This window comes from Pithys albifrons, chromosome Z (genome assembly GCF_047495875.1).
Source record: "Pithys albifrons albifrons isolate INPA30051 chromosome Z, PitAlb_v1, whole genome shotgun sequence".
Classification (NCBI taxonomy): domain Eukaryota; kingdom Metazoa; phylum Chordata; class Aves; order Passeriformes; family Thamnophilidae; genus Pithys; species Pithys albifrons.
The window spans coordinates 894,077-1,038,255 of NC_092497.1; the positions used below are offsets into that span (position 1 = coordinate 894,077).

At 47.4% G+C, this 144,179-nt stretch overlaps 3 protein-coding genes across 4 annotated transcripts in view; 1 reads left to right on the forward strand and 2 right to left on the reverse strand.

Annotated features, from left to right (window-relative positions):
• SMAD4 (SMAD family member 4) overlaps positions 1-15,333 on the forward strand; it is a 56,539-nt gene extending 41,206 nt beyond the window's left edge. For both annotated transcript variants that reach the window (XM_071581438.1, XM_071581439.1), the window contains 3 exons: positions 2,445-2,613; positions 6,425-6,563; positions 12,350-15,333. In XM_071581438.1, the coding sequence (XP_071437539.1) occupies positions 2,445-2,613; positions 6,425-6,563; positions 12,350-12,561 (520 nt within the window). In that variant the 3' untranslated portion in view covers positions 12,562-15,333. The remainder of the gene's footprint in view (positions 1-2,444; positions 2,614-6,424; positions 6,564-12,349) is intronic.
• An 18,232-nt stretch (positions 15,334-33,565) lies between these two features.
• ELAC1 (elaC ribonuclease Z 1) lies at positions 33,566-58,884 on the reverse strand. Its single transcript, XM_071580777.1, has 4 exons — positions 58,868-58,884; positions 56,062-56,239; positions 44,359-44,826; positions 33,566-34,325 (listed from the first exon to the last, which is right to left on the reverse strand). Exons 2-4 carry the CDS (start codon positions 56,216-56,218, stop codon positions 33,850-33,852), a joined length of 1,101 nt encoding a protein of 366 aa, XP_071436878.1. The 5' UTR covers positions 56,219-56,239; positions 58,868-58,884; the 3' UTR covers positions 33,566-33,849.
• A 959-nt stretch (positions 58,885-59,843) lies between these two features.
• Positions 59,844-119,934, reverse strand: ME2 (malic enzyme 2). The gene is made up of 16 exons (XM_071580390.1): positions 119,800-119,934; positions 111,267-111,398; positions 84,134-84,267; positions 82,021-82,170; positions 79,933-80,008; positions 79,056-79,217; positions 78,437-78,540; positions 77,989-78,098; positions 77,792-77,889; positions 76,240-76,353; positions 76,031-76,145; positions 74,111-74,253; positions 70,541-70,643; positions 67,962-68,032; positions 65,547-65,645; positions 59,844-64,880 (listed from the first exon to the last, which is right to left on the reverse strand). The coding sequence occupies exons 2-16, from the start codon at positions 111,372-111,374 to the stop codon at positions 64,731-64,733; spliced, it is 1,737 nt and encodes a 578-aa protein (XP_071436491.1). The 5' UTR covers positions 111,375-111,398; positions 119,800-119,934; the 3' UTR covers positions 59,844-64,730.
• Positions 119,935-144,179: the final 24,245 nt, after the last annotated feature.

The window sequence follows — 144,179 nt, forward strand, 5'->3', positions numbered from 1 at the left end:
GCTCAGCTCTGCTCAGGGGCCACCAACCATTCCAAAATCCCCCCTGACTGCCAGAGTCAGATCCCCCAGGGTGGAACTCCCTGCCCTGGGGGAGGCACTGGGGGCTCCCACCTGGGCCTGAGGGGAGAGAATCTGGGGGTTTGGGGACTTGGGGGACCACTCATTGGATCCAGAGGAGGAGCAGAACCTGGACAGGAGGAGCCCACCACTCTCCACCAGACTGTGCCATCATCTGCACCAACAGGTTTGTCCCTTCCTTTTCCTTTGGACTCTGGGGAACCACGTGGGGCTCAGCACAGGGGCCACCAAACCCCCCTGTGTTTGTGCCCCAGGGGGTGGGTTACACTGCTGGGCTTGGGGGTTAAACCCAATTTCTCTTTGTGCCATTGCATTTATTGTAATATTGTTATTAAATTGTAACTCTGACTTATAATCTCTTTTGTGTTGAGTTCATTTCTCCCACTGGTTTCCCTTTAACCCATCCCATTTCTCCCCCAGTTTCCCTTTAACCCATCCCATTTCTCCCCCAGTTTCCCTTTAACCCATCCCATTTCTCCCCCAGTTTCCCTTTAACCCATCCCATTTCTCCCCCAGTTTCCCTTTAACCCATCCCATTTCTCCCCCAGTTTCCCTTTAACCCATCCCATTTCTCCCCCAGTTTCCCTTTAACCCATCCCATTTCTCCCCCAGTTTCCCTTTAACCCATCCCATTTCTCCCCCAGTTTCCCTTTAACCCATCCCATTTCTCCCCCAGTTTCCCTTTAACCCATCCCATTTCTCCCCCAGTTTCCCTTTAACCCATCCCATTTCTCCCCCAGTTTCCCTTTAACCCATCCCATTTCTCCCCCAGTTTCCCTTTAACCCATCCCATTTCTCCCCCAGTTTCCCTTTAACCCATCCCATTTCTCCCCCAGTTTCCCTTTAACCCATCCCATTTCTCCCCCAGTTTCCCTTTAACCCATCCCATTTCTCCCCCAGTTTCCCTTTAACCCATCCCATTTCTCCCCCAGTTTCCCTTTAACCCATCCCATTTCTCCCCCAGTTTCCCTTTAACCCATCCCATTTCTCCCCCAGTTTCCCTTTAACCCATCCCATTTCTCCCACGGTTTCCCTTTAACCCATCCCATTTCTCCCCCAGTTTCCCTTTAACCCATCCCATTTCTCCCCCAGTTTCCCTTTAACCCATCCCATTTCTCCCCCAGTTTCCCTTTAACCCATCCCATTTCTCCCCCAGTTTCCCTTTAACCCATCCCATTTCTCCCCCAGTTTCCCTTTAACCCATCCCATTTCTCCCACTGGTTTCCCTTTAACCCATCCCATTTCTCCCCCAGTTTCCCTTTAACCCATCCCATTTCTCCCACTGGTTTCCCTTTAACCCATCCCATTTCTCCCCCAGTTTCCCTTTAACCCATCCCATTTCTCCCCCAGTTTCCCTTTAACCCATCCCATTTCTCCCCCAGTTTCCCTTTAACCCATCCCATTTCTCCCCCAGTTTCCCTTTAACCCATCCCATTTCTCCCCCAGTTTCCCTTTAACCCATCCCATTTCTCCCCCAGTTTCCCTTTAACCCATCCCATTTCTCCCCCAGTTTCCCTTTAACCCATCCCATTTCTCCCCCAGTTTCCCTTTAACCCATCCCATTTCTCCCCCAGTTTCCCTTTAACCCATCCCATTTCTCCCCCAGTTTCCCTTTAACCCATCCCATTTCTCCCCCAGTTTCCCTTTAACCCATCCCATTTCTCCCCCAGTTTCCCTTTAACCCATCCCATTTCTCCCCCAGTTTCCCTTTAACCCATCCCATTTCTCCCCCAGTTTCCCTTTAACCCATCCCATTTCTCCCCCAGTTTCCCTTTAACCCATCCCATTTCTCCCCCAGTTTCCCTTTAACCCATCCCATTTCTCCCCCAGTTTCCCTTTAACCCATCCCATTTCTCCCCCAGTTTCCCTTTAACCCATCCCATTTCTCCCCCAGTTTCCCTTTAACCCATCCCATTTCTCCCCCAGTTTCCCTTTAACCCATCCCATTTCTCCCCCAGTTTCCCTTTAACCCATCCCATTTCTCCCCCAGTTTCCCTTTAACCCATCCCATTTCTCCCCCAGTTTCCCTTTAACCCATCCCATTTCTCCCCCAGTTTCCCTTTAACCCATCCCATTTCTCCCCCAGTTTCCCTTTAACCCATCCCATTTCTCCCCCAGTTTCCCTTTAACCCATCCCATTTCTCCCCCAGTTTCCCTTTAACCCATCCCATTTCTCCCCCAGTTTCCCGTTAACCCATCCCATTTCTCCCCCAGTTTCCCTTTAACCCATCCCATTTCTCCCCCAGTTTCCCTTTAACCCATCCCATTTCTCCCCCAGTTTCCCTTTAACCCATCCCATTTCTCCCCCAGTTTCCCGTTAACCCATCCCAGTGAGCCACTGGCCGTGTCTGTCTGTCCCTGCCCAGGTTGCACATCGGGAAGGGGGTGCAGCTGGAGTGCAAAGGAGAGGGGGACGTGTGGGTTCGGTGCCTCAGCGACCACGCCGTGTTCGTCCAGAGCTACTACCTGGACAGGGAGGCAGGACGTGCCCCCGGGGATGCCGTGCACAAGATCTACCCAAGTGCTTACATAAAGGTGGGTCTGAGACCCCCAGGGGGAAACTGGGGGGAAATGGGATGTGTTTGGTGGTTGGTGATGTTAGGAAGGTGAAAACTGGGGGGAAAATGGGATGTACTGGGGGGAAATGGGGGGTATTTGGTGCTTGGAAGGTGAAAACTGGGGGGAAATGGGATGGATTGTGGGGGAATGGGATGTGTTTGGTGCTTGGAAGGCAAAATCTGGGGGGAAATGGGATGGATTGTGGGGGAATGGGATGTGTTTGATCCTTGGAAATGTTAGGAAAGAAAATATTGGGGGGGAAATGGGATGTGTTTGGTGGTTGGAAGGCAAAATCTGTGGGGAAATGGGATGTATTGGGGGGGAAATGGGATGTGTTTGGTCCTTGGGAACATTAGGAAGGCAAAAACTGGGGGGAAATGGGATGTATTTGGTGCTTGGGAATGTTAGGAAGGTGAAAACTGGGGGGAAATGGGATGTATTTGGTGCTTGGAAGGTGAAATCTGGGGGTAAATGGGATGTATTGGGGGGGAAATGGGATGTATTGGGGGAAATGGGATGTATTTGGTGCTTGGGAATGTTAGGAAGGTGAAAACTGGGGGGAAATGGGATGTATTGGGGGAAATGGGATGTGTTTGGTGCTTGGAAGGTGAAAACTGGGGGGAAATGGGATGTATTGGGGGGAAATGGGATGTGTTTGGTGCTTGGAAGGTGAAAACTGGGGGGAAATGGGATGTATTTGGGGGGAATGGGATGTGTTTGGTCCTTGGAAATGTTAGGAAAGAAAATATTGGGGGGGGAATGGGATGTGTTTGGTCCTTGGGAACATTAGGAAGGCAAAAACTGGGGGGAAATGGGATGTATTTGGTGCTTGGAAGGCAAAAACTGGGGGGAAATGGGATGTATTTGGTGCTTGGGAATGTTAGGAAGGTGAAAACTGGGGGGAAATGGGATGTATTTGGTGCTTGGGAATGTTAGGAAGGTGAAAACTGGGGGGAAATGGGATGTATTGGGGGGAAATGGGATGTATTGGGGGGAAATGGGATGTGTTTGGTGCTTGGGAACGTTAGGAAGGTGAAAACTGGGGGGAAATGGGATGTATTAGGGGGGAAATGGGATGTATTTGGTGCTTGGAAGGTGAAAACTGGGGGGAAATGGGATGGATTGGGGGAAATGGGATGTGTTTGGTCCTTGGAAATGTTAGGAAAGAAAATATTGGGGGGGAAATGGGATGTGTTTGGTGCTTGGGAACATTAGGAAGGCAAAAACTGGGGGTAAATGGGATGTATTTGGTGCTTGGGAATGTTAGGAAGGTGAAAACTGGGGGGAAATGGGATGGATTTGGTGCTTGGGAATGTTAGGAAGGTGAAAACTGGGGGGAAATGGGATGGATTTGGTGCTTGGGAATGTTAGGAAGGTGAAAACTGGGGGGAAATGGGATGTATTGGGGGGGAAATGGGATGTATTGGGGGAAATGGGATGTGTTTGGTGCTTGGGAATGTTAGGAAGGTGAAAACTGGGGGGAAATGGGATATACTGGGGGGAAATGGGGGGTATTTGGTGCTTGGAAGGTGAAAACTGGGGGGAAATGGGATGTATTGGGGGAAATGGGATGTGTTTGGTGCTTGGAAGGTGAAAACTGGGGGGAAATGGGATGTGTTTGGTGGTTGGGAATGTTAGGAAGGTGAAAACTGGGGGGAAATGGGATATACTGGGGGGAAATGGGATGTGTTTGGTGCTTGGAAGGCAAAATCTGGGGGGAAATGGGATGGATTGTGGGGGAATGGGATGTGTTTGATCCTTGGAAATGTTAGGAAAGAAAATATTGGGGGGGAAATGGGATGTGTTTGGTGGTTGGAAGGCAAAATCTGTGGGGAAATGGGATGTAGTAGGGGGGAAATGGGATGTGTTTGGGGGGGAAATGGGATGTGTTTGGTCCTTGGGAACATTAGGAAGGCAAAAACTGGGGGGAAATGGGATGTGTTTGGTCCTTGGGAACATTAGGAAGGCAAAAACTGGGAGGAAATGGGATGTGTTTGGTGCTTGGGAACGCTAGGAAGGCAAAAACTGGGAGGAAATGGGATGTATTTGGTGCTTGGGAACGCTAGGAAGGCAAAAACTGGGAGGAAATGGGATGTGTTTGGTGCTTGGGAACGCTAGGAAGGCAAAAACTGGGAGGAAATGGGATGTATTTGGTGCTTGGAAGGCAAAAACTGGGGGAAAATGGGATGTGTTTGGTGCTTGGGAATGTTAGGAAGGTGAAAACTGGGGGGAAATGGGATGGATTTGGTGCTTGGAAGGTGAAAACTGGGGGTAAATGGGATGTATTGGGGGGGAAATGGGATGTATTGGGGGAAATGGGATGTATTGGGGGGAAATGGGATGTATTGGGGGGAAATGGGATGTGTTTGGTGCTTGGAAGGCAAAATCTGGGGGGGAAATGGGATGTATTTGGTGCTTGGGAATGTTAGGAAGGTGAAAACTGGGGGGAAATGGGATGTATTGGGGGGAAATGGGATGTATTGGGGGGAAATGGGATGTGTTTGGTGCTTGGAAGGCAAAATCTGGGGGGAAATGGGATGGATTTGGTGCTTGGAAGGCAAAAACTGGGGGGGAAATGGGATGTATTTGGTGCTTGGGAATGTTAGGAAGGTGAAAACTGGGGGGAAATGGGATGTATTGGGGGGAAATGGGATGTATTGGGGGGAAATGGGATGTATTAAGGGGGAAATGGGATGTGTTTGGTGCTTGGGAATGTTAGGAAGGCGAAAACTGGGGGAAAATGGGATGTATTGGGGGGAAATGGGATGTATTGGGGGGAAATGTGATGTATTAGGGGGGAAATGGGATGTGTTTGGTGCTTGGAAGGCAAAAACTGGGGGGAAATGGGAAGGATTTGGGGGGAAATGGGACGGATTTGGGGGGAAATGGGAAGGATTTGGAGGGAGATGGGATGTGTTTGGTCCTTGGAAATGTGAGGAAGTCAAAAATTGGGGGGAAATGGGATGGATTAGGGGGGAAGTGGGATGGATTTGGTGCTTGGGAATGTTAGGAAGGAAAAACTAGGGGGAAATGGGATGTATTTTGTCCTTGGAAGGCAAAAACTGGGGGGGAAATGGAATGTATTTGGAGGAAATGGGATGTATTGGGGGGAAATGGGATGTGTTTGGTGCTTAGAAATGTTAGGAAGGTGAAAACTGGGGGGAAATGGGTTGGTTTGGTCCTTGAAAGTGTTAAGAAGGAAGAACTCAGGGTGAAATTTGATGTATTTGATGTTTGGAAAACTCTAAAAATTCCACTTAAAGTGACTCTTAAAACTGGAAATGTCATCTGGGTGCCACAAGAGTAACTAATTTTGTGTTTCATCACAATCCCAACAGAATTTTTTTGTATTTTTGGGTTTAAATTCAGTGCTGCTCACGTTTTTAGCATGGGTTGTCTCTTTTTTCTCCTCCAAAACAAGAAAACTTGGGGAATTATTTATAAATTCTGTACAAGTGTGAGTTGAAGTGCTTCAGATTTCTGTGCCTGTTTCCTGGAAATCCAGGGGTGTGGCTGAAAGGTTGGAAGTTAATCAGGCTGTGATCCTGAGTCAGTCCCACACCAGGTGATGCTTGAGGCAGGTTCTGGTGTGACATCCTGAATTTCCAAGGATCAGCTTTACAACATTATTCCTGTTAGAAATCAAACTTTCTTTGCCTTTCCCAAGTGTGTGTTGAGGCTGCAGAATTTGGGAGAGCAGAAGGGTCAGGGAAGGGGATTGAGGAGTCCTTTCCTTCTCTGATTTTGGCAAATTTTAATGAATTCAACGTTTTAATTCCTGTTTTAGGTGTTTGACCTGCGCCAGTGCCACCGCCAGATGCAGCAACAAGCTGCCACTGCCCAGGCTGCTGCTGCTGCTCAGGCTGCAGCTGTGGCAGGGAACATCCCTGGGCCAGGATCCGTGGGGGGAATCGCCCCAGCCATCAGTAAGTACTCCAGCAGCTTTTTTACCTTCCTTGGAAACAAAGTGCAGCATCACAGAGGTGACAGCAAGGAGGGGAGAGCAGGGTCAGGGTGAGCTGGGGCAGGGTTGGCCTCGTGGTATCTCTGTTTGCATTCCCTCTGTCCCACTGTCCTTCCCTCTGTCCCACTGTCCTTCCCTCTGCCCCACTGTCCTTCCCTCTGTCCCCTTTTCCTTCCCTCTGTCCCCTTTTCCTTCCCTCTCTCCCCTTTTCCTTCCCTCTCTCCCCTTTCCCTTCCCTCTCTCCCCTTTCCCTTCCCTCTCTCCCCTTTCCCTTCCCTCTCTCCCCTTCCCCTTCCCTCTCTCCCCTTTCCCTTCCCTCTCTCCCCTTCCCCTTCCCTCTCTCCCCTTTTCCTTCCCTCTCTCCCCTTTCCCTTCCCTCTCTCCCCTTCCCCTTCCCTCTCTCCCCTTCCCCTTCCCTCTCTCCCCTTTCCCTTCCCTCTCTCCCCTTTCCCTTCCCTCTCTCCCCTTTCCCTTCCCCCTCTCCCCTTTCCCTTCCCCCTCTCCCCTTTCCCTTCCCCCTCTCCCCTTTCCCTTCCCTCTCTCCCCTTTCCCTTCCCTCTCTCCCCTTCCCCTTCCCTCTCTCCCCTTTCCCTTCCCTCTCTCCCCTTTCCCTTCCCTCTCTCCCCTTTCCCTTCCCTCTCTCCCCTTTCCCTTCCCTCTCTCCCCTTTCCCTTCCCTCTCTCCCCTTTCCCTTCCCTCTCTCCCCTTTCCCTTCCCTCTCTCCCCTTTCCCTTCCCTCTCTCCCCTTTCCCTTCCCTCTCTCCCCTTTCCCTTCCCTCTCTCCCCTTTCCCTTCCCTCTCTCCCCTTCCCCTTCCCTCTCTCCCCTTCCCCTTCCCTCTCTCCCCTTTCCCTTCCCTCTCTCCCCTTTCCCTTCCCTCTCTCCCCTTTCCCTTCCCTCTCTCCCCTTTCCCTTCCCTCTCTCCCCTTTCCCTTCCCTCTCTCCCCTTTCCCTTCCCTCTCTCCCTGCTCCACACTCCACTTTTCCCTCTGCAGCCTCCAGGGAGTGTTGGGTGTGGAAGTGGCTTTTTACTGTACCAAAACACAACCAAAAATATGTCAAAACATGTCAGATATCACAACACTGTTGATTTCAACAGATTTAAACCAAAAAATCCTTGATTACCAAATGATCTTTGGTATCAGACCAATGATCTTTGATACCTCAGCTCATAAAAACGTTACTCAAAGCAACAGGCAACAAAAAAATCATTGACTGGGCGTAGGAAAACTTCAGATTCTTGAGGAAGAAACTGAGAATGTTTTTCTCTTTATTTTATTAATTATTCTGGGCTGACATTTTCTTAGTTCTTACTTTCTAGAGCCTTGAAATTGTTCCTAAAGTCCTTTTAAAGGTGTGAGTACATTCAATATCTCAATCTGCTTTATGGGCCATGGTGTTTTCCTGATTCCTTTTATTGCCACGTGGCTCTTTCCAGTTGTCCTACAAATTGTTGGAGGCAATTTAATGTTGTTTTTTTTTTGCTTTTATTTGTGAACTGGAGTTTTCCAGCTGTATTATCTTTTTATTTTACTAACTGTGAGTAGTGATTTGCTCATCCAGCTCCCTGGTCTGAGTTCTCACCCCAAAAGTGCAGCATTTGGCAAACCTCAAGAAAATCAGTATTTTGTGACTCTTACCTCCTAAATAAGCTTGACATGCATTGTGAGGCTTTTGGGGTTCAGCCCTTCTGATTTATGTGGGTTTAGGGGGGATATTGGGAAGGAATTTTAGGCTGGGAGGGTGGGCAGGCCCTGGCACAGGTTGGGCAGAGAAGCTGTGGCTGTTCCTGGATCCCTGGAAGTGTCCAAGGCCAGGCTGGAATAACCTGGGCTGGTGGAAGGTGTCCCTGCCCATGGCAGGGGGTGGAAGCTTTAAGGTCCCTCCTAACCCAAACCATTCCATGATTCTGGAGCCAGGCTGGGAGAGCTGAGGGGGCTCACCTGGAGAAGAGAAGGCTCCAGGGACACCTGAGAGCCCCTGCCAGTGCCTAAAGGGGCTCCAGGAGAGCTGGAGAGGGACTGGGGACAAGGCCTGGAGGGACAGGACACAGGGAATGGCTTCCCAGTGCCAGAGGGCAGGGTTAGATGGGATATTGGGAAGGAATTGCTGTTTGTGAGGGTGGGCAGGCCCTGGCACAGGTTGGGCAGAGAAGCTGCGGCTGCCCCTGGATCCCTGGAAGTGTCCAAGGCCAGGCTGGATGGGGCTTGGAGCAGCCTGGGGTAGTGGAAGGTGTCCCTGCCCATGTCAGGGGGTGGAAGCTTTAAGGTCCTTCCTAACCCAAACCATTCCATGATTCTGGAGCCCCTCTGGGCTGGAGCCAGGCTGGGATAGCTGGGGGAGCTCACCTGGAGAAGAGAAGGCTCCAGGGACACCTGAGAGCCCCTGCCAGTGCCTAAAGGGGCTCCAGGAGAGCTGGAGAGGGACTGGGGACAAGGGATGGAGGAACAGGACACAGGAAATGGTTTAGGTGGGACATTGGGAAGGAATTCCTGGCTGGGAATCTGGGATTGTCCAGCCTGGAGAAGAGAAGGTTTCAAGGAGACCTTGGAGCATCTTCCAGTGGGTGAAGGGGCTCCAGGAGAGCTGGAGAGGGACTGGGGATAAGGCATGGAGGGACAGGACACAGGGAATGGTTTAGGTGGGACATTGGGAAGGAATTCCTGTCTGGGAATGCTGGGATTGTCCAGCCTGGAGAAGAGAAGGCCCCTGGGACACCTGAGAGCCCCTGGCAGGGCCTAAAGGGGCTCCAGGAGAGCTGGAGAGGGACTGGGGACAAGGGATGGAGGGACAGGACACAGGGAATGGCTTCCCAGTGCCAGAGGATGGGTTTAGTTTGGATTGTAGGAAGGAATTCCTGTCTGTGAGGGTGGTGAGATCCTGGCACAGGTTGAGCAGAGAAGCTGTGGCTGCCCCTGAATCCCTGGAAGTGTCCCAGGCCAGGTGGGATCAACCTGGGATAGAGGAAGGTGTCCCTGCCCATGGCAGGGGGTGGGATTGGGTGATCTTTAAGGTCCCACAGAGCTGTGGCTGCCCCTGAATCCCTGGAAGTGTCCCAGGCCAGGTGGGATCAACCTGGGATAGAGGAAGGTGTCCCTGCCTTGGTAGGGGTGGGACTGGGTGATCTTTAAGGTCCCACAGAGCTGTGGCTGCCTCTGGATCCCTGGAAGTGTCCCAGGCCAGGCTGGATCAACCTGGAATAGTGGGAGTTTTCCCTGCTCATGGCAGGAGTGGGACAGTGTGGAGAGAAGGGAAAAGAAGCAGAAGAAGAGAGAACTATGTTTGCATTAACAATATTTAAACTAAACTTGCACAGGAATATTCACGTTTCAGGAGGGACTTTATTCAGAACTATTTTTTCACACAGTTACACACAAACTTAAAACCTGCACACACCAAGCAAACCATCCAACATCACACAGCTACAGCTAATTATCAAGTAATGTGTATTTCCCCAAAATTGCTAGATCCAAACAGTCTTAATGCAGCTTATTTTAACTTTATATTAATGTTACTCCACGGAGTTTCTGCAGGATTTGTTTCTTGCTTCTGTACCAGCTCAAGGTCTCTGGACAAATTCCATTCTTATCTAAGCAGCACCTGCAAACTTGTTGTAGGATTCATAACATTTTCAAGGTGTCAAACCAAACAGGACAGGATGAGCTTTAAGGTCCCTTCCAGGCCAAATCATTCCAGGGTTCTATAAATTGAAGTTGGAGATGAGAAAAAAATTCTTTGCAGAGAGAGTGCTCAGGGATTGGAATGGGCTGCCCAGAGAGGGGGTGGATTCCCCATCCCTGGAGGTTTTTCAGCTGAGCTTGGCCGTGGCACTGAGTGCCATGATCTGGTAAAGGGACTGGAGTTGGACCAAGGGTTGGACTTGATGATCTCAGAGGGCTTTTCCAACCCAATCCTTTCTATGATTCTATTCTATGATCTATAGGGGTGTGTGAGGGTCTGTGGGGTTCTATGGGGGGCTATGAGGGGTCCATGGGGGTCTATAGGGGATCTATAGGGGTGTGTGAGGGTCTGTGGGGTTCTATGGGGGGTCTGTGGGGGGTCCATAGGGGGTCTATAGGGGATCTATAGGGGTGTGTGAGGATCTGGGGGGGTTCTGTGGGGGGTCTGTGACGGGTCCATAGGGGGTCTATAGGGGTGTGTGAGGATCTGTGGGGGGTCCATGAGGGTCTATAGGGGTGTATGAGGGTCTGTGAGATCCATGGGGGTCTATTGGGGATCTATAGGGGTGTGTGAGGGTCTATGAGGTGTATGGGGGTCTATGAGCATCTCTAGGGGGTCTATGGGGGGTCTGTGGGATTCTATAGGGGGTGTGTGAGCATCTCTGGGGGGCTATGGGGGTTTAATCTTACCACTTTGAAAGCCTTTGTCATAGAATTATGGAATCACAGAATGGATTGGGTTGGAAAAGACCTCCAAGATCATCGAGTCCAACCCTTGGTCCAACTCCAGTCCCTTTACCAGATCATGGCACTCAGTGCCACGGCCAAGCTCAGCTGAAAAACCTCCAGGGATGGGGAATCCACCCCCTCTCTGGGCAGCCCATTCCAATGCCTGAGCACTCTCTCTGCAAAGAAGTTTTTTCTGCTCTCCAACTTCAATTTCCCCTGGCAGAACTTGAGCCCATCGTGCCCCCTTGTCCTATTGCTGAGTGCCTGGGAGAAGAGACCAACCCCCACCTGGCCAGAACTTCCCTTCAGGCAGTTCCAGACAGTGCTGAGGTCACCTCTGAGCCTCCTCTTCTCCAGGCTGAACACCCCCAGCTCCCTCAGCCTCTCCCCACAGCACTTGTGCTCCAGTCCCTTCTCCAGCCTCGTTGCTCTTCTCTGGCCCCGCTCCAGCCCCTCAATCTCTTTCCTCAACTGAGGGGCCCAGAACTGAACACAACACTCAAGGTGTGGCCTCCCCAAGGCAGAGTCCAGGGGAAGGGTCACTGCCCTGGGCCTGCTGGCCACGCTAGTTTGGATCCAGGCCAGGATCCCCTTGGCCTTCTTGGCCACCTGGGCACACTGGTGGCTCCTGTTGAGCTTCCTGTCCCTCAGTCCCCCCAGGTCCCTCTGCCTGGCTGCTCTCCAGCCACTCTGTGCCCAGCCTGGAGCGCTGCAGGGGTTGGGGTGGGCAAAGGGCAGGACCTGCACTTGGCCTTGTTGAACTCCATCCCACTGGAATCAGCCCATCTCTCCAGTCTATCCAGATCCCTCTGCAGAGCCCTCCTGCCTTCCTACAAGTCCAGGTCCTTCTCCAGGTCTCTCAGGTCTATCCAGACCCCTCTGCAGAGCCCTCCTGCCTTCCACCATGTCCAGATCTTTCTCCAGATTCCTCCAGCCTGTCCAGATCCCTCTATAGATCCCTCCAGAGTCTCCAGATCCCTCTGCAGAGCCCTCCTGCCTTCCAGCAGGTCGACAGTCCCTCCCTACTTGGTGTCATCAGCAAATTTGCTGATGATGGACTCAATCCCCTCATCTAAATCATCAGTAAAGATGTTAAACAGGACTGGACCCAACACTGACCCCTGGGGGACACCACTGGTGACCAGCTGGACACAGCCCCGTTCACCAGCACTCTCTGGGCCCTCCAGCCAGCTCTTAACCCAGCAGAGGGTACACCTGTCCAAACCATGAGCTACTGGAGCATCTCTCCAGGGGCTGAGGCATCTCCTTCAGCCCACCAGGCCTTATCAGAGGGGCCATCACCCCACAGACCCTCATCTGCCCTGCCCCTCTGTGTGCAGGTCTGTCTGCGGCCGCGGGGATCGGCGTGGACGACCTTCGCCGCCTCTGCATCCTCAGGATGAGCTTTGTCAAGGGCTGGGGACCCGACTACCCGAGGCAGAGCATCAAGGAGACTCCCTGCTGGATCGAGATCCACCTACACCGTGCCCTGCAGCTGCTGGACGAGGTGCTGCACACCATGCCCATCGCAGACCCGCAGCCTCTGGACTGACCCCCGGGCGGTGAGAGGGAGTGTAAAATACCCTTCTGTTCATAACCTCAAGATATATTTTACTTCTGTTCTGCTTAACCTCCTAAAACCGGGTTTTAAAAATGTGTTTGCCGCCTTGCTCTCAGCTGAAAGGAACCGATCATGAGGAATGTTTGGGGTTCAAGTTGGTTTCAGAACTTCATGGTCCTTAATCTGGGCTTAAAGGGTGAGGTGAAGAGACCCCACAGTCCAAGTTGGTCTCAGAACTTTAAGGTCCTTAATCTGGGCTCTAAAGGGTGAGGTGAAGAGACCTCACAGTCCAAGTTGGTTTCAGAACTTCATGGTCCTTAATCTGGGCTTTGAAGGGAGAGGTGAACACCCTGCAGAGACCTCACAGTCCAAGTTGGTTTTAGAACTTTAAGGTCCTTAATTCAGGGCTCTGAAGTTAGAGATGAACACCCTGCAGAGACCTCACAGTCCCAGTTGGTCTCAGAACTTCATGGTCCTTAATCTGGGCTTAAAGGGTGAGGTCTCCCTGCAGAGACCTCACAGTCCAAGTTGGTCTCAGAACTTTAAGGTCCTTAATCTGGGCTTAAAGGGTGAGGTGAACACCCTGCAGAGACCTCACAGTCCAAGTTGGTTTCAGAACTTCATGGTCCTTAATTCAGAACTGTGAAGGGAGAGGTGAAGGCCCTGCAGAGACCTCACAGTCCAGGTTGGTCTCAGAACTTTAAGGTCCTTAACCTGGGCTCTGAAGGGAGAGGTGAAGAGACCTCACAGTCCAAGTTGGTCTCAGAACTTTAAGGTCCTTAATCTGGGCCCTAAAGGGAGAGGTGAACACCCTGCAGAGACCTCACAGTCCAAGTTGGTTTCAGAATTTATTGGTTCTTAATTCAGGGCTCTAAAGGGAGAGGTGAAGAGACCTCACAGTCCAAGTTGGTCTCAGAACTTTAAGGTCCTTAATCTGGGCTCTGAAGGGTGAGGTGAACACCCTGCAGAGACCTCACAGTCCAAGTTGATCTCAGAACTTCATGGTCCTTAATCTGGGCTCTAAAGAGTGAGGTGAAGAGACCTCACAGTCCAAGTTGGTTTCAGAACTTCATGGTCCTTAATCTGGGCTTAAAGGGTGAGGTCTCCCTGCAGAGACCTCACAGTCCAAGTTGGTCTCAGAACTTCATGGTCCTTAATTCAGGGCTCTGAAGTGAGAGGTGAACACCCTGCAGAGACCTCACAGTCCAAGTTGGTCTCAGAACTTCATGGTCCTTAATCTGGGCTCTAAAGAGTGAGGTGAAGAGACCTCACAGTCCAAGTTGGTCTCAGAACTTTAAGGTCCTTAACCTGGGCTCTGAAGGGAGAGGTGAAGGCCCTGCAGAGACCTCACAGTCCAGGTTGGTCTCAGAACTTTAAGGTCCTTAATCTGGGCTCTGAAGGGAGAGGTGAACACCCTGCAGAGACCTCACAGTCCAAGTTGGTTTCAGAATTTATTGGTTCTTAATTCAGGGCTCTGAAGGGTGAGGTGAAGAGACCTCACAGTCCAAGTTGGTCTCAGAACTTCATGGCTCTTAATTCAGAACTGTGAAGGGAGAGGTGAAGAGACCTCACAGTCCAGGTTGGTCTCAGAACTTTAAGGTCCTTAACCTGGGCTCTGAAGGGAGAGGTGAAGAGACCTCACAGTCCAAGTTGGTTTCAGAACTTCATGGTCCTTAATTCAGGACTCTGAAGGGAGAGGTGAACACCCTGCAGAGACCCCACAGTCCAAGTTGGTTTCAGGATTTATTGGTTCTTAATTCAGGGCTCTAAAGGGAGAGGTGAAGAGACCTCACAGTCCGAGTTGGTCTCAGAATTTTAAGGTCCTTAATTCAGGACTCTGAAGTGAGAGGTGAACACCCTGCAGAGACCTCACAGTATTGGGATTGTTTGTTTGTTTTTTCCCTTTGAAACTTTTCCTTCTCTATGGTGGCACCTTGGTGATAATAAACTCCACAGGAGCCTTTTGTATGCAGAATATATATTATATATATATATTTATATCTGAAAATTCCTTCTAATAGTGGCAAACATTTACCTTATAGGGCCTCTAAAGTTCCAGCTGATTTGTGATGTTCTGTTTAGGGATTAGCAGTTGACAGAAGATTTCTTTATTTTATCAATGATTTTTTCCAGGTTAAAGCCTAGAAGCTGCCAAAAAAAAAAAAAAACATAAAAAGGAGGGGATGAGACACAGATTGTTGGCACGATTAAAAACTTTGCTAGTTTTTGAGACAAAGATACCTTAGATTTTTATTTCTATAGACACGTGAGTTTTGGAACACTAAAGGAAATGGAAACTGCCAGTGCTGGCACTCAGTTTAGGTGTGATGTGGAATACCCAGTCTGCAAAGTCACCACTGAAATTACATAATGAGCACCTGAATGGCAGCAACTTATTTTCTTAATTTGCTACTGGTTCAATGACTCAAGTAAAACTCAGCAGGTATTTTCCAAGAAATTTTGCCTGACTCTTTGTTACTTCCACATGCCACGACACATCAGTATTAGGGATCCAGTTTTTTGTGTCTGTTCACCATTTCCACTCAGGGCAAGATGGCAAACCTGTTTTTATCCCTCTTGGTTATTTGAAGCCCTTTTTATGCCATCAGTGACCGTATCTCAACTGGCAATGACTTTGTATAGACCATTTATAGTAGAAAAAGATGCAAAAAGTATCACTGTATGGCAGATACAACAGTTATGCTTCCTCTCTAGCTGATAGTATAAATAAAAAGGATGGAAAGCCTGATTTTTATAAATTTATCTCGCTTCTCTCATGCAATTCTGCACCTTGAAACCCTTGGTGGATTCCCCCCCTCTGCAGGGACAGCAGAGCCAAGAGTGGCAGGAGGTTTTGTTGGTTGAACTTCCCAGGAAGCAACTCCAACTTTCCTTATTTTCACATTTTCTCAATAAAACCCATCCTGGGGATCTTTATCTTTGGTTATTTTTGGGACATGAGGAAGGAGCAGGAATTGCTTCTCTCCCTACTCAAAGTTTCCCAATAAAACACATCCTGGGGGATCTTTATCTTTGGTTATTTTTGGGGCATGAGGAGCAGGAATTGCTTCTCAGTTTCTCAATAAAACCCATCCTGGGGATCTTTATTTTTGGTTATTTATGGGGCATGAGGAGGGAGCAGGAATTGCTTCTCTCCTTACTCACATTTTCTCAATAAAACACATCCTGGGGGATCTTTATTTTTGGGACATGAGGAGCAGGAATTGCTTCTCTCCCTACTCAGTTTCTCAATAAAACCCATCCTGGGGGATCTTTATTTTTGGTTATTTGGTGGGACACGAGGAAGGAGCAGGAATTGCTTCTTTCCCTACTCAGTTTCTCAAACACATCCTGGGGGATCTTTATTTTTGGGGCATGAGGAGCAGGAATTGCTTCTCTCCCTACTCAGTTTCCCAATAAAACCCATCCTGGGGGATCTTTATTTTTGGGACATGAGGAGGGAGCAGGAATTGCTTCTCTCCCTACTCAGTTTCTCAATAAAACCCATCCTGGGGGATCTTTATTTTTGGTTATTTTTGGGACATGAGGAGCAGGAATTGCTTCTCAGTTTCTCAATAAAACCCATCCTGGGGGATCTTTATTTTTGGTTATTTGGTGGGACATGAGGAAGGAGCAGGAATTGCTTCTCTCCCTACTCAAAGTTTCTCAATAAAACCCATCCTGAAGGATCTTTATTTTTGGTTATTTTTGGGGCATGAGGAGGGAGCAGGAATTGCTTCTCTCCCTACTCAGTTTCCCAATAAAACACATCCTGGGGGATCTTTATTTTTGGGGCATAAGGAGCAGGAATTGCTTCTCAGTTTCTCAATAAAACACATCCTGGGGATCTTTATTTTTGGTTATTTTGGGACATGAGGAAGGAGCAGGAATTGCTTCTCAGTTTCTCAATAAAACCCATCCTGGGGGATCTTTAGTTTTGGTTATTTTTGGGGCATGAGGAGGGACCAGGAATTGCTTCTCTCCCTACTCAGTTTCCCAATAAAACACATCCTGGGGGATCTTTATTTTTGGGAGCAGGAATTGATTCTCTCCTTATTCACAATTTCTCAATAAAACCCATCCTGGGGGATCTTTATTTTTGGTTATTTTGGGACATGAGGAGCAGGAATTGCTTCTCAGTTTCTCAATAAAACCCATCCTGGGGGATCTTTATTTTTGGTTATTTTTGGGACATGAGGAAGGAGCAGGAATTGCTTCTTTCCCTACTCAGTTTCTCAAACATATCCTGGGGGATCTTTATTTTTGGTTATTTTTGGGACATGAGGAGGGAGCAGGAATTGCTTCTCAGTTTCTCAATAAAACCCATCCTGGGGATCTTTATTTTTGGTTATTTTGGGGCATGAGGAAGGAGCAGGAATTGCTTCTCAGTTTCTCAATAAAACCCATCCTGGGGGATCTTTATTTTTGGTTATTTTTGGGACATGAGGAGGGAGCAGGAATTGCTTCTCAGTTTCTCAATAAAACCCATCCTGGGGGATCTTTATTTTTGGTTATTTTTGGTTATTTTGGGGCATGAGGAAGGAGCAGGAATTGCTTCTCAGTTTCTCAATAAAACACATCCTGGGGATCTTTATTTTTGGTTATTTTTGGGACATGAGGAGGGAGCAGGAATTGCTTCTCTCCCTACTCAAAGTTTCTCAATAAAAACACATCCTGAAGGATCTTTATTTTTGGTTATTTTTGGGACATGAGGAGCAGGAATTGCTTCTCAGTTTCTCAATAAAACACATCCTGGGGGATCTTTATTTTTGGGAGCAGGAATTGCTTCTCTCCTTATTCACAATTTCTCAATAAAACCCATCCTGGGGGATCTTTATTTTTGGGGCATAAGGAGCAGGAATTGCTTCTCAGTTTCTCAATAAAACCCATCCTGGGGGATCTTTATTTTTGGTTATTTTTGGGGCATGAGGAGCAGGAATTGCTTCTCAGTTTCTCAAACCCATCCTGGGGGATCTTTATTTTTGGGGCATGAGGAAGGAGCAGGAATTGCTTCTCAGTTTCTCAATAAAACCCATCCTGGGGATCTTTATTTTTGGTTATTTGGTGGGACATGAGGAGCAGGAATTGCTTCTCAGTTTCTCAAACCCATCCTGGGGGATCTTTATTTTTGGTTATTTTGGGGCATGAGGAGCAGGAATTGCTTCTCAGTTTCTCAAACCCATCCTGGGGATCTTTATTTTTGGTTATTTTTGGGACATGAGGAGGGAGCAGGAATTCCTTCCCTCCCACTCTGTTGGATCTTGTTCATCAGGGGTGGAAGGGCTGGAGTGTCAAACAGGAATATTCTGCAGCAGAATATTCAGCAGCTTCTTGACCAGTTCCTTGGGGAGTTTCAGGGAACTTTAGGGGGCTGTGACAACAACCCTGTTCAGGTGTTGCTTTTCCCAAGTGCTGGAATTCCTGCAGAGGATTTCAGGAAGCACAGAAGATGTTTGGCTTTGGAATCATGACCAGAAAAGGATCAATTTCCTCTGTGTTTTCATCAACTGTTGCCTCTCCAGGCGAACTCAACGAGCTCACTTTTCTCTCCTCTCCTGTGGCAACTTCTTGATCTTTGGAGAAAGCAGAGTTTGCTTTTCTCAAACCTTTTGGAGTTTCCTCTGTCTCTCCTAACAATCCAACCCTCCCCAGGCTGCTCCTCCTCATTCTGGGGGGACCCTTCGGGGTGGAGGATTCTGACCCATCCTCAGAGCAGCTCCTTGATCAGAGCTCGTTGTGCTTCATCCACAACACAGACCCTGATTTGGGGGAAATATCCAGAGTTCTGAGCACCCATTCTTAGTGCCAGATTCCCTCCTGGGATGTGTTGGGGTGCCTGGGAAGTGCCTGACATTCCAGCTGATGAGTTTAGGAGTCCGTGCTTTGCTCCCTGCTGGACTTTGCAAAGGGTTTCTTCAGGTGGGTGAGAGCTCTGTGTGTGTTGCTGCCTCACACAAACCCCTCTGTGCCAAAATTTGATAAAAAAAATGAAATATTTTTTCCTGCCTGTTGGTGTTCCTGCCCTTATTATAACCTGAAAAAAACCCCCAGCTGCCAATAATTGATTTTTTTGCAGATTTTTCACAGGTCTCAACCTACTGAGCAGTGTGTGGATGGCCCAAAATATTCATAAATCAACAACAAAATAATACCTGGTGGTTTTATTGGAACCCAGAAATCCAATTTTATTGGAACCCGGGTTGCAGAGAAGTCAGAATGAGGAGAAGTCTGAGTGTCAGTCAGACACTGAAGGGCTTTGTTCCCATCGCAGCTCTTTGGGGACAGAATGGGTGAATTTCATCCATTTCATCCTTAGTTTTTAATATGCATTGAAGCTTAACTTTTGTGCTTTTCTGACAAGGCATAAAAGGCAGCTCATAATGGGCTGGAAACCCTTCAGCGGGAGCACATTGAGCCTTTGACAGCTCCTCATTTGTGTCTGGGAGTGAAAAAAGAGCCACAGCTCCTTGACAGCCGAGATGATCCCATGTCAGGGATGCCACAATTGTGTCTCTCCAGCTCTGAATCTCTCAAATCCACCGGGGCCAAAAGCGCTTTTCCATCTTGCTCCCTCCTGTCCCCGTCTCTGCTCAGTTTGGTTCTTTCCATGGAGCGATTTATCCCCGAGTTTCTCACCCTCAGGAAACCCTTTGTGTGGGATACTCTGAGATTTCTCTTGTTCTGGCTGAGCTGGGATTGGCACCGAGAGGTTTTTAGGTGGTTCTTTTTATCCCTGTTGGTTTGCAGAGTGAGGGCACTCAAGTTGGAGATTTGTAGAGGAAACCTTTTCCTGGGAATGCTTTGAAATCTCTCAATTCCAACAGGATTCCAAAACCTTTAGTCAAAACCTTTTGTCCAAACCTTTTGTTGAAACCTTGTCCCAGAGACCTTTTGCCCCAGAGACCTTTTGCCCCAGAGACCTTTTGCCCCAGAGACCTTTTGCCCCACAGACCTTTTGCCCCAGAAACCTTTTGCCCCAGAGACCTTTTGTCCCAGAGACCTTTTGTCCCAGAGACCTTTTGCCCCAGAGACCTTTTGCCCCAGAGACCTTTTGCCCCAGAGACCTTTTGCCCCAGAGACCTTTTGCCCCAGAGACCTTTTGCCCCAGAAACCTTTTGCCCCAGAGACCTTTAGCCCCAGAGACCTTTTGCCCCAGAAACCTTTTGCCCCAGAGACCTTTTGCCCCAGAGACCTTTTGCCCCAGAGACCTTTTGTCGAAACTTTGCCCCAGAGACCTTTTGCCCCAGAGACCTTTTGTCAAAACTTTGCCCCAGAGACCTTTTGCCCCAGAGACCTTTTGCCCCAGAGACCTTTTGCCCCACAGACCTTTTGCCCAGAAACCTTTTGCCCCAGAGACCTTTTGTCCCAGAGACCTTTTGCCCCACAGACCTTTTGCCCCAGAGACCTTTTGCCCCACAGACCTTTTGCCCCAGAGACCTTTTGCCCCAGAGACCTTTTGCCCCAGAAACCTTTTGCCCCAGAGACCTTTTGTCCCAGAGACCTTTTGCCCCAGAGACCTTTTGCCCCAGAGACCTTTTGCCCCAGAAACCTTTTGCCCCAGAGACCTTTTGCCCCAGAAACCTTTTGCCCCAGAGACCTTTTGCCCCAGAGACCTTTTGTCCCACAGACCTTTTGTCGAAACTTTGCCCCAGAGACCTTTTGCCCCAGAGACCTTTTGCCCCACAGGCCTTTTGCCCCACAGACCTTTTGCCCCAGAAACCTTTTGCCCCAGAGACCTTTTGCCCCAGAGACCTTTTGCCCCAGAGACCTTTAGCCCCAGAGACCTTTTGCCCCAGAAACCTTTTGCCCCAGAAACCTTTTGCCCCAGAGACCTTTTGCCCCAGAGACCTTTTGCCCCAGAAACCTTTTGCCCCAGAGACCTTTTGCCCCAGAGACCTTTTGCCCCAGAGACCTTTTGCCCCAGAAACCTTTTGCCCCAGAGACCTTTTGCCCCAGAGACCTTTTGCCCCAGAGACCTTTTGCCCCAGAGACCTTTTGCCCCAGAGACCTTTTGCCCCACCCGATGATTTCTGGCTCAGGACGATGCGCTAATGAGCTGATTTGCACAATTAACAACCTGGATCACAACCTCTCCAGGTTAGGAGTCCAGTTCTGCCCCTAACCTGCAGCTCTGCCCCTCGGAACACCTGGGGGAGACACCTGAGAGAGAACTCGGTCCCCAGGCAGGTCAGCAGCATCACCAAGCCACGGAATTCGTGTCCAATCCTGTGCCTTGCCCTTGGGACCATCTCCTTGCCCTCCCTGCGCGGCTCCTCCTCCAGGAGCCACCAGAAATTCCTGTCAGAGGGATGTGGGGGCCTCTGCTCGGTTCTTTACCCCCTGGGGGTGGCTTTTCTTGGGGCATCTTCGCCCTCCCCTGCGAGGATCGAGCGCTGGGGGAAGGACCATCCCCTCCCTCCGTGTTTCCTCCGCTGCCACAGCCCCTGGGCCAGCTGATCCCCTCGAATGGGACCAGCCAAATACAGACAGATGGGCCCTTCCCCTCATTGGGATTCATCCCTCACTCCAGAAATCCCCTTTCGTCCCCTCCCCGCTGCTCTCAGGCCCCTGAACATCTGCTGGGTGGGATTAGCGGCTGCTCAGCTGTCGGGGGGTGGGTTCGAGAGGCACCTGCTGCCCCCGGCAGAGTTTTTGTGACTGGCAGAAGGTTTTCCAGCCCCGTGGGGGGCTGTTCCTGGGGACTGGGATGTGCAAGTCGTGGGTTGGTTTAATTTCCCTGCCTCGTATCCCTCGTTGGCACTGGAAAGGGAAATTCAACCAGTGGAAATCACTTCTCCACCATCACTGGGGAGAGGCTGAACAGCTCCCTTCAGGCTCCCATCACACTCACTGGATCATCTTCCTATAAATCCCCCCAGGGGTGTGACTGTTCTCACTGTCTCAGGTTTGGGCTGGTCCTTTCTACCAACCCTGCACTGCCCTTCTCCCTCCTCCCAAAGTCTTCCCAGCAAAGGGAAAAACTGAAAGGAAAAAAAAATGAAAAAAAAAACGGAAAGGAAATAAAAGGAAAAAAGCTGAAAGGAAAAAAAAGTGAAAGGAAAAAAAGTGAAAGGAAAAAACTGAAAGGAAAAAAGTGAAAGGAAAAAAAACTGAAAGGAAAAAAGTGAAAGGAAAAAAAACTGAAAGGAAAAAAACTGAAAGGAAAAAAACTGAAAGGAAAAAAAACTGAAAGGAAAAAAAAGTGAAAGGAAAAAAAGTGAAAGGAAAAAAAATGAAAGGAAAAAAAAGTGAAAGGAAAAAAATTGAAAGGAAAAAAAACTGAAAGAAAAAAAACTGAAAGGAAAAAACTGAATAGGAAAAAAAAAGAAAAAAACCTGAAAGGAAAAAAACTGAAAGGAAAAAACTGAAAAAAAAACTGAAAGGAAAAAAGTGAAAGGAAAAAAAAGAAAGGAAAAAAAAGAAAAAAACTGAAGGAAAAAACTGAAAGGAAAAAAAATGAAAGGAAAAAAACTGAAAGGAAAAAACTGAAAAAAAACTGAAAGGAAAAAAAGTGAAAGAAAAAAACTGAAAGGAAAAAAAATGAAAAAAACTGAAAGGAAAAAAAGTGAAAGAAAAAAAATGAAAGAAAAAAAATGAGAGGAAAAAACTGAAAGGAAAAAAAACTGAAAAAAACTGAAAGGAAAAAAATTGAAAGGAAAAAAAACTGAAAAAACTGAAAGGAAAAAAACTGAAAGGAAAAAAAACTGAAAAAAACTGAAAGGAAAAAAACTGAAAGGAAAAAACTGAAAGAAAAAAATGAAAGGAAAAAAAGAAAGGAAAAACTGAAAGAAAAAAATGAAAAAAACTGAAAGGAAAAAACTGAAAGGAAAAAAACTGAAAGGAAAAAAATGAAAAAAAACTGAAAGGAAAAAACTGAAAGGAAAAAAACTGAAAGGAAAAAAAATGAAAAAAAAACTGAAAGGAAAAAACTGAAAGGAAAAAAAACTGAAGGAAAAAACTGAAGGAAAAAAAATGGAAAAAGTGAAAGGAAAAAAGTGAAAGGAAAAAAAAGTGAAGGAAAAAACTGAAGGAAAAAAAAATGGAAAAAGTGAAAGGAAAAAAGTGAAAGGAAAAAAAGTGAAAGAAAAAAAACTGAAAGAAAAAAGTGAAAGGGAAAAAAGTGAAAGGAAAAAACTGAAAGGAAAAGAACTCAAAGAAACTGAACTGAATTAAAACAGAAATTATATTTTTCTAACACCTACACCCACCTTTGCAATTTGCACACACCGTGTGGGGCAAAGGGAAGAGGGAAGAGGGAATGGGCAACAGGGAATAAGGAGGGACAAACCAACCAAACCAGACAGACAATACAGTCAGAAACTGTGAGAAAGGAGAACAGGCAATGGTACAATCTCACCTGCCCTGGGCTTGGAAACCAACTGGAACAAGGGACTGTCCAGGCTCCTCCTGCTCCTGTGAGCTTTGCCAGGAAACCCAAACTCCTTCCCATCTCCCCTCCTCCTCTTCTGTTATGTGGAAAACATGTGTGGGACACTCCTGTCACTTCCTTGGTGAGGAACCCACGGATCAAACCCACCACACCTCTGTACCATTTCCCTTTCCTCTGTCCCCTTTCCCTTCCCTCTGTCCCCTTTGCCTTCCCTCTGTCCCCTTTTCCTTCCCTCTGTCCCACTTTCCTTCCCTCTGTCCCCTTTCCCTTCCCCTTTTCCTTCCCTCTGTCCCCTTTTCCTTCCCTCTGTCCCCTTTTCCTTCCCCTTTTCCTTCCCTCTGTCCCCTTTTCCTTCCCCTTTTCCTTCCCTCTGTCCCCTTTTCCTTCCCCTTTTCCTTCCCTCTGTCCCCTTTCCCTTCCCCTTTTCCTTCCCTCTGTCCCCTTTTCCTTCCCTCTGTCCCCTTTTCCTTCCCTCTGTCCCCTTTTCCTTCCCCTTTTCCTTCCCTCTGTCCCCTTTCCCTTCCCCTTTTCCTTCCCTCTGTCCCCTTTTCCTTCCTTCTCTCCCCTTTCCCTTCCCTCTGTCCCTTTTCCTTCCCTCTGTCCCCTTTTCCTTCCCTCTGTCCCCTTTTCCTTCCCTCTGTCTCCTTTTCCTTCCCCTTTTCCTTCCCTCTCTCCCCTTTTCCTTCCCTCTGTCCCCTTTTCCTTCCCCTTTTCCTTCCCTCTTCTCTGGGGTTTGGATTAGTCCTTTTTCCCAACCCTTCACTGCCCTCCTCTCTCCTCTCAAAGTTTTCCCAGCAAAGGGAAAAAAACTGAAAGGAAAAGAACTCAAAGAAACTGAACTGAATTAAAACAGAAATTATATTTTTCTAACACCTACACCCACCTTTGCAATTTGCACACACCGTGTGGGGCAAAGGGAAGAGGGAAGAGGGAATGGGCAACAGGGAATAAGGAGGGACAAACCAACCAAACCAGACAGACAATACAGTCAGAAACTGTGAGAAAGGAGAACAGGCAATGGTACAATCTCACCTGCCCTGGGCTTGGAAACCAACTGGAACAAGGGACTGTCCAGGCTCCTCCTGCTCCTCTGAGCTTTGCCAGGAAACCCAAACTCCTTCCCATCTCCCCTCCTCCTCTTCTGTCACTTCCTTGGTGAGGAACCCACGGATCAAACCCACCACACTGACCCAAAGGCTGCTGAGGTTCCCCCCAAGAACCCACTTTTCTTCTCAGAGCAGAGAAAGTTTCCCTTGGTGACCCCTGGTGAAAGAAAGCAGAGTGTCCCCTGGCAACACCTCCCTTTTATTGCCCCTGTTGGCTCCTGCTGTGCCTCCAGAGTGGCTCATCCCTCCCAGACTGGCACCTTTGCTACCAGCTCACCAAACCCAACCAGCCCCTTTCCCTGCGTCTCGTGGGTGAAATTTGGTGGCACCACAGAGTTGTGGTTCAGCTGAGTTGTGGTCCAAGTCCCCAACAACCCAAACCTCACCGTGAGAGGGGTTTTTCTGAGCATGAAAGCCTAGTCAGGAGTTTCTTCTTTCATTGCCTTTTGATGAGCGGTCAAGAGAATTCCCAGTAGTTCCTTTGTAGCTTATTGTATGTTTTTCATTAGACATAGTTTGTGGATAATATACTGTAGTTAAACTTTCCTGAAATTCTGTAACAGAGTATGTTTTTGATTAAAAAAAGTAAAGATTCGAGGCTTTGTCTTCTTTGTTTCATTCTGTGGGAAGTTTTTGTCCTGATTTTTGGCTGCCTGTCAAGGCTGTCAGGAGGAAACTTCCCTGGGGATGCTGGAGAGGATTTGGGGATGCTGGACAGGATTAGGGGGATGCTGGAGAGGATTGGGGGATGCTGGACAGGATTAGGGGGATGCTGGACAGGATTGGGGGATGCTGGAAAGGATTGGGGGATGCTGGACAGGATTGGGGGGTGCTGGACAGGATTGGGGGATGCTGGAGAGGATTTGGGGATGCTGGAGAGGATTAGGGGGATGCTGGAGAGAATTGGGGGATGCTGGACAGGATTTGGGGATGCTGGAGAGGATTGGGGGATGCTGGACAGGATTGGGGGGATGCTGGACAGGATTGGGGGGTGCTGGAGAGGATTTGGGGATGCTGGATAGGATTGGGGGGATGCTGAAGACGACTGGGGGATGCTGGAGAGGATTTGGGGATGCTGGACAGGATTGGGGGATGCTGGACAGGATTGGGGGGATGCTGGACAGGGCTGGGGGGATGCTGCACAAGATTGGGGGATGCTGGACAGGATTGGGGGATGCTGGAGAGGATTTGGGGATGCTGGAGAGGATTGGGGGGATGCTGGACAGGATTGGGGGGATGCTGGAGAGGATTTGGGGATGCTGGACAGGATTGGGGGGATGCTGGAGAGGATTTGGGGATGCTGGACAGGATTGGGGGATGCTGGATATGATTTGGGGATGCTGGAGAGGATTTAGGGATGCTGGACAGGATTGGGGGGATGCTGAAGACGACTGGGGGATGCTGGAGAGGATTGGGGGATGCTGGAGAGGATTTGGGGATGCTGGACAGGATTGGGGGATGCTGGAGAGGATTAGGGGGATGCTGGACAGGATTAGGGGGATGCTGGAAAGGATTAGGGGGTGCTGGACAGGATTGGGGGATGCTGGACAGGATTGGGGGATGTTGGACAGGATTTGGGGATGCTGGAGAGGATTAGGGGGATGCTGGAGAGGATTTGGGGATGCTGGAGAGGATTAGGGGGATGCTGGACAGGATTAGGGGGATGCTGGAGAGGATTGGGGGATGCTGGACAGAATTGGGGGATGCTGGACAGGATTGGGGAATGCTGGACAGGATTGGGGGATGCTGGACAGGATTGGGGGATGCTGGACAGGATTGGGGAATGCTGGACAGGATTGGGGGATACTGGACAGGATTGGGAGATGCTGGGCAGGATTGGGGGATGCTGGAGAGGATTTGGGGATGCTGGACAGGATTGGGGGGATGCTGGAGAGGATTGGGGGGATGCTGGAGAGGATTTGGGGATGCTGGAGAGGATTTGGGGGTGCTGGACAGGATTGGGGGATGCTGGACAGGATTGGGGGGATGCTGGACAGGACTGGGGGGATGCTGCACAAGATTGGGGGATGTTGGACAGGATTGGGGGATGCTGGAGAGGATTGGGGGATGCTGGAAAGGATTGGGGGATGCTGGAGAGGATTGGGGGGTGCTGGAGAGGATTGGGGGATGCTGGAAAGGATTAGGGGGATGCTGGAGAGGATTGGGGGGATACTGGACAGGATTGGGGGATGCTGGGCAGGATTTGGGGATGCTGGAGAGGATTTGGGGATGCTGGAGAGGATTGGGGGATGCTGGAGAGGATTGGGGGATGCTGGAGAGGGTTGGGGGGATGCTGGAGAGGATTTGGGGATGCTGGACAGGATTGGGGGGTGCTGGACAGGATTGGGGGGGTGCTGGAGAGGATTGGGGATGGATAACTGGGATGGGTAACTGGGATGGATAACTGGGATGGATAACTGGGATGGGTAACTGGGATGGGTAACTGGGATGGGTAACCGGGATGGGTAACTGGGATGGGTAACTGGGGTGGGTAACTGAGATGGGTAACTGGGATGGGTAACTGGGATGGGTAACTCTGGGATGGATAACTGGGATGGATAACTGGGATGGGTAACTGGGATGGGTAACTGGGATAGATAACTGGGATGGGTAACTGGGATGGGTAACTGGGAAGGGTAACTGGGATGGGTAACTGGGATGGATAACTGGGATGGGTAACTGGGATGGGTAACTGGGATGGATAACTGGGGTGGGTAACTGGGATGGGTAACTGGGATGGGTAACTGGGATGGATAACTGAGGTGGGTAACTGGGATGGGTAACTGGGATGGGTAACTGGGTTGGGTAACTCTGGGATGGATAAATGGGATGGGTAACTGGGATGGATAACTGGGATGGGTAACTGGGATGGGTAACTGGGATGGATAACTGGGATGGGTAACTCTGGGATGGGTAACTGGGATGGGTAACTCTGGGATGGGTAACTGGGATGGATAACTGGGATGGGTAACTGGGATGGATAACTGGGATGAATAACTGGGATGGATAACTGGGATGGATAACTGGGATGGGTAACTGGGATGGGTACCTGGGATGGGTAACTGGGATGGGTAACTGGGATGGATAACTGGGATGGATAACTGGGATGGGTAACTGGGATGGATAACTGGGATGGGTAACTGGGATGGGTAACTGGGATGGATAACTGGGATGGGTAACTGGGATGGGTAACTGGGATGGTAACTGGGATGGGTAACTGGGATGGGTAACTGGGATGGATATCTGGGATGGGTAAGTGGGATGGGTAACTGGGATGGGTAACTGGGATGGGTAACTGGGATGGATAACTGGGATGGGTAACTGGGATGGGTAACTGGGATGGGTAACTGGGATGGGTAACTGGGATGGAAAACTGGGATGGGTAACTGGGATGGGTAACTGGGTTGGGTAACTCTGGGATGGGTAACTGGGATGGGTAACTGGGATGGGTAACTGGGATGGGTAACTGGGATGGGTAACTCTGGGATGGGTAACTCTGGGATGGGTAACTGGGCTGTATAACTGGGATGGATAACTGGGATGGGTAACTGGGATGGATAACTGGGCTGTATAACTGGGATGGGTAACTGGGATGGATAACTGGGATGGGTAACTGGGATGGGTAACTCTGGGATGGGTAACTCTGGGATGGGTAACTGGGCTGGATAACTGGGCTGGATAACTGGGATGGGTAACTGGGATGGGTAACTGGGATGGGTAACTGGGATGGGTAACTGGGATGGATAACTGGGATGGGTAACTCTGGGATGGGTAACTGGGATGGGTAACTCTGGGATGGGTAACTCTGGGATGGGTAACTGGGATGGGTAACTCTGGGATGGGTAACTGGGATGGGTAACTGGGATGGGTAACTGGGATGGGTAACTGGGATGGGTAACTCTGGGATGGGTAACTCTGGGATGGGTAACTGGGATGGGTAACTGGGATGGGTAACTGGGATGGATAACTGGGATGGGTAACTGGGATGGGTAACTGGGAAGGGTAACTGGGATGGGTAACTGGGATGGATAACTGGGATGGGTAACTGGGATGGGTAACTGGGATGGATAACTGGGGTGGGTAACTGGGATGGGTAACTGGGATGGATAACTGAGGTGGGTAACTGGGATGGGTAACTGGGATGGGTAACTGGGTTGGGTAACTCTGGGATGGATAAATGGGATGGGTAACTGGGATGGATAACTGGGATGGGTAACTGGGATGGGTAACTGGGATGGATAACTGGGATGGGTAACTCTGGGATGGGTAACTGGGATGGGTAACTCTGGGATGGGTAACTGGGATGGATAACTGGGATGGGTAACTGGGATGGATAACTGGGATGAATAACTGGGATGGATAACTGGGATGGATAACTGGGATGGGTAACTGGGATGGGTACCTGGGATGGGTAACTGGGATGGGTAACTGGGATGGATAACTGGGATGGATAACTGGGATGGGTAACTGGGATGGATAACTGGGATGGGTAACTGGGATGGGTAACTGGGATGGATAACTGGGATGGGTAACTGGGATGGGTAACTGGGATGGTAACTGGGATGGGTAACTGGGATGGGTAACTGGGATGGATATCTGGGATGGGTAAGTGGGATGGGTAACTGGGATGGGTAACTGGGATGGGTAACTGGGATGGGTAACTGGGATGGATAACTGGGATGGGTAACTGGGATGGGTAACTGGGATGGGTAACTGGGATGGGTAACTGGGATGGGTAACTGGGATGGAAAACTGGGATGGGTAACTGGGATGGGTAACTGGGTTGGGTAACTCTGGGATGGGTAACTGGGATGGGTAACTGGGATGGGTAACTGGGATGGGTAACTGGGATGGGTAACTCTGGGATGGGTAACTCTGGGATGGGTAACTGGGCTGTATAACTGGGATGGATAACTGGGATGGGTAACTGGGATGGATAACTGGGCTGTATAACTGGGATGGGTAACTGGGATGGATAACTGGGATGGGTAACTGGGATGGGTAACTCTGGGATGGGTAACTCTGGGATGGGTAACTGGGCTGGATAACTGGGCTGGATAACTGGGATGGGTAACTGGGATGGGTAACTGGGATGGGTAACTGGGATGGGTAACTGGGATGGATAACTGGGATGGGTAACTCTGGGATGGGTAACTGGGATGGGTAACTCTGGGATGGGTAACTCTGGGATGGGTAACTGGGATGGGTAACTCTGGGATGGGTAACTGGGATGGGTAACTGGGATGGGTAACTGGGATGGGTAACTGGGATGGGTAACTCTGGGATGGGTAACTCTGGGATGGGTAACTGGGATGGGTAACTGGGATGGATAACTGGGATGGGTAACTGGGATGGATAAGTGGGATGGGTAACTGGGATGGATAAGTGGGATGGGTAACTGGGATGGGTAACTGGGATGGATAACTGGGATGGGTAACTGGGATGGGTAACTGGGATGGAAAACTGGGATGGATAACTGGAATGGGTAACTGGGATGGATAACTGGGATGGGTAACTGGGATGGGTAACTGGGATGGGTAACTCTGGGATGGGTAACTGGGATGGGTAACTCTGGGATGGCTAACTGGGATGGGTAACTGGGATGGGTAACTGGGATGGGTAACTCTGGGATGGGTAACTGGGATGAATAACTGGGATGGGTAACTGGGATGGATAACTGGGATGGGTAACTGGGATGAATAACTGGGATGGGTAACTCTGGGATGGGTAACTGGGATGGGTAACTGGGATGGGTAACTGGGATGGGTAACTGGGATGGGTAAGTGGGATGGATAACTGGGATGGGTAACTGGGATGGGTAACTGGGATGGGTAACTGGGATGGGTAACTGGGTTGGGTAACTCTTGGATGGATAAATGGGATGGCTAACTGGGATGGATAACTGGGATGGGTAACTGGGGTGGATAACTGGGATGGATAACTGGGATGGGTAACTGGGATGGGTAACGCTGGGATGGGTAACTGGGATGGGTAAGTGGGATGGATAACTGGGATGGGTAACTGGGATGGGTAACTGGGATGGATCACTCTGGGATGGGTAAGTGGGATGGGTCACTCTGGGATGGTTAACTGGGATGGGTAACTGGGATGGGTAACTGGGATGGGTAACCGGGATGGGTAATTGGGATGGGTAACTGGGATGGGTAACTGGGATGGGTAACTCTGGGATGGGTAACTGGGATGGGTAACTGGGATGGGTAACTGGGATGGGTAACTGGGATGGGTAATTGGGATGGGTAACTGGGATGGGTAACTGGGATGGGTAACTGGGATGGGTAACTGGGATGGATAACTGGGATGGGTAACTGGGATGGATAACTGGGATGGGTAACTGGGATGGACAACTGGGATGGATAACTGGGATGGATAACTGGGGTGGGTAACTGGGATGGATAACTGGGATGGGTAACTGGGATGGATAACTGGGATGGGTACCTCGGATGGATAACTGGGATGGATAACTGGGATGGGTAACTGGGATGGGTAACTGGGATGCGTAACTGGGATGGATAACTGGGATGGGTAACTGGGATGCGTAACTGGGATGGATAACTGGGATGGATAACTGGGGTGGGTAACTGGGATGGATAACTGGGATGGGTAACTGGGATGGGTAACTGGGATGGGTAACTGGGATGGGTAACTGGGATGGATAACTGGGATGGGTAACTGGGATGGGTAACTGGGATGGGTAACTGGGATGGATAACTGGGATGGGTAACTGGGATGGATAACTGGGATGGGTAACTGGGATGGACAACTGGGATGGATAACTGGGATGGATAACTGGGGTGGGTAACTGGGATGGATAACTGGGATGGGTAACTGGGATGGATAACTGGGATGGGTACCTCGGATGGATAACTGGGATGGATAACTGGGATGGGTAACTGGGATGGGTAACTGGGATGGGTAACTCTGGGATGGGTAACTGGGATGGGTAACTGGGATGGGTAACTGGGATGGATAACTGGGATGGGTAACTGGGATGGGTAACTGGGATGGGTAACTCTGGGATGGGTAACTGGGATGGGTAACTGGGATGCGTAACTGGGATGGATAACTGGGATGGATAACTGGGGTGGGTAACTGGGATGGATAACTGGGATGGGTAACTGGGATGGGTAACTGGGATGGGTAACTGGGACGCGTAACTGGGACGGGTAACTGGGATGGGTAACTGGGATGGGTAAGTGGGATGGATAACTGGGATGGGTAACTGGGATGGGTAACTGGGATGGGTAACTGGGATGAATAACCACCATCCCAATTAACCAACCACAGAAATGCCAAACTGTCTCTGCACCTGCCACTGATTTTTCCATAGAGGATAAACACAATTTATGGGACAGGGAACTCCCTGCACGATCCACACACTCCCCTTGATTTACACAATTTTCCATAGAAAATTCACAGGAATTGCCAAATTTCTTTTTCCCCAAGTTCGTATCCCCTCCCACTATTTCTTTAAGAAATCCAAGACTTCCCCTACACTTGAAGCACATTTGAAATAAAACTATTAACTCTGGTGTAATTAATTTCAGATTTACCACAACCACAGGGTCCGTTTGAAGGACGGGGGTAACACACAGAACTCAACTTGATTTTTTTATCCAAACACAAAGAAATCCCACTCCCTTTTGTTGTTCCTGGCAGAGTTTGGCTTTAATTCCAGCAACAGGAGCTCAGGGAGCACCACTTGAACCAGACAGAGTCTCCAGTGTTGATTAGAAACCCCTCCAGTGTTTCAGATTTCAGGAATATTCCAAGGGGGTATATCCAAGGTGGGGCTTTTCACAACCAGAGGGTTTTACTTTTAACCAGAAATTCCAACTGGTATTTTGAGGTGGGAAGGAAAGATCAAAACTGGTTTTTAACACGAGCTCCATGGAGGTGAAACTTCTCCCACTGGGGTATTTCTACAAACACAAATTATGTTTTTGTCAGGATGATTTATCCTGGAAAAACACACTTGGAGGAACACTCAAAGAAAATTTGTTTTCTGCCTGAAGATTCCCAGAGTGTCGTTCCAGAACTTGGCTGAATGCAGGGAATGGGATGGAGATTTAGGGCTGAGCCTTCAGAGCTTTATATCAATCATTAATAACAGCAATTCCCTTCTGAAAAGAAGATTAAACTGTATTTATTTTGAGGAAATTCCATATTAGAACAGCCCCTCTGCCTGAGCACAGCTCAGACAATGGGGAGGATTGTAAACACTCCATTAATTCCAGTGTCCTCTAACACAGAAATCAGGGAATACTTAAAAAATACAAGTTTGAAATGGATGTTATTCCAAAACTTCCAGAACACCCAAAATGCTCTGCAGAACACAAACCTTCCTGGGGGTGTGTTAAGCCAAACAATCCAGGGCTGTGCTCCAGGAAATCCTTGGGCCAAGGTGTGAGGATAAAAAAAAAGGGTTTTTGGAGTTAAGAAAGGTTGTGAGGATGCAGGTTAGGGCTCTTGGTACAGAGATGAGAGCAAAGAAACTTAATTAGTCCTGTGAGAAAGAGCAGCAAAACCAAAATCACAGAATCATAGAATGGATTGGGTTGGAAAAGCCCTCCGAGATCATCAAGTCCAGCCCTTGGTCCAACTCCAGTCCCTTTACCAGATCATGGCACTCAGTGCCACGGCCAAGCTCAGCTGAAAAACCTCCAGGGGTGGGGAATCCACCCCCTCTCTGGGCAGCCCATTCCAATGCCTGAGCACTCTCTCTGCAAAGAATTTCTTTCTCATCTCCAACTTCAATTTCCCCTGGCAGAGCTTGAGCCCATCGTGCCCCCCACAGCGGGGTTGGATCAAGACATGGTGGATTCTCTGTCCCTGGAAGTGTTTCAGAGGACACTCAGTGCCACATCCAGTCCCTTCTCCAGCCTCGTTGCTCTTCTCTGGCCCCGCTCCAGCCCCTCAATCCCTTTCCTGACCTGAGGGGCCCAGAACTGAACACAACACTCAAGGTGTGGCCTCCCCAAGGCAGAGTCCTGGGCTGGTGATCACAGTGGGGTTGGATCAAGGGTTGGATTTGGTGATCTCAGAGGTCTCTTCCAAGCCAACTGAGAAGAGCAACGAGGCTGGAGAAGGGACTGGAGCACAAGTGCTGTGGGGAGAGGCTGAGGGAGCTGGGGGTGTTCAGCCTGGAGAAGAGGAGGCTCAGAGGTGACCTCAGCACTGTCTGGAACTGCCTGAAGGGAAGTTCTGGCCAGCTGGGGGTTGGTCTCTTCTCCCAGGCACTCAGCAATAGGACAAGGGGGCACGATGGGCTCAAGCTCTGCCAGGGGAAATTGAAGTTGGAGAGCAGAAAGAAATTCTTTGCAGAGAGAGTGCTCAGGGATTGGAATGGGCTGCCCAGAGAGGGGGTGGATTCCCCATCCCTGGAGGTTTTTCAGCTGAGCTTGGCCGTGGCACTGAGTGCCATGATCTGGTAAAGGGACTGGAGTTGGACCAAGGGTTGGACTTGATGATCTGGGAGGTCTTTTCCAACCCAATCCATTCCATGATTCTGTAATTCTATGATTAATAAAGGTGAGACAAGAAATCTTTGCATTTCTGTCTCTCCCTCCTTTCTCAGGACAGAAGGAATACCCACAGAACATGAGGAAAACCCCAGAAGAGACAGACACATCCAAACCCTGCCTGCTGTGCCACCTGCCACAAGAAAAAGGGGCAATGGATAGTCAGGAATAGAGTATTTATAGGAGTTGGACCAAGGGTTGGACTTGATGATCTCGGAGGTCTTTTCCAACCCAATCCATTCTATCATTCTGTGATTCCCCTCCTCAGTGGGATTTCTATGGTCATAAAATCCTCAGCCAGAGCCACCCCCTGCCCCCCCAGCACAGCCTCTGCCTGTCTGCCCAGCTCAGTGACATCCTCATCCCCCTGCCCTGCCTGGGCAGCCGGTTTGTACCTCTGGCTGAAGTGGGTCAGGACCAGCTTCCTCACCCCACACCGCCTGGCAAACTCTGATGCCATCCCTGGGGTGCTGTGCCCGTGTTCCTTGGCCTTGTCCTGCTGGGATTCCCCCAGGGTGGCCTCGTGCACCAGCACATCAGCCCCCCAGCACAGCCTCGTGGCCTCCTCCCCAACCACCCCCGAGCAGTCCCCCAAAATGCAAACTTTCCTGCCAGGAATGGGCTCTTCCAGGACGTCAGCGGGAGAAATCCTCACTCCATTCTCCAGGACAACTGCAGTGCCACTCTTCAGTTTGCCATACAAAGGACCTGGTTGAACTCCTGGTGGATGAAGGCAGAAGAGATTCTAAGTCTTATAATAACTATATTGTTATAATACAAGTGTGTCAGTGTCAGGTTTAAACACAACATCACCTGGAGGGTGTTATTGAGAGAGATGTCTCACTGAGAGAAACACAATATCCATACAAAAATCTATTGCTATTTCACATTTTCAAATACATTTTTCAAATAAAGAGCTTGTAAAAGAGCAAAAAAGGTTAACCTTTGTGACCTTTGTAAAATCTGTAACCTTTGTAAACCTTTGTAAACCTTTGTAAACCTTTGTAACCTTTGTAAACATTTTGTAACCTTTGTAAACATTTTGTAACCTTTGTAAACATTTTAAACCTTTATAACCTTAGTAAACATTTGTGACCTTTGTAAACCTTTGTAAACATTTGTAAACCTTTGTAAACATTTTAAACCTTTTAAACCTTTGTAACCTTTGTAAACATTTTAAACCTTTATAACCTTTGTAAACCTTTGTAAACATTTCTAAACCCTTGTAAAACTTTGTGACCTTTGTAAACAGTTTAAACATTTGTAAAACTTTGTAAACCTCTGTAACATTTGAAAACCTTTTTAACCTTTTTACCCTTTGTAAACCTTTGTAAACCTTTGTGAACTTGCTAAACATTTCTAAACCTTTTTAACCTTTGTAACATTTGAAATCCTTTGTAAACATTTTAAACTTTTATAACATTTATAACCTTTGTAAACATTTGTAAACATTTGTAAACCTTTGTGACCTTTGTAAACATTTGTAAACCTTTGTGAACTTTCTAAACATTTCTAAACCTTTTTAACCTTTGAAAACCTTTGTAAACATTTCTAAACCTTTGTAATCTTTTTAACCTTTGTAAATCTTTGTAAAAATTTCTAAAACTTTGTAACCCTTGTGAACTTTGTAAATTTTCCTAAACCTTTGTGACCTTTGTAACCATTTCTAAACCTTCGTAAACATTTGTAAACCTTGTAACCTTTGAAAACCTTTGTAACCTTTGTGACCTTTGTGACCTTTGTAAACCTTTATAAATCTTTGTAACATTTGAAAACCTTTGAAAACCTTTGTAAACGTTTGTGACCTTCGTAAACATTTTAAACCTTTCTAAACCTTTTTAACCTTTTTACTCTCTGTAACATTTGAAAACCTTTGTGAACTTTGTAAATATTTCTAAACCTTTGGAAACATTTGTGACCTTTGTAAACATTTTTAATCCTTTCACCCTTTGTAACACTTGAAAACCTTTGTAAACATTTCTAAACCTTTGTGAACTTTGTAAATATTTCTAAACATTTCTAAACCTTTGCAAACGTTTGTAAACCTTTGTGACCTTTGTAAACCTTTATAAACCTTCGTAACCTTTGTAACATTTGCAAACCTTTGAAAACCTTTGTAAACATTTTAAATGTTTGTAAACCTCTTTAACCTTTTTACCCTTTGTAAACATTTGTAAATCTTTGTGACCTTTGTGACCTTTGTAAACATTTCTAAACCTTTGTAACATTTGAAAACCTTTGAAAACCTTTGTAAACATTTTAAACCTTTGTAAACCGTTTTAACCTTTTTACTTTTTGTTAACACTTGAAAAATTTTGTAAACCTTTGTGACCATTTCTAACCCTTTGAAAACATTTGTAAACCTTGTAAACCTTTGAAAACCTTTGTAACCTTTGTAAACCTTTGTAAACCTTTGTAACATTTGAAAACCTTTGTAAACCTTTGTAAACAATTGTGACCTTTGTAAACATTTTTAACCTTTTCACCCTTTGTAACACTTGAAAACCTTTGTAAACATTTCTAAACATTTCTGACCTTTGTAAGTATTTCTAAACCTTTGTAAACTCTGTAACCTTTTTAACCTTTTTAACCTTTTTACCCTTTGTAAACATTTCTAAACCTTTGTGACCTTTGTAACATTTGAAACCCTTTGTAAACATTTTAAACTTTTATAACCTTTGTAAACATTTCTAAACCTTTGTAAAACTTTGTAAAACTTTGTGACCATTGTAAACAGCTTAAACATTTGTAAAACTTTGTAAACCTTTGTAACCTTTATAACCTTTGTTAACCTTTCTGACCTTTGGAAATATTTGTAAACTTTTGTAAACCTTTTTGACCTTTGTAACCTTTCTAAACATTTGTAAACCTTTGTAACCTTTGTAAACCTTTTTACCCTTTGTAAACGTTTCCAAACCTTTGTAACCTTTGTGAACTTTCTAAACCTTTTTAACCTTTGTAAACCTTTGTGACCTTTGTAAACATTTCTAAACCTTTGTAACATTTGAAAACCTTTGTAACCTTTGTGAACTTTGTAAACATTTCTAAACCTTTGTAAACATTTCTAAACCTTGTAAACCTTTGTGACCTTTGTAAACTTTTATAAACCTTTCTAACCTTTGTAACATTTGAAAACCTTTGTAAACCTTTCCAAATGTTTTGACCTTTGTAAACATTTTAAACCTTTCTAAACCTTTTTAACCTTTAAAAACCTTTGTGACCTTTGTAAACATTTCTAAACCTTTGTGAACTTTCTAAACATTTCTAAACCTTTGAAAACCTTTGAAAACCTTTGTAACACTTGAAAACCTTTGTAAACCTTTGTAACCTTTGTGAACTTTGTAAACATTTCTAAACCTTTGTAAACATTTCTAAACCTTGTAAACCTTTGTGACCTTTGTAACATTTGTAAACCTTTCCAAATGTTTTGACCTTTGTAAACATTTTAAACCTCTGTAACCTTTTTAACCTTTTTACCCTTTGTAACACTTGAAAACCTTTGTAACCATTTGTAAAAATTTCTAAACCTTTGTGACCTTTGTAAACATTTCTAAACCTTTATAACCCTTTGTAACATTTGAAAACCTTTTTAACCTTTTTACCCTTTGTAACCTTTGAAAACCTTTATAAACCTTTGTGACCTTTGTAACATTTGCAAACCTTTGTAAACGTTTGTGACCTTTTGTCGCAGGTTTGGCCCAGCTGTTGCTAACCCTGGACTGGCCCCCCTTCCGCCTCCCAGAACCTTCCCAGCAAAGGAAAGGGAAAAAAAACTGAAAAGACATGCACTCTAAAGAAACTGAACTGAATAAAAAGAATAAATTATATTTACTAACATTTACAAACCACACTGTATACACAATACACAGGATCCCACCCCCCAGGGGAGAGGGGAAGGGAGAAAAGGGGATTGATTAGCTGGGAAATAGGGAAGACACCAAACCAACCCAAAGAAACCAAATGAATCAAAACAAACACAATTAAAAACCTCAAGGAAGGGGAACAAGAATGAAACAATCTCACCCAGGACAGAAGAACCACCAGGCACCGGAGGGACCAGGCTTCAACCACCTCCCTCCAGCTCCTCAGCCAAGGAAGGGAAGAAAAGGAACAACCACTCCCCCACTGCTACGTGGAAGACACGTGTGGAATACTTGTAACTTCCTTAGATACAATGGTTACTGAGGAAGCCATGGGTCAAACCATTACACCTTTGTAAACATTTTAAACCTTTGTAATCCTTGAAAACCTTTGTAAACATTTCTAAACCTTTATGACCTTTGCAAACCTTTTTAACCTTTTTACTCTCTGTAACATTTGAAAACCTTTGTGAACTTTGTAAATATTTCTAAACCTTTGTGACCTTTGTGAACCTTAGTAAACCTTTTTAACCTTTTTACCCTTTGTAACACTTGAAGACCTTTGTAAACATTTCTAAACCTTTATGACCTTTGTAAACTTTGTGAACATTGTAAATATTTCTAAACTTTTGTGAACTTCGTAACATTTGAAAACCTTTGAGACCTTTGCAAACATTTCTAAACCTTTGTAACCCTTTGTAAACATTTGTAAACCTTGTCACCTTTGAAAACCTTTGTAAAACTTTGTGACCTTTGTGACCTTTGTAAACATTTAAAAACCTTCCTAACCTTTGTAACATTTGAAAACCTTTGTAAAAACATTTCCAAACTTTTCTGAACTTTGTAAATATTTCTAAACATTTTTAAACCTTTGTAAACATTTCTAAACCTTTGTGACCTTTGTAAACATTTATAAACCTTCCTAACCTTTGTAACCTTTGAAAACGTTTCCAAACCTTTGCAAATATTTCTAAACCTTTGTGACCTTTGTAAACATTTCTAAATCTTTGTAACCTTTTAACCCTTTGTAACCATTTCTAAACCTTTGTGACCTTTGTAAACATTTCTAAATCTTTGTAACCTTTTTACCCTTTGTAACCATTTCTAAACCTTTGTGACCTTTGTAAACATTTCTAAATCTTTGTAACCTTTTTACCCTTTGTAACCATTTCTAAACCTTTGTGACCTTTGTAAACATTTCTAAATCTTTGTAACCTTTTTACCCTTTGTAAACATTTCTAAACCTTTGTGACCTTTGTAAACATTTGTAAACATTTCTAAATCTTTGTAACCCTCTTACCCTTTGTAAACATTTCTAAACCTTTGTGACGTTTGCAAACCTTTGAAACATTTGCAAACCTTTATAAACCTTTGTAACCTTTACCAACTTTTGTAAAAAAGGGAATGTGTTTGAGGAAAATCATAGAAATGTGGTGTCTTAGTTAAAGGGAAACCATTTACAAGGACCAGAGGACAGGATTCCTCCTCAATAAATTTAGGAAAAAAGAAAATCAGAGAAACTTGGAATGGGTTAAGTTGGAAGGGACTTAAAAGGTCACATTTTTCCAGGCCCTGCCATGGGCAGGGACAAGTTTTACTATCCCAGGTTGCTCCAAGCCCTGTCCAGCCTGGCCTTGGACACTGCCAGGGGTGGGGCAGCCACAGCTGCTCTGGGGAACTATTAAAAAAAGGGATTTTATTTATATTAAATCAACCAAGTCAGGCAAATACAGTGGCCATAAAAGCGACTGAAAGCGACGGCGAGACCTTTAAAGGTTATCACATGACCTTGGCTATACAGAATTAATTAGCACCAGTGTCATACAGTGATTGGCACCAGTGTCACACACCTACTGGCACCAGTGTCACACACCCATTGGCACCAGTGTCACACACCCATTGGCACCAGTGTCACACACCCACTGGCACCAGTGTCACACACCCATGGGCACCAGTGTCACACACCCACTGGCACCAGTGTCACACACCCATTGGCACCAGTGTCACACAGTGATTGGCACCAGTGTCACACACCCATTGGCACCAGTGTCACACACCCACTGGCACCAGTGTCACACACCCATGGGCACCAGTGTCACACACCCACTGGCACCAGTGTCACACACCCATTGGCACCAGTGTCACACACCTACTGGCACCAGTGTCACACACCCACTGGCACCAGTGTCACACACTCATTGGCACCAGTGACACACACCCATTGGCACCAGTGTCACACACCCATTGGCACCAGTGTCACACAGTGATTGGCACCAGTGTCACACACCCATTGGCACCAGTGTCACACACCCACTGGCACCAGTGTCACACACTGACTGGCACCAGTGTCACACACCCATTGGCACCAGTGTCACACACCCACTGGCACCAGTGTCACACACCCATTGGCACCAGTGTCACACAGTGATTGGCACCAGTGTCACACACCCACTGGCACCAGTGTCACACACCCATTGGCACCAGTGTCACACACCCATTGGCACCAGTGTCACACACTCATTGGTACCAGTGTCACACACTCATTGGCACCAGTGTCACACACCCATTGGCACCAGTGTCACACACCCATTGGCACCAGTGTCACACAGTGATTGGCACCAGTGTCACACAGTGATTGGCACCAGTGTCACACACCCATTGGCACCAGTGTCACACACCCATTGGCACCAGTGTCACACACCCATGGGCACCAGTGTCACACACCCATTGGCACCAGTGTCACACACCCACTGGCACCAGTGTCACACACCCACTGGCACCAGTGTCACACACCCATTGGCACCAGTGTCACACAGTGATTGGCACCAGTGTCACACAGTGACTGGCACCAGTGTCACACACCCATTGGCACCACTGTCACACACCCATTGGCACCAGTGTCACACAGTGATTGGCACCAGTGTCACACACCCATTGGCACCAGTGTCACACACCCACTGGCACCAGTGTCACACACCCATTGGCACCAGTGTCACACAGTGATTGGCACCAGTGTCACACACCCACTGGCACCAGTGTCACACACTCATTGGCACCAGTGTCACACACTCATTGGCACCAGTGTCACACACCCATGGGCACCAGTGTCACACACCCATTGGCACCAGTGTCACACACCCACTGGCACCAGTGTCACACACCCATTGGCACCAGTGTCACACACCCATGGGCACCAGTGTCACACACCCATTGGCACCAGTGTCACACACCCACTGGCACCAGTGTCACACACCCATTGGCACCAGTGTCACACAGTGATTGGCACCAGTGTCACACAGTGATTGGCACCAGTGTCACACACCCATTGGCACCAGTGTCACACAGTGATTGGCACCAGTGTCACACACCCACTGGCACCAGTGTCACACACCCACTGGCACCAGTGTCACACACCCATTGGCACCAGTGTCACACACCCACTGGCACCAGTGTCACACAGTGATTGGCACCAGTGTCACACAGTGATTGGCACCAGTGTCACACACCCATTGGCACCAGTGTCACACAGTGATTGGCACCAGTGTCACACACCCATTGGCACCAGTGTCACACACCCATGGGCACCAGTGTCACACACCCATTGGCACCAGTGTCACACACCCATTGGCACCAGTGTCACACAGTGATTGGCACCAGTGTCACACACCCATTGGCGCCAGTGTCACACAGTGATTGGCACCAGTGTCACACAGTGATTGGCACCAGTGTCACACACCCATTGGCACCAGTGTCACACACCCACTGGCACCAGTGTCACACACTCATTGGCACCAGTGTCACACACCCATTGGCACCAGTGTCACACACCCATTGGCACCAGTGTCACACAGTGATTGGCACCAGTGTCACACACCCATTGGCACCAGTGTCACACACCCACTGGCACCAGTGTCACACACCCATTGGCACCAGTGTCACACACCCACTGGCACCAGTGTCACACACCCATTGGCACCAGTGTCACACACTCATTGGCACCAGTGTCACACACCCACTGGCACCAGTGTCACACAGTGATTGGCACCAGTGTCACACAGTGATTGGCACCAGTGTCACACACCCATTGGCACCAGTGTCACACAGTGATTGGCACCAGTGTCACACACCCATTGGCACCAGTGTCACACACCCATTGGCACCAGTGTCACACAGTGATTGGCACCAGTGTCACACACCCATTGGCACCAGTGTCACACACCCACTGGCACCAGTGTCACACACCCATTGGCACCAGTGTCACACAGTGATTGGCACCAGTGTCATACAGTGATTGGCACCAGTGTCACACACCCATTGGCACCAGTGTCACACAGTGATTGGCACCAGTGTCACACACCTACTGGCACCAGTGTCACACACCCACTGGCACCAGTGTCACACACTCATTGGCACCAGTGTCACACACCCATTGGCACCAGTGTCACATAGTGATTGGCACCAGTGTCACACACCCACTGGCACCAGTGTCACACACCCACTGGCACCAGTGTCACACACCCATTGGCACCAGTGTCACACACCCACTGGCACCAGTGTCACACACCCATTGGCACCAGTGTCACACAGTGATTGGCACCAGTGTCACACAGTGACTGGCACCAGTGTCACACACCCATTGGCACCACTGTCACACACCCATTGGCACCAGTGTCACACACCCACTGGCACCAGTGTCACACAGTGATTGGCACCAGTGTCACACACCCATTGGCACCAGTGTCACACACCCACTGGCACCAGTGTCACACACCCATTGGCACCAGTGTCACACAGTGATTGGCACCAGTGTCACACACCCATTGGCGCCAGTGTCACACACTCATTGGCACCAGTGTCACACACCCATGGGCACCAGTGTCACACAGTGATTGGCACCAGTGTCACACACCCATTGGCACCAGTGTCACACACCCACTGGCACCAGTGTCACACACTCATTGGCACCAGTGTCACACACCCATTGGCACCAGTGTCACACAGTGATTGGCACCAGTGTCACACACCCATTGGCACCAGTGTCACACAGTGATTGGCACCAGTGTCACACACCCACTGGCACCAGTGTCACACACCCATTGGCGCCAGTGTCACACAGTGATTGGCACCAGTGTCACGCAGTGATTGGCACCAGTGTCACACACCCATTGGCACCAGTGTCACACACCCATGGGCACCAGTGTCACACACCCATTGGCACCAGTGTCACACAGTGATTGGCACCAGTGTCACACACCCATTGGCGCCAGTGTCACACAGTGATTGGCACCAGTGTCACACAGTGATTGGCACCAGTGTCACACACCCATTGGCACCAGTGTCACACACCCACTGGCACCAGTGTCACACACCCATTGGCACCAGTGTCACACACCCATTGGCACCAGTGTCACACAGTGATTGGCACCAGTGTCACACACCCTTTGGCACCAGTGTCACACACCCATTGGCACCAGTGTCACACACCCATTGGCACCAGTGTCACACAGTGATTGGCACCAGTGTCACACAGTGATTGCAACCAGTGTCACACAGTGATTGGCACCAGTGTCACACAGTGATTGGCACCAGTGTCACACACCCATTGGCACCAGTGTCACACCCCCATTGGCACCAGTGTCACACACCCATTGGCACCAGTGTCACACAACCATTGGCACCAGTGTCACACACCCACTGGCACCAGTGTCACACCCCCATTGGCACCAGTGTCACACAGTGATTGGCACCAGTGTCACACACCCATTGGTACCAGTGTCACACAGTGATTGGCACCAGTGTCACACACTCATTGGCACCAGTGTCACACACCCACTGGCACCAGTGTCACACACTCATTGGCACCAGTGTCACACACCCACTGGCACCAGTGTCACACACCCATTGGCACCAGTGTCACACACTGACTGGCACCAGTGTCACACACCCATTGGCACCAGTGTCACACACCCACTGGCACCAGTGTCACACACCCATTGGCACCAGTGTCACACACTGACTGGCACCAGTGTCACACACCCATTGGCACCAGTGTCACACACCCATTGGCAACAGTGTCACACACCCATTGGCACCAGTGTCACACACCCATTGGCACCAGTGTCACACACTGATTGGCACCAGTGTCACACACCCACTGGCACCAGTGTCACACACCCATTGGCACCAGTGTCACACACCCACTGGCACCAGTGTCACACACTCATTGGCAACAGTGTCACACACCCATTGGCACCAGTGTCACACAGTGATTGGCACCAGTGTCACACACCCATTGGCACCAGTGTCACACACCCATTGGCAACAGTGTCACACACCCATTGGCACCAGTGTCACACACCCATTGGCACCAGTGTCACACAGTGATTGGCACCAGTGTCACACACCCACTGGCACCAGTGTCACACACCCATTGGCACCAGTGTCACACACCCATTGGCACCAGTGTCACACACTGATTGGCACCAGTGTCACACACCCACTGGCACCAGTGTCACACACTGATTGGCACCAGTGTCACACACCCACTGGCACCAGTGTCACACTAATCAGAACCCTGAGTGGGTGTGAAGGATTCCAATGCCTGTAATGGAAAGCTGAACCAAAAGGGGTGTCAGGGAGGGACAGCAGCTCTGGGCTGTGACAGTCCCTGGGATGGGGATCACACAAACATTTCAGCTGCCAATAAACCCAATTTTGTCACATTTGCTGAAAATCAGAGTCACTCCTTGTCATGACCCCCAATCTGCCCTGACACAGCTCCCAATTTAGGGGCTTACAGGGGCTTCAACAACCACCCAGCTCCAACAGCGACACTCAGGCACTTTGAGAATAAAGCAAAGAAAAACAGGAGGAGGAGAAGTGAGAGCAGTTACCGAGCTCTTTGAGTTTGAGCACGTTGAGTCTCCCAGGTCGGGGCTTCTCCTCCAGCACGAAGCCGAAGGAAGGGACACGGTGGAAGAGGCGAAACGCCCTCAGGATCAGCTGCTCGTCCTCCTGCAGCAGGTAGGAGTGTTCCTCTGGGTCCAGGTGCAGAATCCTCCCCCCAGAACCCTGCGGAGCAGGCCCATCCCTGCCCAGGTGGGAGAAGTCTCTGAATTCCTCATCAGGGCACTGATCGCGCGTCGGAACCAGCTCATGGACCACGTAGGGGAAGAGCAGCTGGGAGTGGGACAGCTCCAGGCTCCTCCAAATGAAATCCCTCAGCCCCAAAGGCCCATAAATATCCACAGGAGGCTTGTTGGGATCGGGGTTGCTCTGGAGGCTGAGTGTGCACAGCAAGCCTGGGAGTCCAAAAAAGTGGTCGCCGTGAAGGTGAGTTATGAAGATCTTGGTGATTCTGCCTGTTGGGTGGAGCAGGGAAAGGGAAAACTGAGCAGGGAAAGGAGGATTTGAAACGTGGAGGTGTAATAAAAACAACCAGGGAAAGGCAGGGAAACAAATCAGTGTCACACAGTGATTGGCACCAGTGTCACACACCCATTGGCACCAGTGTCACACACCCATTGGCACCAGTGTCACACAGTGATTGGCACCAGTGTCACACACCCACTGGCACCAGTGTCACACAGTGATTGGCACCAGTGTCACACAACCATTGGCACCAGTGTCACACACCCATTGGCACCAGTGTCACACACCCACTGGCACCAGTGTCACACAGTGATTGGCACCAGTGTCACACAGTGACTGGCACCAGTGTCACACACCCACTGGCACCAGTGTCACACACCCATTGGCACCAGTGTCACACAGTGATTGGCACCAGTGTCACACACCCATTGGCACCAGTGTCACACACCCACTGGCACCAGTGTCACACACCCATTGGCACCAGTGTCACACAGTGACTGGCACCAGTGTCACACACCCACTGGCACCAGTGTCACACACCCATTGGCACCAGTGTCACACAGTGATTGGCACCAGTGTCACACACTCATTGGCACCAGTGTCACACACCCACTGGCACCAGTGTCACACACCCATTGGCACGAGTGTCACACACCCATTGGCACCAGTGTCACACACCCATGGGCACCAGTGTCACACACCCACTGGCACCAGTGTCACACACCCACTGGCACGAGTGTCACACACTCATTGGCACCAGTGTCACACACTCATTGGCACCAGTGTCACACAGTGATTGGCACCAGTGTCACACACCCACTGGCACCAGTGTCACACACTCATTGGCACCAGTGTCACACACCCATTGGCACCAGTGTCACACAGTGATTGGCACCAGTGTCACACACCCACTGGCACGAGTGTCACACACTCATTGGCACCAGTGTCACACACCCATTGGCACCAGTGTCACACAGTGATTGGCACCAGTGTCACACAGTGATTGGCACCAGTGTCACACACCCATTTGCACCAGTGTCACACACTCATTGGCACCAGTGTCACACAGTGATTGGCACCAGTGTCACACACCCATTGGCACCAGTGTCACACAACCATTGGCACCAGTGTCACACACCCATTGGCACCAGTGTCACACACTCATTGGCACCAGTGTCACACAGTGATTGGCACCAGTGTCACACACCCATTGGCACCAGTGTCACACACTCATTGGCACCAGTGTCACAAAGTGATTGGCACCAGTGTCACACACCCATTGGCACCAGTGTCACACACTCATTGGCACCAGTGTCACACACCCATTGGCACCAGTGTCACACACTCATTGGCACCAGTGTCACACACGCATTGGCACCAGTGTCACACAGTGATTGGCACCAGTGTCACACACCCATTGGCACCAGTGTCACACACTCATTGGCACCAGTGTCACAAAGTGATTGGCACCAGTGTCACACAGTGACTGGCACCAGTGTCACACAGTGATTGGCACCAGTGACACACACCCACTGGCACCAGTGTCACACAGCCACTGGCACCAGTGTCACACAGTGATTGGCACCAGTGTCACACACCCATTGGCACCAGTGTCACACACCCACTGGCACCAGTGTCACACACCCATTGGCACCAGTGTCACACACCCATTGGCACCAGTGTCACACAGTGACTGGCACCAGTGTCACACACCCATTGGCACCAGTGTCACACACCCATTGGCACCAGTGTCACACAGTGATTGGCACCAGTGTCACACACCCATTGGCACCAGTGTCACACACCCACTGGCACCAGTGTCACACACGCATTGGCACCAGTGTCACACAGTGACTGGCACCAGTGTCACACACCCATTGGCACCAGTGTCACACACCCACTGGCACCAGTGTCATACAGCCACTGGCACCAGTGTCACACACCCACTGGCACCAGTGTCACATACCCATTAGCACCAGTGTCACACACCCATTGGAACCAGTGTCACACAGTGATTGGCACCAGTGTCACACACCCATTGGCACCAGTGTCACACACCCATTGGCACCAGTGTCACACACCCACTGGCACCAGTGTCACACACTCATTAGCACCAGTGTCACACAGTGACTGGCACCAGTGTCACACACCCACTGGCACCAGTGTCACACACTCATTGGCACCAGTGTCACACAGTGACTGGCACCAGTGTCACACACCCAATGGCACCAGTGTCACACACTCATTGGCACCAGTGTCACACAGTGACTGGCACCAGTGTCACACACCCATTGGCACGAGTGTCACACACCCATTGTCACCAGTGTCACACACCCACTGGCACCAGTGTCACACACCCATTGGCACCAGTGTCACACACCCATTGGCACGAGTGTCACACACCCATTGGCACCAGTGTCACACACCCATTGGCACCAGTGTCACACACCCACTGGCACCAGTGTCACACACCCATTGGCACCAGTGTCACACACCCACTGGCACCAGTGTCACACACCCATTGGCACCAGTGTCACACAGTGACTGGCACCAGTGTCACACACCCAGTGGCACCAGTGTCACACACCCATTGGCACCAGTGTCACACACCCACTGGCACCAGTGTCACACACCCATTGGCACCAGTGTCACACAGTGACTGGCACCAGTGTCACACACCCAGTGGCACCAGTGTCACACACCCATTGGCACCAGTGTCACACACTCACTGGCACCAGTGTCACACACCCATTGGCACCAGTGTCACACAGTGACTGGCACCAGTGTCACACACTCATGGGCACCAGTGTCACACACCCACTGGCACCAGTGTCACACACCCATTGGCACCAGTGTCACACACTCATTGGCACCAGTGTCACACACTCATGGGCACCAGTGTCACACAGTGATTGGCACCAGTGTCACACACCCACTGGCACCAGTGTCACACACCCATTGGCACCAGTGTTACACACCCATTGGCACCAGTGTCACACACTCATGGGCACCAGTGTCACACAGTGACTGGCACCAGTGTCACAGAGTGACAGGCACCAGTGTCACACAGTGACTGGCACCAGTGTCACACACCCATTGGCACCAGTGTCACACACCCATTGGCACCAGTGTCACACAGTGATTGGCACCAGTGTCACACACCCACTGGCACCAGTGTCACACACCCACTGGCACCAGTGTCACACAGTGACTGGCACCAGTGTCACACACCCATTGGCACCAGTGTCACACACCCATTGGCACCAGTGTCACACACTCATTGGCACCAGTGTCACACAGTGACAGGCACCAGTGTCACACACCCATTGGCACCAGTGTCACACACCCATTGGCACCAGTGTCACACAGTGACTGGCACCAGTGTCACACACCCATTGGCACCAGTGTCACACACCCACTGGCACCAGTGTCACACACCCATTGGCACCAGTGTCACACACCCATTGGCACCAGTGTCACACATAGTGATTGGCACCAGTGTCACACACCCATTGGCACCAGTGTCACACACCCACTGGCACCAGTGTCACACACCCATTGGCACCAGTGTCACACAGTGATTGGCACCAGTGTCACACACCCATTGGCACCAGTGTCACACACCCATTGGCACCAGTGTCACACACCCACTGGCACCAGTATCACACACCCATTGGCACCAGTGTCACACACCCATTGGCACCAGTGTCACACAGTGATTGGCACCAGTGTCACACACCCATTGGCACCAGTGTCACACACCCATTGGCACCAGTGTCACACACCCACTGGCACCAGTGTCACACACCCATTGGCACCAGTGTCACACAGTGACTGGCACCAGTGTCACACACCCATTGGCACCAGTGTCACACAGTGATTGGCACCAGTGTCACACAGTGACTGGCACCAGTGTCACACACCCATTGGCACCAGTGTCACACAGTGATTGGCTCCAGTGTCACACCCCCATTGGCACCAGTGTCACACACCCACTGGCACCAGTGTCACACACCCATTGGCACCAGTGTCACACACTGATTGGCACCAGTGTCACACACTCATTGGCACCAGTGTCACACACCCACTGGCACCAGTGTCACACAGTGATTGGCACCAGTGTCACACACCCACTGGCACCAGTGTCACACACCCATTGGCACCAGTGTCACACAGTGATTGGCACCAGTGTCACACACCCATTGGCACCAGTGTCACACACCCATTGGCACCAGTGTCACACACTCATTGGCACCAGTGTCACACACCCATTGGCACCAGTGTCACACACCCATTGACACCAGTGTCACACACCCATTGGCACCAGTGTCACACAGTGATTGGCACCAGTGTCACACAGCCACTGGCACCAGTGTCACACACTGACTGGCACCAGTGTCACACACCCATTGGCACCACTGTCACACACCCATTGGCACCAGTGTCACACACCCACTGGCACCAGTGTCACACACCCACTGGCACCAGTGTCACACACCAATTGGCACCAGTGTCACACACCCATTGGCACCAGTGTCACACACTCATTGGCACCAGTGTCACACACTCATGGGCACCAGTGTCACACAGTGATTGGCACCAGTGTCACACACCCATTGGCACCAGTGTCACACACCCATTGGCACCAGTGTCACACAGTGATTGGCACCAGTGTCACACACTCATTGGCACCAGTGTCACACACCCATTGGCACCAGTGTCACACACTGACTGGCACCAGTGTCACACAGTGATTGGCACCAGTGTCACACACCCATTGGCACCAGTGTCACACACCCATTGGCTCCAGTGTCACACACTCATGGGCACCAGTGTCACACAGTGATTGGCACCAGTGTCACACAGTGACTGGCACCAGTGTCACACACTCATTGGCACCAGTGTCACACACCCACTGGCACCAGTGTCACACACTCATTGGCACCAGTGTCACACACCCATTGGCACCAGTGTCACACACGCACTGGCACCAGTGTCACACACCCACTGGCACCAGTGTCACACACCCATTGGCACCAGTGTCACACACCCACTGGCACCAGTGTCACACACCCATTGGCACCAGTGTCACACAGTGATTGGCACCAGTGTCACACAGTGACTGGCACCAGTGTCACACACCCATTGGCACCAGTGTCACACACCCATTGGCACCAGTGTCACACAGTGATTGGCACCAGTGTCACACACCCATTGGCACCAGTGTCACACAGTGATTGGCACCAGTGTCACACACCCATTGGCACCAGTGTCACACACGCATTGGCACCAGTGTCACACACCCACTGGCACCAGTGTCACACAGTGATTGGCACCAGTGTCACACAGTGATTGGCACCAGTGTCACACACCCACTGGCACCAGTGTCACACACCCACTGGCACCAGTGTCATACAGTGATAGGCACCAGTGTCACACACCCACTGGCACCAGTGTCACACACCCATTGGCACCAGTGTCACACACCCATTGGCACCAGTGTCACACACTCATTGGCACCAGTGTCACACACCCACTGGCACCATTGTCACACACCCACTGGCACCAGTGTCACACACCCATTGGCACCACTGTCACACAGTGATTGGCACCAGTGTCACACAGTGATTGGCACCAGTGTCACACACCCACTGGCACCAGTGTCACACACGCATTGGCACCAGTGTCACACAGTGACTGGCACCAGTGTCACACACCCATTGGCACCAGTGTCACACACCCACTGGCACCAGTGTCACACACCCATTGGCACCAGTGTCACACACTCATTGGCACCAGTGTCACACACCTACTGGCACCAGTGTCACACACCCATTGGCACCAGTGTCACACACCCATTGGCACCAGTGTCACACACTCATTGGCACCAGTGTCACACAGTGATTGGCACCAGTGTCACACAGTGATTGGCACCAGTGTCACACACCCACTGGCAACAGTGTCACACACCCATTGGCACCAGTGTCACACACCCATTGGCACCAGTGTCACACAGTGATTGGCACCAGTGTCACACACCCATTGGCACCAGTGTCACACACCCACTGGCACCAGTGTCACACACCCATTGGCACCAGTGTCACACACCCACTGGCACCAGTGTCACACACCCATTGGCACCAGTGTCACACACCCACTGGCACCAGTGTCACACAGTGATTGGCACCAGTGTCACACACCCATTGGCACCAGTGTCACACACCCACTGGCACCAGTGTCACACACCCATTGGCACCAGTGTCACACAGTGATTGGCACCAGTGTCACACACTGACTGGCACCAGTGTCATACAGTGATTGGCACCAGTGTCACACACCCATTGGCACCAGTGTCACACAGTGATTGGCACCAGTGTCACACACCCACTGGCACCAGTGTCACACAGTGATTGGCACCAGTGTCACACACTCATTGGCACCAGTGTCACAGACCCATTGGCACCAGTGTCACACACCCATTGGCACCAGTGTCACACACCCACTGGCACCAGTGTCACACAGTGATTGGCACCAGTGTCACACACCCATTGGCACCAGTGTCACACACTCACTGGCACCAGTGTCACACACCCACTGGCACCAGTGTCATACACCCATTGGCACCAGTGTCACACACTGACTGGCACCAGTGTCACACACTCACTGGCACCAGTGTCACACAGTGATTGGCACCAGTGTCACACACCCATTGGCACCAGTGTCACACACTGATTGGCACCAGTGTCACACACTCATTGGCACCAGTGTCACACACCCACTGGCACCAGTGTCACACACCCATTGGCACCAGTGTCACACACGCACTGGCACCAGTGTCACACACCCATTGGCACCAGTGTCACACAGTGACTGGCACCAGTGTCACACACCCACTGGCACCAGTGTCACACACCCATTGGCACCAGTGTCACACACCCATTGGCACCAGTGTCACACACCCATTGGCACCAGTGTCACACACCCACTGGCACCAGTGTCACACAGTGATTGGCACCAGTGTCACACACTGATTGGCACCAGTGTCACACAGTGATTGGCACCAGTGTCACACACCCACTGGCACCAGTGTCACACAGTGATTGGCACCAGTGTCACACACCCATTGGCACCAGTGTCACACACCCACTGGCACCAGTGTCACACACCCATTGGCACCAGTGTCACACACCCATTGGCACCAGTGTCACACACCCACTGGCACCAGTGTCACACACCCATTGGCACCAGTGTCACACACCCATTGGCACCAGTGTCACACACTGATTGGCACCAGTGTCACACACCCATTGGCACCAGTGTCACACACCCATTGGCACCAGTGTCACACACCCACTGGCACCAGTGTCACACACCCACTGGCACCAGTGTCACACACCCATTGGCACCAGTGTCACACACTCACTGGCACCAGTGTCACACACCCATTGGCACCAGTGTCACACACCCATTGGCACCAGTGTCACACACCCATTGGTACCAGTGTCACACACTCATGGGCACCAGTGTCACACAGTGACTGGCACCAGTGTCACACAGTGACTGGCACCAGTGTCACACACCCAGTGGCACCAGTGTCACACACCCATTGGCACCAGTGTCACACACCCACTGGCACCAGTGTCACACAGTGATTGTCACCAGTGTCACACACCCATTGGCACCAGTGTCACACACCCACTGGCACCAGTGTCACACACCCATTGGCACCAGTGTCACACAGTGATTGTCACCAGTGTCACACAGTGATTGGCACCAGTGTCACACACCCATTGGCACCAGTGTCACACACCCAGTGGCACCAGTGTCACACACCCATTGGCACCAGTGTCACACACCCACTGGCACCAGTGTCACACAGTGATTGTCACCAGTGTCACACACCCATTGGCACCAGTGTCACACACCCACTGGCACCAGTGTCACACACCCATTGGCACCAGTGTCACACAGTGATTGTCACCAGTGTCACACAGTGATTGGCACCAGTGTCACACACCCATTGGCACCAGTGTCACACACCCATTGGCATAACTCAGAAATAATCAGTGTTTGGCACAGCAAATAAAAAAAAATCAGGATAAATTGAACATGAAAGGGACACTGTGGTTCTTTACTAACAGCACGATTAGCAGCTGTAATTAATTCAAAGATTAACTGAAAAATACAGAAGAATGAAGATGAATCTAAGTGGCCTTTAAAAAAAAACTGGGAAAGATGAAAGGGAGTGTGAAATGGATTTAAAACTCTGTGAGCTGGCACGTTACCACATTTAGGAAAATTCCATTTCTCTATTGGAAGCTACAGGAGATCCACAGGACCTGGTCTGGTCAAGTTTTAGTTAATAAAATTAAAATAAACCCAATGTTTAGGAAATAAATTCCCAACCAAAAGGTGGTTTTTTTCCCCCCATGGTGGAGAAGACTTCAGTGCCAGATTTATTTTGGTTTCATCCATCAAGGGAAGGTGATGGGATGGAGGTTTTAGTGTTCCCTCTAAGCCAAACAAGCCACAAGGATGGAACAGAACCTGATGGTGACATCTGTTTAAATGCAAAGAAGTTCTGGGAACCATTTGAGCTTTCACATGTTGCAGGAAAACTGCAGAGTGATGAGGAGCATCACGTGGCATTTCAGCTGCTCCTTATGTTGAATCCAGCACATGAAATGAAGATAATTTAAATTAAAAAACCAAACTGAAAATATCCTGGGCTTTGTTTGTGTCTGAGCTGTCTCATCCCCTCTCCCAGGGCTGGGCCATGTCCTTGTCAGGTTAAAAGAGCCCAGAATTTTCTTTAATTACTTTAATCAGGCTGCCTCAGTCTCCCCTGCTCAGTTCTCACCTCCACACACTGAGATATTTTCTCCTCCAGCATCTCTCAGAACCAAGAAAGGGGAAGGACAGAATCTCCTCCTTTTGGTTTAGCAAATTAAATCAAGTAAAATTTAACAAAAATCAGTAAATTTAGTTAAAATCAGCCTGTCCAGCTGTCATTAAATTACCAGATACCTCTGTATTTTGGAGGAGCTTGGATCTGTTTATGACTGACCTTTACTGGGAGCCCTAAATCAGCTCTTGCCACTGCAGGCTGTGAAATCTCAGTGGCTGAAGGGCAATCCTTGTTCTAATTCATTTGCCACACCATGAAAGTCACCACAAACACCACGGCCTTGCTTGGGAAGAAAAGCAGAACATTTGCCCACAGGAAGACACACACAGGGCATGTTTTATCCAGAGCTGCCTCCAGGCAAAGAACAAATTGCTCCAGCTCAAAGCTGGTCTGTGGTCCAGGCCTGGAGTCACAAAGTCCCAGCAATTAATCCAGGACAGTTTGGTGCTGGAACAGAGTTCTTTGCCAAAGGGCAGGCAGGGATCACAGCAGAGCAGGGGCAGCAGCAGAGCAGCCCCTTCAGATGCTCACACATGGTCACTGTGGTTGGGTGAGGAAAAGGCATTTTGTTTGGATCTCAGGAAATTCAGTCCAAGAGGGACATTGAGGGGCTGGAGCGGGGCCAGAGAAGAGCAACGAGGCTGGAGAAGGGACTGGATGTGGCACTGAGTGTCCTCTGAAACACCTCCAGAGACAGAGAATCCAACATGTCTTGATCCAACCCCACTGTGATCACCAGCCCAGGGCACAGAGTGCCCTGGGCTGGTGATCACAGTGGGGTTGGATCAAGGGTTGGATTTGATGATCTCAGAGGTCTCTTCCAACCCAACTGAGAAGAGCAACGAGGCTGGAGAAGGGACTGGAGCACAAGTGCTGTGGGGAGAGGCTGAGGGAGCTGGGGGTGTTCAGCCTGGAGAAGAGGAGGCTCAGAGGTGACCTCAGCACTGTCTGGAACTGCCTGAAGGGAAGTTCTGGCCAGCTGGGGGTTGGTCTCTTCTCCCAGGCACTCAGCAATAGGACAAGGGGGCACGATGGGCTCAAGCTCTGCCAGGGGAAATTGAAGTTGGAGAGCAGAAAAAATTCTTTGCAGAGAGAGTGCTCAGGGATTGGAATGGGCTGCCCAGAGAGGGGGTGGATTCCCCATCCCTGGAGGTTTTTCAGCTGAGCTTGGCCGTGGCACTGAGTGCCATGATCTGGTGATGACAGTGGGGTTGGAACAAGTGGATTCTCCATCCCTGGAGGTGTTTAAGGTGACACTGGATGTGGCACTCAGTGTCATGATCTGATGATCACAGTGGGGTTGGATCAAGTGGTGGTGGATTCTCCACCCGTGGAGGTTTCAAAGATCATGGAATGAACTGGGATGGAAGAGACCTCTGAGAGCATCAAATCCAACCCTTGATCCAACCCCACTGTGCTCACCAGCCCAGGGCACTCAGTGCCATATCCAGTCTTGTCCTGAACACCTCCAGGAGTGGAGAATCCACCACTCAGTGCCCTGGGCTGGTGATCCCAGTGGGGTTGGATCAAGAGGAGGTGGATTCTCCATCCCTGGAAGTGTTTAAGGTGACACTGGATGTGGCACTGAGTGATCACAGTGGGGTTGGATCAAGAGGTGGTGGATTCTCCATCCCTGGAGGTGCTTAAGGTGACACTGGATGTGGCACTGAGTGACCACAGTGGGATTGGATCAAGAAGTGGTGGATTCTCCATCCCTGGAGGTGCTTAAGGTGACACTGAATGTGGCATTGAGTGATCACAGTGGGGTTGGATCAAGGGTTGGACTTGATGATCTCAGAGGTCTCATCCAACTCAGTCCATTCCATGAGTCCATGATCTTTAAAACCTCCAGAGATGGAGAATCCAGCACCTCTTGATCCAACCCCTCTGTGGTCACCAGCCCACGACACTGAATGCCACATCCAGTGTCACCTTAAACACCTCCAGGGGTGGAGAATCCACCACTCAGTGCCCTGGGCTGGTGATCCCAGTGGGGTTGGATCAAGGGTTGGACTTGATGCTCTCAGAGGTCTCTTCCAACCCAATCCATTCCATGATTCCATGAGCTTTAAAACCTCCAGGGGTAGAGAATCCACCACTCAGTGCCCTGGGCTGGTGATCACAGTGGGGTTGGATCAAGAGGTGGTGGATTCTCCATCCCTGGAGGTGCTTAAGGTGACACTGGATGTGGCACTGAGTGACCACAGTGGGGTTGGATCAAGGGTTGGCTCTGACGATCTCAGAGGTCTCTTCCAACCCAGTCCATTCCATGATTCCATGACTCCATGACTCTCCCCCACCCCAAACCAGCACGGACCTGCCCGGAGGTGGCTCCTCATGAGCTGTGTCTGGGTGCCCTCCCCGCAGTCGAAGAGCCAGCACTCCCCTTCCCTGCGCAGCACCAGCGCCGACGCTCCGCGCGTTGGGGACGGGTACGCCGAGCCCGTGCCCAGGAAAGTTATATCCATAGACATCCTGAACCAGCTGGAAGGCACCTGGAAGATTTGGAGCTGCTGAATGTCAGGCACTGATCTCTGCACTCTGCACCCCATGGCAGGGGTGGGTCTGGATGGGATTTAAGGTCCCTTCCCAATCAAACCTGCACAATTCCATGATTCCAAAAGAAAGCAGCCTCCTCCCAAGCACACCAAGGCCCAGCCTGACCCTGGGGCTGAGGAGGGGTGTGATGAACATTCATCACACAACAGCAGAAATAAACATTTTGCTTCCTTTTCCTCTGTGTAAAATCAGAGAAACATGAATGGTTTGGGTGGGAAAGGATTTTAAGGATCATCCAGTGTCACTCCCTGCCCTGGGCAGGGACACCTTCCACTATTCCAGGTTATTCCAGCCTGGCCTTGGACATTTCCAGGGATCCAGGAGCAGCCACAGCTTCTCTGCCCAAAATGTGCCAGGGTCTGCCCACCCTTCCCAATATCCCATCTAATCCTCTGGCACTGGGAAGCCATTCCCTGTGTCCTGTCCCTCCATCCCTTGTCCCAGATCCCTCTCCAGCTCTCCTGGAGCCCCTTTAGACACTGCTGGGTCCCACCTTCCCTCTGCATCACCCCCAGCTCTGCCCGTGGATCCGGGAATGGTGACAAGGGGGTCCTACACGGCTCGGGGAGGTGGGAATGGGACATGGGGGTGGGACACGGGAGTGGGATACGGAGATGGGATACGGGGGTGGGACACGGGAATGGGACATGAGGATGGGGCACAGGGGTGGGACATGGGAGTGGGATACGGGGGTGGGACACGGGGAGGGGACACGGGGGTGGGACAAGAGGATGGGGCACAGGGGTGGGACATGGAGGTGGGATACGGAGATGGAACAAGAGGGTGGGACATGGGGGTGGGACATGGAGGTGGGACAAGAGGATGGGACACAGGGGTGGGACATGGGGGTGGGATACGGAGATGGAACAAGAGGGTGGGACACGGGGATGGGACATGGGGGTGGGACAAGAGGATGGGACACAGGGGTGGGACAAGAGGATGGAACAAGGGGTTGGGACACAGGGGTGGAATACGGAGATGGAACAAGAGGGTGGGACAAGGGGGTGGGACACGGGGATGGGATACGGGGGTGGGATACAGAGATGGAACAAGAGGGTGGGACAAGGGGGTGGGACACGAGGATGGGACACGGGGATGGGATATGGGGGTGGGACAAGAGGATGGGACGTGGGGATGGGACGCAGAGGTGGGACACAGGGATGGGACATGAGGATGGGGCACGGGGGTGGGACATGGGAGAGGGATACGGGGGTGGGACACGGGAATGGGACAAGAGGATGGGGCACAGGGGTGGGACACGGGGGTGGGATACGGAGATGGAACAAGAGGGTGGGACGCGGGGGTGGGACACGGGGGAGGGACACGGGGACGAAACAAGAGGATGGCACATGAAGGTGGGATACAGGAATAGAAGAGGATGGGACGTGGGGGTGGGACAAGAGGATGGGACATGGAGATGGGACACGGGGATGGGACAAGAGAGTGGGACACGGGGGTGAAACACGAGGATGGGACACAGAGATGGGACAAGGGGGTAGGACAAGAGGATGGGACACGAGAGTGGGATACAGGGGTGGGACACAGGGGTGGGATATGAGGGTGGGACAAGAAGATGGGACGCGGGGATGGGACGCAGGGGTGGGACATGAGGATGGGGCACAGGGGTGGGACATGGGAGTGGGATACAGGGGTGGGACACGGGGGTGGGACATGGGAGTGGGATACAGGGGTGGGACACGGGGGTGGGATACGGGGGTGGGATACGGAGATGGAACAAGAAGGTGGGACAAGGAGGTGGGATACGGAGATGGAACAAGAGGGTGGGACACGGGGATGGGACATGGGGGTGGGACAAGAGGATGGGACACAGGGGTGGGACAAGAGGATGGAACACGGGGGTGGGACACGGGGGTGGGATACGGAGATGGAACAAGAGGGTGGGACAAGGGGGTGGGACATGGGGATGGGATATGGGGATGGGACAGGGGGGTGGGATATGGAGATGGAACAAGAGGGTGGGACAAGGGGGTGGGACACGAGGATGGGACATGGGGGTGGGGTATGAGGGTGGGACGCGGGGGTGGGACACGGGGGAGGGACACGGGGACGAAACAAGAGGATGGCACATGAAGGTGGGATACGGGAATAGAAGAGGATGGGATGTGGGGGTGGGACAAGAGGATGGGACACGGGGATGGGACAAGAGAGTGGGACGCGGGCGTGAGATAAGGGGGTGAGACACGGGGGTGAAACACGAGGATGGGACACAGAGATGGGACAAGGGGGTGGGACAAGAGGATGGGACACGAGAGTGGGATACGGGGGTGGGACACGGAGATGGGATACGGGTGGGACACGAGGGTGGGATAAGAGGGTGAAACACAGGGGTGGGACATGGGGGTGGAACACGGGGGTGGGATAGGAGGGTGGGACAAGAGGATGGGACGCGGGGATGGGACATGGGGGTAGCACAGCAGGACTTGGAGATACTACACGGGGTGGGATATGGGGGTGGGACACGGAGATGTGACACGCGGTGGCACACGGGGGTGGGACCCGGGGCCCGGGCTCACACCGCCCACCCACTCCCGTTCCCGACCTACCTCCCCGCAGCGCCCGCCCCGCCGGGACGGGAAGGGGAGGGACGGGAGGAGCAGGAGGAGGAGGAGGAGGGGAGGAAGGGACGGGCTCGGGCGGGGCTGAGCGGGGCAGGGCCCGCCCCCGGGCTGGGTTCCTTGGGATGCGGGAAAATGCATGTGCTGATTGCATCGTGGAATTGTGGTGGTGCTGCAGCTGCGTCGGGACAGCCCCGGGATCGACCCAGGCTGGGATGGGCAGATGGAGCAGCTCTCAGGGTGCTGGGGGAGGACGGGCTGGAGATGCCCCAGCACAGAAACTCCCCTTGCCCTGGGGCAGCAGGGGAGGGGGAATTCTGCCCCTGTGCTTAGATCCCACCTGGAATTCTGCCCCCAGCCCCGGGAACAACAGCACAAGGACATGGAGCTGCTGGAGAGTGTCCAGAGGCGCTGGAGATGCTCCAGGGCTGGAGCCCCTCTGGGCTGGAGACAGGCTGGGAGAGCTGGGGGGGCTCACCTGGAGAAGAGAAGGCTCCAGGGACACCTGAGAGCCCCTGCCAGTGCCTAAAGGGGCTCCAGGAGAGCTGGAGAGGGACTGGGGACAAGGCGTGGAGGGACAGGACACAGGGAATGGCTTCCCAGTGCCAGAGGGCAGGGTTAGATGGGATATTGGGGAGGAATTGCTGGCTGGGAGGGTGGGCAGGCCCTGGCACAGGTTGGGCAGAGAAGCTGTGGCTGCCCCTGGATCCCTGGGACTGTCCAAGGCCAGGCTGGACAGAGCTTGGAGCAACCTGGGATAGTGGGAGGTGTCCCTGCCCATGGGATAATGTTGGAATAAATGATCATTAAGATCCCCTCCAACTTAAGCCACCCTGTGATTCCACGACTCTGTGAAAAGACCTTCAAGATGGTCACATCCAACCATTTACAAACTCCCTTTGCAAAGGGAGTTTCTGTAGAGGTGAAGCTTTCCCCCCACCCCCCAAATAAACAAAGTCAGGTGTGATTTAGGCAAAGGGAATGCATTTTACTAAGAAAATAGAAGACTGGAACACACATTTCAATAGAGTTACAACGTTATAAAGGAGCAAGAAAACCATAACCAGTCCAAATTTACACAGTTTTAGTTTCAGCTGAGCAATGACCCTCCCAGGCACAGCCAACCCCACACAGACCAGGCTCGAACACAAGAGCCCCAGCAGACTTACACTGATTTATGGAAGGTAGATATGTTTAAGAAACAAATGTAGGTGATTTTGCTGCTTTGCTGAGGAAGCAGCCACCTTACTATGTTTGTGCAGTCCTACAAGTAGTTTTATCTCTGTTAGAATGGAGCTACTCAAAGGATGGGCCAGTCAGAGTCAGTGGCACTCAGAGAGTCCAACCCAGCGCTGACCTCACGGGCTGGGGGTACCAACACCCACCGTGGGGTTCCTGCACCACAAACACAACGTCTGGTGCCACAGAGTGTTTCACCCCAGCCACAGACATGGTCCTGCAGGCCACCAGGAGCTGGATTCCCCACGCAGGATGCAGCTGTGAGCACATCTGCCTCCAGGGCAGGCGAGATGAGCATCAATGGGAGGACGCTGAGGTGTCAGTCCTGCTGGATTTCCCTCACTGCTCACCCAGAGCATCTTGCAGGTCTCTGGTGCCACGGTGGAGTGTATTTTGGGATGGGTGGGTAGGTCAGGGTGGATCCACACAGAATTGAAGTCCCTCTGCCTGCAGCAGCTGTGTTGCTTTGCTCAGATTCAGCTGCCCAGTGAGTGCCATCAGAGGTTTGCTCTCAGTTTTCTTCAGTGTTCAGTGTGACTCCAGTCCCTGCCTGTTACATGTGGCTGTTATGGAAAGGGATAGCAGTACACATCATCCCAAAGAGTACAAAAAGAACATTTTCTTCAAGTCAGGAGTAGCACTTAGAGCTGGGACAGGAGTCCAGAGTGTTCTTACAGTCTGATCTGAGAGTCTTGATGATACTTTTATCCAAGAGACAGAGGAGCTCAAATCCACTCCCCTGAGGTCAAGGAGGACCCAGAGCAAATGAACAACAACTTGGAGTGGCTCAGGCCCAGAGTCAGCTGAACTAAAATGCACAGCTGGAGCTGTGCAAGTGATCCCCACTCTCCCACACAGGGCTCCTAATGAAAAACTAAAAGGTGTATCATTCATCTCTGCAGTCTGACAGAGAGTTACTTTATCCCCACTTGTAAAACAGAGTGCTGGAAAGAACAGTACAGAGAAGACACCACGGGAAACCTGTTGCACACCACTCTGCACCTCAAGCGTGGCTTGGCTTTAAGCTCAGAAAACAAACACAACGTATCAGGGTGTATCACTGCTCACAAACCCACCCAGAAAGTCACATTTGGGCACCAAACCCCACCAGATACAGTATTTTAGTAGTTGTCTCCTACACGTCATGTTGGCACCTGGGCAGAGGCTTTGGGAACACACAAACATTTGTAACATCTTTGAACAAAAACACAAGTATTTTTATAAAAAAGGGCTGTGCTCCACCAGATATCCACCCTTATTATCCCCTAAACATTTCCACAGGTGGATGCCAAGAGGCTTCAGTCCTGCCCCTGTCGATTTAAAGGAAGCAAATATTGGACAAATCCTGGGAAAGACTGACCTCAGAGGGAGTTCCTGACCCCTCAGGAGGGATCTGCACACCCCAACGAGTCTTTTGTGCCACTTGGAGGGCAGAAGCCACCAGGGCTGTGTGAGGAGCTGGAACACTATTTACCCTTCCAGTGATGTACTTTTTTAACTTGCACTATGTGGCATCACAAAATGCATCCCAGTGACCACAATTTCCCTTTGCATACTATATAAGAGAATTTCCTCTATAGATAAATACTTTTAAATAAGCCAGAAAATAGAAAAAAATCAGGATAAATTGAATATGAAAGAGACACTGTGGTTCTTTACTAACAGCAAGATTAGCAGCTGTAATTAATTCAAAGATTAACTGTAACTGAAAAATACAGGAAAATGAAGATTAATCTAAGTATCTTATTAAAAAAAAAACTTGAAAAGATGAAAGGGAGTGTGAAATGGATTTAAAACTCTGTGAGCTGGCACGTTACCACATTTAGGAAAATTCCATGTCTCTTATTGCAGGCTACAGGAGATGCACAGGAACCTGGTCTGGCAAAGCCCATGAGTGCACAGGAATGGGTAAGGTCTAACTGGTACCACTCAGCTGCCCTAACTGGGACAGCTGGAGGGACACAGCCAGGCCCCTCTCTGCTCCTGACACACCTGCAGCCCCAGGAGGGCTGGGCAGTTTCCTACCTGGAGCCTCCAGGCTGGTTTAGGGCTACTTTTCCCCCTCACCTGTGCAGTGGGATTTCCAGAAAAATCATGCAGGTGCTTGGAAAAATCCCAGTGCCAGCCAGTTCCCAACAATCCCTCTTGGCACCTGCTGGAAGGCAGCAGGGAGGGGAAAGTCTGCCCTTCACAGAGCAGGGATCTCCCTCAGCATGACCAAAATCACTCCTGCCCAAGGCAAGACTCCTGCTGGGCTTCCCCAGGTTTTCCTGAGTGCTACCAGTGCCCACTGATTATGGACAATCACTGCACTTCTTGCCTGAAAAAACAATAATCAGACTGAAGAGGTGGGTGCAGATCTTTATTCTCTAAGGCAGAGCTGTGTTTATGTTTAGGGACTGACTGCTCTGCCTCTGTGGTGGTTCTCAGCTGGGATATGAGATCAGTGCACTGGGTATTTTTGTTCCTCATCTGCCTAATTAGGCTCTGGCAGAAGGGAGGGACTGTGTGTTCCCAACAAACTGGAATCCAGTGGTGCAGGACCCCCCTGACACACCACAACAGGCCTCAGATAGAGCTCAATTTTCAGAAGGCAAAAACAATTCATACACTAAATAAATAATCTCCTTCAGAAAGGTCACAAATTTAAATACAATAAAAACCAGGCATAGCAAAAATAGATGAAAAAAGCATTCTTTGTAAAAACATCATATATCTGTGTGTTGGTCTTTATATTACATGTGCAAGTTCCAAACCACGTGCATTGCCTGATTGGCAAAGGAGCACTTTGAGCCCCACCACACAACCCTTTACCACAGTTTGAACACCACAGTTTCTTCCCCACATCACTATTTTCTGAGTTTATATAATCAGTCTTCTGTCCCCAGCCAGGAAAAGCCTTCCCAAAGTTTGCTGTCCTGTGCATTTCATACATGAACATAATTTTAAACCCAGAGGTGAGGCTGTGAGTGCCACAGATCATGTCCAAGGGGGTGCTGGGACTTTTCCCTGCTCTGTTTTGGGCCTGTTTGTGGAGTCTGCATTTTCCCACATAAATGAGGAGATGAGTGGGGTGCTTGCCATGGTTAGATCCTGAGCAAGCTTTACCTTCTCTCTTTGGATTCACAGCTTTGTTACATATATCTATGTATTTATTTTGTCCTTTTTAGCCTTGATGCAGCCAACTGTGGAACAGAACATTACCTTTATTCCTGTTCCTGTTCCAAAGATAGATGTAGGGAAGCCACAGGCTGCAGTTCCCACAGTGTCCTGTCCTTGCCTGCTCACACAAAGTAGCACTTTAACCTGATACCAATGGAGTGAAAAGCAACACACACAAATGTGCAGTTCTATCCATTTTTCAAGCAAAAAACTCAGCTTGCAATTTTTGTTTCCACACAAAAAACAAACTGAACCTGTAAATGGAGTGAGGAAAATGGAGTGATCAACACAGACATTGCAGGCATTGCATCTTTGGAGTCCACAGCTTAAACTGAACTGACTACACTGGGCTGAGACCACAGGAAACCTCAGCCAGACCTGTGTAAATGTGTGGATGAAGAGCTGCCTGCAACACTTTCTGCTTCAGCTTCATCAGCTCTGGGTGTTTGTTCAAAGTGGTGAGTCCACTTAGGAGTTTTTGAGTCAGCAATGTCATAAAAGCATCACACACGAGTCTTTCTGCAAGAGCAAAGGATGCAAGGGAGAAAACAATTTGGCTTAGAAGAAGCAGAACCTTGAAAAAAAAATTAAAAAAACCAAAGAAAAATCCTTTGGTACCTCACCTTGCAGTCCACTGCATCAAACCTCATTGTAAAACCTCTAACAGATTCTGTTAATTACTTCTGATCCTGTTACCTGATAGAATTTGTTACGTGACAGCGTGGCTTTGTTTTTAAAAGCTACTGAGTGATTAATATTATTTTCAGGCTTTCCAAGGATAATTCCAACTAGTTCACATTTTTCCTGAGAACAAATTTCACACAGTGATGAAAACAAAGAGGAAACTTTGCTGCAGATTACACATGTGTGCACCACACTGCTCCTTAAGGAAACAGAGCAGCCAATGCCACCAGAAGTCTGGACATGGGCATCTTAAACACCAAACAAAGCTCATTACACTGTTCAATTTACCCTTAAATGTCCAGGTTGGGTTTTTTTTTTTGACAAGTGCTCTCTGCTTATGTCAGTGTGACAACACTGGGGCAATTAGAAGACTGATTATTAAAGGCAGAAATAATTAATTCTGGAGATCAGTAGTGATGAGAGAGCAATAATTCATCATCAAACTCACGTAGTTAAAACATCATTCATGGAATTCTTCAGTGTGGTGCTGGCTCTAAGCTAGAAATGCAGTGTCATTATTTAAATTCATTTTGGAGGGCTCTCTCATTCATCCATACAGTTTAACAGGTGCTGGGGGGAGTGAGGAGAAATCAACATCAAGTAAAAAAACAGAGCAGGAGGGGAGGAAAAAAAAAACAAAAAAAAAAAGAATCCAAAATGAGCGAAAATAAATTACAGGGCTCAAAGATCATTACTTGAATTGGTCTGAGAAAGGGATCCCTGCAGAGTAGAAGGTACTGCCTGAGGAGTGTGACGTGGTGGAGCCTCAGTGAACCTTGGACTCAGGCCAGTCATACACATCTGGCATGAAGGACTCGTACTCGTAGGTCCAGACCTTGGATCGGATGTAGCGGTTCTTGTCTGCGGGCTCGGGGTAATGGAAAGCCATGTTGTTGGCATACAGAAACTCCATCACCTGCAAAGTTAAACCACCATGCAGTCTGTGCCTGGTGCTGCAACCACAGCACGCCCACACCTCACTGCAACACATGCAGGACTCACAGACCAGACACAGAGAAACAACAAAGTCCTTTTACAACTCCCAAATGCTTCGGCAGGGACATGAAAATCTAATTTCATAGAATCACAGAATCATAGAATCAGTTGGGTTGGAAGAGACCTCTGAGATCATCAAGTCCAACCCTTGATCCAACCCCACTTTGATTAGCAGATCGTGGCACTCAGTGCCACATCCAATTCAGTTTAAGAACCTCCAGGGATGGGGAATCCACCCCCTCTCTGGGCAGCCCATTCCAATGCCTGAGCACTCTCTGGAAAGAATTTCATCCTGATATCCAGCCTAAACCTCCCCTGGTAGAGCTTAAGCCCCTCTTGTCCTGCTATTGGTTGCCTGAGAGAAGAGACCAACCCCCACCTGGCCACAACATCCCTTCAGGGAGTTGTGGAGTGTGTAGAGGATACTCAAAGGAGGATAATTTTGGCCCATCATCACTGCCCATCTAACAAAGTGAGTAATTTTAAAAGCATCTCTTCTGCATGTGCCGTGCCCACAGGTCACACTGTGCAATTCATCAGGTTAATGTGCACCAAAGTACAGGCCACTTTGATGCTTCAAACTCACCTTGACAGCAATATAAATAGAAACTTCCCTGATATTGGACAGTGGGGGATAAAGTCTTCCCTGTGCAAGCTCTTCATCAGTCAACTGCTCTGTCAATGCCTGAGTTAGAAGAACAAACTAGTGTGAGAAGTCTGAGTGTGATTCCTGTTGGTAAAAACAAAAGGGTTATTTGGGCTCCTATAATGACATGAGAAAAAACACATGGCCAGACAATTAAACAAAAATTCCAACTTACACCCACATGGAGAGATAAACAGGATAGTGTTAAATCACTTTATCTCCTATAACTCTGTCAAGGACCACTTGAATTGTAACTGAGACTTTGTTTTATTCACTGAAGCCCAAATGTGACCAACAGCTTGCTAAAACAAGCTGTGTGTTCTCATTACCAGGGTGCTCTCAAAGCACTGGAGTGTTATGGGTTTGGCCAGATGGGCCTAAATTTAGGTTTTAAAGTTCAGCTAGGCCTGGGATTGTCAGCTGACTTGAGCTGGGCTGAGCTAGCTAACAGCTGACCTCTTCTAGTCAATAATATTGTATTCCATACCATCCTACATCATCTCAGAGGGTGTAAAATCCAGTGTGTGGGAGTGGCTTGGGCAGTTCTGCCATGGCCAAGGTACAAGCTGGATGTGATCCAGCTTTTGTCTTGGAGCAGGCTTTGCCCCTGCTGCCTCTGCTTCCATTTTGTTTGCATTCAGGGAAGTAGAAATATTTTGTTGTTATACTTTCTCTTTCTTGCTGGGTGTCTTTTAGAGTGCTTATGAATCTAGAGTTATGGGCCTTGTATTAAGTGGGGAGTGGGAAGTTATTTCTTATATATATAACTTGTGTATGTTATATTGTAGCTCTCTCTTAATTTTCTCTTTTCTATATAAATACATGTAGTTAGTTTCAGCATAAACCTGATTCTGAGGTTTGTTTTTTTTTTCCTCTCCCTCTTCTTTTTCCCTTGGCTGGTGGGAGGGGGGGGAACCCTTTTCACTCTGTCTTGGACAGTTGGTGTTTTGCCAGCTCAACCCAAGACATGGAGTAACAAACACAGCCAAAACCCCCAAATGCTCACCCTGAGCCCCCACCAGCAAATTCTGATTGTGGGCATTCAGCAGAGTGAGAACCTGGTTTTTTGGAGGAAGAATTCCCCATAAGCAGGGAAGTTATAAGAGCATGACATGCCTGCAGGACTGACCATGTGTTTGGCTGCTCTGGCGTGGCAGGTGCTGCTGCTCCAGGCTGGAATGCCAGGAGAGGATTGGGATCCTGGGGGCCACTCTGCCTGCTGTGGAACCCAGGGCAGGAGGAGAAGGAGCAGGAGGCAGGGCTGCTGCCAGAGCCACAGGCTGGGAGGCAATTTACACAGCGACAGAACTCCTGCTCAATTAAAATTGTGTGAGAAGTCTGAGTGTGATCTGTGTTGGTAAAAGTGAGTGGGTTGTTGGGGCTCCTACAGTGACATGAGAAAAAACACATGGCCAGACAATTAAACAAAAATTACACACACATGGAGAGATAAACAGGATAGTGTTAAATCACTTTATTTCCTATAACTTTGTCAAGGACCACAGGAATTGTGACAAGAAGGTTGAAGAGTTAAAACCTTCCCACATCTGAGGGGAGCAGAATTTATGGTGGGGTCATCACTGGGGTTGTGAGAGTGACTTGGCTATAGTGGTATATGTTAAACTGCTTAATAATGTACTTAAAATGTTTATGCATGAGTGGAATGAATGTGTATATAGAGACTAAATAAATGTTAGAGTTCCACTGTATTTGGGGTGTGATGGTGAGCAATGCTTTGCTTGCACCCAGCATGCTGAAATTCCTTTATGATATATAATATAAAATAATATATAATATAAATATAAATATAAATAATAAATATAAATAATATAAAAACATTATAATATATTATATTATTATAATATTATTATTTATATAATAAATATATAATTATAATATATTGTAATTATATTATAATTTATATAATAATTATATATTATTTAATAATATGTATTGTACAAATATTTATATTGTATTATATATAATAATTATACTTATATTATATTGATTATATTATACATATTTATTATATATTTATTATATTTTACCTATATTATATATATTATTAGATACTATTATAATACTGTACAATAATATATTATAATATTATATATTATCAATTATAATTATAATACAAAATATATTTTATAATAAACTGTAATTGAAAACCTACAAGGTTGAGACTCTGTTTCTCACAATTGCAACGGAAGCTGAGACTAGCCACTATTTTTTTTAATTAAAATTCTATTTTTTTACCACTGTAGAGGGATAAAACCACGAGAAATCAAAGAGGAAACCTCACCAAGGGTTGAGAAACTGCCCATCAAGCCATGCCAGCTCTGCTTCCACACTTACCTTGGCAGCCTCCAGGAAAACCTTGTCACTGATGTGCCGAACGCTGCTGAGGATCACAGCCAGAGCCACTCCTACAAAGCACCCACTGCCAGTTAGGGACACATCCTTTTACAGCATTCTCTGCCTGCTCCTGAGCAGCTCAGTCAGCTGGGATGTTGTTCCTGAAAACCTCCCCACAGCTTCTGATACATAAAGTGATAGAATCATAGAATGGATTGGGTTGGAAAAGCCCTCTGAGATCATCAAGTCCAACCCTTGGACCAACTCCAGTCCCTTTACCAGATCATGGCACTCAGTGCCACGGCCAAGCTCAGCTGAAAAACCTCCAGGGATGGGGAATCCACCCCCTCTCTGGGCAGCCCATGCCAATCCCTGAGCACTCTCTCTGCAAAGAATTTCCTTCTGCTCTCCAACTTCAATTTCCCCTGGCAGAGCTTGAGCCCATCGTGCCCCCTTGTCCTATTGCTGAGTGCCTGGGAGAAGAGACCAACCCCCAGCTGGCCAGAACTTCCCTTCAGGCAGTTCCAGACAGTGCTGAGGTCACCTCTGAGCCTCCTCTTCTCCAGGCTGAACACCCCCAGCTCCCTCAGCCTCTCCCCACAGCACTTGTGCTCCAGTCCCTTCACCAGCCTCGTTGCTCTTCTCTGGCCCCGCTCCAGCCCCTCAATCTCTTTCCTCAACTGAGGGGCCCAGAACTGAACACAACACTCAAGGTGTGGCCTCCCCAAGGCAGAGTCCAGGGGAAGGGGCACTGCCCTGGGCCTGCTGGCCACGCTAGTTTGGATCCAGGACAGGATCCCCTTGGCCTTCTTGGCCACCTGGGCACACTGGTGGCTCCTGTTGAGCTTCCTGTCCCTCAGTCCCCCCAGGTCCCTCTGCCTGGCTGCTCTCCAGCCACTCTGTGCCCAGCCTGGAGCACTGCAGGGGTTGGGGTGGCCAAAGGGCAGGACCTGCACTTGGCCTTGTTGAACTCCATCCCATTGCAATCAGCCCATCTCTCCAGTCTCTCCAGATCCCTCTGCAGAGCCCTCCTGCCTTCCAGCAGGTCAACACTCCCTCCCAGCTTGGTCTCATCAGCAAATTTGCTGCTGATGGACTCAATCCCCTCATCTAAATCATCAGTAAAGATGTTAAACAGGACTGGACCCAACACTGACCCCTGGGGACACCACTGGTGACCAGCTGGACACAGCCCCGTTCACCAGCACTCTCTGGGCCAGCTCCTGACCCAGCAGAGGGTACACTTGTCCAGGCCATGGGCTACCAGCTTTTCCAGGAGTATATTATGGGAAACAGTGTCAAAGGCCTTGCTGAAGTCCAGATAGACACATCCACAGCCTTCCCCTCATCCACCAGGTGGGTCCCCTGATTGTAAAAAGAGATCAGGTTGGTCAGACAGGACCTGCCCCTCCTAAACCCCTGCGGGCTGGGTCTAAGCCCTTGTCTGATCATAAGGTCTTTACTAATTTCCAATCAGACCTGTACTAACTTTGTATTTTATATTAATTTTTTATTTCAGCTTGTACCTTAGTTTGTCAGTTCTCTTAACCATGCACAGCTTTAGACAAAGAGGAATTTAACCCTGTAAGATGAACTTTAAGAAATAAACCAAACCCCTGCTTAGATTAAAGGCTAAGCTGTAAGAAATAAGTCAGAAAACCTGTGCAGATTGAGGCTTGAAGCTGTGACAGTGTTTAATTAAAAGGAAATATCGAGCTGCAGAGATCAGAGCAGCCCATCAGAGCTGTTAAAGTCACCCTAAATAAGGATATTTAACTTAGTTTTGGGGAGGGGTTATCAGTTGTACCTAAGTAGATAAACCTGGAAACACAGAAGTTTCACTGAAAGTGTCTTCAGTGGAATTATCCCCATGTTCCCAGCACTGAATAAAAAGAAGGATTTTGTTCTATCTATTGTATTTGATTGTATCTTAAATCACTTTCTACACACACTGACAGACCAACAGGATGGTTTAAAGGGACCTTAAAGATTATCTGGTTCCGACCCCCTTTCCCTGGGCAGGGACACCTTCCACATCCACAAAACCATTACCACGTGTGACATCCAATTACACAGCAGGTGCCTTTTGACAAGGGGTGGGAGCTTGGCAGCTCAGGGAGGAACGGGAGACAAAGGGGAAGGCAGAAATATCCTCACTGCTTCTTTTCCACCCTCACTTGCATAGATATAACTCCACGAATTATTAACTTTAAGAACTATTAACAAAACTTCCAGTGCACATTAACACTTCTTTTCTCCTTCCCTCCATAAAGATAAGTGGAAAAACCCATAAAGTAGCAGCTTCCAAAGCCTTTAGTAACAAACACCCTTTTGTTTTCCTGAAAATACCCAGCTGGGTGAGTTCACTTTGCCACACTGGAGCTGCACATGCCCAACATCCCTCCTGAACTGATTTTCTTTCACACATTTATTTTCCCAACTTCTCAGCTTTAATTACTGGCAACATCTCTTCATGCTGCTTCACTGCCTGTGCCTCCCGCAGCAAGGGAACCTGAGAAAAGGTGCAAACAGCCCGAGCTGAAAGAGATTAAAAGATGAGGGGTTTGTTTGTTTATTACCTGGGAAAATGTAAGCGTTGTTTCCTTGGCCTGGTTTGAAGGTTCTTCCATCTTTCAGAGTCACCAGCTCGAAGGGACTGCCACTGGCAAACAAGCACCGTCCCTGTTAACAGAGGAATAATAATCACTCTCAGGCAGCTGCTAAAGAGGCAATTTGAAAGCCAGAGACAGGCACACACATCGAGCTGTGCAGCTTTCTAAGGCAAGGAAGCAATTTGCTCGTTTTATCATTCATGGCTCATTATGATAGCAACGGCTTTGAGGAGCCTCTTGGGCACAAAATAAAGTGTGTGTTAGGAATTATTATAAACACAACCGTGTATCAGGAGCCACAGGCACAAGGCAGGACCCCCAGGGAGGGCACAGAGAGCTGAGGAAAGGGGACTGAAAGAGGGCAAAAACAAAAGGTCACTGGATTATTGATGTGTGGGAGGAACTGCTGTGCCACATTTCTGTTGTCCAGACCTATGGCAGGAGGGAATAACATCCTCTGCTTATCCTTCCTTTGGAAAGGATCTCAACTGGCACAAAATACTAAAATAGATATATCCGAGTATGAACTACAATAAATGACATTTTCCCAAGCACTAAAAACCCTGAAAGCATCTTGAGTTGGAATAACAGGCTCAATAACATTAGTTTAAAACATTTAAGGTTCTCCAGGACCACTGTGTTTGAGAACAAATTACCAAAGAAACTAAAGACTTAAAAACTATGTTTAAATGTCAGGGCACACCCACAACAGCGGCGGGTTTGGGAAGAGAGGAAAACACATGGATGCATCAGAGAACAGGACCAAAACACAAGGCAAATTAAAACAACAACAGAAGCCACAGAATACACAGAGGCATGGACAGGTGCCCAGACCTATGGCAGGAGGGAATAACATCCTCTGCTTATCCTTCCTTTGGAAAGGATCTCATTTGGCACAAAACACAAAAATATATCTGAGCCTGAGTGTGAACTATATGCTCCAGAAAAAAGATGTTTTTCCCAAGCACTAAAATCCCTGAAAGCATCTTGAGTTGGAATAACAGGCTCAATAACATTAGTTTAAAACATTTAAGCTTCTCCAGGACCACTGTGTTTGAGAACAAGTTACCAAAGAAGCTAAAGACCTAAAAACTATGTTTAAATGTCAGGGCACACCCACGACAGCAGCGTTTTTGGGAAGAAAGGAAAACACATGGATGCATCAGAGAACAGGACCAAAACACAAGGCAAATTAAAACACAGCAGAGCCACACAGAGGAATCGACAGGTGCCATCTAGTGGGAAAAAACAAAGGAATAAAAGGTTGGGATGGTATCTTCATATCCTTGCTGACTTCCTTGTTTATCTCAAATGTCCAATCAGTAGTTCTGGATTTCACAGACTGTTCTGAGCTGGAAGGGACCCACAAGGATCATCGAGTCCAGCTTAAGTCAATGGCCCACACAGGGGATTGAACCCGTGACCTTGGCATTATTACAACCAAGTTTTAACCAACTGAGCTCATCTCAGGGTTTGACACCAGCCAGGATTAGGCTGTTCACAAGTCCAGGAGACACACGGGGTGACAGCTCTGATCCCTAATAAATAAAATTAGGGATAAATTTGGGTAGTTACATGACCAAGTAGGTAAAGTTGGGTATTTTCACAGAATCACAGAAGTGCCACTGCTGAGGTTGTACTGCTGGAAACTGAACCAGAATAACAGGGGAAGGAAACCAGCTCAAAGGTTCTGCATTAAAAAACAAGGAAAGAGCTCCACGACTGATTTTCACACAGCAGTCACTTGATTTGGGACTGTGTTAAAAAAATAGGAAAAGGAAAAAAGAAGCCTTTTCAAGAGCCCTGGAGTCTGCAGGACAGAGCAGAGACCAGCCAGCAGAGCAAAGGGAAGGCACCACCAGCCAGTGCCAAACCTCAAAGCCAGGGCTCTGTCTGCCTGATGGTCCCACCTCCCTCCCCTCAGGCTCCCTTCAAAGATCATTAGTTTTACATAAAAAGTTGTGCAGAAGGATAAAAGACCTTCATTACAGGCAAACCCAAGGGCTAGATGTGTTTTTAAGATAACAGCAGAGTTAATAAGAACAAAAACACCCCAAACCTCAACCTCCAACCCCTCTATGGTGTGTCCAGAACCAGATGTGTTTGTTCTTGGGTGATTTATTTTGGTATGTGTAGGACAGGGGTGCTGGGAGAGGTGTCACAGGTCCCCAAGGGTCACTGTGAATGGCACAAGTTCTGACCTGCATGGCTGAGTTCCTGGACTGATGCAAGAACATCACCTACTTTAAGGACTTTCCTCAGCCATCACAGTACCTAGTGGTCGTTGTCTTAAAAACTAATAACAAGATTTAAGCTATTTTAAGCTTTGCAAAATGTTATCTAAAGAACCAAGAACTCTTTTCAAATCACTTTCATTTAATTTTGCCAAAGGGCAATAAAGATCTGTATTATTTTACCACTAAGTCCAATGGAATAATCTGAGTTGATTTGTGGAATAAAGACTCTCTATCCAATAAGGTTATAGAGAGGTTTGTTTAGTCCAGGCCTGGGTGCAGGGGGGAAGATCCTCCAAAAACATTCACACCTGGTTGAGTTAACAACTGGTTTATATGCAAGTTATACATATTTATTATTTCTTCATGCATAAACATCATTTTCTTAGAGAAGGCAGGTTATTATAATGAGTTTCAAGAACTGATTTCCATTTTCTCTACCCTGTGCACCTCTTTCTTTGTGCCTTTTCTCCTGGGAATTTGGGATGAGGGGCTCTGGTGGTCTTTGGGGATGAAGTTTGGAGTCTTTCTCATGTGAACCTTTTACCTTTTGCTCAAAACTGCTCCAAACCAGATCTGTTGGCAACTGTACCTGGTCTAATTGGCGAATTTCTCTAATTATCTTGTTCTTTTGACATGTTTTCTGATTTCTCTTTGTTTCTTGGGGTATCCTGGCTGCTTTAATTAGTCCAAGAGGCTCTGGGGCCTCTTGGTGTGGCATCTTCAAGGACAGGTCTGTACCTTGTGATTTTTGCCATTTAGAATCACAGAATCCTAGAATGGATTGGGTTGGAAAAGACCTCCAAGATCATCAAGTCCAACCCTTGATCCAAACCCACTGTGATCATCAGTCCAGGGCACTTTGTGCCCTGGTGATCACAGTGGGGTTGGATCAAGACGTGGTGGATTCTCACTCAGTGCCACATCCATAAAATCATAGAATGGATTGGGTTGGAAAAGACCTCCAAGATCATCAAGTCCAACCCTTGGTCCAACTCCAGTCCCTTTACCAGATCATGGCACTCAGTGCCACGGCCAAGCTCAGCTGAAAAACCTCCAGGGATGGGGAATCCACCCCCTCTCTGGGCAGCCCATTCCAATGCCTGAGCACTCTCTCTGCAAAGAAGTTTTTTCTGTTATATGCTACACAGTGAATTTTATAATAACTACTAAGCAAACTCTATGATAGGTATATCGATTAATAACATTGTCAATTAATAAGCATAAATCACCCCAATCTGAGTTCCTCTCTATCACACTGAGCCAGCAGTGCAATCCCCCAGCATTTCTGCCCATTACACACCTCTGTTAATGTGTATGCCTCCTCTGCTGTGCACTCAGCCTTCACTGTGGGGTTACTCAGGGCAAAGATGATGGGTCGCTCGTTGATAGCAGCCATGGCTTTGAGCACATCGTGGGAGAAGAGCCTCCCAGCCCCTGCAACTCCTGGGAAAACGGGAACACACAGACACAGAGTCAGCTCTTGGCTGCCTCAGGGCACTGCAGATGAAGCTCATGTCACCCCTAAAGTCCTCCACTCAGAGCAAAGCTTCTCTGGCAGCTGGAGAGGGAAACCAGGCTCTGCTTACACTTCACTTTGCACAGGAGCACCTATCAATGTGTTCCATAGGCCTATTTCATGTGATCTTTTCATAGAATCATAGAATCAGTTGGGTTTGAAGAGACCTCCGAGATCATCGAGTCCAACCCTTGGTCCAACTCCAGTCCCTTTACCAGATCATGGCACTCAGTGCCACGGCCAAGCTCAGCTGAAAAACCTCCAGGGATGGGGAATCCACCCCCTCTCTGGGCAGCCCATTCCAATGCCTGAGCACTCTCTCTGCAAAGGATTTTTTTCTGCTCTCCAACTTCAATTTCCCCTGGCAGAGCTTGAGCCCATCGTGCCCCCTTGTCCTATTGCTGAGTGCCTGGGAGAAGAGACCAACCCCCACCTGGCCACAACTTCCCTTCAGACAGTTCCAGACAGTGCTGAGGTCTCCCCTGAGCCTCCTCTTCTCCAGGCTGAACACCCCCAGCTCCCTCAGCCTCTCCCCACAGCACTTGTGCTCCAGTCCCTTCTCCAGCCTCGTTGCTCTTCTCAGCTGGGTTGGAAGAGACCTCTGAGGTCACCAAATCCAACCCTTGATCCAATCCCACTGTGATCACCAGCCCAGGGCACAGAGTGCCCTGGGCTGGTGATCACAGTGGGGTTGGATCAAGATGTGGTGGCCACGCTAGTTTGGATCCAGGCCAGGATCCCCTTGGCCTTCTTGGCCACCTGGGCACACTGGTGGCTCCTGTTGAGCTTCCTGTCCCTCAGTCCCCCCAGGTCCCTCTGCCTGGCTGCTCTCCAGCCACTCTGTGCCCAGCCTGGAGCGCTGCAGGGGGTTGGGGTGGGCAAAGGGCAGGAGCTGCACTTGGCCTTGTTGAACTTCATCCCATTGGAATCAGCCCATCTCTCCAGTCTATCCAGATCCCTCTCCAGGTCTCTCCTGCCCTCCAGGAGGTCAGCGCTCCCTTTTGTACTGATGTGTGCAAAGAACACAGTCCTGGATAAGCAAGTGGGAATTACAGGTCCCTCACAGGTGATTCATCCCAGCTGGGTGTTAACCCAGCACACCTGACACTGCTGTTTCTGACCACACCCAAACCCCAGGTACAAACACACAAAAACACCTGTCAGTGTTTTACAGTGGCTGCAAACCTCAGCCAAAAAGCACCTTTTCTTCTCCAAATAAATCATGTGCAGAGGCAACTGCAGTCATACCAGGAAATACCTGCAATCCTATCTGCTCTCTGCAGACAGCCACAGTTATAAATAAGCACCTGCAGGTGCCAGTGACCTGACAGGCACTGGTGTTCTGCAGTGTGAAACTGCCCCTTCAAGCCATTCTGCTGGCAGAGACTGACTAGAGCAGCTCACTGGGAGGAGGAAGGTCACAAAAAACCAAAACAACTCAAGTTAGGGAATATCTATAGAGTAGAAAACATGGAGTTTGTGGCTGCTCCCTGTTATCAAGGTGGAGGAGGAGTACTCAGTCTCACTGCACTGAGACAGAACTTGCAGCTCAGTATATTCTCAAGCAGAAAACTGAGCTCACATTTTTGTCTTATTTATAGCAGAAAAAATGCAGGTCACTCTCACCAACCTCCCTGGAGCTACGTTAGCAAATTTGAAGGCAGCAAATAACCAAATTATAGAAACAGAAGTAACTTCACTTACCAATGATAGCTGAAGGCCGAAGTACATTCACTGCCTCTACAAATGTCTTTGGTATCTGCTCTGGAGCCTGATGTGTAAATGGTTCTTGATTGGAATCTACCTTTTGTTCTCGGCCCTTTGGGTAAAACATTGGTTATTTTTGTGAGAAGGACACAGGGGAAGCACTGGAAACCTGCAGGGTGGTATTTCAAGGCGTGGGGCAGCCCTACCTGAACCAGCAAACCGTGTTTGTCAAACATCCATATTCTCCTGTAGGCTTCCTCAGCAGAAACACCTCCTTCCATCATGGCCATAACAATGAGGTTTGCAATCCCCAGGGCAGCCTTGTGGATAAAAGCACTTGGATTGTTAACGAGTCACAAGAGTCACAAGATTGTTAACAAGTCATCACAAACACCACCCTGCTCAGGACACCCCAAGAATCCTTCAGTTAAAGTCAGCTCTGAGACAGTACAATGTTTGCCTAAAGGGGGTGTGAGAAGTCTGAGTGTGATTCTTGTCAGTAAAACTAAGGGGGTTTTGGGGCCCCTATAGTGACATGAGAAAAAACACATGGCCAGACAATTAAACACAAATTCCAACTTACACCCACATGGAGAGATAAACAGGATAGTGTTAAATCACTTTATTTCCTATAACTTTGTCAAGGACCATTTGAATTGTAACAGGGAAGTTGAAGAGTTAAACTTTCCCACATCTGAGGGGAGCAGAATTTCTGGTGGGGTCATCACTGGGGTTGTGAGAGTGACTTGGCTATAGTGGTATATGTTAAACTGCTTAATAATGTACTTAAAATGTTTATGCATGAGTGGAATGAATGTGTATGTAGAGACTAAATAAATGTTAGAGTTTGGGGTGCAATGGTGAGCAATGCTGTGCTTGCACCCAGCATGCTGAAATTGCTTTAATCATATAATAAACTTTAATTGAAAACCTACGAGATTGAGACTGTTTCTCACAGGGGGCAGATTCCTGGGACAACAGTGATATATCCAAGCAAAAACCAGAGGGGCAGCTTTCCCACTGTGCTCAGCAGCCACAACAAAGCAGCCCAACCAGACAGCAAGAACCAGTTGGTGCTGCAGGAAACCATGTGGGGTGTTCTGTGCCCAGCTCCAGAATTCCAGACCTCCCTCTGCTCCTGCTGCCCAAGAGAAAGGATTGCAGATGGCACAGAGGAGATGCTGAGGGCTGGGAGAAGAAAATGCTGCTGGCATTGCTTCCCCCATGTCCCTGCTCTTGGCTCGCTGCACATGCCACTGAGTCTGGCAGCAGAAATAAGGCAGAGCTCAGTGCAACAGTGGCCAATTACTGTAATCAGGGCCTTCAGCTAATTAAGTTATTTTGTCAGCACCACAGAAGCAATTGTGCTGATGTACCAAGAAGCTGCTCCTGACACTGCTGCACCAGTTGGTGCCTGCTACAAACAGTCACTGATTTCAACTTGGTGAAAAAACACTGTGTACTTCTCCCCAGTAATATAAAAATTAACAGGAAGTTCTTCATAAATCACTTTTACAGGAAATTTCCCTTCAACTACACACAAGACCCTGATGCTTTTTCAAGTCCATGCAAGAAAATTAAAAAGGTGAGTCCTTGCAAATGTTAAACACCTTTCATAAAGTCCTGCTTTAGTAGGTAGTCCATTCTGTTCTACACATCACCTGTCCCTGTATAAAAAGTTCTGCATGGAATTCAGAGGATGGAAATCAACAGGGTGAGAACAAACAGTTAAATCTCTTGTTGCTCCAGAGAACTCACCTCTCCTGCCCCAAGGAACAGAACTTTCTGCTCTGTGAGTGGTTTGCCAGTGGCTTTCTGTGCTGCCAGAAGTCCTGCCAAGGCCACTGAGGCTGTCCCTGTAAAAGCAGCACCAACCTCAGGTGAGCTGAACAGATCTATGTTTCTTCAGGCAACGTTTCTCTGTATCCATTAAGGAACATAAACAAAGGGTGTACCTTGAATATCATCGTTGAAGGTACAATACTTCTCTCTGTATTTCCTCAAGAAACGAAAAGCATTGTGGTTTCCAAAGTCCTCAAACTGGATAAGGGTGTTCTGGCCATACCTACAGAACATGGCAAATGTTCATGTCACTGGACACACAGAGAAGAACAACCCATTTAGAACAAATCCTGCACCTCAACAGCTTTCTGTTTCCAATTTTCTTTGGAAACAGGATGTCCTCAGGACTTCCACTGCTACAAACAGTTCTGTTCTGTGCCTGTTTAACAAATAACTACAAGCAGCACACTGTGGGTCACAGAGAAAATCACTACAAGGCCAGAAATACAGCCACGTGTCTTGACTTGTTCCTTTCCTTGTTCCTGAAAATTGGCTGCTTCAAGGACAGCCTGTCAGGGCCTTTTTGTGCCACATTTCCATGCAGAAAACTCAGTGTCCTACCTGTCTGTAATGGCTTCCATAAATTCATCAATCAGGTCATCATAGACCTGCGAGCGATCCCTTTTCTGGTACAGGCCCATATAAAATGGATCTTTCAAGAGTGTCTGAAACAGAATAAATCAAAGAGAGCAGCAGGATGAATCACTCCCTCTGCAGAGTTCACATTTCACACCAAAGGGACTGCATTTGCACAGCCCCTGCAGCTGCCTCAGGTTCTGTGATTTCTGCTGGCACTGGGGGCTGGTGGTGGCTGCTTCTAAAATGGAACAAATCAATACAAATAAATTGAGTCCACATCTCCAGCTTCTTTAAGTCAGCTCAGAGCTGGCTGCCTATTTCACAGTCTTATTCCCAGTATTTCAGCTACTTCCAAATGCAGCAAATTAACTGGCACTTTTCAATCACTGGCATGCAACTGTGGAGTGAATTCCAAATAATTTATGTAAGATATTTGGTTTTCTCTTAAATGGTTTTCTCTAATATTTGGTTTTCTCTTAAATTTGGTTTTGTCTTTAAATTATTTCTCTCAAATGAAAATATTCTCTGATAGTACTGAATGCTTTTAAATAGACAGTTCTCACAGGGATAACTTATGGCAGGTGAAGTTCAGTCAACTCACAGGATTATCAGTTCCAACATCGATGCACACAGGCAGGCATTTATCTGGATGGATTCCTGCACAGGCTGTATACAAACACAGTTTTCCTACTGGAATTCCCATCCCATACACTCCCAGGTCTCCCAGACCCAATATTCTCTCTCCATCAGTGACAACAACAGCCTGGAAACAACAAAAAATGCAGGTGAAATTACAAACCATCACTGAAATCTGTAAAGATTAAATCAATACCAGTTGTGCTTTTTCCAGGAAAAGGTTCAGGTATTTTTGCACAGCCAAAGAAAGAACAGATCACAAGGAATATTTTACTTAAGGCAATGATGCTCAATGTCAGGATCTGCTGTGCTCCACTTTCTTTGCTGAAATCCACTGCTCAAATCCTTTGGAATGGTCCAAGCAGGGATCTGCAGCTTGTAATCTGGATTTAAGATTTCCACTGGTAAATCCAGACACCAAAAAGTTTCTCAGGTATAAGGTGAGACTCATCTCCCCTTGTGGTTCTCAGCCCACCAGGGAAATACAGAATTTAATGGCAAAATCCCAACTACCACTTCTGTCCCCTGATCTTGAGGACAAGGTCACCTTTCTTCAGCTGTGTGACACAGTAAACAAAACCCAGAGGTGCATTCCCCAACTTTATGAAGTGAAGTGAAGAATTGGGCAGGTCTAGTTCTCACCCTCACTGCCTCCTCAAACCAAAAACTTCATTATTTAGAATAAAACACTGCTTTTCAAGATGTTCATTATCTCCAGTAGCTGCATTTTGCCATTGCCATCAAAGAGCCATTATTTACATTTCCATCAAACACTAATAAATCTTTACAAGCTCAGCTGAGGGGAAACAACAACTAGAAATAAAATTAGATAGTGGTGGTACCTTGACATCATTTTCTGGCCAGTTGTTCACAATTGACCTTATATGGCCTCTGTCTGAGATAGAAATAAATAATCCTCTGAAAGAAAAAAAAACAGAAATATTTTATGGGTGAAAATTAGAAATGTGACCTTGCTTTGTAAAACCCAAATGTCAAACAGGAGAATTTCCTTAAAAAAGTGTTACAATCAGTGACATAAATTATTGAAAGGATAATTTCTAATACAAAGAGGTGTTTGGCTACTTGGAAACTCTGAAGTAGGAATACTCTTCATGATGCTGCCTGGATTTTACACTAACACAGACACTCTGAGCACTCCTGTAGGGCAAACCTGGTGTTACCATCACACAACAGCACCCTGTAAGATGGGAACACAACCCTGGATTTGCCTTAGTCAAAGTCCACCATGTCTTTACACCAAGTGAGGGGAGGGAAAAGAAGGGAAAGAGACAAGGACTGAGCACCCTGACCAGGAGGAGGATTGTGCTGCTCCTTGGGAATGTGGGAGGGCAGGCAAAGAGCAGAGGTGAAGAGAAGTGTCTGTATTTCCTCTGCTTCAAAAGGAAAGGGGACACAAAAGGATCAGCAGAGGTGTAACAGGTAAATTACCAACTCTTGGAAAGGGCTGGTTCTTGGAAACACTTCAGGGGAGTTCTGAGTCCTATCCTGAATCACAGAATAACAGAGTAATCTGAGTTGGAAGGGACTCACAAGGATCATCAAGTCCAACCCTTAAGTCAAGGGTCCACACAGGGGATTGAACCCATGACCTTGGCATTATTACAGCCAAGTTTTAACCAACTGAGCTAATCACAGAATCACAGAATGGATTGGGTTGGAAAAGCCCTCTGAGATCATCAAGTCCAACCCTTGGTCCAACTCCAGTCCCTTTACCAGATCATGGCACTCAGTGCCACAGCCAAGCTCAGCTGAAAAACCTCCAGGGATGGGGAATCCACCCCCTCTCTGGGCAGCCCATTCCAATCCCTGAGCACTCTCTCTGCAAAGGATTTCTTTCTGATCTCCTACTTAAATTTCCCCTGGTAGAATCTTGGGGTCAATGCTGCCGTTCCTTCTGCAGAAAAGGAACATTTCTGCAAGATGGGGGACAGTTTTCAAACTGATCTGTGTAATATACCCAGAGAAGTGGAAGAGGGAGGGAAGTGTGTGAGAACTACCACATATCCTGTGGTATCAAAACTAGCGTGGCCAGCAGGCCCAGGGCAGTGACCCTTCCCCTGGACTCTGCCTTGGGGAGGCCACACCTTGAGTGTTGTGTTCAGTTCTGGGCCCCTCAGTTGAGGCAAGAGATTGAGGGGCTGGAGTGGGGCCAGAGAAGAGCAACGAGGCTGGAGAAGGGTCTGGATGTGGCACTGAGTGTCCTCTGAAACACCTCCAGGGACAGAGAATCCACCATGTCTTGATCCAACCCCACTGTGATCACCAGCCCAGGGCACAGAGTGCCCTGGGCTGGTGATCACAGTGGGGCTGGATCAAGGGTTGGATTTGATGATCTCAGAGGTCTCTTCCAACCCAAGTGAGAAGAGCAACGAGGCTGGAGAAGGGACTGGAGCACAAGTGCTGTGGGGAGAGGCTGAGGGAGCTGGGGGTGTTCAGCCTGGAGAAGAGGAGGCTCAGAGGTGACCTCAGCACTGTCTGGAACTGCCTGAAGGGAAGTTCTGGCCAGCTGGGGGTTGGTCTCTTCTCCCAGGCACTCAGCAATAGGACAAGGGGGCACGATGGGCTCAAGCTCTGCCAGGGGAAATTGAAGTTGGAGAGCAGAAAAAAATTCTTTGCAGAGAGAGTGCTCAGGGATTGGAATGGGCTGCCCAGAGAGGGGGTGGATTCCCCATCCCTGGAGGTTTTTCAGCTGAGCTTGGCCGTGGCACTGAGTGCCATGATCTGGTAAAGGGACTGGAGTTGGACCAAGGGTTGGACTTGATGATCTCAGAGGGCTTTTCCAACCCAACCCATTCTATGATTCCATGAACTGAAAGCTGGTTCCTGGCAGCACAACAGGCACAAACACATCAAAAATGATAATAAAACCAGCAGCAATGTATACATGTGTGTAAATACATTGTCCTTACTTTGGTCTCCTGAAGATGTGTCCATACTGGGAGCAGGCAAGGCCCACTGTTGGTGTGTACACAATTGGCATTAACCGTTCAATGTCATCTTGTAACACCCTGTAGAATAACTTCTCATTTCTCTCCTGGATGCCCATTATGTAAATATACCTGTAATTTACCAGAACAATCAAAAACACCATTTATTGTCTCACACTTACTTAGAACTATGTGAAAAAATAAAAAAGTTAAAAAAAATTCTTTTACAAAATTTCTGTTTCTACTCAGGTCAGAATTTGAGCACTAAATAAAAGCTGGAAAAGAAAGAGCAGCAGGACTGAAACAACAATACTGGATGTGACACACCATGCATGCTAAAAAGTTAAAGCACAAACACACAATAAAAGATAACCCTTGGATTTACTGCAGGATGCAGTTGGGAGTCTTGTGTTATAAACAAAATTACCAGTGAAAGAATTTCTCATCCAGAAAATTTAAGGTCCTGACAGTAAGGTCTTGTTCATCCCAACATTAACAAACATCTAAAACTAACTCCTAACAGCAAGTTCATTTCAAAGGACTTACCCAGGTGTGTAAATTAAATCTGAATTTTTGCTGATTTACCCAGCAATTCACTGTGTATCAGTTTATATTCAGTCCTGCTGACCCAACAACACAAAGACAATGATTTGGCAGTTTTGTCTCAGGCACAGCAACTGGGCCCTTGGCCAATACAGAGGACACGACTGTTTCAGATCAGCAAGTGACATGATGTGGATTTAAGACTCATCTTTCAGTTTTCATGAGAACAAAAGGGTTTTGATGAGGTCCTGTGAGCCCCAAACCATTCCAGCTCTCCTCTTGCCTTTAGGAGACCATGATTTTTACATGCAGATACACATATGTCCTAGTTCAGCAGGAGGGACCAGCTAACCCTGTGTGGGGGTGATCAAAGCTGTGTATTCTACCCCCTCTATTCATTCCCCAAGGTCAATGGGCCATTAGCAGCAGCTGCCCAGGGAGCCATTATCACCTTCACACCCAGCCTGAGGGGGGCGGAGCTGCTATGGGCCATCAACAGTTCAACACCCCCTGGCTCCCAGAGTTAATCACCCATTGTGTGAGTCCCCGCCCGGGGGGAGGGACTGGGTGCTCCCTGAGGGTACATAAGTGGTGGGTAAGACCTTGGGAACTTCTTGTTGGATCCAGAGGAGCAGCAGGACCTCGACAGGAGGAGATCCCCGCTCTCGCCCAGACCACAGCCCTCGCCTGCACCAACAGGTTTTTCTTTTCCTTTCACTCTGGACTTGGGGGAACCACAGGGGTCTCAGCACAAGGGCAAACAAACCCCCTTGGGTTTGTGCCCCAGGACACTGGGTTATACTGCTGGGTTTTTGTGAGTTGGAAGCAATTTCCCTTCTGTGTCAGTGTTGTTATTGTAATATTATTATTAAATTTTGGCTCTGACTTATAATCTCTCTCGTGGTGAGTTCATTTCCCCTGCTGGTTCACCTTTAAACCAGCACAACAGAATATGAACACAGTAACACACCATTCTAAAAATAAAACAAAACAAAACCCTTCTCATTTTGCTCACCAAACCAGTGGGTAAAACAATAAAAGACTGATACAGACAAAACACACATTATGAGACTCAAAATTCAAGGCTTGTAATTCCATTCCAGCAGGAAATACTGAATATGCTAAACACTGGTTTTCAAACCTCAAACCCTCAATTTATCTTAATTATTCATATTTCTCCAGCATGTGCTAGCTGTCCCCTCCTTCCCCAGGAGTTCTGTGCTCTAACAACCTGCCAGCTAATCTTTTATATTACAGAAATACATATTGCAGGTTACAGCAAGTTCTGTCAACTAATTTCCACTTTTTCGTTATCTTATGACCACAGAATATTAAAAAAAAAAGCTCCTCAAGCTCACTCAGCCCACGTGGTAAAAGCATTTCCCTGTGTAGAAGTGAAAATTACACCCACCCACTGAAAAACCCAGTGAGGGGATTACAAACTTTGGTTATCCCCACACAGTGTTTTTGCATTCCCATGTTGATTCCATTCATAATTCCCATTTTATTTCCATTCACTTGCATGACAGAACAAGGCCAGAGGAGTGCTTACTTTTCCAAGGGGTCAGTCATTTTTGCCAAATTCTTATGGAACCGTAAGGCTTGGATGTCCTGTGTCTCTATTTTAGGAGGCAGAAGTCCTTGCAACCCCAGCATTTGCCGTTCATGTAACGTAAAGGCCATTCCCTGGAAAGCAGAGGTGGGAAATAATTAGTTCTGCTGCCACAATTTCTGGGAATAGAATCACAGAATGATAGAATGGATTGGGTTGGAAAAGACCTCTGAGATCATCAAGTCCAACCCTTGGTCCAACTCCTATAAACACTCTATTCCTGACTATCCATTGCCCCTTTTTTTCGAGGCAGGTGGCACAGCAGGCAGGGTTTGGATGTGTCTTGTCTCTTCTGGGGTTTTCCTCATGTTCTGTGGGTATTCCTTCTGTCCTGAGAAAGGGGGGAGAGACAGAAATGCAAAGATTTCTTGTCTCACCTGTATTAATCATAGAATTACAGAATCATGGAATGGATTGGGTTGGAAAAGACCACCAAGATCGTTAAGTCCAACCCTTGGTCCAACTCCAGTCCCTTTACCAGATCATGGCACTCAGTGCCACGGCCAAGCTCAGCTGAAAAACCTCCAGGGATGGGGAATCCACCCCATCTCTGGGCAGTCCATTCCAATCCCTGAGCACTCTCTCTGCAAAGAATTTCCTTCTCATCTCCAACTTCAATTTCCCCTGGCAGAGCTTGAGCCCATCGTGCCCCCTTGTCCTATTGCTGAGTGCCTGGGAGAAGAGACCAACCCCCAGCTGGCCAGAACTTCCCTTCAGGCAGTTCCAGACAGTGCTGAGGTCACCTCTGAGCCTCCTCTTCTCCAGGCTGAACACCCCCAGCTCCCTCAGCCTCTCCCCACAGCACTTGTGCTCCAGTCCCTTCTCCAGCCTCGTTGCTCTTCTCAGTTGGGTTGGAAGAGACCTCTGAGATCACCAAATCCAACCCTTGATCCAACCCCACTGGGATCACCAGCCCAGGGCACTCAGTGCCCTGGGCTGGTGATCCCAGTGGGGTTGGATCAAGACATGGTGGATTCTCTGTCCCTGGAGGTGTTTCAGAGGACACTCAGTGCCACATCCAGTCCCTTCTCCAGCCTCGTTGCTCTTCTCTGGCCCCGCTCCAGTTATTGGCTCTAAGTGTCCTCAGAACAATTAAAACTTTATTAACCCAGCACTGCCTGTTGATCCCCTGTCTGGCTGGAGTGGGCCCTGATGCTGCTGCTGCATTTATCTGTTTTGGGCTGAGCTGGGAACATGCCAAGTGCCCAACACAGAATGTCAGAGCCTCCCTCTCCTCGCCAAGAAAAGGGAGGAAAGGAAAAAACCCTTCCAAGTAGGTTTATGCTTAAACAAACTATATATATATTTATACAGAAAAGAGAAAAGGGAGGAAAGGAAAAAAAACTTTAAACTATGTTTATGCTTAAACTAACTATATATATATTTATTTATACAGAAAAAAGGGAGGAAAGGAAAAAAAACTTTATGTTTATGCTTAAACTAACTATATATATATTTATACAGAAAAGAGAAAAGGGAGGAAAGGAAAAAAAACTTTAAACTATGTTTATGCTTAAACTAACTATATATATATTTATACAGAAAAAAGGGAGGAAAGGAAAAAAACTTCAAACTGGTTCATGCTTAAACTAACTATATATATATATATTTATAGAGAAAAAAGGGAGGAAAGGAAAAAAACTTCAAATTGGTTCATGCTTTAACTATATATATATTTATTTATTTACACAGAAAAAAGGGAGGAAAGGAAAAAAACTTCAAATTGGTTCATGTTTAAACTAAATATATATATATTTATTTATACAGAAAAAAGGGAGGAAAGGAAAAAAAACTTCAAATGGTTCATGCTTTAACTATATATATATTTATTTATTTACACAGAAAAAAGGGAGGAAAGGAAAAAAACTTCAAATTGGTTCATGCTTAAACTAACTATATATATATATTTATTTATACCGAAAAAAGGGAGGAAAGGAAAAAAAAACTTTATGTTTATGCTTAAACTAACTATATATATATATATAGAGAGAGAGAAAAAGGGAGGAAAGGAAAAATAACTTCCAACTAGGTTAATGCTTAAACTAACTCTATATATATATATATATATACAGAAAAAAGGGAGGAAAGGAAAGGAAAAAAAACCTTCAAACTAAGTTTATGTTTAAACTCACTATATATATTTATTTATACAGAAAAAAGGGAGGAAAAGAAAAAAAACTTTATGTTTATGCTTAAACTAACTATATATATATTTATTTATAGAGAAAAAAGGGAGGAAAGGGAAAAAAACTTCAAATGGTTCATGCTTTAACTATATATATATTTATTTATACAGAAAAAAGGGAGGAAAGGAAAAAAAACTTCAAATTGGTTTATGCTTAAACTAACTATGTATATTTATTTATACAGAAAAAAGGGAGGAAAGGAAAAAAAACTTCAAATTGGTTCATGCTTAAACTAACTATATATATATATTTATTTATACAGAAAAAAGGGAGGAAAGGAAAAAAAACTTTAAACTATGTTTATGCTTAAACTAACTATATATATATATTTATAGAGAAAAAAGGGAGGAAAGGGAAAAAAACTTCAAACTAGGTTTATGTTTAAACTCACTATATATATATATTTATACAGAAAAGAGAAAAGGGAGGAAAGGAAAAATAACTTCCAACTAGGTTAATGATTAAACTAACTATATATATATTTATTTATAGAGAAAAAAGGGAGGAAAGGGAAAAAAACTTCAAACTAGGTTTATGTTTAAACTCACTATATATATATTTATACAGAAAAAAGGGAGGAAAGGAAAAATAACTTCCAACTAGGTTAATGATTAAACTAACTATATATATATTTATACAGAAAAAACCGAGGAAAGGGAAAAAAACTTTATGTTTATGCTTAAACTAACTACATATATATATTTATAGAGAAAAAGGGAGGAAAGGGAAAAAAACTTCAAACTAGGTTTATGTTTAAACTCACTATATATATATATTTATACAGAAAAGAGAAAATTAAGAGAACAATACAACACACACTTACATAAGTGAGATACAACAATTTTCCACCTCCCTCCACAAACAGATTCCATCACTTTAGATCTATAAGGACCCTAAAAGACACCCAGCAGGAAAGAGAAGGTACAACAACAAAACATCTCTACTTCCCTGACTTCAAACAAAAGGCAAGTAGTGGGAGCAGCAGGAGCAAGACCCACGTTAGCAGGACAGCTCAGAGTGTCCTGTCTTTACTTGGGCCATGATGGAACTGAGAGAGCACCTCCCACTCCTGTATCATATCTCAGGTTTGTGTCATCTGGTGTGAAATATCTCTGTGGTTGCTTAGTCAGGTGATCCCTGTCTCTCCTAATCTCTGTAGATTCTCTGAGCCTGCTAATTTGAGGCCCAGCTAAAACTAAAGCCCAAACTACCACAATCTCTACCTCTTATTTCATACTAAATGATGTTAAACTTGCATTTTATAGGTCTATATTTATCTTTTCTCTGCGCTTTAACAGTTTTTGTTGTTTTCAGGGCTGTCTTTTACCCCTCCATGTTGTAGGAAATAGTCCATTAGGATGGGGTAGATACTTCAGACAGGAAAAAAGCAGATCATCATTGGACACCAACACCAGTTCAGCTCAGGTTTTTTTCATCTGATGGTTCATGTCCTGCAACACAGAACTCAACATGTAAGTTATTTTGTCTTCTCAAGGTTAAATGTCCTTGAGGCACACACTGGGATCCATCTTGTCTCCTTCTCAGGGGTCTCTATACCCCACATTGGGGTCTTCACACCTCACACTGGGGTCTTCACACCTCACACTGGGGTCACCACCCCCTTCTTAGGGGTCACTATCCCCACACTACCACAACTGGACAGAACACAGGCTGGAAAGATTTTTTACCTTCCTGTGAGGACCACACTTAAACCAAGGAGAACTTAATAAGTGTCTCCAGAAAATCAGAGCCTTGTGGACCCAACACTGCCTACAACACGGACAGCACACAGGTTGGAAGGGTTTCTGACCTCTGAGACTACATTTAATATCAAGAAAAGAACTTGCAACTTCCAAAATAACATTTCTTAATGTATGTGACAATGACTATATTAATGTTATGACAGTGATAACATTGAGCTGCAGGATTGTATTTAATTGATAACAAAACACCCCAAAGAAACCAGCACAACACACATTTTACAGGCAACTCCATCAGGATACCCCTCACGACAAACTTAACCAACAAAGGATTACTAAACATAATCAGGCATTGGAATGGGCTGCCCAGAGAGAGGGGGTGGATTCCCCATTCCTGGAGATTTTTAACCTGAGCTTGGCCGTGGCACTGAGTGCCATGATCTGGTAAAGGGACTGGAGTTGGACCAAGGGTTGGACTTGATGATCTCAGAGGTCTCTTCCAACCCAACTGAGAAGAGAAGAGCAACAAGGCTGGAGAAGGGACTGGAGCACAAGTGCTGTGGGGAGAGGCTGAGGGAGCTGGGGGTGTTCAGCCTGGAGAAGAGGAGGCTCAGAGGTGACCTCAGCACTGTCTGGAACTGCCTGAAGGGAAGTTCTGGCCAGCTGGGGGTTGGTCTCTTCTCCCAGGCACTCAGCAATAGGACAAGGGGGCACGATGGGCTCAAGCTCTGCCAGGGGAAATTGAAGTTGGAGAGCAGAAAGAAATTCTTTGCAGAGAGAGTGCTCAGGGATTGGAATGGGCTGCCCAGAGACGGGGTGGATTCTCCATCCCTGGAGGTTTTTCAGCTGAGCTTGGCCGTGGCACTGAGTGCCATGATCTGGTAAAGGGACTGGAGTTGGACCAAGGGTTGGACTTGATGATCTCGGAGGGCTTTTCCAACCCAATCCATTCTGTGATTCTGTGATAAACTCAACAGTTCAACACCACATTCAACACACTCAGCAACCAAAAAGAAAAGCAACAGGAAAAACAGAGCTGCTTCCCACTAACACATATACACCTGGTGAGCTGTAATAATTTATAATTAGTAGGGCATAGGAAAATAAAGTAATAATTTGGTTGCTTAACCCTGAAATGTCTGATGGGGTGGGGGAGACAGGGTGGCTCATGGGTTGCCCTCCCAGAGATGGTGGAAGGTTTCTCCCCAGTTTTAGCTTATACTCCATCTCTTTTTATACCTGTTTTTTTTTCCTCTAGGTGGTTTGTGTGACTAAAGTCGATACTTTGGGGGTGACAGAGAGATGCCCAAGGGGTGGCTCCTTGGGTCTCTGCAGGGAGCCACAGGGTGTGGCAAAGAAGGCCAGGATAGTTCAATAACATTCCATTCTTTAGTAACACCATCAATCCTCTTAGCATCCCTCCAGGGATCAGCTAATCAACTAATTAAGGCCTTATCAGGCCCATCACCCCACACCTTCTGACCACAGCTCTCCCACACTTCCCAGACCTCACATCCCTTGCCAAGTCCCATTTTCCTTTGGGAAAACGGGGAACAACTGAGAGGTCCCACTGCAGACAGGCGGAGAGTTAAAATTAAGTAACAGCTACTTTTTCATAGGAACTTAAGGCTGACCAAGAACATTTGGGCCAGCCAGTCTGGTCCCTACAGCCACAGACACATTTAGTATCACGTCCCACTTCAGCAGGTGGGACCAGTTTGTCCCTGTGTGGGGGTGACCAAAGCTGTGCATTCTAAACCCTCCATTCATTGCCCACAACTGTTCCCAATGGCCCATTGGCAGCAGCTGCCCAGGGCACACCTGAGCCCTCAGGCTGGGAGCTGGCTGGGAAAGAAGCCTGGCAGAGGAGCTGGGACAACTCCCCTCCAGGGACTCCTTGGCACCTCCACACCCACCTGAGGGCTCAGCTCTGCTCAGGGGCCACCAACCATTCCAAAATCCCCCCTGACTCCCACAGTCAGATCCCCCAGGGTGGAACTCCCTGCCCTGGGGGAGGCACTGGGGGCTCCCACCTGGGCCTGAGGGGATGGAATCTGGGGGTTTGGGGACTTGGGGACCACTCATTGGATCCAGAGGAGGAGCAGAACCTGGACAGGAGGAGCCCCCCACTCTCCACCAGACTGTGCCATCATCTGCACCAACAGGTTTGTCCCTTCCTTTTCCTTTGGATGTGGAGGAACCACGTCGGGCTCAGCACAGGGGCCACCAAACCCCCCTGTGTTTGTGCCCCAGGGGGTGGGTTACACTGCTGGGCTTGGGGGTTAAACCCAATTTCTCCCTGTGCCACTGCATTTATTGTAATATTGTTATTAAAGTGCAACTCTGACTTATAATCTCTTTGTGTTGGGTTCATTTCTCCTGCTGGTTTTCCTTTAAACCAGCACATACAGAGATTTTTACCTTATCTGCTCCATTTCCTGCTTCCTCTTGCATAATTCCAGTAAGAAACCCAGATCCCAAAGTCACTGAATTGGCTTAAAGTAATGTAATGTAGTAAGATTATCATAATTCAACCCAAATCCTTCATTTTCACTTAGGGATAGAACTAATCCATTTCCCTACTCCCCAAAAGCCTCATGTGTAACAAATGAAGTTAAACTGCACAGATTTCCCATTCTTTGCTGTTTCAGGGTGGATGAAGGGCTTTAATTCGTTGTTGTTTACATACTTAATTTGAATTGTGTGCTGATACATTCAATAAAACTGGTTTTTTTTGCTTGCTGGTGGAGACTGACAGGCACTTTTCCAGAGCAGAGAATTCCTGGGTGTGACTCTGCAGGCACTCACTGACCCCACTCCTAAACCTGCCACTTCCAGAGGGACAAGGAAACCTTTCCTTATTTCAGCTCATCCAAGTGGGTCAGTGAATGATTAAATCAATATCTGAGTGGTGGGAGCAACAAAAAGCCAGGAAAGCCTTTGCTGTGCCAAGGCTGTGCATCAACCCGGGAGGAAAAGGGGGAATCTGAAAGGGAAAGGTTTGACAATTTGCCCAATTTCCATGAGATGGAAACAAGATCTGCTCACAAACAACATTCCCTTTGTTTGCTAAAGCAGCCAGATTAGAAAACAAGGGCACAGCTCCCCATGCTGGGGGCAGATTCTTGCTGCCAAGCTGGAAAAAAAATAAATTAAAATTCAAAAGAGCTTTCTCTGGTTTGTTTTATGCCTTGTAATTACATTCCAAGCGCCCCCTGCAATCAGAAAACTCGTGGAATATCAAGACTTGGAAGGGACACACAAGGATCACTGAGATCCAGCTCCTGAAGTCACAGGGAAAAAATAATATTTTCCCAAATGACAATAAAATATATAAATTCAGATTAGAATATTGGCAATAAAATACATAAATTCAGCTTAGAATACTTGACAATATATAAATTCAGATTAGAATATTGATAATAAAATATATAAATTCAGGTTAGAATACTTGACAATATATAAATTCAGATTAGAATATTGGCAATAAAATACATAAATTCAGATTAGAATACTTGACAATACATAAATTCAGATTAGAATATTGATAATAAAATATATAAATTCAGGTTAGAATATTGGCAATAAAATACATAAATTCAGATTAGAATATTGATGATAATAAAATACATAAATTCAGATTAGAATATTGGCAATAAAATACATAAATTCAGATTAGAATACTTGACAATATATAAATTCAGATTAGAATATTGATAATAAAATATATAAATTCAGATTAGAATATTGATAATAAAATATAAAAATTCAGATTAGAATATTGACAATATATAAATTCAGATTAGAATATTGATAATAAAATACATAAATTCAGATTAGAATACTTGACAATATATGAATTCAGATTAGAATATTAATAATAAAATATATAATTTCAGATTAGAACACGAGACAATAAAATACATAAATTCAGATTAGAATATTGATAATAAAAAATACATAAATTGAGATTAGAATATTGACAATAAAATATATAGATTCAGATTGGAATATTGACAATAAAATATATAAATTCAGATTAGAATATTGGCAATAAAGTATATAATTTCAGACTAGAACACTTGAAAATAAAATAAATTCTGATTAGAATATTGATAATAAAATATATAATTTCAGATTAGAACACTTGACAATAAAATAGATAAATTTATATTAGAATATTGACAATATATAAATTCAGATTAGAAGATTGGCAATAAAATATATAAACTCAGATTAGAACACTTGAAAATAAATTCAGATTAGAATATTGATAATAAAATATATAATTTCAGATTAGAGTACTGCCAATAAAATACATAAATTCAGATTAGAATACTTGACAATAAAATATAATAATTGAGATTAGAATATTGACAATAAAATATATAAATTAAGATTAGAATATTGATAATAAAATATATAATTTCAGATTAGAGTACTGCCAATAAAATACATAAATTCAGATTAGCATATTGACAATAAAATATATAAATTCAGATTAGAAGATTGGCAACAAAATATGTAATTTCAGACTAGAACACTTGAAAATAAAATAAATTCAGATTAGAATATTGATAATAAAATATATAATTTCAGATTAGAACACTAAACAATAAAATACATAAATTCAGATTAGAATACTTGACAATAAAATAAATAAATTCAGATTAGAATATTGATAATAAAATATATAATTTCAGATTAGAGTACTGCCAATAAAATACATAAATTCAGATTAGAATACTGACAATAAAATATATAAATTCAGATTAGAAGATTGGCAATAAAATATGTAATTTCAGACTAGAACACTTGAAAATAAAATAAATTCAGATTAGAATATTGATAATAAAATATATAATTCAGATTAGAGTACTGCCAATAAAATACATAAATTCAGATTAGAATACTTGACAATAAAATATAATAATTGAGATTAGAATATTGACAATAAAATATATAAATTAAGATTAGAATATTGACAATAAAATATATAAATTCAGATTAGAAGATTGGCAATAAAATATATAATTTCAGACTAGAACACTTGAAAATAAAATAAATTCAGATTAGAATATTGATAACAAAATATATAATTTCAGATTAGAAAACTGACAATAAAATAGATAAATTCAGATTGGAATATTGACAATAAAATATATAAATTCAGGTTAGAATATTGATAATAAAATACATAAATTCCGATTAGAATATTTGACAATAAAATATATAAATTGAGATTAGAACACTTGACAATAAAATATATAATTCAGATTAGAATACTGCCAATAAAATACATAAATTCAGATTGGAATATTGACAATAAAACATATAAATTCAGATTAGAACACAAACACTTTCACTTCTGATTATTTCCCAACAGACTTTCACTGGTATTTGTAGAAAACATGCCCATTAATGTAAAATCTCTAATTTACACTCTATTCTTGGTGTAATTAATTAATCACACTGGAATGGTTTTTACCCAATACAATACTCCTTAGGGAAAAAATACCATCATTAAAATAATTACTGTTTTTATGCCATTTTTCTCGTAGCTCATTTAAATCATATTAAGTTCCAGTTGTTTTGACTACCCTGATTTAAACACTCCACCTCCTTTTCTGTAATAATTCTACACTATGTACTAAATTCTTAGAGTTAAAAAGCAAGAAAAAAAAGAAAAAAAGCCCCAAAAAATTCCGTGTTTTGCAAAAACATGTAAATATCTTTTGGCAGAAAACTTTAATTATTTAACCCTAAAATAAATTTGTTTTAATTTGCATTTATTTGTATTTCTGCTGACAGATTTGACACTAAATATTGAATCAATTTATCCTTTTTCTACTGTTTCAAGTCATTTGCAAACCATGGTTTTCTTCCCTCATGTAATTATTATTTTCAAGTATCTTTCCAATACTAAACACACATAAATTTCAGCTGGTGGCTCCTCCCTGAACTTTTTTTACCCTTTCTGCTCTTTGGGGGTTTTTTTTGGCTGCAGTCACTTTATCCACTTTAGTGATATTTATTTCAGAAAACTGACTTGAATAATCCAAGAGAAGAAAACAATGTAAACAGCACTGAGAAAAAAAAAAAAAAAAGAAAAAACACACACACAGAATGCAACTTTTTTTTGGTGTATTGCAAAGGATCTTCATTAGTTTCACTTCTGCATATTTTATAAGAAATATTGGTTCCCTCTTTTCCTTTTTACCCCGTAGTTTGTTACTATCAGCAATTTATGCCCTTTTCAAACAACCCTTTTGTCAACACAAACTGTTGCTGCAGAGCAAGTGATTGAGATAAAAGTGATTCAGATAAAGTGATTCAGATAAAAGTGATTCAGATAAAAGTGATTCAGATAAAGTGATTCAGATAAAGAGATTCAGATAAAAGTGATTCAGATAAAGTGATTCAGATAAAGTGATTCAGATAAAAGTGATTCAGATAAAAGTGATTCAGATAAAAGTGATTCAGATAAAAGTGATTCAGATAAAAGTGATTCAGATAAAGTGATTGAGATAAAGTGATTCAGATAAAGTGATTCAGATAAAGTGATTCAGATAAAGAGATTCAGATAAAAGTGATTCAGATAAAGAGATTCAGATAAAGTGATTCAGATAAAAGTGATTCAGATAAAGTGATTCAGATAAAGAGATTCAGATAAAAGTGATTCAGATAAAAGTGATTGAGATAAAAGTGATTGAGATAAAAGTGATTCAGATAAAAGTGATTCAGATAAAAGTGATTCAGATAAAGTGATTCAGATAAAGAGATTCAGATAAAAGTGATTGAGATAAAAGTGATTGAGATAAAAGTGATTGAGATAAAAGTGATTCAGATAAAAGTGATTCAGATAAAGTGATTCAGATAAAGTGATTCAGATAAAGTGATTCAGGTAAAGTGATTGAGATAAAAGTGATTGAGATAAAAGTGATTGAGATAAAAGTGATTCAGATAAAGAGATTCAGATAAAGTGATTGAGATAAAGTGATTCAGATAAAAGTGATTCAGATAAAAGTGATTGAGATAAAAGTGATTCAGATAAAGAGATTCAGATAAAGTGATTCAGATAAAGTGATTCAGATAAAGAGATTCAGATAAAAGTGATTCAGATAAAAGTGATTCAGATAAAGTGATTCAGATAAAGAGATTCAGATAAAGAGATTCAGATAAAAGTGATTGAGATAAAAGTGATTCAGATAAAGAGATTCAGATAAAGAGATTCAGATAAAAGTGATTCAGATAAAAGTGATTCAGATAAAGAGATTCAGATAAAAGTGATTCAGATAAAGTGATTCAGATAAAGTGATTCAGATAAAGTGATTCAGGTAAAGTGATTCAGGTAAAGTGATTCAGATAAAAGTGATTGAGATAAAAGTGATTCAGATAAAGTGATTCAGATAAAGAGATTCAGATAAAAAGATTCAGATAAAGAGATTCAGATAAAGTGATTCAGGTAAAGTGATTCAGATAAAGTGATTGAGATAAAGTGATTGAGATAAAGTGATTCAGATAAAGTGATTCAGATAAAAGTGGTTTAGGATACTGTCCTAGTTCAGCAGGAGGGACCAGCTAACCCTGTGTGGGGGTGATCAAAGCTGTGTATTCTACCCCCTCTATTCATTCCCCAAGGTCAATGGACCATTAGCAGCAGCTGCCCAGGGAGCCATTATCACCTTCACACCCAGCCTGAGGGGGCGGAGCTGCCAATGGGCCATCAACAGCTCAACACCCCCTGGCTCCCAGAGTTAATCACCCATTGTGTGAGTCCCCGCCCAGGGGGAGGGACTGAGAGCTCCCTGAGGGTACATAAGGGGTGGGTAAGAAGACCTCGGGAACTTCTCGTCGGATCCAGAGCAGCAGCAGGACCTCGACAGGAGGAGATCCCCGCTCTCGCCCAGACCACAGCCCTCGCCTGCACCAACAGGTTTTTCTTTTCCTTTTGCTCTGGACTTGGGGGAACCACAGGGGTCTCAGCACAAGGGCAAACAAACCCCCTTGGGTTTGTGCCCCAGGACACTGGGTTATACTGCTGGGGTTTTGTGAGTTGGAAGCAATTTCCCTTGTGTGTCAGTGTTGTTATTGTAATATTATTATTAAATTTTAGGTCTGACTTATAATCTCTCTCGTGGTGAGTTCATTTCCCCTGCTGGTTCACCTTTAAACCAGCACAGATACAAAGCTGAATAATTGGTAAAAATCTGTAACACACTGACTGTTACATTAAATATTGCAAAAACAGAAGAGATGCCAAAATATTTAGGATGTTTAGAAGAGGAAGGAGAACAAGGAGTTTATTCTCCATCAGTGAGGTCACCAAAGTCAATAGTTCAGGGCATGTGAAAGGCCACAATCCTGTGGCTACACCAACATTTCACTCTGAATTAAATTAAATATCTCACCAGCAAAACCCACCTGCCTTAAGAACCTTAAAAATAAAACCTACCCAGTTTATAATTTGTCCTATTTCCCTGAAACCAGTGACTTTAAACCATCTGGGACTCTGGTAACAACACCCATGAGCAATGAGGTTGGTCCAAAGCAGAAGAGCAACCCATCTTTAATCAGTTTATTCACATTTTTCCCACCTGGGTGTTCAGTCCATGTGGAGTTACAATAACATTAAACAGGGTGAATTTTTAGGTGGTTAATAATTACTTCCAGCTGCTTATTTACATGACAATTACATCTAAATATTACAATTAAAGAACTAAAGAAGACAATTGCATTAAAAGATGCTCTAATTTCTGCACAGACATAACTCAGGAATCAGAAATCCATCAGTCTGCACAGAGAAATCCAATCCTTGTTCCAACTGGGACAGAAAAGTTAGTCCAGAACAGCAGCTCTTCCTGTATCCCATTCCATTTCTCCCAACTCTTGCTGTATCCCATTCCATTTCTCCCAACTCTTGCTGTATCCCATTCCATTTCTCCCAACTCCTGCTGTATCCCATTCCATTTCTCCCAACTCCTGCTGTATCCCATTCCATTTCTCCCAACTCCTGCTGTATCCCATTCCATTTCAACTCTTGCTGTATCCCCTTCCATTTCTCCCAACTCTTCCTGTATCCCATTCCATTTCTCCCAACTCTTCCTGTATCCCATTCCATTTCTCCCAACTCTTCCTGTATCCCATTCCATTTCTCCCAACTCTTCCTGTATCCCATTCCATTTCTCCCAACTCTTCCTGTATCCCATTCCATTTCTCCCAACTCTTCCTGTATCCCATTCCATTTCTCCCAACTCTTCCTGTATCCCATTCCATTTCTCCCAACTCTTCCTGTATCCCATTCCATTTCTCCCAACTCTTCCTGTATCCCATTCCATTTCTCCCAACTCTTCCTGTATCCCATTCCATTTCTCCCAACTCTTCCTGTATCCCATTCCATTTCTCCCAACTCTTCCTGTATCCCATTCCATTTCTCCCAACTCTTGCTGTATCCCATTCATTATCCATCACCTTCCCTATGCTTTGGATTTGGGATTGTGGCTTGTTCCCAGACAGCACCTCAGAGCATGGAGAATTTCCTTGGATCAAGGTGCCTGGAGCTGCAGAATTACACATTCCTACCCTTCTGCCTCCCTTTATAATCCCCAGTTCAGCTGGCCCAGACCTGTCCCAGTAAATCAAGAATCCCTCAGCAATGTGGGACTGATGTGTCAAAGGCATTTAAGATCCCAAGGGCCAAATTGCCTCTAGTTTGCCCTGGGAATAAATGCCTAAATACTGCAATGGTTTGGATCCCAGGCACTCAGCAATAGGACAAGGGGGCACGATGGGCTCAAGCTCTGCCAGGGGAAATTGAAGTTGGAGAGCAGAAAGGAATTCTTTGCAGAGAGAGTGCTCAGGGATTGGAATGGGCTGCCCAGAGAGGGGGTGGATTCCCCATCCCTGGAGGTTTTTCAGCTGAGCTTGGCCGTGGCACTGAGTGCCATGATCTGGTAAAGGGACTGGAGTTGGACCAAGGGTTGGACTTGATGATCTCAGAGGGCTTTTCCAGCCCAATCCATTCTGTGATTCTATTCTATGATCTATAGGGGTGTGTGAGGGTCTATGGGGTTCTGTGGTGGGTCCATGGGGGTCTATAGGGGTGTGTGAGGATCTATGGGGTTCTGTGGGGGGTCCATGAGGGTCTATAGGGGTGTATGAGGGTCTATGGGGGGCCCATGGGGGTCTATTGGGGATCTATAGGGGTGTGTGAGGGTCTATGAGGTGTATGGGGGTCTATGAGCATTTCTAGGGGGTCTATGGGGGGTCTGTGGGATTCTATTGGGCTCTATAGGGGTGTGTGACCATCTCTGGGGGGCTATGGAGGGTCTGTGGGATTCTATAGGGGGTGTGTGAGCATCTCTGGGGGGCTATGGGGGGTCTGTGGGATTCTGTAGGGGGTGTGTGAGCATCTCTGGGGGGCTATGGGGGGTCTGTGGGACTCTATAGGGGGTGTGTGAGCATCTCTGGGGGGCTATGGGGGGTCTGTGGGATTCTATAGGGGTGTGCGAGCATCTCTGGGGGGCTATGGGGGGTCTGTGGGATTCTATAGGGGTGTGTGAGCATCTATGGGGGGTCTGTGGGATTCTGTAGGGCCCCAGGCACTCAGCAACAGGACAAGGGGGCACGATGGGCTCAAGCTCTGCCAGGGGAAATTGAAGTTGGAGAGCAGAAAGAAATTCTTTGCAGAGAGAGTGCTCAGGGATTGGAATGGGCTGCCCAGAGAGGGGGTGGATTCCCCATCCCTGGAGGTTTTTCAGCTGAGCTTGGCCGTGGCACTGAGTGCCATGATCTGGTAAAGGGACTGGAGTTGGATCAAGGGTTGGACTTGATGGTCTCGGAGGTCTCTTCCAACCCAATCCATTCTATGATTTAAGTCACAGGAATCACTTTTCAGTCTCCTTTGACCCCACAGAGCTGAGTGTCCTTTCTCTGAGTGGTGACTTTCATTTTTATTTGTTTCCTTAATCCTCTTTACAGCTCAGAACCAACAGGTGTCCTCCCTCAGACAGCACAGACAAAGCAGGGAGGGTGTCTAGGAGAAAACCCAGCACACTCCAAAGCACACAAAAATGAATTAATTAATACACATGGACAAATTTATTACAACAAAACCAATGTTATGCTGTAGCAGGGAGGAAACCAAGTGAAGTGTTGGCAGTGGTTTACTTAAGACAAACTTGGGCTGTGCCACAATGAGCTGTGCCTTTAATCCTCAAAATATCTGGCACTGGGGCTTCAGAACAACTGGGCTCTCACACAAAGCCAGAGCTGCTATAAATACCAGCATATACAAATTCAGCTGCCTGCTTTGTGTGAAGGCAAACAGGAGCCCTGAAACCCTGAAGAATGATTTTTATAGCACTACTGAGTAAGGAATTCTGAGAATCATAGAAGAGAATCACAGAATGGATTGGGGTGGAAAAGCCCCCCGAGACCATCAAGTCCAACCCTTGGTCCAACTCCAGTCCCTTTACCAGATCATGGCACTCAGTGCCACGGCCAAGCTCAGCTGAAAAACCTCCAGGGATGGGGAATCCACCCCCTCTCTGGGCAGCCCATTCCAATCCCTGAGCACTCTCTCTGCAAAGAATTTCTTTCTGCTCTCCAACTTCAATTTCCCCTGGCAGAGCTTGAGCCCATTGTGCCCCCTTGTCCTTATGCTGAGTGCCTGGGGCCCTACAGAATCCCACAGACCCCCCATAGCCCCCCAGAGATGCTCACACCCCCCCATAGAATCCCACAGACCCCCCATAGCCCCCCACAGATGCTCACACAGCCCCTATAGAATCCCACAGACCCCCCCATAGCCCCCCAGAGATGCTCACACACCCCCTACAGAATCCCACAGACCCCCCATAGCCCCCCACAGATGCTCACACACCATCCTATAGAATCCCACAGACCCCCCATAGCCCCCCACAGATGCTCACACAGCCCCTATAGAATCCCACAGACCCCCCCATAGACCGCCAGAGATGCTCACACAGCCCCTATAGAATCCCAGACCCCCCCATAGCCCCCCACAGATGCTCACACACCCCTACAGAATCCCACAGACCCCCCATAGCCCCCCAGAGATGCTCACACACCCCCTATAGAATCCCACAGACCCCCCCATAGACCGCCAGAGATGCTCACACACCCCCTACAGAATCCCACAGACCCCCCATAGCCCCCCAGAGATGCTCACACACCCCCTATAGAATCCCACAGAACCCCCATAGACCCCCACAGATGCTCACACACACCCCATAGAATCCCACAGACCCCCCATAGCCCCCCACAGACGCTCACACACCCCCTACAGAATCCCACAGACCCCCCATAGCCCCCCAGAGATGCTCACACAACTCCTATAGAATCCCACAGACCCCCATAGCCCCCCAGAGATGCTCACACACCCCTATAGAATCCCATAGCCCCCCATAGATGCTCACACACCTCCTATAGAATCCCACAGACCCCCCATAGACCCCCACAGATGCTCACACACCCCCTACAGAATCCCACAGACCCCCCATAGCCCCCCAGAGATGCTCACACACCTCCTATAGAATCCCACAGACCCCCCATAGACCCCCACAGATGCTCACACACCCCCTATAGAATCCCACAGACCCCCCATAGCCCCCCACAGATGCTCACACACCTCCTATAGAATCCCACAGACCCCCCATAGCCCCCCACAGATGCTCACACACCCCCTATAGAATCCCACAGACCCCCCCATAGCCCCCCAGAGATGCTCACACACCCCCTACAGAATCCCACAGACCCTCCATAGCCCCCCAGAGATGCTCACACACCCCCTATAGAATCCCACAGACCCCCCATAGCCCCCCAGAGATGCTCACACACCCCTATAGAATCCCACAGACCCCCCATAGATGCTCACACACCCCATAGAATCCCACAGACCCCCCATAGCCCCCCATAGATGCTCACACACCTCCTATAGAATCCCACAGACCCCCAGAGATGCTCACACACCCCATAGAATCCCACAGACCCCCCATAGCCCCCCAGAGATGCTCACACACCCCATAGAATCCCACAGACCCCCCATAGCCCCCCAGAGATGCTCACACACCTCCTTTAGAATCCCACAGACCCCCCATAGCCCCCCAGAGATGCTCACACACCCCCTATAGAATCCCACAGACCCCCCATAGCCCCCCAGAGATGCTCACACACTCCCTATAGAATCCCACAGACCCCCCACAGCCCCCCAGAGATGCTCACACATGTCCTATAGAATCCCACAGACCCCCCATAGATGCTCACACACCCCATAGAATCCCACAGACCCCCCAGAGATGCTCACACACCCCCTATAGAATCCCACAGACCCCCCAGAGATGCTCACACACCCCCTATAGAATCCCACAGACCCCCCAGAGATGCTCACACACCCCCCATAGAATCCCACAGACCCCCCACAGCCCCCCACAGATGCTCACACACCCCCTACAGAATCCCACAGACCCCCCATAGACCCCCTAGAGATGCTCATAGACCCCCATACACCTCATAGACCCTCACACACCCCTATAGATCCCCAACAGACCCCCACGGACCCCACAGACCCTCTATAGACCGCTATAGACCCCCATGGATCCCCCACAGGTCCTCACACACCCCTATAGATCCCCTATAGACCCCCATGGACCCCTCATAGCCCCCCATAGAACCCCACAGACCCTCACACACCCCTATAGATCATAGAATAGAATCACAGAATGGATTGGGTTGGAAAAGACCTCTGAGATCATCAAGTCCAACCCTTGGTCCAACTCCAGTCCCTTTACCAGATCATGGCACTCAGTGCCACGGCCAAGCTCAGCTGAAAAACTGTGATCTTACAGAAAAAAACAGTGCTATGACAAAGCTGAAGCACTAAGAACAGATGACCCGTGAGTTCCCAAATTGTTTCTTTTCTGTGTTATATGGATTACAACTTTTACATTGATGACTGCCAAGTGCTACATATAAGGCATAATAGTAGTAATCATTAATAAATTAATATAAATATAAATATTAACAAATTATTAATATATTAATAAATAAAAAATATTTTCTGATTCTTTAATTGCAAAAGTATAATAGTAATAATAATAGTATAATAAAGTATAATAGTAGTAATCCTGAATAAATTAATATCAATAGAAATTAATATTAACAAATTATTAATCAATATATTAATAAATAATATTTTCTGATTTTTTAATTGCAAACGTATAATACTAGTAATAATAGTATAATAAAGTATAATACTAGTAATTATTAATAAATTAATATCAATATAAATTAATATTAACATATTAATTAATATATTAATAAATAAGAAATATTTTGATATTTTTATTGCAAAAGTATACTAGTAGTAATAGTATAATAAAGTATAATGGTAGTAATCATGAATAAATTAATATAAATATAAATATTAAATTATTAATTAATATATTAATAAACAAGAAATATTTTGTTTTTTTAATTGCAAAAGCATAATACTAGTAATAATAGTATAATGAAGTATAATAGTAGTAATTATTAATAAATTAATATAAATATAAATTAATTTTAAGAAATTATTAATCAATATATTAATAAATAATAAATATTTTCTGATTTTTTAATTGCAAAAGTATAATAGTAGTAATAATTGTATAATAAAGTATAATAGTAGTAATCCTGAATAAATTAATATAAATATAAATTAATATTGACAAATAATTAATATATATTAATAAATAATATTTTGTGATTTTTTAATTGCAAAAGTATAATAGTAGTAATAATAGTATAAAAAAGTATAATAGTAGTGATCATGAATAAATTAATATAAATATAAATATTAACAAATTATTAATTAATATATTAATAAATAAGGAATATTTTCTGATTTTTTAATTGCAATAGTATAATAGTATTAATAATAGTATAATAAAGTGTAATAGTAGTAATTATTAATAAATTAATATCAATACAAATTAATTTTAAGAAATTATTAATCAATATATTAATAAATAATAAATATTTTCTGATTTTTTAATTGCAAAAGTATAATAGTAGTAATAATAGTATAATAAAGTATAATAGTAATAATCATTAATAAATTAATATAAATATAAATAATATTAAATTATTAATCAATATATTAATAAATAATAAATATTTTTCTGATTTTTTTTAAATTGCAAAAGACTCATATCTGGATTTAACACAAGCAGAATTTAAAAATTTTCCACTTAAAATTTATTGTTTAATGTGAAATTTCTAAAACAGGTCTTTGCAAAGCTGTAATAAAAAAACCAACTATCTGCTCTCAACAGTTCCATAAGAGCAAAACAGGAATTTCCTGGTTTTCATGAACACCACATGCTGCAGTCTTGCTCTAGAGATGAGAGGTGAGGAGGGTTAAAGTGTTTTGAAATAAATATTAACAAAATACAAACAGATATAAATATTCTGGTAGCATCTTAATCAATCAGAGGTTTCTAAGTTGGTGATTTCTTCCCCACCTGCAAAATTGTGGTGGCAAATATAGGAGGGGATACTTTTAACTGATCCATAAATGTAACAAAAACACCATTCAAGGCTCCTGATAAAGGTATAAATAATATACCAAAAAATGCCACTGTTTGGAAAATGAGTTGGCCTAATCCAAAGGGAATTTAATAAATGTTTTCCTTGTCATTTCTAATAATTCTTAGAACACAGCAGGGTATGAAGCAGCACCATAAACATTTTGGAAATAAAGCAGATTTTACACTGGATTCTGGGCTGCTTCTCTTGACTTTGCTCCCTTTTCCTAAATCACAAAGTCCACTATTGCACAAGATGCCTCCACTGGAAATTAATAAAGATAATTCATAGGAATCAAAGGTGTCTTTGTTATCTCAACCACAGATTCAAAGTTTCTCTGTGGTTATGAGAGCAGGGTCAGAATATGGAAATTTCCTTTGATTTCTTTCCTCCTTCATTTTTTATACTCAATTTTATATCTTTATTCTCCCAGGAACAGCACAGGGTTTATACTGGAGGGTGGGGCTGACACAGAGAAGCAATTTACTCCCTGCTGAGCTGTGAAATAACCTGGACCTTCATCAGGTTATTCACCCTTTAAAGACCTCCATCTCTCTGCAGGCAAAGAACCCACCAGCTCTTGTACCTCCTCTGTGTGTGTGAGAGGAGATGCAAACAAACCACTTTGTCTGATGACCCACACCCAGCCAACCCACAGTTGTCTCATTTCCTAATGATGTGGCTTCAACTAAAAGCATCCCCCTACAAAAAAGGGTGAAAAGTCAGGAAGAGAAAAAGCCTTTATGCAGAGCTAGGGAAGCCGCTCAGCCTCTCTGGGGTTTGTTTTCTGTGGTTATGGGAAAGCTGCAAACCATGAGGATGATTTGAAGTGGCAGCATCCCTGAACACCTCAGAGAAGAGCAACGAGGCTGGAGAAGGGACTGGAGGTGGCACTGAGTGTCCTCTGAAACACCTCCAGGGACAGAGAATCCACCATGTCTTGATCCAACCCCACTGGGATCACCAGCCCAGGGCACTGAGTGGTGATCACAGTGGGGTTGGATCAAAGGTTGGATTTGATGATCTCAGAGGTCTCTTCCAATCCAACTGAGAAGAGCAACGAGGCTGGAGAAGGGAGTGGAGCACAAGTGCTGTGGGGAGAGGCTGAGGGAGCTGGGGGTGTTTAGCCTGGAGAAGAGGAGGCTCAGAGGTGACCTCAGCACTGTCTGGAACTGCCTGAAGGGAAGTTCTGGCCAGCTGGGGGTTGGTCTCTTCTCCCAGGCACTCAGCAATAGGACAAGGGGGCATGATGGGCTCAAGCTCTGCCAGGGGAAATTGAAGGTGGAGATCAGAAGGAAATTCTTTGCAGAGAGAGTGCTCAGGCATTGGAATGGGCTGCCCAGAGAGGGGGTGGATTCCCCATCCCTGGAGGTTTTTCAGCTGAGCTTGGCCGTGGCACTGAGTGCCATGATCTGGTAAAGGGACTGGAGTTGGCCCAAGGGTTGGACTTGATGGTCTCGGAGGGCTTTTCCAACCCAATCCATTCTATGTTTTTTATGACACTCCATTAAACTGCTGCTTTTCTGACTGAGCAGATGTCGTTGCTCTCGTTCTCCTTTAAAGGCATTAATCACAGAACTAAAACACCAGGACAGCTCCCTCCCTTCCTTCCTTCCTCCCACTGTCCATCCCAGCAGCTCACAAGTCCTGAGCAGAACACTGAGTAAGTTGAAGGAGGTTCAATTCCACCTTTGGCACTCACAGCACCTTTAGAGACTGTCCCAGTTCAGCAGGTGGGACCAGTTTATCCCTGTGTGGGGGTGACCAAAGCTGTGCATTCTAAACCCTCCATTCATTGCCCACAACTGTTCCCAATGGCCCATTGGCAGCAGCTGCCCAGGGCACACCTGAGCCCTCAGGCTGGGAGCTGGCTGGGAAAGAAGCCTGGCAGAGGAGCTGGGACAACTCCCCTCCAGGGACTCCTTGGCACCTCCACACTCACCTGAGGGCTCAGCTCTGCTCAGGGGCCACCAACCATTCCAAAATCCCCCCTGACTCCCAGAGTCAGATCCCCCAGGGTGGAACTCCCTGTCCTGGGGGAGGCACTGGGGGCTCCCACCTGGGCCTGAGGGGAGAGAATCTTGGGCTTTTGGGACTTGGGGACCACTCATTGGATCCAGAGGAGGAGCAGAACCTGGACAGGAGGAGCCCCCCACTCTCGCCCAGACTGTGCCATCATCTGCACCAACAGGCTTGTCCCTTCCTTTTCCTTTGGACTCAGAGGAACCACGTGGGGCTCAGCACAGGGGCCACCAAACCCCCCTGTGTTTGTGCCCCAGGGGGTGGGTTACACTGCTGGGCTTGGGGGTTAAACCCAATTTCTCCTTGTGCCACTGCATTTATTGTAATATTGTTATTAAAGTGCAACTCTGACTTATAATCTCTTTGGTGTTGGGTTCGTTTCTCCTGCTGGTTTTCCTTTAAACCAGCACACAGACAAAGCTGGTTACACAATAAACACTTCCATCTTTCCACATTTAATTCCTTTTGAAAGCAAGCAGATCTCAAGGAAGACAATAAAACCTGCAGATTTATGGCCATGTAACCTCCACCCAGCAATCCCTCCAGCCCCAAACCAGCCCTGCAGGACACAGAACTAGTGGTAGGTGGGATTTTGGGCTCCGGGGGTGTGAGCACAGTTTCTGTCAGTTGCCTTCCAGGATCCTTCATCCTGACTGATCAGAAGCTGTTGGGAATGTTTCAAGCACTGCATTTCTGAGCCAAGAGACAACCACCACGTGCATTTACATCTCCACATCCTGTTTTTCCTGGTTTCCCCAGGAAGGCACTTGGGCATTGTGTATTCCACACCCTGGCTGCTCAACCCAACTGGCACAGTCTAAACCTAAAAACCATTATAATAAATCAAATATGTCAAAAGCCAGCATGGAGAGAAAGGGCACTGGAAGGGGAAGAGAACATCTGCTTTTAGATCTTCAAGTTCTTATAATCCTTTCCTCTCTTTCTCTTGTCCTATCCAATTCATTTTGTCCAAATAGCTTTGACTTTGGGTTGAGGGTTTTTTTTTGGTTGGTTTGTCTTTTATTTTGAATTGAAAACACACTTTTGAATTGAAAAAACACTTCTGGTGTTTCCCAGAAGCCAGTGAGGTCATGCACAAGTTTGTTAAGGAAACTGATTCTTTATACAAAGATAGATCCATCACAGTTTATGGAAGTATTTGGTAAGGAATGGATGGAAATAAATTGGGCTGAAAAACCTGGGAATGAATAAAGATGAAACTGTGACTAATGGCTCAGCAAAATACAACAATTTGAGAAGACCACCACTCATATGAAAGACAGGCAGAAAGTCGCTCAGGATCAGTCTGGGATTAACCTGCCACCTGCAAGCCCCTCAGTGAATTCTTCTTAAACATTTACCATCCATTTCCATGTATGTGTGCCCGGGTATGTACACACATATAGAACCACAGATCTCACAGAATCACAGACTGTTCTGAGCTGGAAGGGACCCACAAGGATCATTAAGTCCAAATCTTAATTCAGTGGCCCACACAGGGGCTGAACCCATGACCTTGGCATTGTTACAACCAAGTTTTAAGCAAATGAGCTGATCTCAGGGTCAAGGTATGTGTGGATGTGTGTGTTCAATGCCCCAAAGGGACCTGCTGAAGCCAAAAATTTGAGAGGCACTGTCAGTACAGGAGAAGAGTATTAATATATTCAATAGCAGGAGGGAACAGACACCACCAAAGTTGGGGTCAGAGTGGATGGGGCTGGAAAAGACCTCTGAGATCATCAAGTCCAACCCTTGGTCCAACTCCAGTCCCTTTACCAGATCATGGCACTCAGTGCCACAGCCAAGCTCAGCTGAAAAACCTCCAGGGATGGGGAATCCACCCCCTCTCTGGGCAGCCCATTCCAATGCCTGAGCACTCTCTCTGCAAAGAATTTTGTTCTGCTCTCCAACTTCAATTTCCCCTGGCAGAGCTTGAGCCCATCGTGCCCCCTTGTCCTATTGCTGAGTGCCTGGGAGAAGAGACCAACCCCCACCTGGCCACAACTTCCCTTCAGGCAGTTCCAGACAGTGCTGAGGTCACCTCTGAGCCTCCTCTTCTCCAGGCTGAACACCCCCAGCTCCCTCAGCCTCTCCCCACAGCACTTGTGCTCCAGTCCCTTCTCCAGCCTCGTTGCTCCTCTTTGGACTTTTCCTTCATGCACTCATGGATCATCTGTTCTGTGCTGGAAGAAGAAATCTTGGCCCATCTGAAGCATCACCACAATACAAATAACAATTTAACTGCCAGTACTGAACAAACCAGATTGTGCTAACAGAGTTCCAAACATCCAACAGGCTTAAAATGCTGCCTTAGCACTGTAGGGATCTCCAGCAGAACAGAAGGTTCAGAAGCCAATTAACTGTAATTTGAAACCCTCTCCAAGAGCAGCAATCAGGCATTATGGAAGACTGGAGGCAGACAGGGATGCCAGCAAGAGTTATAGCAGATTCTGCCAATTGTTTTCCTGCAGAAGTGACTGGTAAGAACTCGTGACACCTTCTGAGCCACCCTCACAACACCTGACAACTGGTTTTCAAACACCAAAACCCAAAAAGCAGCAAAGGACAGGTAAGGATGGGAAAGAAAATTAAAAAAAAATGAGAAGAGAACAAGTACTTCAGTGGTAAAGAACAAGAGCAGATGAATCTGCACAAGGGGAGGGGTTGGTTTCTGCCAGTGGTGCTGCCCCTTGGCAGTTCTTGTTTCAGGGCCCACGTGTACTAAGGGAGAGCAAATGTCCTGTGGAGCTGATAATAGAGGGCTGTAAAAATGAAACACAGGCAAATAAAGCACAAGTCATAAAATTATGATCTCAACAAGCTGCCAGCAAGAGATCAAACCCTTTATCTGTGCCTGTATGTAGATAACATAAATATACAAATATATATATCCATGTGAGGCACTGTGAGCAAGAACAGCACAAGGGTAAAGTACCTGCTGTGTTTAATAAATCATTTATTTCTCTGCTGAATATCCAAAATGCATTTCTGTAGAGATACTCAAGGAGAATCACTTAATGAGCTTACAGATCCATTCTAGCAGGAATCAGCAGTAATGACAGACTGATACAACAGAGCCAAACTAATGCAGAATGGATTTTCCTCCCTCAAGTATAAATTCCTGGAGACATTAAAAACTTCAAAAATCAATTGTTATTAACAAGAAGCTCTCTGCTTTTCCCTCCCCCCAAAAAATACTGCATTGTGCTCAGTCCACCAGAGAATTCCAAGGTTAAAAAAAAAATTAAATGAATGATATTATCACTAGAAAAACAGTAAGAAATGACCTATTGTTTTTGTTTCTGAATACTGTTGCATAATTAGCATTTGGAAAGGCTTACAGGGGTTGAAGTAATTTCCACTGGCATGTCAGAAGTGTTTATAGCTCAGAAAGTCTCCAGATAATCTGATCTTGACAAATCACAACAATCACCTCTTTTCTCCTTCCCTGACACAGCAATCCCAGTTTTACTTTTGCAGCCAGACAGTCTCTGACTTCCACAGTTCTCTCTCTCCCTCTTTAGGCATCCTGGATTTGTGCAGTATTGAGGCTGCACTCAGGGGGAAAAGAGAGAAGGAGGGGTCAGTTTGGGCAGAGGAAAAGTCCAGCTCCTACAGCTCCACTGCTCAGGGAATTCCCTGTCAGAGCCAGGGAGATTTGTGACCTTTCTTGACCACTTCAGATATCCTGGATCAGCTACCAAAACCCCTCATCTGATTTCTTACCAGCTTCAATTTGCACATTAATGGTTTCAAGACTCCTGAAGGCCACTACTACTCCAGGAAAAGAGATTTGGACGTGTGGGTACTACAGGAGCATTTTTGTGAAGGGAGAAAAAAAAAGTTGCTTTCTTAGGAGAAGTTCATCCCAGTGCATGGATATCTCTACTGCCCTGTTAGCTCCATTCAAGGTTCATTTTAAGATGCTCTGTCAGACTCTGCACAGGACGTTCCTTAGTGATAAGGCTCAGTCTCAATTCTTCCTCAGTCTTCCAGGAAAAAGCCAGGACTCCAGTGGCAAAGAACAAGAGCAATCCTTCCTCAGTCTTCCAGGAAAAAGCCAGGACTCCAGTGGCAAAGAACAAGAGCAATCCTTCCTCAGTCTTCCAGGAAAAAGCCAGGACTCCAGTGGCAAAGAACAAGAGCAATCCTTCCTCAGTCTTCCAGGAAAAAGCCAGGACTCCAGTGGCAAAGAACAAGAGCAATACTTCCTCAGTCTTCCAGGAAAAAGCCAGGACCAGGACACAGAGGACAACACCTTCTATCACTGGCAAGACTGAGTCCAGCACTAACTTCTGCAAACCAAGAAGTGAAACTCCCTATCTGCTAAAGCTTTGCTTCAAATCAAGCCCTACCTTGCCCAATTAACCCTCTGATCAACAAGACAGAGAGGAAAAGGCTTCAGGTGTGTGATACAAATCTTACTTTCTTCTCTGCTGTTTGAGAGAGGACTTGATCCTTTCTGAGGTGTCACACCAGCACCTAAACAGGCCAGTAATCAGCACACACCAGCAACCCTTCTTTGGCACAGGGAAGCAGAGACTCAGACACAGCACAGCAGGGAAAGCACAGGCTGACAGAAGCAGAAGGTGTCAGTGGAAGTCCTTGTACTGTCGGTGTCCAGGCAGGAAACCTGAAATGAACACTGACCCCTCCATCCTCTGCACCTTCCTGAAGGGAAGTTCTGGCCAGGTGGGGGTTGGTCTCTTCTCCCAGGCACTCAACAATAGGACAAGGGGGCACGATGGGCTCAAGCTCTGCCAGGGGAAATTGAAGTTGAAGAGCAGAAAGAAATTCTTTGCAGAGAGAGTGCTCAGGCATTGGAATGGGCTGCCCAGAGAGGGGGTGGATTCCCCATCCCTGGAGGTTTTTAAGGTGAGACTGAATGTGCCACTGAGTGCCATCATCTGGTAATCAAAGTGGGGTTGGACCAAGGGTTGGACTTGGTGATCTCAGAGGTCTCTTCCAAGCCAACTGATTCTATGATTCTACGTAGGAGGCTGGACATCAGGAGCAGAGCCCTTGGCCACATCCAGTAGAGTGCTGAGGGGTTGGATTAGCCTTCATTAACGAGGCTCTTGGCTCTGCTCTGCTGGCACTGCCAATTCTCTCCTCTCTCTGCCCAGACCCAGTCATGAGAGGGGGCCTGGGGTGTGGGCTCAAGCTCTGCCAGGGGAAATTGAAGTTGGAGATCAGAAGGAAATTCTTTGCAGAGAGAGTGCTGAGGCATTGGAATGGGCTGCCCAGAGAGGGGGTGGATTCCCCACCCCTGGAGGTTTTTCAGCTGAGCTTGGCCGTGGCACTGAGTGCCATGATCTGGTAAAGGGACTGGAGTTGGACCAAGGGTTGGACTTGATGATCTCAGAGGTCTTTTCCAACCAATCCATTCTATGATTCTGTGATAATGGAAGTCCTTGTCCCGTAGGTGTCCAAGCAGTAAACCTGAAATGAACACTGACCCCTCCATCCTCTGCACCTTCTTTTTTTGGCTGTGTCCCAGAGGTTTAACCCTGGGGCAAGGTCTATTGGACTATGAGCAGATGAAGATAAGATACCTGAAAATGACAGGCTACCAACCTTGTTTGTCCGTGGGTTCAGCATGAGTGGCTTCCCCTTCTCCTTCATGTGCACGGAGCGACGCGCCATCGCACACGGAGCCGCGGCTGCTCGGAGTCGGGAGAACATCTTCTTTCTGCTCCTCTGCTGCACCTGAGGAAAGGGAGACAACCACTCAGCAATCACACAGAGCCAGCAGGATCAGCACCTGGAGGCCCACCAGGTGTGAGAGAAACAGGTACATGCCAAGTAAGGCTTTTTAACAACGTGAAAATAAAACAACCACCAAAAATTGTGTCGTGGGCAGGGAGGGGGATGAAAAAGGAGGAAGGTTTTGGAAAGGGGAGAGCACAGAAGTGAGTGGAGGGAACACAGAGGGATACTAAAGGAGGTATCCTGGTGATGTGGGCAGCAGGCAGCACTCAGCAGGTGTTGCCTTACACCATAAATCCAGGGCAGAATCGCCCCAGGCAAACATTCCCAGTCCGTGGTGACCTGTGGGACTGGCACGGCTGCAAATGCCAGCGAGGGTGCAACAACTCCCTGGAAGTTTGGGCTGAGTGCCCCTCACAGCTTCCTAAAAACCAAATCCTGCAGCCTGGACAACGGGAAGGAAAGAAACTATATCCCCCAGCATGTTAAAACTGGATTAGAACAAAACATAGAATTAAAATGGCCAAAAAACCCACAGCACTCTGGATTCCAGGCTTAGAATTTTACAATTCCAAACCTCGCAAAAAAAGGTTATTTTCAGAGAGAATATATCCTTTACAGTAAAATAAAACAAAGCAAAGGATTTGTTAGTACCACTCAAAAGCCTAGTTCTAATTTTGCCATGTTACAGCAACTCTTGAACCCATTTTATCCACCAATTAACTTCAAACTCTTGAGAAATTATCACTTATTACATGCTCGTATAATGCAATACCACCAGGGAATGTGAACTGGGCTCATTTCTCAGAGATATTTCACCAAGACAGACAGAAAACAGCAGCCACAGGAGCACAGTGTGTAAAAGAACACATTAAAAGGCCAGAAAGGACAGCAAAGAACCAGAACACCATGGAGGGAACTCCTTCCTACAGCAGCTGGTGCCACATCCAAGACACAGGCAAGGACAGCAAAGCAGGTTATGAGACATTTTTAAGGAATGAAGTGATGCATGGTTTGGATTTTTAATTTCTTCCAGATGGGAGACAAAATTGGATTAAGGAACAAAACTTCATTATCTTAAACACAGCCTGAATACTTCAGAAGATCTTTCCATAATCAAATTTACACACAATCAGATTTTAAGACAGCAGACTGGCCTTACAAGTTGCAGTCTGAGGATTTTCTTAGAAATCCTTCCAAACATTAAAAAAATATGCAAACATTTAATACTTCCAATCCTCAGTTATGACCAAGTTTCCCTTCCACCCATTATAAAAAGCACAGTGGGAAGCAGCTCTGACATTTGAGAGCAATCCCTTTCTCTCATCCCGTGTTTGTTTGCTCAGGCTCTGCCCAAAACTCGTGTGTTGAGCTGCCCTGTGGTGCAGACCACAAATTTGCTGTGTGGAGGCAGCAGGAATGGAAGCCTTGGCAGCAAAGTGGTGCCTTTAATGTGGTCCCTCCTCCCCAAACCAGCAGCCAGTCAGTGGACTGAGCACAGCAGGCCTGGCAGGACTCAGGGCAGCTGAAAACCAGGATCAGATAAGGGAAATTAATTGTGTGCTGCAAAACAACCACCCTGTAGGAACACCAAACTCGGTTTGGGCTGGTTTTAGTTCTGATTGCTCATTTGCCATCGTTGCACAGTTGTGGGTCTGTCTCCTCCTGCCTGTGTGGCTAAAAATGGGATTCCAGTGCCACAATCCCATCAGTGTCAGGGTGGCTTCAATCAATGAGCAAACACCTCAAACAAGGAATTAAAAAGACAGACACCACACCTTGTCTTGCTCTAATTAAATCTAAATTACTTCATTGCAATTAATGAGCATTTAAGAACCAAACAAGATTGCAGCCCAGATTTCCCCTACCTTGACCAATTAACTCTCTGATCAACGAGACAGGGAGGAAAAGACTTCAGGGGTGTGACACAAATCTTACTTTCTTCTCTGCTGTCTGAGAGAGGACTTGATCCTTTCTGAGTTGTCACTAAAATGATTCTCTTGGTAGAGGTATCTCAGATTCATAAAGCAAGTGCAAGAATCAAGTTTCACTTTCCACTTAGTCCCTCTGTTTAGATCCAAGAGATATGATCCCAGTTAATTTATATCCAGCATGAAACCTGACTGGTTACTCAGCCCTGAGCTCTCCTCCCCCTGCTCTTCTAATTGTTCCCTATTTCTGTTTCATCTCCCATCTTGCAACTCCTTTTGTCAGAATTTTAAACCTGTTTTAGCAAGAACCTGCCTCCAAAACTCACCTTAGTATGACCTACCCTGAAAATAAAAGCAAGCAATCCTTCCCCATTCCCTGTCCACGCTCCAGTGTGGGAGTTCCAGCAGCTCTGCCTGCCATGGCCCTCCATCACCCACCCTCTCCTCCTGGCTCATTTGGCCACCAACCTTCTCCCCTGGGCTGGTGGGGAAGGATGGAGAGGCCCAAAGCCTCCTGCTCTGTGCTCACACCTGCTGGGAAGAAGGACCTGTTTGTTTCTGGGAAGCTGCAAGGACAGGCCCTGGAAGAAAAGGCTCCCCAAACCACCACTTGGTTTTAAGGAGGTGAAAGGGGTGGGTCATGCTGCTTTCTGGGGAGGTTTTTGAGTGGTTTATTATGGTTTGGTAGAAGTGAGGCCAGGCTCAAGAGGGTGGCACTTTAAATTAAGAAACAAGAGTGATCACTTTGATAGTAGAGGCTGAGAGAATCACAGACTGGTTTGGGTTGGAAGAGACCTAAAAGATCATCTGTTTCCACCCCTGCCATGGGCAGAGACACCTCCCACCAGCCCAGGTTGCTCCAAGCCCTGTCCAACCTGGCCTGGGACACTTCCAGGGACAGCCACAGCTCTGAGGGACCTTAAAGCTCATCCTCTCCCACCCTCTGCCATGGGCAAGGACACCTCCCGCTATCCCAGATTGATCCCACCTGGCCTGGGACACTTCCAGGGACAGCCACAGCTCTGAGGGACCTTAAAGCTCATCCTCTCCCACCCTCTGCCATGGGCAAGGACACCTCCTGCTATCCCAGATTGATTCCACCTCGCCTGGGACACTACCAGGGATCCAGGGGCAGCCACAGCTTCTCCCCTGGGCTGGTGGGGAAGGATGGAGAGGCCCAAAGCCTCCTGCTCTGTGCTCACACCTGCTGGGAAGAAGGACCTGTTTGTTTCTGGGAAGCTGCAGGGACAGGCCCTGGAAGAAAAAGCTCCCCAAACCACCACCTGGTTTTAAGGAGGTGAAAGGGGTGAGTCATGCTGCTTTCTGGGGAGGTTTTTGAGTGGTTTATTATGGTTTGGTAGAAGTGAGGCCAGGCTCGAGAGGGTGGCACTTTAAATTAAGAGACAGGAGAGATCATTTTGATAGTAGAGGCTGAGAGAGAATCACAGACTGGTTTGGGTTGGAAGAGACCTAAAAGATCATCAAAGATCATCTGTTTCTACCTCCTGCCATGGCCAGGGACACCTTCCACTATCCCAGGCTGATCCAAGACCCATCCAACCTGGCCTTGGACACTTCCAGGGATCCAGAGGCAGCCACAGCCTCTCTGCCCAACCTGTGCCAGGGCCTGCTCACCCTCACAGACAGCAATTCCTTCCCAATATCCCATCTAGCCCTGCCCTCTGGCACTGGGAAGCCATTCCCTGTGTCCTGTCCCTCCATGCCTTGTCCCCATCCCCTCTCCAGCTCTCCTGGAGCCCTTTTAGGCACTGGCAGGGGCTCTCAGGTGTCCCTGGAGCCTTCTCTTCTCCAGGTGAGCCCCCCAGCTCTCCCAGCCTGGCTCCAGAGGGGCTCCAGCCCTGGAGCAGCTCCGTGGGGGAAGGATGTCAGCTGAGGGAAACAAGGGGGTTGCAATGGTGTGAAAACACACAAAGAGGAATGAGGTTGTGCAATGTCCTGTGAGGAGGAATTAGGAAAAAAGCAGCGGAATTGAAAGAGGAATAAAATTCCTGCACAAAGATGTGTCAGCAAAACCAGAACAAGATCTCCCTTCTGCACCTGACAAGGCTGAGAACTAAACAAGACCATGGTGCACCTCTGACTGAATCCACTACAACTGGTTATTTTAGACTTGGTACTGTGCACATGCTGTGTCACAATTTAAGGGAATTAAATTCTTCAGCATATCAGATCACAGGTCTGTGCTGTGCCTTATCAGGAGGCATCTGCCCAGGTCAAACTAAATACCAATATACACAAGTGCCCTTATCTGGGAGCAAATGTTCTGCTGGTGTAATTATGGATTAGTTAAACTGCAAAAGCTACTCTGAGGGAAAGGTTCATCATACTCGTAACAGGTACAATTATGTTGCTCAGAGAGTCAGGAAGCTCCATGTCAATTAAAGCAAGGTCTGCTTTAATTACTGCAGAGGCTGCCTGACCTGTGGATCACCCCTCACTGCTCAGGGTATCCCTTACAGAATCCCAGAGTATTCTCAGCTGGAAGGGACCCACAAGGATCTTAAGTCAGTGGCCCACACAGGGGATTGAACCCATGACCTTGGCGTTATTACAGCCAAGTTTTAACCAACTGAGACAGCAACTGTGCTGGATGACTTTGCACTCTTCCTTCAGTTTGAAGGATGGCAAAGCATTTCAAGTGAAATCCTGTGCCAGTGAACAGTTCCAGCCCTTTTCTCATGTACAGACATAAACAAGACCTGTGTGCCAAGAGGAGCTTTTTTTTTTTTGATAACACAAACTGAAATTACTAATTCAAGGCCACAGAGGCCTCACAATCCAATCCTGTTGGAGTTTCCAACCCTTCAGGCCTCTACTGGTTTTGGTTTTCTAAGCCAACAGGCAATTCCTCTTACATACACACAACAATCTGTCCAGCCAGTCTGCACCACCCCAAGCCTGGTGTGGATCACAGAATCACAGAATGGATTGGGTTGGAAAAGACCTCTGAGATCATCAAGTCCAACCCTTGGGCCAACTCCAGTCCCTTTACCAGATCATGGCACTCAGTGCCACGGCCAAGCTCAGCTGAAAAACCTCCAGGGATGGGGAATCCACCCCCTCTCTGGGCAGCCCATTCCAATGCCTGAGCACTCTCTCTGCAAAGAATTTCTTTCTGCTCTCCAACTTCAATTTCCCCTGGCAGAGCTTGAGCCCATCGTGCCCCCTTGTCCTATTGCTGAGTGCCTGGGAGAAGAGACCAACCCCCACCTGGCCACAACTTCCCTTCAGGCAGTTCCAGACAGTGCTGAGGTCACCTCTGAGCCTCCTCTTCTCCAGGCTGAACACCCCCAGCTCCCTCAGCCTCTCCCCACAGCACTTGTGCTCCAGTCCCTTCATTTGTCCATCTGTATTAATTAATTCATTTCTGTGGGCTTTGAAGCATGCTGGGTTCCCTCCTTGCTTTGTCTGTGCTGTCTGAGAGAGGACACCTGTTGGTTCTGAGCTGTAAAGAGGATTAAGAAAACAAATAAAAGTGAAAGTCAGCACTCAGAGAAAGGACACTCAGCTCTGTGGGGTCAAAGGAGACTGAAAAGTGATTCCTGAGACTTAAATCACAGAATGGATTGGGTTGGAAAAGACCTCTGAGATCAGCAAGTCCAATCCTTGATCCAACCCCACTGTGATCACCAGCCCAGGGCACAGAGTGCCCTGGGCTGGTGATCACAGTGGGGTTGGATCAAGACATGGTGGATTCTCACTCAGTGCCACATCCATAGAATGGATTGGGTTGGAAAACCCCTCTGAGATCATCAAGTCCAACCCTTGGTCCAACTCCAGTCCCTTTACCAGATCATGGCACTCAGTGCCACGGCCAAGCTCAGCTGGAAAACCTCCAGGGATGGGGAATCCACCCCCTCTCTGGGCAGCCCATTCCAATGCCTGAGCACTCTCTCTGCAAAGAATTTTTTTCTGCTCTCCAACTTCAATTTCCCCTGGCAGAGCTTGAGCCCATCATGCCCCCTTGTCCTATTGCTGAGTGCCTGGGATGCACCACTGCACTCTATTCTCTTTTTTTTTTCACCAATAACAAGCAGACAAGCCTTCCCTACCCAGGCATGACACAAAGCAGGCACACACCAGCTGGCTTCATCACCTCTGCAACGATAAAACAGTCTAAAATTATTACATTAGGTAAGCACCAACTACAAGCATGTCTCCACACAGGCCTTAGAGCAGCTTTTCCTGCACCCACCACCCTCCAGCAGCTGACAGGGACACTTCTATTTCCTAACAGGAGCCCCCCAGGAGGAAGGAGCAGAGGGATGAGGGCAAGGGATGTGGTGCTGTGCAGCAACTCAGCACCTCTGGCTTCCCTGGTGCTGGGGGAAGTTTTCAGGTTCTCTCCAGCAAAGTCCTGAGCAGCCACTTTAAAGGACATTTCTGAGGCACCTTGAGATCTGCAGATTAAAAGGAACAGTCATTTGGGGAGGAGTTACTAATAAAATGCTCAGCAGCAGCAGTAAGTGGGTTATTTTGGAAGCAGATCTTTAACACACTGAAATTACTTTTCCTCCCTTTTATTCTGAGGCAACAAGGGGAAAGTCAAATGAGGGGCACTTAAATAAGTTCACAACATGAGGTTTGAAGCAGTTCACCAAAATAAAGCACACTAAGGTGAATTCAAATGAAAACAATTTCAGAACACCTTTCTAAAAGGAGTTAATGTGAATTACTTCAACTCACAGTATCAGAAAACCTCTCAGCACAAGCAGAAAGTAGGGCTGGACTGTTTGTTATTGGAGTCTTAGCTCATAATAACAGAACCAGATCACATCAGACCTGTAACTTTTATATATTAATGGGCCTGACCTAAATATTCTGACTCTTAAGAATCAGGAAGTCCATTGTCTTCCACTGTGGAAACTTCAGTAGTAACAATTTTGGCCTTGTCTGACAAGAAGATTTATTCACATTCTTGATTTTATTCCATTTGTGTAACTGGGAGGGCTACTGGGAGTAAAGAAAAGGGCAACTCCATAAGCAGGACAAAGGCCTTATCCTGAAACCCCTCAGGAATTTGCAGGAATAAACAGAAAGCTCCTGATGCTTTACTTGGGGAACTGATACATCTCTGTGTTGGAGTTGCTCAGTTCAGAAACACAGATTTTTTTGGGATGCAAGTCGAGAGAGATGGACAAAGATGTTCTCAACACTTAGAAAAGATTATTCTTCCTGTAAGAACAACTCATCAACAATCACAAAGCAACTGAGCTGCCTCCTAATTCAGCAACAACCAGGTGAAGTGTAACCCTGCCAACCACCTATAAATGTCAGTGTATAATAGCTGGGGCTCAAAAAAGAAAAACCCTGCTTAAATTACAGAGGAACCTGAAGATCCAACCACGCACAACGAGCTGCCACCAGCTCAAGCAACAGCAAAATATGCTCCTTCTGCTGCAATGGTGCTGCTGGCACGACTAATAAGGATGAAAATTCAATTAGTACTCACTCAATCTCGGCACACCACCACGCACTTGGCAGCTTCTTTCTTAGTTTGCAGAAGGACAAAAGCTCCAAACTTTGCCTGCTGACTCACAGGCCACCTTATCAGGAGTTCTGTCCTGCCACTGCAACGCACAAATTCTCTTAAAATACAAGCCCAGGCTAATTTTTTACAGATCTTATCGTGTCCAAAGAGTGCACACAGAGACACCTGCAGAGCTCCACATGCTGCCCAGCAACTTCACCTGCACACGTGGGTGTGGAAAACTTCCTTTTGCTGTGCCCTCCCTGCTGCAATTAAGGCCATAAAGACATTAAATAATATTTAATGGTTTTGAGCTTGCTTGGTTGAAAAAGGGTCCTTTTCCACCAGCGCGCCGTAGGTTTTGTGGGGTTTTTTATCCTACTAGTTAAGAGATCCTTCCCCTGACAGCACAGCGCGGCTCCTTCACAGCGCTTATTTCGCACCTTTCGCAGTATTTCTGCGATTATTTCGCACCTTTCGCAGCGTTTCGGGCCCGGCGCCGCCACCCTTTGAAGGGACGAGCCCAGAGGAGGCCAAACCCAAAACCCAACAGCGCTAAAAACACCAGCGGGCGCTGCCAGGACCCTCCCAGGCCGCACCAGCTGCTCTGCCCGTGCCCAACTTTCACTCTGCAGGGCCGGGGAAGTTCGTGGCAGGCCAAGGGACCCAGCCCTGGGCAGGGCCGCGTTTGCCACGGCTCTGACAGGGTAAACACGGGGGTAAACACGGCCGGGCTGCTCCTCAGGGTGCTCCGGCTGCTGGGGCAGCCCCGCTGGGCCCGGGGATGGCCCCGCTGCAGGCCGTGGGGGCTGTTCAGGGCCGCGGAGGGCCGGGCAGAGCGACACGGAGCATCCCGGGCGGGTCCGTCCCCTCCCCGCGCCCGGGTGGCCTCCGGCGCCTCTCAGGGAGGGTTTGTACAGACACAGAGGCCTGCGGTGCGCCGACACAGCTGTAAAAGTGTTACCAGAACGGGATCTACCTCCTCGTCCTCCTCCTCCTCCTGCTGCTGCTGCTGCGGTGCTGCCCGCGGAGCGATGCCGGCCCGGCGACCTCTGCCTATGGAGTGCGGCTGGAGCTGCGCCCGCCGCGGGACCCGCCACTGAATGGAGCCAAAACGGAGGGGCCGCGGAGGGACACCCCGGGGGGGGCGGGGCTTGATCTGACTGACAGCGAGCGCAGCCAATCGAAAGGAAAGACGCACGCGGGCACGGAGGGGATCGACCAATGAACGTTCAGTGCCGCCCCCAAGGAGGTAAAATGGGGTCAGGCGCGGGGGGGCGTGGTCTGGAGTATGGTAATGAGGTATGGGAGGCAGCCAATCAGCGCGGGGGGGCAGAGCGAGACCGGGGAGGGGCGGGGCTTGGGGATGGGAGTGTGGGAATGGCAATGGGGGGATGGAAATGGGGATATAGAGATGGGAATGTGGGGATGGGAATGGGGGAATGGGAGTGTGGGAATGGGAATGGATGGGAATGTGGGGATGGGAATGGGGATGGGAATGTGGGAATGGGAATGGAGATGGGAATGGGGATATGGGGATGGGAGTGTGGGAATGGGAATGGGGGGATGGGAATGGGGATGGGAATGTGGGGATGGGAATGGGGGAATGGGGATGTGGGAATGGGAATGGATGGGAATGTGGGGATGGGAATGGGGATGGGAATGTGGGAATGGGAATGGAGATGGGAATGGGGATATGGGGATGGGAGTGTGGGAATGGGAATGGGGGGATGGGAATGGGGATGGGAATGTGGGGATGGGAATGGGGGAATGGGAGTGTGGGAATGGGAATGTGGGGATGGGAATGGGGATATGGGGATGGGAGTGTGGGAATGGGAATGGGGGGATGGGAATGGGGATGGGAATGTGGGGATGGGAATGGGGGAATGGGAGTGTGGGAATGGGAATGTGGGGATGGGAATGTGGGGGTGGGAGTGTGGGGATGGGAATGTGGGGATGGGAATGTGGGGATGGGAATGGGGATGGGAATGTGGGAATGGGAATGGGGGGATGGGAATGGAGATGGGAATGTGGGGATGGGAATGGGGATATGGGAATGGGGATATGGGGATGGGAGTGAGAATGTGGGGATGGGAATGTGGGGATGGGAATGTGGGGATGGGAATGGGAATGGGAATGTGGGGATGGGATGAGAATGGGAATGGGAATGGGAATGTGGGGATGGGAATGTGGGGATGGGAATGGGCGAATGGGAATGGATGGGAATGGGGATATAGAGATGGGGATGGGGATGGGAATGGGAGAATGGGAATGTGGGATGGGAATGTGGGATGGGAATGTGGGATGGGAATGTGAGGATGGGAATGTGAGGATGGGAGAGTGGGGATGGGAGAGTGGGGATAGGAATGTGGGAATGGGAATCAGGATGGGAATAGGGATATGGGGATGGGAATGGGAATTTGGGGATGGGAATGTGGGAATGGGAATGGGGCGATGGGAATGTGGGGATGGGAATGGGGGAATGGGAATGTGGGGATGGGAGTGTGGGGATGGGAATGGGGGGATGGGAATGGGGGGATGGGAATGGGGGGATGGGAGTGTGGGAATGGGAATGGGGATATAGAGATGGGGATGGGGATGGGAATGGGAAGATGGGGATGGGAGTGGGAATGTGGGGATGGGAATGGGGATATAGGAATGGGGATACAGGGATGAGAATGACGAAATGGGAATGGGAATGTGGGGATGGGAATGGGAATGGGAATGTGGAGATGGAAATGTGGGGATGGGAATGAGGGGATGGGAATGGAGGGATGGGAATGGGAGAATGGGAATGGGGGGATGGAAATGTGGAAACGGAAATGGGGATGGGAATATGGGAATGGGAATGTGGATATGGGAATGGGGATATGGGAATGGGGATATGGGGATGGGAGTGGGAATGTGGGGATGGGAATGGGGATGGGAATGGGGATATGGGAATGGGGATATGGGGATGGGAGTGGGAATGTGGGGATGGGAATGGGGATGGGAATGGGGATGGGAATGTGGGGATGGGAATGTGGGGATGGGAATGTGGGGATGGGAATGGGGATATGGGGATGGGAATGAGGGATTGGGAATGGGAATGTGGGAATGGGAATGAGGGAATGGGAATGTGGGGATGGGAGTGTGGAAATGGGAATGGGGGGATGGGAATGGGGGGATGGGAATGTGGGATGGGAATGTGGGATGGGAATGTGAGGATGGGAATGTGAGGATGGGAGAGTGGGGATGGGAGAGTGGGGATAGGAATGTGGGAATGGGAATCAGGACGGGAATAGGGATATGGGGATGGGAATGGGAATTTGGGGATGGGAATGTGGGAATGGGAATGGGGGGATGGGAATGGGGGGAAGGGAATGGGAATGGGGCGATGGGAATGTGGGGATGGGAATGGGGGAATGGGAATGTGGGGATGGGAATGGGGGGATGGGAATGGGGGGAAGGGAATGGGAATGGGGCGATGGGAATGTGGGGATGGGAATGGGGGGATGGGAATGGGGGGAAGGGAATGGGAATGGGGCGATGGGAATGTGGGGATGGGAATGGGGGAATGGGAATGGGGGGAAGGGAATGGGAATGGGGCGATGGGAATGTGGGGATGGGAATGGGGGGATGGGAATGGGGGGACGGGAGTGTGGGAACAGGAATGGGGGGATGGGAATGTGGGGATGGGAGTGTGGGAATGGGAATGTGGGGATGGGAATGGGGATGGGAATGTGGGGATGGGAACGGCAATGGGGATGGGAATGTGGGGATGGGAGTGTGGGAATGGGAATGGGGGGATGGGAGTGTGGGAATGGGAATGGGGGGATGGGAATGTGGGGATGGGAATGGGGATGGGAATGGGGGGATGGGAGTGTGGGAATGGGAACGGGGGGATGGGAATGGGAATGGGAATATGGGAGTGGGAATGTGGGGATGGGAATGTGGGGATGGGAATGAGGGGATGGAAATGTGGAAATGGAAATGGGGATGGGAATGTGGGAATGGGAATGTGGGGGTGAGAATGTGGGGGTGGGAATGAGGGGATGGGAATGGGGGGATGGGGATATGGGATAGGAATGTGGGGATGGGAATGTGGGATAGGAATGTGGGGATGGGAATGAGAAGATGGGAATGTGGGGATGGGAATGAGAAGATGGGAATGAGGGGATGGGAATGGGGGAATGGGTATGTCCATTTTAGTTAGTACAAGAAATCCCAAGGGCCCCTTAGTACAGAAGCTTCAAGGACAGGCCCTACACATCTGCACCTTATGATCTTTGCCATATCCTAAGCTACTTTTTATAAGGTGATTTTTATAGAAACTATTAAGCAAGTTCTGTCATAGATGTATCAATTAATAACATTATCAATCAGTAAGGATAATTCCCTCCAATCACTACCACACACCATTTGTTCATGCTGCTCCCCAGTTTCTGGGATGCCCACCCAGCTCCTGATGCCCTGCTGGAATGGGATCCTCAGAACACTCAGGGCCACACACTGAGGAGGGAACTGCTGGAAGGAGCCTGGAGAGCTGGAACACCCTGGGACTCAAACTGAAGGCTTGGCAGAAAACACCAAGGCAGCTCATGCTGCAGGTCAGCACTGGAACTGACCAAGAAAAGAGCAAACCCATCACTTTTAATTACACGGGGCTGTTTGTGCTCACACTGTTCCCACCCCATGGAAGGGATGCCCTTCCCAGCTCCGACCTCACAGTGTTTGGAGAGGGAAGGTACAAAGGTATGACTTGTGACCCCTCATCCCACTTCAATCCTCACCTGTCTCCTCTCCAGACCAAACTCCAAGGCCTTTTCCATATTGCAGATTATGAGGCTGTTGAGTGTCAAACCACAGATCCCACAGAATCCCAGACTATTCTGAGCTGGAAGGACCCACAAGGATCATCGAGTCCAACTCTTAAGTCAATGGCCCACACAGGGGATTGAACCCATGACCTTGGCATTGTTACAACCAAGTTTTAACCAGTGGTTTGGGCTGGAAGGGACTTGAAATAATATCCCTTTTCAACCCCCCTGCCATGGGCAGGGACACATTCCACTATCCCAGGTTGCTCCAAGCCCCATCCAACCTGGCCTTGGACACTTCCAGGGATCCAAGAGCAGCCACAGCTTCTCTGTGCCAGGTCCTCGCCACCCTCAGAGGGAGGAACTCCTTCCCAACATCCCATCTAACCCTGCCCTCTGGCAGTTAAAAACTGAAATTTTTATTTTAACAGGGATTTTTATGTAATAAGAATTACAACTCTCAAGCTGGAATGTGATTTAAACAGCTCGATGCACGAGTGAGCTGTGCAGCCAAGAGAAGCAGAGTCTCCATAGCAACAGCATCAAATATATAAACCCACCTAATCAAAACCTCCTCATCTAATCACAGCTTTGAGGCCTGCCATGAAGAGCACACTCAGCTGCTTTCCCCCACTGTCAGCACGGCTGTGCTGGCTTGGGAGTGTCTCTGAATAATGTGGTGCTGCACCTATAAACAAAAGGAGGCTGTGGAAATAACCTGCAAGGTCATGACTTTGTGCCTGGGTAAAAATAGCCCAAACTGAAGGCATTTAAAAGCTCCTGGGATTGTGCCCAGATGGAATAAATCACCATTGCTGTGTTGCTTTGGGCTGCTGAGGATCGTGCCCAATACACCTCCTGAGCAGTGGGGGCCTTGCTGAAACACACCTGGTTGTGAAAGAATGGATGTCTGGGAAGATGTGTTGTATTTAGTCATAGCAGAGGAAAAGCTGCACCCCAGGGAATGGGTTTTGTCAGGGCTGCAAGGTCTGAGACTCCCACTGATGATTTTTAATGGGAGGGATTTTTAATGGGAGGGATTTCTAATGGGAGGGATTTTTAATGTCACTTCCAGTCAGTGCCCCCTGCTTTGCACCCACGTGTTCTCCCAGAAGCTCAATGGTATTGATTATGTTCATTCTCAAATCCAGACTCCAGACCTTTTCAAGATACAGGTCATTATGGAGATGCTCCAACTGGTCCATGCTTCTTCCTGCCTTGGCACAGTCAGGCAGCCCCAGCCCTGCATAGAGGGGGAGCAGAATCAGGGAATAGTTGAATTATTTCTGTTGGAAAAGCCCTCTAAAACCAATGGGTCCAACCATTCCCAGCACTGCCAAGGCCACCACTAACCCATGTCCCCAAGTGCCACATCCACATGGCTTTGAAATCCCTCCAGGGGTGGGGACTCCACTCCTGCCCTGGGCAGCTGTGCCAGGGCTGGACAACCCTTCCCATGAAGAAATTGTTCCCAATATACAACCTGCCCTTACCCTGGCACAGCCTGAGGCCATTCCTTCTCCTCCTGTCCCTCTTCCTGGAGCAGAGCCCGACCCCCTTCCAGCTCTTCCCTTCTGTCAAGGAGTTGCAGAGAGTGAGAATGGTATTGGTTATGTTCATTCTCAAATCCAGACTCCAGAGCTTTTCAAGATACAGGTCGTTATGGAGATGCTCCAACTGGTCCATGCTTCTTCCTGCCTTGGCACAGTCAGGCAGCCCCAGCCTTGCATAGAGGGGCAGCAGAATCAGGGAATAGTTGAATTATTTCTGTTGGTAAAGCCCTCTAAGACCATGGAGTCCAACCATTCCCAGCACTGCCAAGGCCACCACTAATCCATGTCCCCAAATGCCACATCCACATGGCTTTGAAATCCCTCCAGGGGTGGGGACTCCACGTCTGCCCTGGGCAGCTGTGCCAGGGCTGGACAAACCCTTTTGTAAGGAAATGTTCCAAATATCTAAACTGACCCCTCCCTGGCACAGCCTGAGGCTGTTCCCTCTACTCCTGTCCATTTTTCCCTGGGAGAAGACCCCAACCCTTTCCCTGGATCCATCAGGGAATTGCAGAGTGAGAAGGTCTCCTCTGAGCCTCCTTTTCTCCAGGCTGAGCCCCCCCAGCTCCCTCAGCACCTCCTGCTGCTCCAGCCCTTTCCCAGCTCCATTCCCTTCCCTGGACATGCTCCAGCCCCTCAGTGTCTCTCCTGTCTGAGGGGCCCAGAACTGCCCCAGCACTGGAGGTGTCTCAGCTCTGCCAGCTCAGGGACAGGCACTGCCCTGGGGCTGTGGCACCCCACAGCTGGCACAGTCCAGGGGCCACTGGTCTCCCACCACGGAGTCCTGAGTCATGGGACAGCTCAGCCTTCATCCTGCTGGTCCAAACCTGACTAGTTTGGAGCCAATTCAGGTGCTTTACCCCAATCTACAGGCACAGCAACTCCATGTAGCACAGGGCCCTCCTTTCTCAAGCCTGTTCTTCATCTCATAGTGATTGGAGGGACTTATCCTTATTGATTGATAATGTTATTAATCGATACATCTCCCATAGAATTTGCTTCATAGTGATTATAAAAATCACTTTATATAAAGTAGCTTCGGATATGGCAAAAATGGGGGTTTTTGGGTCTCTTCTCCCAGGCACTCAGCAACAGGACAAGGGGGCACGATGGGCTCAAGCTCTGCCAGGGGAAATTGAAGTTGGAGAGCAGAAAGAAATTCTTTGCAGAGAGAGTGCTCAGGGATTGGAATGGGCTGCCCAGAGAGGGGGTGGATTCCCCATCCCTGGAGGTTTTTCAGCTGAGCTTGGCCGTGGCACTGAGTGCCATGATCTGGTAAAGGGACTGGAGTTGGACCAAGGGTTGGACTTGATGATCTCAGAGGGCTTTTCCAACCCAATCCATTCTATAATTCTGTGATTCTATAAGGTACAGATGTGTAGGACCTGTCCTTGAAGCTTCTATACTAAGGGGCCTTAGGGATTTCTTACACTAACTAAAATAGACTGCACACCATATGAAACAAAAATAAATCAGTAGATATATCAAAAGAACAGGATAATTAGAGAAATTTGCCAATTAGACCAGCTACAGTTGCCAGGTCCTGTTTGGGGCATTTTTGAGCCAAGGGTAGAAAGTTCCCATGAGGAAGACTCCGAACTTCATCCCCAAAGACCACCAGAGCCCCTCACCCTGAATTCCCAGGAAAAGGCACAAAGAAAGAGGTGCACGGGGTGGAGAAAATGGAAATCAGTTCTTAGAACTCATAGAATCACAGAATGGATTGGGTTGGAAAAGCCTCCAAGATCATCAAGTCCAACCCTTGGTCCAACTCCAGTCCCTTTACCAGATCATGGCACTCAGTGCCACGGCCAAGCTCAGTTGAAAAACCTCCAGGGATGGGGAATCCACCCCCTCTCTGGGCAGCCCATTCCAATCCCTGAGCACTCTCTCTGCAAAGAATTTCTTTCTGCTCTCCAACTTCAATTTCCCCTGGCAGAGCTTGAGCCCATCGTGCCCCCTTGTCCTATTGCTGAGTGCCTGGGAGAAGAGACCAACCCCCAGCTGGCCAGAACTTCCCTTCAGGCAGTTCCAGACAGTGCTGAGGTCACCTCTGAGCCTCCTCTTCTCCAGGCTAAACACCCCCAGCTCCCTCAGCCTCTCCCCACAGCACTTGTGCTCCAGTCCCTTCATTTGTCCATCTGTATTAATTAATTCATTTCTGTGGGCTTTGAAGCATGTTGGGTTCCCTCCTTGCTTTGTCTGTGCTGTCTGAGAGAGGACACCTGTTGGTTCTGAGCTGTAAAGAGGATTAAGAAAACAAATAAAAGTGAAAGTCAGCACTCAGAGAAAGGACACTCAGCTCTGTGGGGTCAAAGGAGACTGAAAAGTGATTCCTGAGACTTAAATCACAGAATGGATTGGGTTGGAAAAGACCTCTGAGATCAGCAAGTCCAATCCTTGATCCAACCCCACTGTGATCACCAGCCCAGGGCACTCTGTGCCCTGGGCTGGTGATCACAGTGGGGTTGGATCAAGACATGGTGGATTCTCACTCAGTGCCATCGTGCCCCCTTGTCCTATTGCTGAGTGCCTGGGAGAAGAGACCAACCCCCAGCTGGCCTGAACTTCCCTTCAGGCAGTTCCAGACAGTGCTGAGGTCACCTCTGAGCCTCCTCTTCTCCAGACTAAACACCCCCAGCTCCCTCAGCCTCTCCCCACAGCACTTGTGCTCCAGTCCCTTCTCCAGCCTCGTTGCTCTTCTCATTATAATAACCCTGCCCTCTCTAAGAAAATAATGTTTATACATGAAGAAATAATATAAACGTATAACTGACTTGCATATAAACAAGTTGTTAACTCGACCAGGGGTGAATATTTTTGGAGGAGCTTCCCCCTTGCACTCAGGATTGGAATAAATGCACCTCTCTATGGCCTTTTTGGATAGAGAGTCTTTATTCCACAAATCGAACTCCAAAGCCACCAAGTGCCCATGACATTTATCACTGATTCATACAGAACAGCAGGACCAGGCGTTTCTTCCTCCTCCCCAGGACTCGAATCACCATATTTGGTGCTCAGCACAGCAGAGTTTCTTTTGGCACTCGTGCTGTTGTTGCTTTGCCGTTGCCAAGAGATTAACTGGGAGCCCTGGGAGTTCCTCAGCTCCGTCAAACCAGACGCTCTGATCTCTCTCTCAGCCGTGCCAGGGCAGCCCCCAGTGAGCTGTCACAGGGTGAGAACTCATTCACAGATTTTTTATGCAGCAGGCAACTATTTCATGGCAATTCCATATTTCCTGTGTACACGGGCCATTGCATATCCCTGGGATTCCCCTTTGGAGGGAGACTCTGCTTTGTGCTGAAGTAAAAAATATCTTCCCAAATCCACCCTATCTCTGTTTGAAATTGGTATCCTAAAATCACACCAAAGTGCCTTCTTAAATCACTCCCACCCTCCTAAAACTGCTCTATTTCCCTTTTGGAGTTTTCATGGAATTTGATAATTTTCTGCTTGTTTTTTCTCCCTTTACTAAAGAGAAATTCCTGTTCCATTTTTCTCACGATAAACTCTGCCCATTGTAGCCACTTCTACATGACAAACAGAAGATTTTGTTTCTCATTCTTCTGATAGTTTTGTCTCTCCTTTCCTTGACATTTCCAGTTTTTCAAATATCTTATTCAAAGCAACATCACCAGTGCTGGACTCGGTGTTCTTGTTTTTATATCCCTGATTCTGGATGTAAATTAAAATAAAAAATCCTATTTTAGCTGTTCTTGCTTTTATATCCCTGATTCTGGATGTAAATTTAAAAAAAAATTCTATTCTGGCTGTTCTTGCTTTTATATCCCTGATTCTGGATGTAAATTTAAAAAAAAATTCTATTCTGGCTGTTCTTGTTTTTATATCCCTGATTCTGGTTGTAAATTAAAAAATTTCTATTCTGGCTGTTCTTGTTTTTATATCCCTGATTCTGGTTGTAAATTAAAAAATTTCTATTCTGGCCGTTCTTGTTTTTTATATCCCTGATTCTGGATGTAAATTAAAAAAATTTCTATTCTGGCTGTTCTTGTTTTTATATCCCTGATTCTGAGTGTAAATTAAAATAAAAAATTCTATTCTGGCTGTTCTTGTTTTTATATCCCTGATTCTGAGTGTAAATTAAAATAAAAATTTCTATTCTGGCTGTTCTTGTTTTTATATCCCTGATTCTGGATGTAAATTAAAATAAAAATTTCTATTCTGGCTGTTCTTGTTTTTATATCCCTGATTCTGGATGTAAATTAAAAAAAATTCTATTCTGGCTGTTCTTGTTTTTATATCCCTGATTCTGGATGTAAATTAAAAAAAATTCTATTCTGGCTGTTCTTGTTTTTATATCCCTGATTATGGACGTAAATTAAAATAAAAAATTCTATTTTAGCTGTTCTTCTTTTTTATATCACTGATTATGAGTGTAAATTAACAAAAAAAAATTCTATTCTTGCTGTTCTTGTTTTTATATCCCTGATTCTGGTTGTAAATTTAAAAAAAATTCTATTCTACCTGTTCTTGTTTTTATATCCCTGATTCTGAGTGTAAATTAACAAAAAAATTCTATTTTAGCTGTTCTTCTTTTTTATATCACTGATTATGAGTGTAAATTAAAAAAAAATTCTATTTTAGTTATTCTTGTTTTTATATCCCTGATTCTGGATGTAAATTTTAAAAATTCTATTCTAGTTGTTCTTGTTTTTATATCCCTGATTCTGGTTGTAAATAAAAAAAAATTCTATTCTTGCTGTTCTTGCTTTTATATCCCTGATTCTGAGTGTAAATTAAAATAAAAAATTCTATTCTGGCTGTTCTTCTTTTTTATATCCCTGATTCTGGATGTAAATTTAAAAAAAATTATATTCTTGCTGTTCTTGGTTTTTATATCACTGATTCTGAGTGTAAATTAAAATAAAAATAATTCTATTCTGGCTGTTCTTGTTTTTATATCCCTCATTCTGGATGTAAATTAAAAAAAATTCTATTCTAGTTGTTCTTGGTTTTTATATCCCTGATTCTGGATGTAAATTAAAAAAAAATTCTATTTTAGCTGTTCTTCTTTTTTATATCACTGATTATGAGTGTAAATTTCAAAAATTCTATTCTAGTTGTTCTTGTTTTTATATCCCTGATTCTGGACGTAAATTAAAATAAAAAATTCTATTCTGGCTGTTCTTCTTTTCTATATCACTGATTCTGAGTGTAAATTAACAAAAAAATTCTATTCTGGCTGTTCTTGTTTTTATATCCCTGATTCTGGATGTAAATTTTAAAAAAAAATTCTATTCTGGCTGCCAAATCTGTCTTTTCACTGTCAGACCCCACTGATAAAGTAGCTGTGGGTACTCAACTACTGAATAAATAATTATTCAAGCAGTGATATTAGTTGTTATCCAACCCCAACCTCAGAATTTTTTGCATCAAATCCTAATGGACGAGCTGTTTCTCAGGTGGTTTCTGTGGTTTGACCAACACTGCCCCCTTCACTTCATTCTCTTTATTTCTGTTAAACAGAAATGTTCATTTTTAAATATGATGTGGTTGGACTAACCCTCAAAGAGAGAGATGACCCGAGTGACTCTTCCCATTTGCAGCAGGAATTAGGCAGTGAAGATGAAAACTACCCCAAGGCAAGGTTTGTGAAGAAATAAAGCATCTTTTATGAGACCAATTCCTCCAAAAGATATTAATTTTCTCCACAACACTTGCCTCTTTTACCTCTTTAAACAACAACACTGACAAATACCTTTGTACTCTTTCCATTGTTTTTATTCTACTTCTGCTGAGTAATTTTTATTCCGCATTTAAATTGTCATTTTGCTTAAAATTCCTCATTTTTGCTCTCAAATCCAGGGCAATCCCAGGCCCTGAGACCAGCTCACATGGGAACAGCCAACATACAGGTTACTCAGGATCTGTACCATGCAAATAAAACCCACATGCACACGGAATTTTGGGAATAGTTTGCTAATTCCCACACAGTGATTGTTTGGGAAAACTCTGGCTGGGATTTTGCTAGTGGTGTAACAGTGCAGGTGAGAGAGTTCCAGCTCCTGGGAACAGCTCGTGGCACTGTCAGATCTGCCCTGATTTGGGATGACATTGCCTAAAAATGCATCCAGTCATGTCTGTAGGTCTTCCCAGGCAGGGAGATTTTGGCCTGGGGGGACTCATTAATTGATAATGTTATTAATTGATATACCTATCATAGAATTGGCTTGGTAGTTGTTATAAAATTCACTGTATAACATAAGGCAAAACTCAGAAGGTACAGACCTGTCCTTGAAGAGGCCCCAGGCACTCAGCAATAGGACAAGGGGGCACGATGGGCTCAAGCTCTGCCAGGGGAAATTGAAGTTGGAGAGCAGAAAGAAATTCTTTGCAGAGAGAGTGCTCAGGGATTGGGATGGGCTGCCCAGAGAGGGGGTGGATTCCCCATCCCTGGAGGTTTTTCAGCTGAGCTTGGCCGTGGCACTGAGTGCCATGATCTGGTAAAGGGACTGGAGTTGGACCAAGGGTTGGACTGGATGATCTCAGAGGGCTTTTCCAACCCAATCCATTCTAGGATTCCATGATAAAACAGAGGTTTAGACCCAGCTTTGCAACCTGTGTCCAAAGCCCTCCACACTCTCATATTTCCATATGTTTCTTCATGGATATTCATCTCCTTTTTTTGTGTGTGATTAAGTTGGTTGCAAATTTGTTTCTGTGTTGAGAAAGTGAAGCTGCTCTGAACTCCAGGATGGGAGAGCAGGATCAGAACCAGGTGGGAACTTCATGGCCTGCCCAGAGAGGGGGTGGATTCCCCATCCCTGGAGGTTTTTAAACTGAGCTTGGCCGTGGCACTGAGTGCCATGATCTGGTAAAGGGACTGGAGTTGGACCAAGGGTTGGACTTGATGATCTCAGAGGGCTTTTCCAACCCAATCCATTCTATGGTTCTGTGATACCAAGAGGCCCCAGAGCCTCTTGGACTAATTAAAGCAGCCAGGATACCCCAAGAAACAAAGAGAAATCAGAAAACATGTCAAAAGAACAGGATAAGTAGAGAAATTCGCCAATTAGACCAGTTACAGTTGCCAACAGATCTGGTTTGGAGCAGTTTTGAGCAAAAGGTAAAAGGTTCACATGAGAAAGACTCCAAACTTCATCCCCAAAGACCACCAGAGCCCCTCATCCCAAATTCCCAGGAGAAAAGGCACAAAGAAAGAGGTGCACGGGGTGGAGAAAATGGAAATCAGTTCTTGAAACTCATTATAATAACCTGCCTTCTCTAAGAAAATGATGTTTATGCATGAAGAAATAATAAATATGTATAACTTGCATATAAACCAGTTGTTAACTCAACCAGGTGTGAATGTTTTTGGAGGATCTTCCCCCCTGCACCCAGGCCTGGACTAAACAAACCTCTCTATAACCTTATTGGATAGAGAGTCTTTATTCCACAAATCACATGGATACCAGTCCCTTCCCAGTCTTGATGAATTCTTTTGTCAGTGACTCATGGTAGTCTCGTTGTGTGTTAACAAGTCTGTCTTTTGCTGCTTTAAATTTGTATTTTAATTTCTCTCCTTGTGACCTGCAGCCTCCTTTGAGGCCAGTGACCTGTGTGACCTCCAATCATGGGTCACCTCTGCTCTGCTGAGCCCCTGGACAGCCAGGGGTGTGGTGAGAAAGCCTGAGAGGGGCTCACCAGGTGATATTCAGAGCAGACAGAGGGAAGGTTTTTACAGTGAGGTTTTTACAGTGGCTCAGGTTGTCCAAAGAGCTGGTGGATGGTCCATCCTTGGAAACATCCTTGGTCAGGTTGGACAGGGCTCTGAGTGACACAGGAGACCACAAGTACCACACAGAGTGGCCTTCACAGGGAGAAGCCACAGCCTTTTCATAGAATCATAGAATCCTAGAATGGATTGGGTTGGAAAAGCCCTCTGAGATCATCAAGTCCAACCCTTGGTCCAACTCCAGTCCCTTTACCAGATCATGGCACTCAGTGCCACGGCCAAGCTCAGCTGAAAAACCTCCAGGGGTGGGGAATCCACCCCCTCTCTGGGCAGCCCATTCCAATCCCTGAGCACTCTCTCTGCAAAGAATTTCCTTCTGATCTCCAACTTCAATTTCCCCTGGCAGAGCTTGAGCCCATCATGCCCCCTTGTCCTATTGCTGAGTGCCTGGGAGAAGAGACCAACCCCCACCTGGCCAGAACTTCCCTTCAGGCAGTTCCAGACAGTGCTGAGGTCACCTCTGAGCCTCCTCTTCTCCAGGCTGAACACCCCCAGCTCCCTCAGCCTCTCCCCACAGCACTTGTGCTCCAGTCCCTTCTCCAGCCTCGTTGCTCTTCTCAGTTGGGTTGGAAGAGACCTCTGAGATCACCAAATCCAACCCTTGATCCAACCCCACTGTGATCACCAGCCCAGGGCACAGAGTGCCCTGGGCTGGTGATCCCAGTGGGGTTGGATCAAGACATGGTGGATTCTCTGTCCCTGGAGGTGTTTCAGAGGACACTCAGTGCCACATCCAGTCCCTTCTCCAGCCTCGTTGCTCTTCTCTGGCCCCGCTCCAGCCCCTCAATCTCTTTCCTGACCTGAGGGGCCCAGAACTGAACACAACACTCAAGGTGTGGCCTCCCCAAGGCAGAGTCCAGGGGAAGGGTCACTGCCCTGGGCCTGCTGGCCATGCTAGTTTGGATCCAGGCCAGGATCCCATTGGCCTTCTTGGCCACCTGGGCACACTGGTGGCTCCTGTTGAGCTTCCTGTCCCTCAGTCCCCCCAGGTCCCTCTGCCTGGCTGCTCTCCAGCCACTCTGTGCCCAGCCTGGAGCGCTGCAGGGCTTGGGGTGGCCAAAGGGCAGGACCTGCACTTGGCCTTGTTGAACTCCATCCCATTGGAATCAGCCCATCTCTCAAGTCTATCCAGGTCCCTCTGCAGAGCCCTCCTGCCTTCCAGCAGGTCGACACTCCCTCCCAACTTGGTGTCATCAGCAAGTTTGGTGCTTTTATCCCCTAATAATTCTGCTTTTCTGGGGGTGAACCCCTTCCTCCTGTGAGAAGTTTGATGTGATTTTTGTCAGAAAAACTAATGGGGTTTTGGGGCCCCTACAGTGACATGAGAAAAAACACATGGCCAGACAATTAAACAAAAATTCCAACTTACACCCACATGGAGAGATAAACAGGATAGTGTTAAATCACTTTATTTCCTATAACTTTGTCAAGGACCATTTGAATTGTAACAGGGAAGTTGAAGAGTTAAACTTTCCCACATCTGAGGGGAGCAGAATTTATGGTGGGGTCATCACTGGGGTTGTGAGAGTGACTTGGCTATAGTGGTATATGTTAAACTGCTTAATAATGTACTTAAAATGTTTATGCATGAGTGGAAAGAATGTGTATGTAGAGACTAAATAAATGTTAGAGTTTGGGGTGCAATGGTGAGCAATGCTGTGCTTGCACCCAGCATGCTGAAATTGCTTTAATCATATAATAAACTTTAATTGAAAACCTACAAGATTGAGATTGTTTCTCACACTCCTCTGATGGAGGATGCAACTGTTCTATCATCAAATCCAGGAGGATTTCTGTGTGCTGTGGTCACCACTCACAGCACTGGTGCAGACACAGTGACCTTTTCCTACACCATCCTCATAACTGGGGATAATTTCTCCCAGAAATTATCTACACCAACCTTCTTCTGTCCTCTGAATGATCTTCACTGGCATCACGTTTCTTACATTTATTCTCAAGTGGCAGAGCTTCTTGGCCTTGAAGGAAGGACAGAAGGACATTCAGGGCTTGGATCCACATCCCTGATCAGCGTAACCGTATCAGCAGAATTAATTTGTGGCTGTGAGACTCCACTCGAGCGTGAAGTAAAGCAAGTACAGAGGGGAAGGACTGCCCTCTTCTGATCACTCAGCAGACGCCAAGTTGGAATTGTCACACCTTTGTTTGAACAGAGCAGGGATAAAAGCACCAAACCCAACTAAACTCACCATGAATTTACAAGTAATAAAGTCCCACTGACCTCGGTTAAGCCAAAAGGAGGTGTCAAACAGACACCTCAGGGGAGAGTCTAACCCATGCCCAGGGGTTTGGTGACGTTGCATTTGGGTTTAAGATCCTGAAATCAGCACATGGTGCTTTTCAGTCTCTCTCAACTGACTCCTGTGTGAACAGGAGGAGAAAGGACCTCACAGGGACTGACCAGTGCCTTGAAACTGAAGGATGAGTCCCATCAGCACATGCACACTCAGTGACTCCTATTTCTGCTTTTAACCCCATGGACATCTCGTTCTCAGCCCCAGCTCCCAGGCAACTACACTGATCTCTCAGGCTGAAACTCCCCTACTGAAAACTCTCTGCTTTTCATAGAATCATGGAATTGTTTGGGCCGGAAAAGCCCTCCGAGATCATCAAGTCCAACCCTTGGTCCAACTCCAGTCCCTTTACCAGATCATGGCACTCAGTGCCACGGCCAAGCTCAGTTGAAAAACCTCCAGGGATGGGGAATCCACCCCCTCTCTGGGCAGCCCATTCCAATCCCTGAGCACTCTCTCTGCAAAGAATTTCTTTCTGCTCTCCAACTTCAATTTCCCCTGGCAGAGCTTGAGCCCATCGTGCCCCCTTGTCCTATTGCTGAGTGCCTGGGAGAAGAGACCAACCCCCAGCTGGCCAGAACTTCCCTTCAGGCAGTTCCAGACAGTGCTGAGGTCACCTCTGAGCCTCCTCTTCTCCAGGCTGAACACCCCCAGCTCCCTCAGCCTCTCCCCACAGCACTTGTGCTCCAGTCCCTTCTCCAGCCTCGTTGCTCTTCTCAGTTGGGTTGGAAGAGACCTCTGAGATCATCAAGTCCAACCCTTAATCCAACTCCAGTCCCTTTACCAGATCATGGCACTCAGTGCCACAGCCAAGCTCAATTTAAAACCTCCAGGGATGGGGAATCCACCCCCTCTCTGGGCAGCCCATTCCAATCCCTGAGCACTCTCTCTGCAAAGGATTTTTTTCTCATCTCCAACTTCAATTTCCCCTGGCAGAGCTTGAGCCCATCGTGCCCCCTTGTCCTATTGCTGAGTGCCTGGGAGAAGAGACCAACCCCCACCTGGCCAGAACTTCCCTCCAAATGGATGTAACTGACCAAAATAATATAGAAAACTACTAAAAAAATCCACTAACCTTCACAGGTCTCAAATTGTACTGCCTTGAAGTGCTATAAAGTGAATTTTCAGTATTTCTCAGCACAGTGTCATCATCTCAGTCCTGACTTCTCTGTCCAGTTGAGTGCAAAACAACTTAGTTCCCTACAAAATAAGTGATAGAAGAGCTCATAAAGAGAACACCATCTTGGCCACAAGGAGAAATGGGTTTTATTTTTTGAGTTATCGTTCACCTGATGAATGTTGGTGAAGGTAAAGCAACCTGTGGGGCTCTGCCAAAGAGGTGTTACAGCTGCTGACCCCCAGCATTCCATCTGCACCCTGCTTGGACTCCTCTGCACTTGGATCACCTACATTCATTCTCACCGGCCAAGTATTTCCAGCTGTATCTTAAATCTAACTCTTCCTGCAGGAGAGGGTTGACATTAAAATACAGGATCATTCAGGCTGGAAAAGATCTGATCAAGGAGAGACAACTACACGATGAGTTGTTACATCCCAAACAAAGAATAAAAGCCATAAATCCTTTATGCCAGCTGGGCATTTATCACTTTATAGAATGCACAGACATCTCCATTAGGGACAGGGGCAGATGTCTCAGTTATGAGACAGCCAGATAGGGAGTTAGGGATACCTGGATAGGGAGTTATGAGCCACCTGGATAGGGAGTTATGAGCCACCTGGACAGGGAGTTATGAGCCACCTGGATAGGGAGTTATGAGCCACCTGGATAGGGAGTTATGAGACAGCCAGATAGGGAGTTAGGGATACCTGGATAGGGAGTTATGAGCCACCTGGATAGGGAGTTATGAGCCACCTGGATAGGGAGTTAGGGATACCTGGATAGGGAGTTATCAACCACCTGGATAGGGAGTTAGGGATACCTGGATAGGGAGTTATCAACCACCTGGATAGGGAGTTAGGGATACCTGGATAGGGAGTTATGAGCCACCTGGATAGGGAGTTATCAACCACCTGGATAGGGAGTTATCAACCACCTGGATAGGGAGTTAGGGATACCTGGATAGGGAGTTATGAGCCACCTGGATAGGGAGTTATCAACCACCTGGATAGGGAGTTAGGGATACCTGGATAGGGAGTTATGAGCCACCTGGATAGGGAGTTAGGGATACCTGGATAGGGAGTTATCAACCACCTGGATAGGGAGTTAGGGATACCTGGATAGGGAGTTAGGGATACCTGGATAGGGAGTTATGAGCCACCTGGATAGGGAGTTAGGGATACCTGGATAGGGAGTTATCAACCACCTGGATAGGGAGTTAGGGATACCTGGATAGGGAGTTATGAGCCACCTGGATAGGGAGTTATGAGCCACCTGGATAGGGAGTTAGGGATACCTGGATAGGGAGTTATGAGCCACCTGGATAGGGAGTTAGGGATACCTGGATAGGGAGTTAGGGATACCTGGATAGGGAGTTAGGGATACCTGGATAGGGAGTTATGAGCCACCTGGATAGGGAGTTAGGGATACCTGGATAGGGAGTTATCAACCACCTGGATAGGGAGTTATGAGCCACCTGGATAGGGAGTTATGAGCCACCTGGATAGGGAGTTATGAGCCACCTGGATAGGGAGTTAGGGATACCTGGATAGGGAGTTATGAGCCACCTGGATAGGGAGTTAGGGATACCTGGATAGGGAGTTAGGGATACCTGGATAGGGAGTTATGAGCCACCTGGATAGGGAGTTAGGGATACCTGGATAGGGAGTTATGAGCCACCTGGATAGGGAGTTATGAGCCACCTGGATAGGGAGTTAGGGATACCTGGATAGGGAGTTATGAGCCACCTGGATAGGGAGTTATGAGCCACCTGGATAGGGAGTTAGGGATACCTGGATAGGGAGTTATGAGCCACCTGGATAGGGAGTTAGGGATACCTGGATAGGGAGTTATGAGCCACCTGGATAGGGAGTTAGGGATACCTGGATAGGGAGTTATGAGCCACCTGGATAGGGAGTTAGGGATACCTGGATAGGGAGTTATCAACCACCTGGATAGGGAGTTAGGGATACCTGGATAGGGAGTTATGAGCCACCTGGATAGGGAGTTAGGGATACCTGGATAGGGAGTTATCAACCACCTGGGTAGGGAGTTATCAGCCAACCACAGGACCTCTGTTATAAAGCAACATTTGGCACTTAAGCAGAAGCTCTTCTGTAGTTTAAATCACAGAGAACATAATTCCATCAAGACTTCATCAGCACTGCTGTGAATGGAAGTCTCTGATTCCTGACAACTTCCACAAACAACATTTTTCTTTTTCTTTTTTTTTTCTGAGATAAAGGGAACTCGACTCTCTTTAAAATTAAGACCTATTTAGCTAGCAAGACTTTCTTCTTTTCTTTTTTTTTCTTGGCTTAGTTTTGCTTTCCTCAATTCAAGGATCAGGTGGGCTGAGGCTGGATGAAGCCAATGCCAAAAGGCAAGTGAGGACTGAAGGTGTCAGGAAAGAGCTGCAGAAGCCACAGCTCTCACCTCTGCTCTGAGGTGTAAAGGCAGAAGGAGCAGAGCCAACCCAGAAAGCTGCTAGAACAATTTATCCCCCCTAAATCTATGTCAGGTTTTTCCCCAACCATCTTTATCCTCTTCACGTTCTCTGAAACACCTTCCAGGAGGATTTGCTGCTCCCTTTTCCCTGCAGGACCTCAGCTCAGGCTGTGTGACCTGCAGCCAGTGAGTATTTCCTGCTCAGCTGAGCCCAGAAGAGTCAATTCACTCATCCCTCAGTCTCAGTCCTTCCCCACAGATCCTGCAACTCAAAAATTGCAGAGACTGGAGAACAGTCATGGGAATAACAACTGCACGTGTTGCTTTTGGGGTATTTTCTTTTCCAGCAGTGCTTACAAAGGCCTGGACAAGGCATTGTACTTTTTGCATTGTACTTTTTGCATTGTACTTTTTCAGCAGCTGATAAACTCATGTGAATGAAAGTTGTACATTTTCCCTGCCCCAAATATCGAGGAGGGATGCACAGTCACAGGAAAACTGGTGGCAGCACCAGGTTACTGTTCAGAAAGATCATTTTGAGCACTTCCAACGGATCCTACACTTCTCTCTAAGGCATCAAAATTAGTTTCCCACATAAATGGTTGAATATTGCTACAAAGCATGAGCCTCTTGGGTTTTAAAAGCTAAAATTTAAATTTAGCAGGTACAGCTGTCAGTTCAGCCCCATACGGTGAGAGGAACATTGTTTCTCTCTTTGTCAGAGGGGGCAGTGAATGTGTTGTGGAAGTTGAACATGGAATTTTATATTTTCCAGCCACGCTGATACAATCCAGGTGACCTGCCCAGTGTGGACCAGGTCATGATAAACAGTAAAATGGCCTTTTCTGTCCTAACCTCTGCTGCTGAAATACCAAATCAGGCAAGGGTGTAGCCACACACCTGCAGACAACAAAGGTGGCTTCAAAGACTCTGCCAACCTCCCTGATGATGATGTGCTGAAAGACTTTACTGGAAAAAACCTCCCCAGTGTGATTCAGGAGACAGAGCACTCCTGGCTCCATCACGGCAGTGGGGAGCTCTCACCACCCTGCAAACCCAGACCTGTAGCTGCTCCTGGCTGCTCACACTTATCCCACACAGGTGTGATCCCATTATTTCTCCCTGCAGGGTGAAAAGCTTGGTGTGAAATCACCGTCTGCCAGCGCTTGGTGTGAAACCACCAAGCTCCTCCTGCAGCTTTTCTGCTTGTTACAGGCACAAAAATGGGACTCTGTTGGAGGGGAGGAGGTGAGAGAAGGCCAGTGGGATCCTGTCCTGGATCCAAACTAGCATGGCCAGCAGGCCCAGGGCAGTGACCCTTCCCCTGGACTCTGCCTTGGGGAGGCCACACCTTGAGTGTTGTGTTCAGTTCTGGGCCCCTCAGGTCAGGAAAGAGATTGAGGGGCTGGAGCGAGGCCAGAGAAGAGCAACGAGGCTGGAGAAGGGACTGGATGTGGCTCTGAGTGTCCTCTGAAACACCTCCAGGGACAGAGAATCCAACATGTCTTGATCCAACCCCACTGTGATCACCAGCCCAGGGCACTCAGTGCCCTGGGCTGGTGATCACAGCGGGGTTGGATCAAGGGTTGGACTTGATGATCTCAGAGGTCTCTTCCAACCCAACTGAGAAGAGCAACGAGGCTGGAGAAGGGACTGGAGCACAAGTGCTGTGGGGAGAGGCTGAGGGAGCTGGGGGTGTTTAGCCTGGACAAGAGGAGGCTCAGAGGTGACCTCAGCACTGTCTGGAACTGCCTGAAGGGAAGTTGTGGCCAGGTGGGGGTTGGTCTCTTCTCCCAGGCACTCAGCAATAGGACAAGGGGGCACGATGGGCTCAAGCTCTGCCAGGGGAAATTGAAGTTGGAGAGCAGAAAGAAATTCTTTGCAGAGAGAGTGCTCAGGCATTGGAATGGGCTGCCCAGAGAGGGGGTGGATTCCCCATCCCTGGAGGTTTTTCAGCTGAGCTTGGCCGTGGCACTGAGTGCCATGATCTGGTAAAGGGACTGGAGTTGGACCAAGGGTTGGACTTGATGATCTCAGAGGGCTTTTCCAACCCAATCCATTCTAGGATTCTAGAACAGCAGGACTCTGGCCCTGGGGTTGGCTCACTTTGGGTCCCTGGGGGTTTAATCCCTGCTGGGCAATGCAGGCAGTGGGTGAGGATGGCCAGAGCCCGACTTTAGGAGTTTCCCTGCAGAGGGCGGCCAGTCCTCGCCTAAGAGCTCACAGCTGCAAGAGCTGCACGGCTCTGGGGATGAACAGAGTTTTAGGCAGGAAACAGAGTTCTTCCCATATGCCCAATGTCTGGGAAAGATCTGCCCTGTAAAGCAGCAGCCCTGGGATGTGTCCTTGAAGCTTTATCTGAATACAGCTCTGCAATCCAGATAAAAATGAGCTTCTTGTATCAGCAGGCAGTCCTTGAATCCACCACTCAAGCTCCACTTCTTCCTATCTCCCAGGATTTCTCCCTCTGCACTCTTTTCTCTGTCCATTTCCTCACAAAGAGAAGAAGAGGGGCCAGAGAAGAGCAACGAGGCTGGAGAAGGGACTGGAGCACAAGTGCTGTGGGGAGAGGCTGAGGGAGCTGGGGGTGTTCAGCCTGGAGAAGAGGAGGCTCAGAGGTGACCTCAGCACTGTCTGGAACTGCCTGAAGGGAAGTTGTGGCCAGCTGGGGGTTGGTCTCTTCTCCCAGGCACTCAGCAATAGGACAAGGGGGCACGATGGGCTCAAGCTCTGCCAGGGGAAATTGAAGTTGGAGAGCAGAAAAAAATTCTTTGCAGAGAGAGTGCTCAGGGATTGGAATGGGCTGCCCAGAGAGGGGGTGGATTCCCCATCCCTGGAGGTTTTTCAGCTGAGCTTGGCCGTGGCACTGAGTGCCATGATCTGGTAAAGGGACTGGAGTTGGACCAAGGGTTGGACTTGATGATCTCGGAGGTCTTTTCCAATTCAGCTGATTCTGTGATTCTATGAAATGAGCTTCTTGTACCAGCAGGCTGTCCCTGAATCCACCACTCAATCTCCACTTTTTCCCATCTCCCAGGATTTCTCCCTCCACACTCTCTTCTCTGTCCACCTCCTCACAAAGCAGATCTGGGCTCTTCTAGAGCTGCTGTTCAACAAATGGCTCAGCAGGTCCAGCAGGACCCTTGGCCAGAACTGGAGTCAAAGTAACTGGGACTGGTCTCTGCCCTTCCCCTGAAGGAGCTGGTGCAGCAGATGGGCTCCCTGCAGGCTCCTTCTAACTTCATTGCCCTGAACCAGGTGATCTTCAAAGGTCTCTTCCTACCCAAACTATTGTATGATTCTGTAAAAGCTTCACAATCAGAGAAGAAAACCAGAGCACATCTCACTCTTTCCCTCAGTCTTGGCATTGAGGCCCAGAGAAGCTGTGGCTGCCCCATCCCTGGGGGTGTCCAAGGCCAGGTTGGATGGGGCTTGAAGCATCCTGGGAGAGTGGAAGGTGTCCCTGCCTATAGAAGGGAGTGGAATGAGATGGCCTTTAAAACCCCTTCCAACCCAACCCATCCACGATTCTCTCTGCCATCACCTCAGCAAGGAGTTCTTTCCCAGGGGTGCCCATTTCCTCCCCCTACAGCATCCTTTCCATTCCCTGCCCCCATTTAGCATCTCAGATGAACTGAATTCTCAATCCCAGCCCCAATCTGGGTGACCCTAAGTGGCCTGGACACCGTGTCCTCTCCGAGGTGTGCAGCAAAGGGCCAGATCAGAGCACACACTGAACGTGCTTGGGCACTCACATAATTTACCTGTAGCCAAGTTACAGTTCAATTACTGAAGTAATATCCCATTCAGGCAGAACAAAGAAAGAAAAAATATGCAAATGAGCACATTTAAATTCACTTATTTTAAAGGCCTAAAATTTTTAAGGGCACATTGTCTCTCTGGGGACATTTGGGTTCAGGGATTATAAAACACATAAAGCTATAAACAGTTAAATGGATTGTCATTGCCTGAGCCTCCAAACGTTGCATACATTATTTTTCTCAGTGAGTGCATTATATAATTAACACTGCAAATCCATAACATTCCTAACCATATCCTATCCTATGCAAGGATAAAAAGCTTGGACTAACCACCACCCATTATGGGAAGGCAGGAGGGCTCTGCAGAGGGATCTGGATAGACTTGAGGGATGGGCTGATTCCAATGGGGTGAAGTTCAACAAGGCCAAGTGCAGGTCCTGCCCTTTGGCCACCCCAACCCCTGCAGCGCTCCAGGCCGGGCACAGAGTGGCTGGAGAGCAGCCAGGCAGAGGGACCTGGGGGGACTGAGGGACAGGAAGCTCAACAGGAGCCACCAGTGTGCCCAGGTGGCCAAGAAGGCCAATGGGATCCTGGCCTGGATCCAAACTAGCGTGGCCAGCAGGCCCAGGGCAGTGACCCTTCCCCTGGACTCTGCCTTGGGGAGGCCACACCTTGAGTGTTGTGTTCAGTTCTGGGCCCCTCAGGTCAGGCAAGAGATTGAGGGGCTGGAGCGGGGCCAGAGAAGAGCAACGAGGCTGGAGAAGGGACTGGATGTGGCACTGAGTGTCCTCTGAAACACCTCCAGGGACAGAGAATCCACCATGTCTTGATCCAACCCCGCTGTCATCACCAGCCCAGGGCACACAGTGCCCTGGGTTGGTGATGACAGCGGGGTTGGATCAAGGGTTGGATTTGGTGACCTCAGAGGTCTCTTCCAACCCAACTGAGAAGAGAAGAGCAACGAGGCTGGAGAAGGGACTGGAGCACAAGTGCTGTGGGGAGAGGCTGAGGGAGCTGGGGGTGTTCAGCCTGGAGAAGAGGAGGCTCAGAGGTGACCTCAGCACTGTCTGGAACTGCCTGAAGGGAAGTTCTGGCCAGGTGGGGGTTGGTCTCTTCTCCCAGGCACTCAGCAATAGGACAAGGGGGCACGATGGGCTCAAGCTCTGCCAGGGCAAATTGAAGTTGGAGAGCAGGAAAAACTTCTTTGCAGAGAGAGTGCTCAGGGATTGGAATGGGCTGCCCAGAGAGGGGGTGGATTCCCCATCCCTGGAGGTTTTTCAGCTGAGCTTGGCTGTGGCACTGAGTGCCATGATCTGGTAAAGGGACTGGAGTTGGACCAAGGGTTGGACTTGATGATCTCGGAGGGCTTTTCCAACCCAATCCATTCTATGATTCTATGATTACAGACAAGCTTAGCACACATTTTGGAGGATCTCAGTGGAATAGGTTTGTATGGAGAATGCTGCTCCTCTGCTGAATACAAAGATTATTCCAATTTTTGCATGATACACATGATAAGATTGTGAATAACACAGCTTCTCTTGGCCTCAAAGCATGTTTTTTGCATTCCCCTCATTTTTTAGCTGAGGTTAAGGACACACACACAGAGCTCA

Excerpts from the sequence above, each read along its gene's own strand:
- ELAC1 (XM_071580777.1), bottom strand. The coding sequence starts at position 56,218 with ATGTCTATGGATATAACTTTCCTGGGCACGGGCTCGGCGTACCCGTCC. Across the intron at positions 44,827-56,061 it reads GAGGAGCCACCTCCGGGCAG|GCAGAATCACCAAGATCTTC; the intron begins GTCCGTGCTGGT and ends TCCACCCAACAG. Across the intron at positions 34,326-44,358 it reads GCTCAAACTCAAAGAGCTCG|GAGTTCAACCAGGTCCTTTG; the intron begins GTAACTGCTCTC and ends TTCATCCACCAG.
- ME2 (XM_071580390.1), bottom strand. The coding sequence starts at position 111,374 with ATGTTCTCCCGACTCCGAGCAGCCGCGGCTCCGTGTGCGATGGCGCGT. Across the intron at positions 84,268-111,266 it reads TGAACCCACGGACAAACAAG|GGAATGGCCTTTACGTTACA; the intron begins GTTGGTAGCCTG and ends TCTGCTTTCCAG. Across the intron at positions 68,033-70,540 it reads CAACGCTTACATTTTCCCAG|GAGTGGCTCTGGCTGTGATC; the intron begins GTAATAAACAAA and ends GGTGCTTTGTAG.